We start from the raw sequence: 119,811 nt of genomic DNA, 5'->3' as shown, positions 1-119,811 counted from the left end.
TTACGCATATTGTTAATCTCTCTCTTGAACAAGGTACCTTTCCCAGGGACATGAAACAAGCTAAAGTTATACCTCTGTATAAGAAGGGGATAAAGTCTGACCCTGGTAATTATAGGCCTGTATCTATTCTCTGTGTAACATCAAAGATCCTGGAGAGAGTTGTACATGAGCAAATGTATGAATATGTTAACAAACAGGGTCTAATTTATGATTTTCAGTCGGGTTTTAGAAAAACATACTCCACTGATTCATGTCTACTTTACCTGACTGACTTCATCAGGAAAGAGATTGATGAGGGAAATCTGTGTGGAATGGTACCGCTTGACCTACAGAAGGCCTTTGATACAGTTAACCACTGTCTCCTAATCTCCAAACTCGAGGCACTGGGGTTAAGCAGTATCCCTCTAGGCTGGGTAAAGTCCTATTTATCAGAAAGAGAGCAAGTAGTAGAGGTTAATGGTTCACTGTCTCAAGCAAAACCAATGAGTTGTGGCATTCCGCAGGGGAGCGTGCTTGGGCCTCTGCTGTTTTTATTGTATATTAACGATATGAAAGATGCTTGTTCTTGCCTTCTTTTTCTTTATGCGGATGTCTCTACACTGCTGGTGTCTCACAAAAGTAAAACTATGTTGGAGAGCATACTTAGCACAGAGCTTACTAACATTAGCAAATGGCTTGGAGATAATAAGCCATCTCTGCACTTAGGAAATACTGAAGCAATTATTTTCGGATCCAGACTTAAATTGTGTAGGTTGTCTGAAATCAGAGTGGAGTTAGGGGGTGAGGTGCTGACTACTAAAACCTCTGTTAGCTACTTGGGATGTATCCTTGATGGAAGCTTGGGAGGTGTGAGCATGGCCAATAAGGTGCTAGGGAAGGTTAATGCCAGGACTAAGTTTTTGGCTAGAAAGTCCAAGCTGCTTGATAAGGACTACTGCCCTCATTTAATGCCATTTTGACTATGCTAGTACTTCCTGGATTGGGGGCTTATCTAAATTTATGAAGGGGAAGCTCCAGATAGCCCAGCATAAGCTGATCAGGTTAGTATTGGAGGTGAGTCCACGTACTCACATAGGCAGGAGCTGCTTTCAGGAACAAAACTGGCTGCCTGTTGAGGCTACAGTGTCCCAGATTAGACTAGGTTTGGTGTACAGGAGTATTTATGGTCCTGTGCCCAGATATCTAAGTGATCACTTTCCTCGTGTTAGGGATGCACACAATCACAGCACCAGGTCAGGTGTTGCTGATGTGTGCTTATACAGGTTCAGGAGTAATGCTGGGAAAGGTACTTTCTTGTATACTGGAGCCTCAGAATGGAATGAGTTGCCTCTGCCCATAAAAACAACATCCTCTCTGGGCAGCTTTAAAAATAAAGTAAAATATGTTTGATGTCTTCTGTGCCCATATGAATAACCCCTATGATGTAACTGGAATGATGAGATAGATGTTCTTCTTCTCTGTTTTTGTTTTATTATTTCACTGCCATACTGTGTTCGATCTTGTCTAGCCATCTTGTCTCAAGAGGACCACAATGGAAATAAGTCCCAGACTTTATTGTGTGTTATCTTCGATTGTTTTATTGATGTGCATGTATGGCTTATTCAAGTTTTATGTGTGCTTGTTTTTTTAAATGGTCGAATTAACAAGCTAAACTAAACTAAATCAAACACATCAAATATATGGAAACCACATGTTTGACTCCATTCCATTGATTCCATTCCAGCCATTACAATGAGCCTGTCTTCCTATAGCACCTCCAACCAGCCTCTTCTGCCACACACCCTCATGTTGCCTTGTAGATGGCTGGACTGGATTGGGGGTTGGAGTCAGGGGTGGAAGATATCTCCCATGTAGAGTCCTAATTATGCTTATGAACAATTCTGTAACTAGAAAGTTAAGTCAGAGTTAAGGAACTTGGGAGAGTCTGGAGAAACATAACAGCTGTTAGTTTTCCTTTTCCCCCTTGTTGCATGCCCTCACTTGTCTGTCAGCCTGTGAATGCACTCTGAAATGATTTCAATGTAAAATAAGTCTTTGAAAGGATCCAAGGAGTCTATGGGGCGTTGGTTTTGCCCCGTTGGATCCCTTTTGCCCAGATAAAATGATAGAAATGTGTAGCATATCATGCCTTGGCTTGAATTCACAGGGGGTGAAAGGGTGAGCTGAGGGTAGGGTGTACGTTACAGTCCTACGTGGGCATGAAATATATGATGAGTAGAGGCAGCTCTAATACTGAGGTTAATGAATGAACCTGTATAAAAGGTTTTCCAGCAGAAAATGATTTTATAGCCCAAGCATCATAACACTAAACTGGATTGAAACCTGAGACCGACCACAGGCGTTTGGCAACTCCAACCACATTCCTGTTAACAATAGACAAGGTAATTAAATCTTGTTCTGTTGAATTCAAGAAAAACATAATTCCTCTTTATTCTTAGATGCTATTTGTGTGGGTGAGTGTGTTTATATTGTTCCATAGACAAATGCATACAATATACAGACACAACATACACTATTTGTTTTAAGACTGTTTACATGCAACAATAACTTTTCTAAATTGTTAGGTTCACATAGTAGCTTGGAGAGAATCCTAGGTAGTGGACGGTTGCCAGCACTGCTGCAAAGACCTGTTAACTCATATCTACACATCATCCGACAAACCGCAATAGAGATCCTGGAAGAAGTCCAGGTTTGACCAAAAAAAACACCTAATCGGTGTTGGCATTAAGTTCATGACCCCTTGAACTTACATTACATCTATATTATTGATTTGAAGAGATGGACGTTGCAATGAACTAACTAGAGGGATGTGGCCTTAAGACTATTAACAATATCAATAGGAGGAAAAGGGGTCCTGTAATCAGTAGCAAACATGTTTAAATAAAAATCAAGGACTTCAAACGGGTAATGGAGGTCGGCAATTAATAGAAGGACAGACAAAGAGTGTATTGGGGGTGCCACGATATGGGGGTGTCGTAATGACTTTATAGAACGACTGTCAAAACAATGGATGCTTTTTCATGTAGGGACACGGCACCCCATACAGAGTCAAAGTATTTAAATGTGGATTGTGAACAGCAGAGAACATGTTTACTCTTTTAATAATGGTATTGCATGTGTCTTATTGAATTGTATATTTAGGTTCTGAACAAACAGTGTAAAAACTCACGGACGACTAGAAAAAGCTCAAACCAAGTTTATTCAACCCAATGGGTCATACAGCTGCAAAGACAACATACAAGTCACACAATCACATCTTTATACCTTCCAACTAGGTGGAGTCACCTACTTGCATGTCTAAGATAACCCATCCTTCTTTGGTGTTAGGCAGAAACACAGTAGGTTCCTCTTACTGGTATTGTCATGGCCCTGTCTAACTTTAGGACCCTCATGATCGTGGAAGTGAGTATGTATGTGTGAGATAGGACTGTAATCGGATGTTCTTCAATGTGGGCCCCTGTGGACCCACTTCCAACAGTATCTTCTCTTGTCTCGAGTTGAGTTCTACATCCCTTATGGTCCTGGTTCCGCAGCTACTGGCCTGCCTTATCAAGAGCTGAAACTCGACTGTTGCCCTTTGCCTCCCTCCTTAAGAACATTCATATTCAGCAATAATATATTTGAACAGAATGCAAACTTTCTGCACTTCCTCTTTTCTCACTTACTAACTTTCCATATCACTCAGTAACTTTCCACACACCAAGTTCCTCTTGACCCTTCCTTGACCCCTAACTTCCTTATGCATGTAAAGTAATCAATAAGTTCTAGTATGGTAACATGAATAAGTGTATTTCAAGCTAGAATCCAATGGTATTGACACAGTGAAGCCAATACTGAGCATCCTAAAGCAAACATTTGGATCACTCTTGGAAAATTGGTAAATAATAATATGATTTTCCATTTAAATCTAGATTAGATGCAGTTAATTTAGTTGGAAAGGCACAAACCTATATATATTCTTTACCTACCACCCTAGAGCTGTCACCCTATTACCTGTCACCCTAGACCCACTTCAATTTGCTTACCGCCCCAGTAGGTCCACAGACGTTGCAATCGCCATCACACTGCACACTGCCCTATCCCATTTGGACAAGAGTAATACCTATGTAACAATGCTGTTGTCACGTCCTGACCTTAGAGAGCCGTTTTATTTCTCTATTTTGTTAGGTCAGGGTGTGATGTGGGGTGGGCATTCTATGTTTTGTGTTTCTATGTTTTGGCCGGGTATGGTTCTCAATCAGGGACAGCTGTCTATCGTTGTCTCTGATTGGGAATCATACTTAGGCAGCCTGTTTTGCCACCTTAGTTTTGTGGGATGTTGTTTTTTGTTAGCTCTGTGAAGCCTAAAGACATGACGTTTGTTATTCTTTTGTTGTTTTGATTGGTGTTCTGGGTAAATAAAGAATCATGAACACGTACCACGCTGCACCTTGGTCCGATCATTTCGACGAACGTTACAGCTGTTCATTGACTATAGCTCAGCATTCAACACCATAGTACCTTCCAAGCTCATCATTAAGCTTGAGGCCCTGGGTCTCAACCCCGTTCAATTGGGTCCTGGACTTCCTGACGGGCCGTCCCCAGGTGGTGAAGGTAGGAAAAAACATCTCCACTTCACTGATCCTCAACACTGGGGCCCGACAAGGGTGTGTGCTCAGCCCCCTCCTGTACTCCCTGTTCACCCATGACTGCGTGGCCATGCACGCCTCCAACTCAATCATCAAGTTTGCAGACGACACAACAGTAGTAGGCTTGATTACCAACAACAACGAGACAGCCTACAGGGAGGAGGTGAGGGCTCTCGGAGTGTGGTGTCAGGAAAATAACTTCTCTCTCAACGTCAACAAAACAAAGGAGATGATCGTGGACTTCAGGAAACAGCAGAGGGAGCACCCCCCTATCCACATCGACGGGACAGCAGTGGAGAAGGTGGAAAGTTTTAAGTTCCTCGGCGTACACATCACGGACAAACTGAAATGGTCAACCCACACAGACAGTGTGGTGAAGAAGGCGCAACAGCACCTCTTCAACCTCAGGAGGTTGAAGAAATGTGGCTTGACACCTAAAACTCTCACAAACTTTTACGGATGCACAATTGAGCGCATCCTGTCGGCTGTATCACCACCTGGTACGGCAACTTCACCGCCCACAACTGCAGGGCTCTCCAGAGGGTGGTGCGGTCTGCACAACGCATCACCGGGGGCAAACTACCTGTCCTCCAGGACACCTACAGCACCCGCTGTCACAGGAAGGCCAAAAAGATCATCAAGGACAATAACCACCCGAGCCACTGCCTGTTCACCCCGCTACCATCCAGAAGGCGAGGTCAGTACAGGTGCATCAAAGCTGGGACCGAGAGACTGAAAAACAGTTTCTATCTCAAGGTCATCAGACTGTTAAACAGCCATCACTAGCACAGAGAGTCTGCTGCCTACATACAGACTTGAAATCACTAGTTACTTTAATAATGCCACTTTAATAATGTTTTCATATATTGCATCACTCATCTCATATGTATATATTGTATTCTATACTATATATTGCATTTTGCCTATGCTGCTCTGTCATTGCTCACCCATATATTTATATTTATATATTATTATTCCATTCCTTTACTTAGATTTGTGTGTATTAAGTATTTTTTGTGGAATTGTTAGATATTACTTGTTAGAAATTGCTGCACTGTCGGAACTAGAAGCACAAGCATTTCGCTACACTTGCAATAACATCTGATAACCATGTGTATGTGACCAATAACATTTTATTTGATTTGATTTAAAAGCCCATTAAGGGCTGAAATACAGCAGTCTTCTGTGCTGTGCCTGTGCTGTGCATGGGTTACTGTACCTGGGTTACTCCTGTGGCTGTAAACCTTTACAGAGCTATCTCAGAATAGCCTAAATAAATAAACAGACCAGGCCAGGGACCGGAAGCAGCAGCGTTACACCACATCCCAACACAGATAACTGGACAGAAAAGACCTCACTACCACCCCCACCTGTGTTTCACTATTTATTTATCTCATTTCTTACTCTGGCTCGAGACGTCTAGGCACTTTCTCTGACCTCCAACGGGCAACAGTTTAAGCTGAAGGACAGGAGAACAACAATACATGGATGTTTAAAGAGGAGGCATATCCTGGAGATAGTGGTATAGTGGAGTGGAGATAGTGGTATAGTGGAGTGGAGATAGTGGAGATAGTGGTATAATTAGATTTGAAAATGGTTTTCACTTTCCACTGACCTTTGTAAATACGTGCATTTACACGATGATGTTTTATGCAGACTGGTTTGATGATCAAATACGCCTGAAAGAGCTTCATCCAATTAATTATGGAAAGATGCACTGCCATGCGCCCTTTGTTGCTTTTGCGAATTACTGATATACATTTTTTTATGAAAAATGTCTTTCTTCCTGGTAAAATGAGTATGGATTTACAACGTTAAACAGCGGTTTACGCAAAACCTGTTGCTATAAATATGTTTTCTTAACTTTGCCATCTGAATTACACAGAATTCATGTCTGCCTCTCAGTCCATGGGGTTAAAGATTGAAGGGGCTGGATGTGTGTGTGTTTGTGTGTGCATGTTGCGCGTGTGTACAGCATGTGTGTGTTACTGTATTAGCCCTCCCTCTCTATCTCCCAAGAGCAGAGACACTGATTCAATTAAACATTGACCCCTTGTACCCTCTGGGACCTGTACCCACCCTAGGACACCCACCTCGCCATGACTACAGGATGGCTGATGGCTCTTCACAGGGCATTACACAGGATACAAGTCTAACTTAGATTTTTCTCTCACTCATCTCATCCCTCTCCCATTGAACAGCTATGTTTTATCTGGTAGCATTCGGTCACACGCACATAGATAGCAGTGATCTAAAAGGCAGGATGTCTCATCACTCATCCCTCTTCCTTCTGGCTAAACCATTGAACAGCTAAGTTTCATCAGGATGTCTCATCACTCATCTCATCCCTCTCCCTTCTGGCCCAACCACCGAACAGCTAAGTTTCATCAGGATGTCTCATCACTCATCTCATCCCTCTCCCTTCTGGCCCAACCACCGAACAGCTAAGTTTCATCAGGATGTCTCATCACTCATCTCATCCCTCTCCCTTCTGGCCCAACCACCGAACAGCTAAGTTTCATCAGGATGTCTCATCACTCATCTCATCCCTCTCCCTTCTGGCCCAACCATTGAACAGCTAAGTTTTATCTGGTAGCATCCAGTCACACGCATGTAGATAGCAGTGGTCTAAAAGGCAGGATGTCTCATCCCTTTTACAGTTAACTGAGCTTAATACAAACTTGCGTTCACTGGCAGTGTCATTTGAGTTTCTGTCAAGACTTTGGAGACAGTACATGTGGACAGTACATGTGGAGAACACTTCATAGATGTTTTGCAACTCTCAGGAAGAGGCTTTTCGACGTAACCCATGAACCTTCACTGCCCTCAAGATATGATGGATGGATGTATACAGTCTACTCTCTCTCTCTCATTCACACACCCACACACACACCCAACCTGGGTGTCTCAGTCCTGGCGGTCGGCAATTAGAGAAAATTACAGGAAGTTAATTAGTGTTATCAGTGGACGGCGAGGCTACAGCTGGCAGAGCTGGACCCTGCTCAAGTCACATACGGCCGAGAACCTTGGGTGATATGCCCAAGGAGGAGAGCACACACACACACACACACACACACACACACACACACACACACACACACACACACACACACACACACACACACACACACACACACACACACACACACACACACACACACACACACACACACACACACACACACACACAGGGACATACCCATACCGAGAGAGGAACATTTCAAACAATAATTTGCTATACGATTTATCTTCCCAGAAATACTGTCAAAATGTACAGGTAACTGCCAAAATATAGGAAACAGTTGAGTAAATTAGGGATACAAAGTATATTGAAAGAAGGTGCTTCCTCATAGATGTGGAATGAACATCCCATCAGCTTAGGGTCATGTATAAAAATGCTCAGCAGGCCCAGTTGCCCATGATTTTGGCTCTCATGTCTAGAAGAAGAGGTCTCAGTGACTATGAAAGAGTGGTGATAGTTGGGGTACATTTGGCAGGACCTTCAGCGACAAAGACTGCTCAATTAGCTGATGTTTCACGATATTCACCATGGTCACCAGATCTCAACCCAATTGAACACTTATGGGAGATTCTGCAGCGGCGCCTGAGACAGTGTTGTCAACACCAAATTATGGAATTTATTGTAAAAGAATGGTGTCGCATCCCTCCAACAGAGTTCCAGACACTTGTCAAATCTATGGCTCATGGTGGCCTAACACACTATTACACTTTTTTACAATCACTTTGGCATTTCAGAACCTTGTGGTCATTTTTCAAAACTCTAGTCACAAAACTCCAAACGGTCATCACTTGTAATACAGGCTGTCCAATGGTCAAAACATTGCATTGTGCATTCATATCTTTAAAGAAACCTTGCACTTGCAGAATCATTGGTTCAAATAACTAATTTATCATGAAATACCATAGGAACATTAATTTAGATCACCCACACACAAGATACCGATAGTTTCACTGTGTAGTTGTTTGTTCAATCATTAAATATTGTAGTACAAAATGTGTGATACATGTTTCATTATGGTACTACATGTAAATACATCACTGTAAAAGGACTAGTAAAGAGAATACTACAGACACAGTGGAATCATTGAACAAAATCTGAAATTTATTGATAAAATACAATAAAATCACTCATAGGTTTCTTTGAATCAAAGCAAAAATATTTAGCGACAAAAAAAGAAAAAAAACTACAGTAAAACATCAACTGCAGTGTTCCTCACCTGGCTTACTGTAAAAAGCAAAACAAAGGATTGATTACTGTACTTCTATATTTCCCTAAACCCTGTCTTGTGGAATTGGCCATAGGTTCTCATCCACATCACAATGGATGTTTTCATTAGCCAAACATCTTGGGAAGAATCTTCAGGCATGGCGAATCCAGGCCTGACACAGGTCTGCCGTGATGTCATTGCATGCGTCATCCATGGCCTGGATGGGTGGCTTGTTCGTGAGGGCGCCTATCATATACCTTCCACCTCCATGTGGAGAAAGATTCCTCAATCGAGTTTTAGGAAAGAAGACTATGGGGGTAAGTACAGGGTGGTAAATTGTGGATGGGCCTGAAACCATGCTTGCACCATTTGAGCATGATGGAACCTGACATTATCCCACACAATGACATAGGTCATGCCATCCGCTCTACAGACCTGATTTAGCCCACCAAGGAGGGTTACATTCGAACAGCGAATCATGTGGCTGCCTGCAACTCAATATATAGAGTATATAGAGTAGAGAGCTTTAGTTGTTGTTCGACCTAACATTAGAACAGGCAAGATGCATAATCTAAGCAATTTGACAGTGGAATGATTGTTGATGCAACACATGGTGATTCCAGCATCTCAGAAACAGCTGCCTTCCTGGGATTTTTATGCACTACAGTCTCTAGAGTTTACAGAGAATGGTGCGATAAACAAAACACATTCAGTGAGCGGCAGTTCTGTGGGCAAAAACACCTTGTTAATGAGAGAGGTCAGAGGAGAATTTCCAGACTCATTCAAGCTAACAGAAAGGCCACAAATGCTCAAATAACAGCTGTTTAAAACAGTGCTGTGCAGAAGGGCATCTCTTAACGTACAACACCGTGAATAATTCAGGCTGTTGTGGAGGCAAAAGGGGGTCCTACCCAGTACTAGATACGTGTACCTAATAAAGTGGCCGGTGAGTGTACAGTAATGTCAAATCTGAAAACATGGTCTGAAAAAGTGGTACATGGGACCATAGAAACAGTGTCTGATAAAGAATGATGATGAAATATTACATCCATAGATAATGTAGTCCAATTGGTTCATGTTCCACGATAATTGGTGTCAACGGATCTCATTATCCTGAAACGTTCATGATCTAAACATGGAATATTGTTCGTCAGTTTCCATAAAACTATGCATTAAGAGTAATGCAACAGTTACTTATTATTTTGAGCAGTTAGATCATTGTAATGAAATGAATAGACAGTAATCTCAGATGTAATGTGTGAATTGCATTTTGAAATGGTAATACTTTGATGTTAAGTTGTGTCATTTTGAACAGGTGATTTTAGTTCAATGAACAAATGATCTTAGCTGTATGTGTATTGCGTCCAAGCAATTGGATTAAGTGTTACAATTTTGAAAAATGTGCATTTTGATTATTGGTTGTGAGTTTTGTGTCTAGAGTTTTGAAAAATGACATCAAGGTTCCGAAATTAGTGCCAAAGTGATTGTAAAAAAACTGTAAGACACTTTATGTTGGTGTTTGATTTATTTTAACAGTTACCTATACCTTTGTCATGATATTAATAACATTATATTATCACATCCATAGTCTCACAGTGCAGATGGCATATTCATTTGTAGGCTATTTCTCATGCATTATAAGGCCAAACTTACAATGCTTTTTAAAATTGGTATCCTCATCGGTTATTAATAAAAACATGTGAACTCTCAACATTACGCAAACACTGCAATGTGGTAGTTATGACGCATGCTCCATATAGGAGGGGGGAAAGCACGTAGGCCTATGACCAGGGCACACAAATGCGCTCATCCATTACGTAAGGGATACACACTTCCTGTAGGCACTAACTTGATAGATCTAGCATATAAACTCAGCAAAAAAAGAAACATCCCTTTTTCAGGACCTTGTCTTTCAAAGATAATTAGTAAAAAATCCAAATAACTTCACAGATCTTCATTGTAAAGGGTTTAAACACTGTTTCCCATGCTTGTTCAATGAACCATAAACAATTAATGAACATGCACCTGTGGAAGACAGTAAGACAGTAACAGATTACAGACGGTAGGCAATTAAGGTCACAGTTATGAAAATTAGGACACTAAAGAGGCCTTTCTACTGACTTTGAAAAACACCAAAAGAAAGATGCCCAGGGTCCTTGCTCATCTGCATGAACGTGCCTTAGGCATGCTGCAAGGAGGCATGAGGACTGCAGACGTGGCCAGGGCAATAAATTGCAATGTCCAGCTTGTGAGACGCCTAAGAGAGCGCTACAGGGAGACAGGACGGACAGCTGATCATCCTCGTAGTGGCAGACCACGTGTAACAACACCTGCACAGGATCGGTACATCCGAACATCACACCTGCGGGACAGGTACAGGATGGCAACAACAACTGCCTGAGTTACACCAGGAATGCACAATCCCTCCATCAGTGCTCAGACTGTCCGCAATAGGCAGAGAGAGGCTGGACTGAGGGCTTGTAGGCCTGTTGTAAGGCAGGTCCTCACCAGACATCACCGGCAACAACGTCGCCTATGGGCACAAACACACCGTCGCTGGACCAGACAGGACTGGCAAAAAGTGCTCTTCACTGACGAGTCACGGTTTTGTCTCACCAGGGGTGATGGTTGGATTCGCGTTTATCATCGAAGGAATGAGCGTTACACTGAGACCTGTGCTCTGGAGCGAGATCGATTTGGAGGTGGAGGGTCCGTCATGGTCTGGGGCGGTGTGTCACATTATCATCGGACTGAGCTTGTTGTCATTGCAGGCAATCTCAATGCTGTGCGTTACAGGGAAGACATCCTCCTCCCTCATGTGGTACCCTTCCTGCAGGCTCATTCTGACATGACCCTCCAGCATGACAATGCCACCAGCCATACTGCACGTTCTGTGTGTGATTTCCTGCAAGACAGGAATGTCAGTGTTCTGCCGTGGCCAGCGAATAGCCCGGATCTCAATCCCATTGAGCACGACTAGGACCTGTTGGATCAGAGGGTGAGGACTAGGGTCATTCCCCCCAGAAATGTCCGGGAACTTGCAGGTGCCTTGGTGGAAGAGTGGGGTAACATCTCACAGCAAGAATAGGCAAATCTGGTGCAGTCCATGAGGAGGAGATGCACTGCAGTACTTAATGCAGCTGGTGGCCACACCAGCTACTGACTGTTACTTTTGATTTTGACCCCCCCCCCCCCCCCCCCCTTTGTTCAGGGATACATTATTCCATTTCTGTTAGTCACATGTCTGTGGAACTTGTTCAGTTTATATCTCAGTTGTTGAATCTTGTTATGTTCATACAAATATTTACACATGTTAAGTTTGCTGAAAATAAATGCAGTTGACAGTGAGAGGACGTGTCTTTTTTAGTTTAGATTAAATGGGAAAAAGGAAATGCATGACGTCTGTATGTGGCCCATTTAAACCTAAAATCCACACCACAGAGACAGTATTTTAACATAAAGCATAATCTCACAATAACTCAAGCAGAATTCCTAGCTTCATTCCATCATAGAAACACAGAAACAAAGTGACACAGAAACAATTGGCCATGGAAACCCACCTAAAATCAATCAAGGCTCTGTGTATGGCATCAAGTAGGAACAAAAGAAAAACAAAATAAACACAAGAAATCCCATAACTAACTAAAGCATGTTGAGGTTACCATAAAATAGAAGTCACATATGTATTATCCAGAGGCAAGAGTGCAGTAGAGCATGTACTCAACCAAATGTCATACAAATAAATACAAAACAGTATGGCCATCTATCATACATTTTATTTATGCAATTAGGAGAAAAGATTTTATCCCCGGTTGATAATAAATGTAGCGATGATGGCCTATGTAAGTTGCTGCTGAGACTCAAGGTAAAGTACAAAAAGTATTGTTCAAAAGCAATGGGTCTTTGACACAACCAAATAAATAGGTAAGTTAACTGATAAACATATAATAAGGCCTATTACTTCTTCACCTTTGCCTATTATGTAATCTGTTCAGAAAAGTGAAGTAGTGTATCCCACTGGGTACACACTGGTTGAATCAATGTTGTTTCAATGAAATAACGTTGAACCAACGCGGAATAGATGTTGAATTGACGTCTGTGCCCAGTGGGTACTTGATATAAGAAATGGGAAAAGTATATTTGATAGAAACCTTGCAGAGGTAGCCTACTTAATTATCACTAAAAGTACATAGGATTAACACTGGGCATTACACAATATGTTTCTAAAATGTACAAATGTTTTCATTCATAAAACAGTGTTTTTGTTCCCTATTTCCCCACATAATCTCAGATATTTCATTGAAAATTAAAACTATCACAGACAGGCACCCAGATTAATGATGTGTATAAAATGAGGGAAGTGTTTTGCAGAAACATCCTAAACGGAAAACCAAGAAAATCCAAGGCAGCAACTGGCAGACCACTGCTGGCCGTCTGCAGTGTTTGTGCACCCAGTCATTGAATGAAACTGTGGCATTCTAAATACAATAAAACATTTGAAAACAGTAAAATTGTCTATTCAACTAATTACGGGTAGTGCATTTTCAAAATGTGAAAAAAATATAATTCAACTTTAGACAGCCTCCATACTAAAGTAAATATATTTTTATTTAATGTATTATTTAATTGTCTTTCATTTAATTTATATAGACCCATCTTGATTATTTATACAATACAGTATTATATTTCAAATATTCTTATCTTTTTTTGGCAAATGATTCTGTACTTGTGCATGTGAGATTAAAACTTGAATATTTGCCTTTGACTATCAAAACAGTTTAATTGATTGGAATTAATCATTTATGTATAAATAAATAAATAGCCATGTCATGTGCTAAAATCTATCAGAGAATACTTTTCAAGCTCCCACCCAGTCTCCCGCCAATCAATCAATAACGTTCGTGTTTAGATTTAATTTTGGCAACCGTTCTAATAACAATTCACTGACACTGGCGTTGCCTATCAACTTCGCTGGATGAGGTTGTCATATGGAGTGATTTCAAATGGAGAAAAAAGAAGGTAAAACGGAAACGCATTGTTGAGTCCTAGCCTGTTGAGTGCTTACGGTAATTGTTTGTAAAGTTTTGTGGTTGTTGAAATGAAGGTCCCTTAGGAACAAATGCTGTAGTTTTACTAAGCTAACGTTAGAGCTCAGCTTGTGATGATGCTGTGGTTAGCAACTGGAATTGAGTTTGTAACTAGCTAGCTAACAATTATTTTTAAAAATTCGCCAATTATCAATAAACAAACCTTTCCTCGGGAAGGAAGTACATATCAGACCTCTGCACAAGTTTGGTCCTAACGCAGTTAGCTATATTCCCTATAGATGGCGGTAGAGGAGAACATAGCCAGGCCTAATAATAATAAAATAAGTGAGCTCCACACTTACAACCCTCCTTTCTAATTGGTATGATAGGTAAAGTTACTATTAAGCGCAGCTATAGGATAATCATGCCCCGTATTTCGGATTACAGTATCACTTCAGTAACCTACCCTACCCTACCCTGTTCAAAATGACCCCAAACAGACAATATTTGTCAAATAAATAGAATATTTAAACAGGGCTATGATTATCTTTTTATAATTTTTTTTTTTAACAAATATTGAAAATATGTTGGAGCACCTAAAGAAATTTAGGAGCAAAATAAAACATATTTGAGGTAATAAAACTGGAATCCTTGATTTGTCTAGGCACATTGGTGCTCCTAAATTTCAATTCAAGGTTGCACAGCAAAATATTTAGGCATATATGTGAGTAAAATGGTCACACTGTAGAGCCCTGCTAAATGTTCTAATGATTACTGCAGGTCCCAATTGTCTTCAACATACCTATACATTTCTTATTATTTCAGCCTGCAAATCTGGATATGGAGTGTGTGATAGAGCAGTAATGAGTCAACCCAATACTCCGGCAAAGTGGAACTCAAGGATTCTGGACTGTTGCATTGACAGGAGGGTCTGTAAGTGTAGGCTGTAATAGCAAACATTAACCTTTTTAAAAGCTATGTCTACAATTTCATAATAATTTGTATCTTCCAGGTTTGTGTGGTACCTTCTGTTCAATGTGCCTAGCCTGTCAGATGGCTGAGAGGTATGGTGAATGCTTCTGTCTCCCCCTGCTGCCAACAACTATGATGATGATGCGCACATCAATGAGAGAGAGATACAACATCCCGGTGAGAAAGCTGTCTAGTACAGTGCAACAAACCTGCAAAACATCTGTGTATTAATGAATAACTACTTTAACTATATTGCTGAACAACATCATTGTCAATTTTGATAGCTTGGTTTGACTGTATGATGTATGTGTACTTATACAGTACAGTAGTCACCAATAAGCAAAACATATATATTTTTTAATCCTCCCTCTGTATTTCTAGGGCAGCTTAATTGATGACTGGGCAGTGCACATGTTCTGTGGACCCTGTGCTCTATGTCAGATGGCAAGAGAGATGAAACACCAACTGGGTTGAGATTGAAAGGCAATCAATCCATTTGAGTTTTGGGGGTCTGTGCATACCTAATAAAAGAAGAAGAAAAACACTGATGGCTTTATATTACATACAGTATCTGATGAATTCCAATTGAATAAGTCATGCATGGAATTTACAAAAAGGCCTAATAAACCTGCATGTACGATTATACAACTTTTGTATATTGTGCACAACCATAATTAATGTTTTTGTTTATTTTCTTGCACATGCAGCTGTCAATTTGACTATTGATTATTATTTGTTGCTAAAACAATGACAAAGTAAAGTACAATTAATATATAAGAGGAAATAGTTTTAGAATTTTCAACACATTTTCATAGTATTGGCAATGGATGGAGGGATGATCGTGGCTGTGGAATGCAATTTATGAATTACCGTTGCCTAGTAACATCCTAAACACCAAAGCGTGCCATAAACTAATTTTCTAGCTAGATTAGGCTCGTTTGTTAACCTCTAGGTACGTATTTGATACACAAAAGAAACGTTTACTAAAGAGTAAACATTAAGAATGCAAATGCATTACTTTGCAGATAATTTTATTTTATAATATTTACATTTGCTCAAGTAACTGGCTACTGTTGCTAGGTAGCTAGCTAGCTATTCGTATGATGAGCTAGCTAGCTAGAAGTAAAATCTAGGTCTATATTAATTCTGTATTAATTTATATTCATTGAGCAGGGTAGTTGCAGGAAATATGTGCAACGTATTTCAAGACGCCACTACAAGACAACCAAGGACTTTAGCTGGGGGCCAGTTTGCCGGGATCCAGAAAAAGACATGGAGCTCTGGAGTGATGGATTGCTGTGTTGACAGAGATGTCTGTAAGTAATGGCTAGAATGGTACCTACACATTTTGATTGTTTACATACTATTTGATTAATACAAGCCAAGATGTACACTACATATTTATTTTGACAGTGAAACTAAAACTTTTAATTTGGCTTTATATTACAGCATTTTGGATTTGAGATCAAACATGTTAATTTATGAGGCAACAGTACGCAATGTCACCTTCTATTTGAGTGTATTTTCATACATATCTGTTTTACCATTAGAAATGAAAGCACTTTATGTACCCTATCTAGACCCCCATTTGAAGCTGTCATATGTATTTGAACAAATTCACTTATAGTGTATTACATTTAGTGAAACGTTTCTTATTTGGTCCCATATACCTAGCACACAATGACTACATCATGCTTGTGACTACACACTTGGTGGATGCATTTGCAGTTTGTTTTAGTTGGCCAATATAAATGAATGGTAAATAATTTATTGTGTCATTTTTCAGTCTCTTTTATTGTAACTAAGAATATAATATGTCTTTGAACACTTCTACATTCATCTGGATGTTACCATGATTAGGGATAATCATGAATGAATTGTGAATAATGATGAGTAAGAAAGTTACAGATGCATAACTATCATACCCCCAATAAAATCGTGACTTCCCCTGTTATTGGTAATGGTGAGATGTTAGCATGTTTTGCGGGCATCTGTAACTTTCTCACTCATCCTTATTTGCTTTCATTCATTCATTGGCCTATCCGTAATCATGGTAGCATCCACATTAATGTAGAAATGTTCAGAAACATTATATATTCTTATTTACAATTAAAGTGATTTGAAATGTACTCAATACATTATTCACCATTCTTTTCTATTGGGCACAATATACAGTGCATTCGGAAAGTATTCAAACCCGTTGACTTTTTCCACATTTTCTTTTTTTCTCCACGAGTTAAAACCTTATTCTAAAATGGAATAAATTGTTCCCCCCCCCTCATCAATCTACACACAATACCCATAATGGCAAAGTTTTTGCAAATTTATATATAGTACCAGTCAAAAGTTTGGACACACCTACTGATTCAAGGTATTTTTTTAAATATTTTTTTTACAATTTTCTACATTGTAGAATAATAGTGAAGACATCAAAACTATGAAATAACACATATGGAATGATGTAGTGACCAAAAAGGTGTTAAACAAATCCAAATATATATTATATTTGAGATTCTTCAAAGTAGCGACCCTATGCCTTGATGACAGCTTTGCACACTCTTGGCATTCTCTCAATCAGCTTCACCTGGAATGCTTTTCCAACAGTCTTGAAGGAATTCCCGCATATACTGAGCACTTGTTCAACTCATCCCAAACCATCTCAATTGGGTTGGGGTTGGGTGATTGTGGAGGCCAGGCCATCTGATGCAGCACTCCATCAAGGCAAAGGGTGGCTACTTTGAAGAATCTTAAAATATATTTGGATGTGTTTAACACTTTTTTGGTTACTACATGATTCCATATGTGTTATTTCATAGTTTTGATGTCTTCACTATTATTCTACAATATAGAAAATAGTAAAAGTAGGCGTGTCCCTACTCATTACTCAGTACTTTGTTGAAGCACCTTCGGCAGCGATAACAACCTTGAGTCGTCTTGGGTATGACGCTACAAGCTTTGCACACCTGTATTTGGGAAGTATCTCCCATTCTTCTCTGCAGATCCTCTCAAGCTCTGTCAGGTTGGATGGGGAGCGTCGCTGCACAGCTATTTTCAAGTCTCTCCAGAGATGTTCGATCGGTTTAAAATCCGGGCTCTGGCTGGGCCACTCAAGGACATTCAGAGACTTGTCCCGAAGCCACTCCTGCATTATCTCGGCTGTGTGCTTAGGGTTGTTGTCCTGTTGGAAGATTAACCTTTGCCCCAGTCAGAGGTCTTCAGCGCTCTGGAGCAGGTTTTCACCAAGGATCTCTTAGTACTTTGCTCCGTTCATCTTTCCCTCAATCCTGACTAGTCTCCCAGTCCCTGCCTCTGAAAAACATCCCCACAGCATGATTCTGCCACCACCATGTTTCACCGTAGAGGTGGTGCCAGGTTTCCTCCAGACGTGACGCTTGGCATTCAGGCCAAAGAGTTCAATCTTGGTTTCATCAGACCAGAGAATTTTGTTTTTCATGGTCTGAGAGTCCTTTAGGTGCCTTTTGGCAAACTCCAAGCGGGCTGTCATGTGCCTTTTACTGAGGAGTGGCTTCTGTCTGGCCACTCTACCATAAAGGCCTGATTGGTGGATTGCTGCAGAGATTGTTGTCCTTCTGGAAGGTTCTCGCATCTCCACAGAGGAACTCTGGAGCTCTGTCAGAGTGACCATCAGGTTCTTGGTCACCTTCCTGAGCAAGGCCCTTCTCCCCCCCATTGCTCAGTTTGGCCGGGCGGCCAAAGATTTTTGGTGGTTCCAAACTTCTTCCATTTAAGAATGATGGAGGCCACAGTGTTCTTTGGACCTTCAATGCTGCAGAAATGTTTTGGTACCCTTCCCCAGATCTGTGCCTCGACACAATCCTGTCTCGGAGCTCTACGGGTAAAGTCATTTTCTCTGATGAATCCCCTTTCCAATTGTTTGGGGCATCCGGAAAAAAGCTTGTCCGAAGAAGACAAGGTGAGCGCTACCATCAGTCCTGTGTCATGCCAACAGTAAAGCATCCTGAGACCATTCATGTGTGGGGTTGCTTCTCAGCCAAGGGAGTTGGCTCACTCACAATTTTGCCTAAGAACACAGCCATGAATAAAGAATGGTACCAACACATCCTCCGAGAGCAACTTCTCCCAACCATCCAGGAACAGTTTGGTGACGAACAATGCCTTTTCCAGCATGATGGAGAACCTTGCCATAAGGCAAAAGTGATAACTAAGTGGCTCGGTGAACAAAACATCGATATTTTGGGTCCATGGCCAGGAAACTCCCCAGACCTTAATCCCACTTGTGGTCAATCCTCAAGAGGCGGGTGAACAAACAAAAACCCACAAATTCTGACAAACTCCAAGCATTGATTATGCAAGAATGGGCTGCCATCAGTCAGGATGTGGCACAGAAGTTAATTGACAGCATGCCAGGGCGGATTGCAGAGGTCTTGAAAAAGAAGGGTCAACACTGCAAATATTGACTCTTTGCATCAACTTCATGTAATTGTCAATACAAGCCTTTGACACTTATGGAATGCTTGAAATTATAATTATAACATCTGACAAAAATATCTAAAGACACTGAAGCAGCAAACTTTGTGGAAATTAATATTTGTGTCATTCTCAAAACTTTTGGCCACGACTGTAGATTGTTGAGAAAAAAAAAAGATTTAATCAATTTTAGGGCTGTAACGTCACAAAATGTGGAAAAAGTCAAGGGGTCTGAATACTTTCTGAAGGCAATGTAAATAAGGTCCCGCACTTGACAGTGCATGTCACAGCAAAAACCAAGCCATGAGGTCTAAGGAATTGTCCGTAGACCTCAGACATGGAACAGGTAGGTTCGCTAGACCTTATTCATGGTTCCTTCGCACGTAAAGGTGGTGGAATCATTAGAGAATAAAGTCAAGGTCAGAATATGGCGTATCTGTAGACACACCTCTGCCACACCTTCATATATTCAAGCTCCACCTCAAATGAATAGTGGGTGAATAGCATTTTATTCTCATACTTAAATTCAAGGTCTGAATATGCAGAGAAAAGTGCATAAATATAAAAGTGCATAAAAAGAGAATGACCTTCCATTTATGCTTTCTTATCTTTGGTCAGAATCTGGGCCTGAGTGAATATGCTAAAATACTTGACACTGTCAAATGGGGGGACTAGATACATAAAGTGCATTCATTTCCAAATGGATATGTATGGAAACACCTTAAAATAAAATGTGACATTATGTACTGTCGCCTCATATGAAACATTTGTTGTCTAAGCCAAAATGCTGGAGTATAGAACCAAGTTATACGTTTTAGCTTCACTGTCCACATACGGTACATTTACAGAGGAGTGTAATTGGGTCGGTTTCAGTCATCATTTACTTGCCATTCATACCAACAGGTCTCTGTGGATTTTTCTGTCCATGCATTCAGGCCGTTAAGATGGCAGAGAAATACGGAGAGTGTTTCCTACTCTCTCATGTTCCATGGACACATTTTATGTTGCGAACCAGCATTCGGGAGCGGTATAACATAGAGGTATGCATATGGCATGTTGCTGATTGTACAGCTGTATAGATATGCATCTTCATGTATTGTTAAACATTTCCATTACCTCTTTCTCCATGCACACTATTCAGCATTATCTTTGTACAGCATCAACTCAGTTATATCACAAAGTACTTTGGGACGGTGTCCTGGACTAACGTTAAGCTAAATCCTGGACAAAAAAATGCTATTTCAATGGGAATTCTCCATTGGCAATGCTTTTTAGTCCAGGACTATGTGTAATCTGTGTCCAGTATATCAGCCCTTTGTGTTACCTGTCTCATCCTCACCCTGTCAGGGCCAGCGCTAGTCAGGGCTTAGGGACCCCAGCGCTAGTCAGGGCTTAGGGACTGATCATTATAGACCTACGACATAGGAATGTGAGAAGTTGATATCACCTTAGCCACCCTAATAATATGTTGATTTCTACAGGGAACCATTTGCGATGACTGGTGTATGACTGCTTTCTGCGGACCATGTGTTCAATGCCAAATGGTTCGTGAAGTCAATAAGGAGATTCCTAACTGACACAGCCGGAAAGTGAATGCTGACCCCCAAAGTGTTGTCTCCCGCACCTTGTTATGAAAATGTTAATTAAATTGTTGCAGTGAGAACCCTCAAGTTTTTGTACAACAAACTTCTTATGGTTACATTAGGACTGCGGTCATCTGAAGACTATGCCTGCAAGTCAACAAACGCTTTATGTCCCTCTGACTATACAGCACTATGTGAGCACAACCCTTTATCCAAATCCTCAGCAGTAAGAAAAAACAAGACACAGTACCATGTGACTGTCAGATGTATACAATGTGCAATATAATTTACAGTATTTTACTATTCATGATAAGTCTGTTATTACCAGATTATGGCTCATTTAAATGTATTCAACTACCAGTTGTTTATATGAAAATAAATTTGAAATAAGTACTACACAAGAATAGTTCAGAAATTAAATTATTGTTTTTTTACTTTTTGGATTATGTGTGTATTGTTATTGTATTGCTAGATATTACTGCACTGTTGGAGCTAGAAACAAGCATTTCGCTGCACCTGCGATAACATCTGCAGATATGTATACGCGACCAATAAACTTTGATTTGAAAGCCGGTCTTTGACCTAACCAACAAGCACCGAGTTCAATCAAAATACTAACAAAGTTACAAAATATCCAGTTAACCACAAGTCATTCCTGTGGCAGTAGGACTTTAGGACCATTTCAAATCAAATTTTATTCGTCATGCTTCATAAACAACAGGTGTAGACTAACACTGAAATGCTTACTTATAGTCCCTTCCCAACAATGCAGAAAGTAAAAAATGTATACAAATAATTGAAAAATAATAACGAGGACTAAATACACAATGAGTTTTTTTTTCTCACCTTTATTTAACCAGGTAGGCCAGTTGAGAACAAGTTCTCATTTACAACTGCGACCTGACCAAGATAAAGCAAAGCAGTAAGACAAAAGCAACAGTTACATATGGGATAAACAAATGTACAGTCAAAAACACAATAGAAAAATCTATATACAGTGGGGCAAAAAAGTATTTAGTCAGCCACCAATTGTGCAAGTTCTCCCACTTAAAAAGATGAGAGAGGCCTGTAATTTTCATCATAGGTACACTTCAACTATGACAGACAAAATGAGGGAAAAAAATCCAGAAAATCACATTGTAGGATTTTTTATGAATTTATTTGCAAATTATGGTGGAAAATAAGTATTTGGTCACCTACAAACAAGCAAGATTTCTGGCTCTCACAGACCTGTAACTTCTTCTTTAAGAAGCTCCTCTGCCCTCCACTCATTACCTGTATTAATGGCACCTGTTTGAACTTGTTATCAGTATAAAAGACACCTGTCCACAACCTCAAACAGTCACACTCCAAACTCCACTATGGCCAAGACCAAAGAGCTGTCAAAGGACACCAGAAGCAAAATTGTAGACCTGCACCAGGCTGGGATGACTGAATCTGCAATAGGTAAGCAGCTTGGTTTGAAGAAATCAACTGTGGGAGCAATTATTAGGAAATGGAAGACATACAAGACCACTGATAATCTCCCTCGATCTGGGGCTCCACGCAAGATCTCACCCCGTGGGGTCAAAATGATCACAAGAACGGTGAGCAAAAATCCCAGAACCACACGGGGGGACCTAGTGAATGACCTGTAGAGAGCTGGGACCAAAGTAACAAAGCCTACCATCAGTAACACACTACGCCGCCAGGGACTCAAATCCTGCAGTGCCAGACGTGTCCCCCTGCTTAAGCCAGTACATGTCCAGGCCCGTCTGAAGTTTGCTAGAGAGCATTTGGATGATCCAGAAGAAGATTGGGAGAATGTCATATGGTCAGATGAAACCAAAATATAACTTTTTGGTAAAAACTCAACTCGTCGTGTTTGGAGGACAAAGAATGCTGAGTTGCATCCAAAGAACACCATACCTACTGTGAAGCATGGGGGTGGAAACATCATGCTTTGGGGCTGTTTTTCTGCAAAGGGACCAGGACGACTTATCCGTGTAAAGGAAAGAATGAATGGGGCCATGTATCGTGAGATTTTGAGTGAAAACCTCCTTCCATCAGCAAGGGCATTGAAAATGAAACGTGGCTGGGTCTTTCAGCATGACAATGATCCCAAACACACCGCCCGGGCAACGAAGGAGTGGCTTCGTAAGAAGCATTTCAAGGTCCTGGAGTGGCCTAGCCAGTCTCCAGATCTCAACCCCATAGAAAATCTTTGGAGGGAGTTGAAAGTCCGTGTTGCCCAGCAACAGCCCCAAAACATCACTGCTCTAGAGGAGATCTGCATGGAGGAATGGGCCAAAATACCAGCAACAGTGTGTGAAAACCTTGTGAAAACTTTCAGAAAACGTTTGACCTCTGTCATTGCCAACAAAGGGTATATAACAAAGTATTGAGATAAACTTTTGTTATTGACCAAATACTTATTTTCCACCATAATTTGCAAATAAATTCATTAAAAATCCTACAATGTGATTTTCTGGATTTCTTTCCTCATTTTGTCTGTCATAGTTGAAGTGTACCTATGATGAAAATTACAGGCCTCTCTCATCTTTTTAAGTGTGAGAACTTGCACAATTGGTGGCTGACTAAATACTTTTTTGCCCCACTGTATAGTGTGTGCAAATGTAGTAAGATTAGAGAGTAACGAAGACTTGGCTATATACACAGTGTACCAGTACCCGAGACGATGTACTTGTATTTGGTGGTGACTTTTTAGATCAGCTTGACCTGGGCTGGGTTTTCGGGAATTTAGTTCCAATGGAATTAAGATGATTTTAGTGCTACGATGCTATTGGGAAATCCATCTTAAGTGCTTTTTATTGTATTGTCAGTGTACTGCTGAGGTTTCAGGGCACGGCCAGTGACATTCAAACTTATGCTGTGGATGCACAGATGGGTTTAGAGTCCATTTGTTTTCAATTCTTCACTGTCTAACTGCCTGCAATGTCAAGAAAACGTTGTCCAGCACTCCCCTCAGGTCCTTCAGGAGAGAAACAGACATGTTAGCAGTTTGGCCTGGGGTTAGCCTAGTTCACTATCCGTTAGTCTGGTCACACAGCACTGGGCTGAGGCGGTTTGCATTGATTGGTGTTTTACCTTGACCATTTCTTCATAGGTCATGTATAGGATTCTATCTCCCAGATCTGAATTTCGCCAGCTTTTCACATGGTCTGTCCACTTCCCAAACAACACTGTGTAGATAAACAAATGTTAATTGCAATCAAACCCAGTTACCCTCTTCTTTTAGTAGGGACTTATGGCATCAAAAGGTCCCTCACGTTTATTTATATATCCTAGCCTTTTTCACCTTCCCCAGAGAGAAACTTGTTTAGAAACTCATCAAAAGTCCCAGGGTCATCCAGGAAACTGGCCATCTTGTGGAAGTGAAATGATGACACCATAACATCTTTTGGGTTCCGGGTAACATAGATGACCTAAATGAAAGCCTTAGTCTTAAACATGAGTTCCATAGACAAACTTACAAGAGCTCAGTGTGATAGCTAAATTATAAGATAATTACATTGCATGTAGGCACATTTTTCCAATTGTTTCATTAATTTGCAATGCTGAAGTCAGTCCATTAACTTCTTACGGCTGAGATTGGCTGAGATCCCGTTAACGGGATCGACTTGACAACAGCCAGTGAAAGTGCAGGGCGCCAAATTCAAACAGAAATCTCATAATTAAAATTCCTCAAACATACAAGTATTTTACACCATTTTAAAGATAGACTTGTTGTTAATCCCACCACAGTGTCCGATTTCAAAAAGGCTTTACGACGAAAGCACACCATCTGATTATGTTAGGTCAGTACCTAGTCACAGAAAAACACAGCCATTTTTCCAGCCAAAGAGAGGAGTCACAAAAAGCAGAAATAGAGATAAAATTAATCACTAACCTTTGATGATCTTCATCAGATGACACTCATAGAACTTCATGTTACACAATACATGTATGTTTTGTTCGATAAAGTTCATATACAAAAATCTTAGTTTACATTGGCGCGTTATGTTCAGTAATGTTTTGCCTCCAAAACATCCGGTGATTTTGCAGAGAGCCACATCAATTTACAGAAATATTCATAATAAACATTGATAAAAGATACAAGTGTTTTACATGGAACTTTAGATAAACTTGCAACCGCTGTGTCAGATTTTTTTTTAAACTTTACGGAAAAAGCACAACATGCAATAATCTGAGTACGGCACTCAGACACAAAAACAAGCCATACAGGTACCCGCCATGTTGTGGAGTCAACAGAAGTCAGAAATAGCATTATAAATATTCACATACCTTTGATGATCTTCATCAGAATGCACTCCCAGGAATCCCAGTTCCACAATAAATGTTTGGTTTGTTTGATAAAGTCCATAATTTATGTCCAAATACCTCCTTTTTGTTCGCGCGTTTAGTTCAACAATCCAAATTCATGACGCTCAGGCCAGACGAAAAGTCAAAAAATTCCATTACAGTTCGTAGAAACATGTCAAACGATGTGTCACGATCGTGTGGAGGAGAGACGGACCAAAACGCAGCATGTGGAAAATAAGCCATCTTCTTTTATTTTTACTACGAAGATGAACATGAAACGAAACACTATTACAAACTATACAAAAACAACAAACGACCGTGAAGCTATAAACGTAGTGCACACACACAGGCTACAAACGTTCAACATAGACAATTCCCCACAACCAGCTAAAGCCTATGGTTGCCTTAAATATGGCTCCCAATCAGAGACAACAATAACCAGCTGTCTCTAATTGAGACCCAATTCAGGCAACCATAGACTTTCCTAGATACCTACACTCAACCATAGACACAGCTAGACTACTATACTAAACATAAACCCAACTACTCTAATAAACCCCCTAAACCTTACAACCACCCTAGACACTACAAAAACCACATACATTCCCCATGTCACACCCTGACCTAACCAAAATAATTAAGAAAACAAAGAATACTAAGGCCAGGGCGTGACACGATGTATAGAATCAATCTTTAAGATGTTTTTAACATAAATCTTCAATAATGTTTCAACCGGAGAATTCCTTTGTCTTTAGAAACGAAAAGGAACGCAGCTACCTCTCACCGGGGCGTGCCTGAGTGAGCTCATGGCACTCTGCCAGACACCTGGTTGAAACAGCTCTCATTCCCTCATCCTTCACAGTAGAAGCCTGAAACAAGGTTCTAAAGAATGTTGACATCTAGTGGAAGCCGTAGGAAGTGTAATATGACCCCATAGACACTGTATATTGGATAGGCAAACCTACAAACCTCAGATTTCCCACTTCATGGTTGGATTTTTTCTCTGGTTTTTGCCTGCCATATGAGTTCTGTTATACTCACAGACATCATTCAAACAGTTTTAGAAACTTCAGAGTGTTTTCTATCCAAATATATTAATAATATGCATATCTTATCTTCTGGGCCTGAGTAGCAGGCAGTTTACTCTGGGCACCTTATTCATCCAAGCTACTCAATACTGCCCCCAGCCATAAGAAATTAAACGTGCTGCAAGAGTCTCTTCAGTTGTTACTGTCTAGTAGTAGCTTTTTCTTAGTTACTGGATCAGGTCCCTACCTTGGCTTTGGAGGGGAAGAAGGAGGGGAGCATGAGATGGTAGGGCATATGAGAGACCATTGCCCGTGGTGAGGGCAGACGGTCCAGAACCAGGGGCGAAAATCTGATATCAACCTTGGAGGGGACAATTACATTACATTTTCTCAAGAGCAATTCCTGAGGGGGACACCAAAAGTAGTGCTGTAACACATAGCCTACGTTGTAATATGTTAAATGTATATTGAGGAACCATAATTCCTACAACTGAATAATTGATAGGTACAGTAGTTAACTGAAGGGTTTAACCAACTTGTTCAAATGTTTAAATCATTATAATACTACTACTAATAATAGTTATAGCAGTGCTCCTTACCAGTCCAGTATGTATGCAGGTATTCGTACTTACAACTAGCAATATCAAGAAAGGCCAGTAGGTAGCAATGGTACTGTACACTGTATGGGTGTAGTTTTCATAAATACAATGAACATGGTATGATCTCATCTAAAAGAGTCTCCATTGAGAACCATCACAAAGTTAGTCTCCGTATTGAATTGACCTTTTAATTTGACTTTTTCTGATACATTTATATAGTCATTAAATGTAGCACTGGCCTGAGTCTACTACAATATCTTTACAAGAACAAAAAGCTTAAAATAAGTACAGTTCTAAAAGCAAAATAACTACTTCAATGAAAAACCCAAATAAATCAAACAAAATATCCTTCAGTCAGTGTCTCAACTCTTCAAACAGCAGCTATGGACAAGTATGTCGCACAAAGTATGCAATTTTAAATAAAATAACATGAAATAAATAATTTGTAAGTGTACTGTCATGTACTAAAAACTACTCTCCTCTAGGCTGCTTAGTACCCGCTCATACTGCCCTAGCACAGCTCTAATAGCAGTATTCCGCACAGTCCACCTTGTTGGACATAGGGGTTTCCGGGTGGGCAGATGTGTTTCTTTGGACGTGGCAATTGATTCAAACATGCTCTTAAACTTTCCTGACTGGCCATAGAGGACACCTAACTGATGGACCCAAGAAAGGGAATCCCGGATCAGTGGGGAGGCTGAGCAGCAAGCCTGTGTAATCAGATTTACACAGTGTGCTCCACAATGGACATAGAGGGCTAATGGCTGCTGCTTTCTCACAATTGCCTGTGCACCTGTGTATTTTCCTGCCATGTTTGAGGCACCATCGTAACTCTGCCCACGTAAGCCAGACATGGGCAAATTGAGCCTCAACAACACTTCAGTTGCCACTTTCGCAATGCCCTCGCCTGTTGTCTCCGACACCCTGTATAGCCCAATAAACTCCTCGTGAGGGACAAGGTCATGGTCAACATAATGCAAAAAGACACTCTCCTGTTCAGCACCAGAGACATCTTGAGTACCATCAACAATTAATGAAAATTGTACAATCGGAAGAGACCTAATCTCAGCTGCAATGCCTCGAATGATTGTATTGGCCATGATGTTCAGAATTTCATTCTGTGCTTTGGGGCCTCTTGAAACGTCAACACTCTGTTGGCAAGAGTTTGCGGTTCAAAAATTGTGGGTGTGGCTGATATGGTTTTGTGCCATCACTGAGGTAACTGGACAATGCTGTGCCACTGTCCCCTATACTGGTGCTGCTGGCAACAAGGGTGACACCTGGTCCTGCCGTGGCTGTGACATTGTTCTCTGAAGTCTCTCTCCCTGGCTCTTTCCCTTTCACCACCCTCACTGACTCAGTCTGTCTCCTAGAAAAGAAATAAGGTGTTTGCCGTACTCCTAACTACCGGTACCCAAAACTACACAATTAATCACAACAGCAATATCATTGCCATAAACAAATCTTAGTTTAGTCATCAGTTTAAGTTGAGAGCGGGGGTATCCATGGCATTTTCCAATTATGTCCCTATTTTACAAGTAAAAAAAATTGAGAACCTTTCATAATGTTGCCAAACAAAGACTCAACAAACTTACCTGAGACTCCCTGTCTCTGCCAGTCTGTCCCTGCCTATCTGTCCCCAGCTCTGCTGTCTGTGTGCCATTTGTTGCCTGCTCTGCCTAATGACATCATTGTGAAACATTTCCATTAGCATTTCACTTCTTTCTTATGAACATTTTATCAACTCGTCTTTGAGATATTAGGCTACTAGACTTCTTACTTTGCGTTTTGGTGTACTGAAAAATACTCTGATGTCCGTCTTTTTACTTTTTTTCTGCCATTTTTCTACCTGGCTGGCTGGCCGGTCTAGCTGCACACACACACATTTACACAACATATGCTACAACCTTTTCTAATTTTAATATAGTTTGTTTCATATTGGCTGGCTTCCAACAATAGCTGAATTTGTAAAGCTAGCGAGCACCAATTCCGTTTCTGTGGTGTTTGCTATAATCTTAAAAAAAAAAGGTGAAATAAAATAAATTTAAAAAAGTTCACTAGCGACAACTTAGCTTTTGCAACGAGACCATTAAATATATTTAAGACAATGGTATAAGAGAGTGTAGTTCTGTTCAGTTTGGACTTCAGTTTATCGCTAACCTTATCACAGGGACTTTGAAGCACTACAGCTGCATGCTGATCTTGGAATAAACTGACGATAGCAAAGATTCCATCTTTGACGACGCCACATTAATGGAATAGGTACTAGCTAGCTTGCTAGTTAATGTTTGCTTTAGTTTGCGCGCTAGCTCTGCAAATTCAGCTAGTGTGTGAACCCTGCCAACATAAAAATGTAAACATTGCTATGGCGCGATTTACCTTGCCAGCTAAAGAACTGGCAGTGGATCAGACCATTGTGAGGCAAAGGGCGGGGTGGTCGCAATCTTTTGAAACTTAAAAAGGCGCTATTAAGTGTCTATAATCAGCACAACTGCCTTCATTGCGTATTATTAATATTATTGAAATTACATAGTTATGTTTACAGTGATAGATTGGGCGGGACAAATCATATTTTTCCCAGGATGGGGGGGGTCGTGTCCCCCCCGTCCCCCCTGGGATTTCCGCCTATGTCCAGAACTAGGGCTGCTCTTGTCTCCTCCAGCCAGGGAACCCGGTCCCAGTTGGGAATAGTTTGCACTGGAGTAAGGTCTCCTCCATTTAGGACTAAAGGGACAATCTCTTGCATCCATGTGGTACCTGGGAAACATTACCTTAATCAGTTATCTGTATTTTTTATTTTTTTTAGCTTATGCTATTTTACAAAATAAAATTAGACAATGTCGTCTCATTATTGTGTCATTCAATATTGTGTCAAATTCTCTAGATGTCAGTGATGTCACACAACTGCATGTTTTTCGATTTTTCACTCTTAGGGACTTGCTAGCCATAGTTCAAGATCTGTTTGTGCTCAAGGTCAGCTAATCTGTATAGGTTCTGAAACAAGAAACCATTGTGTTGCGCCATCAGTGCTGCTGACCTAGAAAATCCATGGAAAAGTGGAAAGTCTGCTACTGCTACTAGGTTACACACCACCAAGATCTCGTCTAAAGTAAGGCCTACTATAGTAATAAAAACACACATTACATTTTTTTTTCATTCGACACTGAGCCGCTCACATGTTTTTGAGAAAATTTCCAGCTGCAATGCCTGGGCGACTAAACTGCATTGGTGTAAACTACTTAAGTAAAAGTACTTTATAAAGTAATACTTAAGTCGTTTTTTGGTGTATCTGTCCTTTATTATTTATATTTTTGACAACTTTTACTTCACTACATTCCTAAAGAAAACATTGTACTTTTTACTCCATACATTTTCTCTGACAACCTGAAGTACTTACTACATTTTGAATGCAGCAGGACAGGAAAATTGTGAAATGCATGCACTTCTCAAGAGAACACGTGTCATCTCTACTGCCTCTAGTCTGGCTGACTCACTAAACACAAATGCATATTTTGTAGATAACATCTTGTGTGTTGGAGTGTGCTCCAGGCTATCCGTACATTTTAAAAACATTTTAAAAACAATAAAATGGTGCTTTGCTTCATTTTAATGAATTTGAAATGATTTCTACTTTTACTTTCGATGCTTAAGTATATTTTAGCAATTAGACTTACTTTTGATACTTTAGACTTTTACTCAAGTAGTATTGTACTAGGTGACTTTCACTTTTACTTGAGTAACTTTCTATTAACTATACTTTTACACACGTATGACAATTGGGTACTTTTTCCACCACTACTAAACTGTAAATGACATGAAGCCAAACCAATTCTTAGCCTAAATTATTTAAATACAGTCTATTACTAACGTTATAGTACAGTATGTTCTTACCAGACTTCGGGTAGGTCACTGAAAATATCTTCATCCTCAACTTTCATTTCCTCCGCGTATTTAAAACTTTCAAAAGAGTGAGTTTCTTTCGGACACAAAAGTCCGCGATAAACGCTATAATTTTCATAATTTGCCATACTGAAACACAGTTTACAGAGTTAAAGTATTCTACTTTTCGGCAAAAACGTCTGTGCGTCAGTAAAATGGGAGGGAAGCAGATGCAAAAAAATATAACAGTTCACTCAGCAGATAGCAGCATAATCAAATTACAATAATACACTAATAATAATAATTCATACTAATACTACTACTAATAATACATTTTGAATAGATGGATTTGGACCCATCCAAATATGCAGTTACAACACCAAAATTGGTTAAGTTATGTCATGTTTGAAAATCATGTCAAGCTGTTGATCCCTGAATTTGAAAAAGGTGCCTAAAGGCTTGCAGATCACACTGAGATATGGAAATCTGTTGCATCAATTAACTGATTTGGGGTAAGTTATAGCAAACACATCCCTGTCCTGAACTTTGAAATCATTGGCATATTTCAGACTCCCCTTACGGTGAGCCACAGCTGGTAACAAAAGTCCATGGTGAAGAAAGTACCTGTCTGATGCCATGGCACAACTGGAACACACTCAGGTATAGCCTGCAGTAAGGTTCTGCAAGTTCAGCCCTGACCTAGAGGCATATGTTTAATGCATCAATGCAAATGTCAGAGAGGAAAGTATCCCTCCCTCTCTTGTAGCCCTTTATTGCAATGGGGCCTTTGTCAAGGGCATAATCAAATCAAATTTTATTGGTCACATGCACATGGTTAGCAGATGTTATTGCAAGTGTAGCGAAATGCTTGTGCTTCTAGTTCCGACAGTGCAGCAATATCTAACAAGTAATCTAACAATTCCACAACAACTACCTAATACACACAAACTAAGTAAAGGGATGGAATAAGAATACGTACATATAAATATATGGATGAGCAATGACCAAGCGGCATAGGCAAGATGCAATAGATGGTATAAAATACAGTATATATATATTGGATGAGTAATGCAAGATATGTAAACATCATTATTAAAGTGGCATTAATAAAGTGACTAGTGATCCATTTCTTAGAGTGGCCAATGATTTCAAGTCTGTATGTAGGCAGCAGCCTCTCTGTGTTATTGATGGCTGTTTAACAGTCTGATGGCCTTGAAATATAAGCTATTTTTCAGTCTCTCGGTCCCAGCTATGATGCACCTGTACGGACCTCGCCTTCTGGATGGTAGTGGGGTGAACAGGCAGTGGCTCGGGTGGTTGTTGTCTTTGATGATCTTTTTGGACTTCTTGTGACATCGGGTGCTGTAGGTGTCCTGGAGGGCAGGTAGTTTGCCCCCGGTGATGCGTTGTGCAGACCACACCACCCTCTGGAGAGCCCTGCGGTTGTGGGCGGTGCAGTTGCCGTACCAGGCGGTGATACAGCCCAACAGGATGCTCTCAATTGTGCATGTGTAAATGTTTGTGAGAGTTTTAGGTGACAAGCCAAATATCTTCAGCCTCCTGAGGTCCCCCAGAGGGCTTGAGATGGGATGGATGGCCCCCACAGGAGCAGTAAACCCAATTCAAGAAAGGAAGGAGCATTTGTAAACCTTTTTACTGTCTATCTGTTCCCCACAGCTATAGGGTATGCAACAATGAGACGTCCCACCTAATGTTGCAACCATTACAAATAGGTGTACCTTGCCATTGACAACAGGTTTCTATACAGATTGGTCAATAGGTTTTTACACAGACTAGACTGGTCAACAGGGTTCTACACAGACTAGACTGGTCAAAAGGTTTCTACACAGACTAGACTGGTCATTGTAAGGCTAACTACAAGGGGAACAATCTATTATCTCCGGAGTGAATTAGAAGTGGCATTCCGGTGGTAGATGTGGAGCACCAATTCTTCAGATTGGAAAGGCAATATGTGTGGGAATCTGGACACAACAAGAGTATTCATCATTCAAGGACAAGTCCACTACTATACAGACACCAAGTCACCATGGAAACCAGCAGAATTGGGCCCCACAGTACATAATGGGGTTTGTAGTAACAGTATGGGTGCAAGTCAGGTGTGAAAATGTGATTTTCTTCTCCTTACAACACCACACCATACATAAAGCTCTCATATGAGGAGTCTGAACTACACCTCAAAGTTGAGTACAAATTTGACCTCCATCTCCTCCCTTTTGTAGATAGACAATGTTTTAATTAGATTTTGTATAGTATATCTTGTGTAATAAGCACACTGTGCACAAATCAAAAGTAGCATATGAAGTCATTTATTGGCCATTCACGCACACCTCATTAAGTTTCCATAGAGTAGCATAACCCACTGCTACCATGTCATGTAATCTTACAACATAAATAAGCCATTATGCTGCTTAAGTCATGTGACAAGAAGGGTGCCAACATTTGTATTTCATCATGTCGAATGAGATTAAGTTAATCTCTTTCATACCTACAGCAATGCAGCTGAGCACACACAGAGTAACACCAGTATTGTACCATCTGCTTACATGTCAAAGTAGTTTAGTAACTGTACTACAACGCTTAAGAGGCATCCACTTTCATCCACTTGTTATAAATACTCAATCTACCGTACTAATTCCAGCACAATAATAAATCATACACTTAAAAAAAATAAGTATCATAACAAAAAAAGTCTGAAATCACAAATGCTCATATTCCTGCCATCTTTCTGAGCGATACAAAATTAATCTGTACAGGCGCAGTCTGGTTGAAAGGCCCTGTGTGTGTGTTAAAGACCCTCTTTGTTGGGCTCCCAGCCAGTCTCAGTTGCTGTGCACCAGTGTGACGAAGAGGAAGAGAGAACAGAGGGAGATGGATCCAGTGAGCACCGCCTTCACCAGGAGGGCTGTCCAGCTCCCCAGCAGGAACACGTGGACAAACAACCTGAGAGAAGTTAGAGGACAGAGGAGAAAATGAGTAGATGTCTATGAACAATTATTATGATGGATGTGTAGCTATGTTTTATACCAATATGTCAGTTGTTGGCTACCATGAAACTGATTGTTGCTAACATCATAATTATGATGGATAATGACATGAACTTGGAGGCGTCATTGTTTTCAGTACCATTTCAATAATGTATTGTTTCTTTTGAAAAATAGGAGTTGGTCATCCAGACTAGAGGTCGACCGATTAATCGGAATGGACGATTAATTGGGGCCGATTTCAAGTTTTCATAACAATCGGAAATCGGTATTTTTGGGCGCCGTTTTTTTTTTTTTACAAATTTATTTAACTCGGCAAGTCAGTTAAGAACACATTCTTATTTTCAATGACGGCCTAGGAACGTTCTGCTTCAGGGGCAGAACGACAGATTTTTAACCTTGTCAGCTCGCGGGATCCAATCTTGCAACCTTACAGTTAACTAGTCCAAAGCTCTAACACCTGATTACATTGCACTCCACGAGGAGCCTGCCTGTTACGCGAATGCAGTAAGCTAAGGTAAATTGCTAGCTAGCATTAAACATATCTTATAAAAAAACAATCAATCAATGACTGTCATTGCTCCAATGTGTACTTAACCATAAACATCAATGCCTTTCTTAAAATCAATACACAAGTATATATTTTTAAACCTGCATATTTAGCGAAAATAAATCCAGGTTAGCAGGCAATATTAACCAGGTGAAATTGTGTCATTTCTCTTGCGTTCATTGCACGCAGAGTCAGGGTATATGCAACATATACAACAAAATACCAATGTAAGGAATAACACATAAAAAAACTAAATACTGCATATTTTCCAAGGAACGCGAAGCGAGGCGGCCAACTCGGTCGCCGAGTATTTTGGTTTTTTATGTGTTATTCCTTACATTGGTACCCCAGGTAATCTTAGGTTTCATTACATACAGTCGGGAGGAACTACTGAATATAAGAGCAACGTCAACTCACCATCGTTCCAACCAGGAATATGACTTCCCCGAAACGGATCCAGTGTTTTGCCTTCCACCCAATACAAGGGATCTGATCCCAGCCGGCGACCCTATGCGACGCCGTAAAAGGGGCAAACGTAGCGGTCTCCTGGTCAGGCTTCGGAGACGGGCACATCGCGCTCCACTCCCTAGCATACTACTCGCCAATGTCCAGTCTCTTGACAATAAGGTTGATGAAATCCGAGCAAGGGTAACATTCCAGAGAGACATCAGAGATTGTAATGTTCTCTGCTTCACGGAAACATGGCTAACTCAAGAGACGCTAACGGAGTCGGTGCAGCCAGCTGGTTTCTTCACGCATCGCGCCGACAGAAACATACATCTTTCTGGTAAGAAGAGGGGCGGGGGTGTATGCCTTATGATTAACGAGACGTGGTGTGATCATAACAACATACAGGAACTCAAGTCATTCTGTTCACCTGATCTAGAACTCCTCACAATCAAATGTCGACCACATTATCTACCAAGGGAATTCTCTTCGATTATAATCACAGCCGTATATATTCCCCCCCAAGCAGACACATCGATGGCCCTGAAAGAACTTTATCTGACTCTTTGTAAACTGGAAACCACACACCCTGAGGCTGCATTCATCGTAGCTGGGGATTTTAACAAGGCTAATCTGAAAACAAAACTCCCTAAATTCTATAAGCATATCGATTGTGCTACCAGGGCTGGTAAAACCTTGGATCATTGTTATACTAACTTCCGCGACGCATATAAGGCCCTCCCCCGCCCTCCTTTCGGAAAAGCTGACCACGACTCCATTTTGTTGCTTCCAGCCTACAAACAGAAACTAAAACAACAAGCTCCCTCGCTCAGGTCTGTTCAACGCTGGTCCGACCAATCTGATTCCACGCTTCAAGACTGCTTCGATCACGCGGATTGGAATATGTTCCGCATTGCGTCCAACAACAACATTGACGAATATATTGATTCGGTGAGCGAGTTCATTAGAAAGTGCATTGACGATGTCGTACCCACAGCAACGATTAAAACATTCCCAAACCAGAAACCGTGGATTGACGGCAGCATTCGCGTGAAACTGAAAGCGCGAACCACTGCTTTTAACCAGGGCAAGGTGACCGGAAACATGACCGAATACAAACAGTGTAGCTATTCTCTCCGCAAGGCAATCAAACAAGCTAAGTCCCAGTGCAGAGACAAAATAGAGTCGCAATTCAACAGCTCAGACACAAGAGGTATGTGGCAGGGTTTACAGTCAATCACGGATTACAAAAAGAAAACCAGCCCCGTCGCGGACCAGGATGTCTTGCTCCCAGACAGGCTTTAAAACTTTTTTGCTCGCTTTGAGGACAATACAGTGCCACTGACACGGCCCGCTACCAAAACCTGCGGGCTCTCCTTCACTGCAGCCGAGGTGAGTAAAACATTTAAACGTGTTAACCCTCGCAAGGCTGCAGGCCCAGACGGCATTCCCAGCCACGTCCTCAGAGCATGCGCAGACCAGCTGGCTGAGAGACTAGTCAAGGACCATATCACCTCCACCCTACCGGACACCCTAGACCCACTCCAATTTGCTTACCGACCCAATAGGTCCACAGACGACGCAATCGCAACCACACTGCACACTGCCCTAACCCATCTGGACAAGAGGAATACCTATGTGAGAATGCTGTTCATCGACTACAGCTCAGCATTTAACACCATAGTACCCTCCAAACTCGTCATCAAGCTCGAGACCTTGGGTCTCGACCCCGCCCTGTGCAACTGGGTCCTGGACTTCCTGACGGGCCGCCCCCAGGTGGTGAGGGTAGGTAACAACATCTCCACCCCGCTGATCCTCAACACTGGGGCCCAACAAGGGTGCGTTCTGAGCCCTCTCCTGTACTCCCTGTTCACCCACGACTGCGTGGCCATGCACGCCTCCAACTCAATCATCAAGTTTGCGGACGACACTACAGTGGTAGGCTTGATTACCAACAACGACGAGACGGCCTACAGGGAGGAGGTGAGGGCCCTCGGAGTGTGGTGTCAGGAAAATAACCTCACACTCAACGTCAACAAAACAAAGGAGATGATTGTGGACTTCAGGAAACAGCAGAGGGAGCACCCCCCTATCCACATCGACGGGTCAGTAGTGGAGAAGGTGGAAAGTTTTAAGTTCCTCGGTGTACACATCACGGACAAACTGAATTGGTCCACCCACACAGACAGCGTTGTGAAGAAGGCGCAGCAGCGCCTCTTCAACCTCAGGAGGCTGAAGAAATTCGGCTTGTCACCAAAAGCACTCACAAACTTCTACAGATGCACAATCGAGAGCATTCTGTCGGGCTGTATCACCGCCTGGTACGGCAACTGCTCCGCCCACAACCGTAAGGTTCTCCAGAGGGTAGTGAGGTCTGCACAACGCATCACCGGGGGCAAACTACCTGCCCTCCAGGACACCTACACCACCCGATGTCACAGGAAGGCCATAAAGATCATCAAGGACAACAACCACCCAAGCCACTGCCTGTTCACCCCGCTATCATCCAGAAGGCGAGGTCAGTACAGGTGCATCAAAGCAGGGACCGAGAGACTGAAAAACAGCTTCTATCTCAAGGCCATCAGACTGTTAAACAGCCACCACTAACATTTAGCGGCCGCTGCCAACATACTGACTCAACTCCAGCCACTTTAATAATGGGAATTGATGGAAATTATGTAAAAATGTACCACTAGCCACTTTAAACAATGCCACTTAATATAATGTTTACATACCCTACATTACTCATCTCATATGTATATGTATATACTGTACTCTATATCATCTACTGCATCTTGCCATCTTTATGTAATACATGTATCACTAGCCACTTTAAACTATGCCACTTTATGTTTACATACCCTACATTACTCATCTCATATGTATATACTGTACTCTATACAATCTACTGCATCTTGCCTATGCCGTTCTGTACCATCACTCATTCATATATCTTTATGTACATATTCTTTATCCCTTTACACTTGTGTGTATAAGGTAGTAGTTGTGGAATTGTTAGGTTAGATTACTTGTTGGTTATTACTGCATTGTCGGAACTAGAAGCACAAGCATTTCGCTACACTCGCATTAACATCTGCTAACCATGTGTATGTGACAAATAAAATTTGATTTGATTTAGTTTGGGCCGCCTGGCTCTTTGCGAACTAATTTGCCAGAATTTTACGTAATTATGACATAACATTGAAGGTTGTGCAAGTGTAACGGATGTGAAATGGCTAGCTAGTTAGCGGTGGTGCGCGCTAATAGCCTTTCAATCGGTGACGTCACTTGCTCTGAGACCTTGAAGTAGTGGTTCCCCTTGCTCTGCAAGAGCCGCGGCTTTTGTGGAGCGATGGGTAACGATGCTTCGTGGGTGACTGTTGTCTGTGTGCAGAGGGCCCCTGATTCGCACCCGGGTCGGGGCGAGGGGACAGACTAAAGTTAAACTGTTACACAATGTAACAGGAATATTTAGACTCATGGATGCCACCCGTTAGATAAAATACGGAACGGAATAAACTTTTTGTTTTCGAGGTGATAGTTTCCGGATTAGTCAAAGGTATATGGTTTAGAGAGAAATAGTCGACGCGTTATAATTCCTGTAATAACTTGCGGCTGAACTTGAAAGGGGTTCCTTCGTTATTTTGCCGTTCATGTCTTCCATAGAGAATGTCTTGATCTACTTCAAATAAGGTCTGTGTTTCGTGCAGGCTTAAACCGCCTCGACGTTTTGATACCCGTGTAAATCTCACTAGGATAAGGTAACGTTTGTCAACATATTTTCATAAATCCACTCTACAAAAAAATGATCTTCGCTTATATTTGAACCAATATTGATCAGAGTTACCTTGTCCTATGGATATCTACACAGTTATAAAATTGGCAAGGTGGTGTAAGCCTACACGAAACACAGACCTTATTTTAAGTGAATCTAAAAATATCCTATGGAATAAATGAAGGAACCGCTTTTCAGATTTTGCTAGAAGGTGTCATGGGAATTATGACTCGCACTTTGGTCGTCAATTCTTACCATGCCCATTATTAAAATAGGATTTCCTGCATATAGAAATGACAGTTTTTGTTTTCAACATTCATCACAGGTAACTTAAACTCTATTTTTATTCAAACAGTTGAGTGTATTTGTCTCCTAAGCAGACTCTTCAGTATCATTGTCACTTCAGAGCTGTGTGTGTATTTATGTATTATATTAAGTTAAAATAAAAGTGTTCATTGTTCATTCAGTATTGTTGCAATTGTCATTATTACAAAAATGTGTGTGTGTGTATGACATATATACAGTGGGGAGAACAAGTATTTGATACACTGCCGATTTTGCAGGTTTTCCTACTTACAAAGCATGTAGAGGTCTGTAATTTTTATCATAGGTACACTTCAACTGTGAGAGACGGAATCTAAAACAAAAATCCAGAAAATCACATTGTATGATTTTTAAGTAATTAATTAGCATTTTATCGCATGACATAAGTATTCGATCACCTACCAACCAGTAAGAATTCCAGCTCTCACAGACCTGTTAGTTTTTCTTTAAGAAGCCCTCCTGTTCTCCACTCATTACCTGTAGTAACTGCACCTGTTTGAACTCGTTACCTGTATAAAAGACACCTGTCCACACACTCAATCAAACAGACTCCAACCTCTCCACAATGGCCAAGACCAGAGAGCTGTGTAAGGACATCAGGGATAAAATTGTAGACCTGCAAAAGGCTGGGATGGGCTACAGGACAATAGGCAAGCAGCTTGGTGAGAAGGCAACAACTGTTGGCGCAATTATTAGAAAATGGAAGAAGTTCAAGATAACTGTCAATCACCCTCGGTCTGTGGCTCCATGCAAGATCTCACCTCGTGGGGCATCAATGATCATGAGGAAGGTGAGGGATCAGCCCAGAACTACACGGCAGGACCTGGTCAATGACCTGAAGAGAGCTGGGACCACAGTCTCAAAGAAAACCATTAGTAACACACTACGCCGTCATGGCTTAAAATCCTGCAGCGCACGCAAGGTCCCCCTGCTCAAGCCAGCGCATGTCCAGGCCCGTCTGAAGTTTGCCAATGACCATCTGGATGATCCAGAGGAGGAATGGGAGAAGGTCATGTGGTCTGATGAGACAAAAATAGAGCTTTTTGGTCTAAACTCCACTCGCCGTGTTTGGAGGAAGAAGAAGGATGAGTACAACCCCAAGAACACCATCCCAACCGTGAAGCATGGAGGTGGAAACATCATTCTTTGGGGATGCTTTTCTGCAAAGGGGACAGGACGACTACACCGTATTGAGGGGAGGATGGATGGGGCCATGTATCGCGAGATCTTGGCCAACAACCTCCTTCCCTCAGTAAGAGCATTGAAGATGGGTCGTGGCTGGGCCTTCCAGCATGACAACGACCCGAAACACACAGCCAGGGCAACTAAGGAGTGGCTCCGTAAGAAGCATCTCAAGGTCCTGGAGTGGCCTAGCCAGTCTCCAGACCTGAACCCAATAGAAAATCTTTGGAGGGAGCTGAAAGTCCGTATTGCCCAGCGACAGCCCCGAAACAAGAAGGATCTGGAGAAGGTCTGTATGGAGGAGTGGGCCAAAATCCCTGCTGCAGTGTGTGCAAACCTGGTCAAGAACTACAGGAAACGTATGATCTCTGTAATTGCAAATAAAAGGTTTCTGTACCAAATATTAAGTTCTGCTTTTCTGATGTATCAAATACTTATGTCATGCAATAAAATGCAAATTAATTACTTAAAAATCATACAATGTGATTTTCTGGATTTTTGTTTTAGATTCCGTCTCTCACAGTTGAAGTGTACCTATGATAAAAATTACAGACCTCTACATGCTTTGTAAGTAGGAAAACCTGCAAAATCGGCAGTGTATCAAATACTTGTTCTCCCCACTGTATATATATAAAACATTTTTTTTTTTTTTATAAAATCGGCCGATTAATCGGTATAGGCTTTTTTTGTCCTCCAATAATCGGTATCGGCGTTGAAAAATCATAATCGGTCGACCTCTAATCCAGACCATTACACAACTGTAGCTATCAGTGTTTATAATGACCTGTAGTGGTGTACAGAAAAGCTTCAGTTCCCTCCCCAGAACAGATGAGCACTATGAGCTGAAAACCAGCTCTGTAAGGGTGACCATTTCTACAGTATGGAGTTCCACAGTTCCCTTCCCTGGGTACGTTGAAGTATGTGATACTCACTCCATGAGGAAGGCCTTGTATACACACAGCCCTAACAGTACAGTCACAGGAAGACGGAAGCTCTTCGGGAGGTCGTACCGCGTGAACATCCACACTACTGCTGCCATGGCGATATAGTGCACCTGAAATAGAACACGACATCGAATTTCCTTCGAAACTATACTTCTTCTAAGCCCGCCACAGGAAATGTAATGTTGATGAGTATTCATTATCTAAGTATTTATTGGAAGTCAAAATAAATGTCTATTTGATTCAGCAGTATAAGTGTCAGTGCAAGGGGATTTACCAGGCTGATGTTGGAGTCGAAGCTCATCTGTATGTACTTCCAGTCAAACTCAATGCCTCTGGCACCCACCCATAGAGGTATACACCTGGATGACAGGGCAAGAGGATTAAATACAAGAGACACCATTGCAATTAAACTTACTGACAACTACACTAGTGAGCTTGGGTAGTGAATGACTATAATCTACGCTGAAATTAATGTGAATCTGGAATGCACCCAAAGAGATTTAAAGAGAAACCGTAGGGGGACAGAGAAAGATCGAGAAAGAGAATGTACCTTGACATAACGAGCTCTGCTGTGGCCCATCCCATCGCTGCCACCATGATCTTGTACTCTCCCTTTCCTGCGTTCCTGGACATGACCAGATGCAGGCCCAGAAGGTCAGCTAGGTCCACCGTAGCCTTCATAAACTCACCAACAAAGTCATACACGCCAGCTCCTCCCTCCCATGTAGGGAAAAATGTGGCCAGAAATAGCATCTGGAACAGAGACATTGTTAATGCAATAACATTTTTTTTTAAATTGTCACATATACCAGATAGGTGCAGTGAAACATGTTGTTTTACATGGTCAGCCATAGTTGTACCGCACCCTTGTAGCAAATTAGGGTTAATTGCCTTACTCAAGAGCACATTGACAGATTTTTCACCTTGTTGGCTCGAGTATTCAAACCAGTGACCTTTCGGTTACAAACCGATGGCTACCTGCTGCCCTAGTAGGATACATATTAACTAGTACTAACTAATAACTAGCAGGCTACATTAGTAATCAAGCAGTTTTTAGTCTGCATCCCAATGTGATCATCAGTTCCTTTGACAGAATGATGGTACTTTTATTGCTTTTCAGAAAACAGACAGTTTGGGCAGTCAATGTTCACCTTGCATAGCTGCACAAATAGGTAGGTAGCTCCTGCTTGAACACATCTCCAGAATGCATTGTATTCTGATCTACAATAGGGATCAAGAGAGAGACATTGTTCAAAACATTCTAGTATACAGACACATGGTTGCCTAGAGGTAGGATTAGGATTGGCTGACTTCCTCTCAATCTGATGACATTTCCATGTAGATTACATTTCACCCTCTACAATATTTTTAAATTTAATTAGGCAAGTCAGTTAAGATCAAATTCTTATATACAATGACAACCTACACCGGGCCAAACCCGGACGAAGCTGGGCCAATTGTGTACCGCCCTATGGGACTCCCAATCACGGACGAATGTGATACAGCCTGGATTCGAACCAGGGACTGTAGTGATGCCTCTTGCACTGAGATGCAGTGCCTTAGACCGCTGTGCAATTCAGGAGCCCAGTAAGGGTGACTAGTTAGTGAACAGATCATTCAAAAAGACATGTTCAGTAGCTAAATGTATGGGGTCAACTAACAAATTAATCTAATGCAGTTTATATAGTATGAGAGGTGCTGATACTTACAATCCACTGCATTTGTAGGTTATAAAGTAGGGAAAATAAGCCAAGGCAAAGCAATTCCCGAAATGAAATAGCGTCATATTGCCAGGGAGTCCAACACTGGCGAATCCTCCAACGAGTCTGTGAATGAATGAAGACATGATGGCTATTAGCTAGCAACAATTATCGACACAATATTAGCTAGCTAACGTTAGTTATTCAAGAAGCATTGGAGCAGATAATCTAACAGTAACGTTACTTGCTAGCATCCTCTCTTCCTGCACGCTCAAAATGTTGATTCTGTGCAAGGTCTAACATATTTATTCCACCATTATAAACTTAAATCTGTTAGATAGGTTAAATGCGTATAAATAACACACGTCTAAATGAAGATCGGCACGAATCATTCAGAAATACCTGTATTTACTCAGGTTGACCGAGGGATTATTGAGATGCTAATGCTAGTTTGCTAACTCGTTGGATGAATGACGGAAACTAGTTTTCCAGTAGTTACCACAGCCACAAAGTCCAAATTGGCTATATCGTAGAAAATTAATAGGCGGGGTTTATAACTTTGTGGCTGGGGTAACTAGTAACGACCCGGAAACTACCAAAATCCTACCTTTAAATGATTCCGCTATCCCTTGATTTCCCCGACCTATCGTTCCCCTCGTTTGCTTGTGCATTAGAACAGGAACTCAAATAGGGTCTTCTTGTAAAGCAAATGGACGGAATGACAGAACGGAGTCATGGTTAACCGTAACAATTTCAAGGCAGGACCAGGACTTCGGCAGTTTCTGCAAAGATCGTTTAGTATGAAAAGGTTTACAAACTCGGTGGTTTCTGCTGTTCATGCAACGAGTAAATAGTTCCTGCATTGTCGTTGACATGAAAAATACAACTAATGACAATTTATAGGTTTAAGGATATTTGCAACACTATAGCTAGCCTGGACAGCCGCTAGTAGGCGCTATTGTCCACTGACCAACGACGTTAGGAATAATAGCGCCATCTTGTGGCGGCAGGGCTACACTATATGTAGTCAAACGTCGAGTTAAAGGCCCAGTGCAGTAAAAAACGTGATGTGTTTTAAAAATATTTCCAAACTATGAGCTTGGAATAGTACTCTGAAAACTTTAAAATGATGCCATTTTAGTGTATGAGCTGTTTGAAAAGACAGCCTGAAATTTTAACCTCTTTTGGTGGGATTGAGTTGGTCTGCGCTTGCTAAGAAACTTTGTTTTCAATTAAAATGGTCAAAAAGAAACACAGTAAGGTACTTAATTGTTACCCAGAAATGATTTGATTGATATAAATGGCTACATTGGACTTTTAAAGCGCATTATGGTCATTCAGGCATCTACAATGTGCAGTAGTCTAGGCTACAGTCTAATTAATATAGAAATGTACTACCGCCATGCTATAATGACATTCCAAAATAATGCATGTTGTGGTTTTTCATGTGAACAGTTTTGAATGCAGAAACTATACCACCTGTCATTTGGTTTACCTTATTGTGCTGCAATATTTCCCACTAGATGTCTCCTGCGATTCCGTTAGGGCAGGATTAAATCACTTGCAATAGTGGACTTCCAGATAGCTTTCAGAATGCATTTGCATGTTCTTGGAGAGTTGATACTTGATTGAGAAACTCAGTCCTATGGCCTTACACCTGTTCAATTCTGTCAGAAAACCTGGCTGAGAAGTCATCCAGTGCAATATGCACAACCAGATTGGCAAATTCAATATCAATCATGTTTGACTCCTGGTCCTAGGTACCAACATGGGTATGCAGACTTTTGTTCCAGCATAATATTAAAACTGGCCTGGCTAAAGCAGCAGCTATTAAAACTGTAGTTCAGGGAATAACATTTGTTTCAATATAATGTTCACCAAACTGATCAAATAATGCAAATGTGCATACAAAAGTCTAATCCTGTCATTAATGTAAACAAACACATCATACAATTGTCACTTTATAATGCATCCTGTTGATTATCCTGAATGCAGATGACTTATTTGTCATTGTGTGAGAACATGTTCTTATAACACTGGGCAAACAGGAAACATGAACAACAAGGCAAGAGAGACATTTGTAAAGATTTTCCAGATTTATTACTTTTTTGTAGTTACAGTAGCTTGTCTTTCTCACTTGACTCTTAAACTAGAATTATTTTAACACCAATATTACATGGTAACAGCCAGTATGGAAACATCTACGGGAATGTTCTGGGAAGACACAGAAACACATACTGTCAAGTCAAAACCGTCTCAGTGGGACTTTTCCATAAAGGAAAAAACAAATACTCGTACACACAGCCTACTACAGAGACTAACTTGTCTTGTAGAGAGTGGTGGAGGGCTGGGGGTGCTAGGGTGTGACACTGGAGGGTGTGAGTGCATGTAAAAGGGGGGTGGGTCCCATTCCAGCTTTCTGGAGCCGGAAAGTTACTCCTTAGAATGCATGTACAGCAACAGGTCAGCGACGCGGTGGCTGTAGCCGAACTCGTTGTCATACCTGGGGAAACAGACAGATGGTGTCATAGTTTAGTTGAGGGCTGAGAATAACCAAAAAGGGGTCCAGCGTTAGCAGGGGAGGAACTATAAGAATTAGAATTAAGAATGATTGAATATTTACTCTAATTCTAAGGGAGTTATTTACCAGGAAATGAGTTTGACGAAGTTGTCGTTGAGGGAGATGCCGGCGCCAGCATCAAAGATGGAGGAGTGGGTGTCTCCAATGAAGTCAGAAGACACAACCTGGTGGGACAGGAAATATAAGCAGTGAGAAACCCATCAATAGAACAGCTGCAGTATACAGAGATCTATGTAATCTAGGAGCCCTGCTTTTAAATTACAACTTGCTAATAACACATGATATAATTGCCAGTTAAACTGAGCTCTATTTACACCTCTGCTCATCTTTCATGTTGACATACATATTTTGTAATTAACTTACAGAGTCCTCAGTGTATCCCAGGTATCCCTTCATGGGTCCTTCGGCGGCCTTCTTGACAGCCGCCTTGATCTCAGCGTAGCTGCCGGGCCGGGACAGGCGGCAGGTTAGGTCCACCACTGACACATCAGCCACGGGCACACGGAAGGCCATGCCAGTCAGCTTGCTGACAGAGAGAGAAGACTCACATCAGCACTCTTTTTCCATCAAGTAAACATCTGCATTCAGCATCTTTGATAAGTAGTAGGCACAATCACATAAATGTATGCAAACACACCCACCACAGGAGGCTGCTGAGGGGAGGACAGCTCATAATAATGGCTGGAATGGAGTCAATGGAATCAACCACATGTTTGATGTCATTCCAACCAGCCTCCTGTGACACACACACACCCTCCATCTACTGACCCGTTGAGCTCAGGGATGACTTTGCCCACAGCCTTGGCAGCTCCGGTGGAGGCAGGGATGATGTTCTGGTGGGCACCACGGCCATCGCGCCATGCCTTGGCAGAGGGGCCGTCCACCGTCTTCTGGGTGGCGGTGTAGGCGTGGACTGTGGTCTGAGAGGACAGGAGATAGAGAAAGGAAAAGATGAGCATGGGTTCCATAGCGTCAGCGGATGTGTCAATATGGAGCACAGGACCAAAAGACATTGATGCTCCCTGCATGCTGGTCATGAAGATGCGTGGACAGACAGTCTAATGGAAGAAAAACACTGACCATGAGGGCCTCCTCGATGCCGAAGTTGTCGTGGATGACCTTAGCCAGGGGGGCCAGGCAGTTAGTGGTGCAAGATGCATTGCTGTGGATGACCAGAGAGAATTACAATAGGTCACCAATTCAGATGAATCAATTATGCTAGCGTTATTAAAGGTTGACTATTCTTGTGAAGAGTTCGCCCTTTGATCATGCATGTATTGGTCAGGAATAAAGGGACTCACCTGACGATGGTCATGCTGGAGGGGTCGTACTTGTCCTCGTTGACTCCCATGACGAACATGGGGGCGTCGGGGGAGGGGGCAGACACAACCACCCGCTTGGCACCACCCTGGATGTGGGACTGTGGAAACAGAAAAGCACATCTAATGCATCATATTGAATGTTTGTGTCTGGATCTGACTGGTCCTAATACACTTGAGAATTGTTGATAAAGTCTTTAGAGTTTCATAGGTTTATTTTGGCAAAGTACATTACGGTTACTTATATGGCTGACGCAAGGCCTTGGTGAGCGCTATAGTTATCAGTGCTTGACGGGGACACACGAGTGTCAGTGTCTTCTGTGTCTGGGTACTGCTACTTACAGAGGCCTTGTCAATGCTGAGGAAGACTCCGGTGGACTCAACGACGTAGTCGGCACCGGCGTTGCCCCATGGGATCTCATGGGGCTTCATACTAATGGGGAGAGAGAGAGTAAGGAAAGACTATGTACAGACTCAGTGAGTATAGCCTTGCTATTGAGTGGCCCGCCGTAGGCAGACCTGGATCTCAAGAGAAGACAGACAGTGCACACTGCCCACAAAATAATGAGGTGGAAACTGAGCTGCACTTCCTAACCTCCTGCAAAATGTATGACCATAGAGACACATATTTCCCTCAGATTGCACAGACACCCATAGAATTCGAAAACAAAGCTAATTTTGATAAACTCCCATATCTATTGGATGATACCACAGTACGCCATCCCAGCATTAAGATTTGTGACCTGTTGCCGCAAGAAAAGGGCAACCAGTGAAGAACAAACACCATTGTAAATACAACCCATATTTATTTTCACTTTTCTACTTTAACCATTTGCACATCATTACAACACTGTATATTATATAGACATAATATGACATTTTAAATGTCTATTCCTTTGGAACTTTTGGGATTAACATTCAAAATGGGTGAATATTTCCTTTAAGCCCCAGTGTTATCGCTGTGAGCTGGGCCTTGCAGACAGGTGGCGCCAGCCCTCAAAGGCCGATAGCAACACTGAGGAGATAATGGCCAGAGGTAATACTCTATGAGCCAGGGAGAAAGGGGCACACACACGCTCAATCCCAAATTAACCTAGCCCCATAGAATGGAACTTTACTCAGACGTACAGAAACGCTGCACGCACGAGCACACGTGATGATGTCGTCACTCACCACTGGAATACGGAGATGGAGTGGTCGTCCACAATCAGCTTCCCGTCCTCCATGCTCACCTCACCCTTGTAACGGCCGTGGGTGGAGTCATACTTGAACATGTAAACCTGTGGAGAAAAAGAATGTTGGAGAAAAACCAAAACTGACACTGTCAGAGAACATCAAGTTTATCAGTTCATTACACATGATGGGGTAATTGGTGTGTTATTACAATAAATACTACCACAAGCACACAGGTAGCTTGATCTGGCCTCCTCTGATTAATATGGCAGGGTGCCATGTTATATGAAGGCTGTTGGTTGAGGGACTGAAAGGGACTCAGCTCACCATGTACTGCAGGTCGATGAAGGGATCGTTGATGGCAACGACTTTGATTCCCTTCTGCAGGCAGGCCCTGAGGACCAGGCGGCCAATGCGGCCAAATCTGGACAGCGAGGGAAAGGGTGGATTCAGTACACACACACAGGGTGACATTGGTTTTTGGGATTTCTACCCTAAAAACCAGTCTAAAATTCCCTCGTCCGGCCTCTATTGGGACTGCTGTAAAATTCCAGATGCTAAATGAACATGTTTAAGTTAGGATTTACACATGTGGAAGGGTGAGTGAAGAAATGTGTGTACTTAACCGTGTGACTGTGTTGTATGTGTGTTGGTGTGCTGGTTTACAGTGTAATCCTTATTATCTGTTAACAGTGCTGTCCTCCTCTTCCCATCTAACACTACTGACTCCCCTCAACACCACACCTTCTGGGGCCGGTTGCACCAGTTGGTCGTAACTCTATGTCCAACATAAAATGTGCTCTACGCCGGACCTAAAAATGATACCGGTTACACCACACAGCTATTACTTTAAAAACTAGTGTCACGCCCTGACCTTAGAGACGTTTTATTTCTCTATTTGGTTAGGTCAAGGTGTGATTTGGGGTGGGCATTCTATGTTGTCTATTTCTTTGTTTTTGGCCAAGTGTGGTTCCCAATCAGAGGCAGCTGTCTATCGTTGTCTCTGATTGGGAATCATACTTAGGCAGCCCTTTTCCCCACTTTCTGTTGTGGGATTTTGTGTTGCACTCCTAGCTTTACGTTCGTAGAGTTTTTTTTTTTGTGGAACATTTATTTAATAAAGAAAATGTACGCCTACCACACTGCACCTTGGTTCATTTATGACATGGAGTTTGAGGACAGCGAGCGTAACAATGAGCCTACTTTATTCTAATATATTCGTAATATTCATTCCCACAATAATTATTGATTGACCCATCCAGATGTGGTTTAGAAAACATGCAGTGGTGGGCTTTGCAAAGTGATGAGATGTGCCTTGCAAAGTTCAGAATGGTCACGAGGATGGTAACAGCCTAGTAATGGGCGCTGCCTAGCAACCATCATTATAAAGCATCAAATCTCATGAACGCCCATTGCTTACGCTGGACTTAGCTACAACTAAATTCTTATCCCAAAGTTGGACGGAGCTACGCCCAAACTAAAATTTAAGAACAACTTTCACTCAACTGGTGCAACTGGCCCCTGATGACAACCACAGGCTCTGTGGGGGCTGACAGATACCCATAGGAAGACGACCAATGTCTGTTCAGTGTTCACTGTTTGCTGCTCCCAAATGCGATTTACACCATAGATCCTTCAGTTATCAGTGTGTTCTGCAATTGCATTGCACATTTATATTGCTTCATAGCCTGTTATTATTACATAACTCTTAACTGGGGCTGGATGTCTGTTGGTGCACATGGGCCATTTCCCTTTTTTGAATGGCAGTGTTTAACACTGTTTTTGATAAATATGCAACAATTTGTGTATTAGAGGTGAATGTAATGCTTACCCGTTGATTCCAACACAGAGGTCTGACATAGTTGCTGTTGATTGGGTTGTAGTGGTGAACCTGAAAGACATTAGAAAAGGTATAGCAACAAAAGTATCTCTCTCTGTAGAAACAGCAAAGTCTTGCAAATGTACAGCTTTCACAAAGAGGGTAGGCTTAACTAACACTGAAGTTTCCCAGGCCGTCTATTCTCAGAGCCTAGAATCTACAATCAATCTTTTTTTCTATAACAGCAGAGAAATTAGTACCACAGTTTAATTTGTCCAGTTACATAGCAGCAGTTAGCTAAGTCAAACACTTGTTCTGCTATGTAGTGCAGGACTAGGTGGCCTAGTGATGGGAGGTGTAGGTTAGATGTGTCCCTAACTTGGCTACGTGAAGCTCCATTGTCTCCAGGCCTGTTTAACATGCCAGACAGAAGCAACAGGGCCAGACTTCCTATTCAGAGGAATTCCTTTCTGTATACTCTAGGGGAAACTAGCCCAGTACAGAACAAACACTGGGTTCTGGGCTCCTCCCTTCTAGCCGCTCTGAATCCACAGGGGATATCAATCAGTAGCTCTCCTCTGCAATGTTAGCTCTCACTGTATTACCAGCCTGTAGGTCTGGTGCCAGGCCAGTCTCATTACATTCGAGGCTGCGGTGTGTAAGGAACGATAAAACACAGCCTTCCACTTTAACCTTCTGGTTTAATAGGAGACTAGGCTATTTGTCTACTATGACTTCCCCAATGGTTCCATAATCAGAGGATTGGACACACATGCTTTTCTGTTCTCAGCTCAACTTGCATGGAAACGTATAAATGAGCCTTGGGATAGGCACATTACTTTATGGGCAAGCTGCTGCATGTGTGGTATTTCTGACAGAGTGGCTGGCTGTTCTGTAAATTTCAAGCTCCAGACTAGTACTTTTAATTCCCCACTGATGCAGTGAATGGAGTTGAGGCACAGATGGCATTTGTTTTGTAGTCGGTGTGACTGCAGTAGGTGAGGAGGATTCACTGTGAGCTTGGCCCAGTCGGTTCATTATAGGCCAGTCAATCCAGGCAGCATACGCAGTGCATTCTATGGCTCTTTAAAAAGACCACGGGCTGGAGGAACAGGAAGATTAGGATAAGCCAGCTGGGTTAGTTGCCGACACTTCCTGTAACTAGAAAGCAAGTTACAGCTGAGACTAAAAATAAGGCTTTATGTTCAACTCTGTCTTTACATACTGTTTGAGCAAGTCAAAGAAATGTTCAACCAAATTATATAGCCTAGCAAAAAAAGTGTTGGTTAGCAATGCTGAAGGTAATTTGAGGTCGGGAGAGGTTTGAACACATTTGAGGCAATACTTGCAAAATACAGTTGACCAATAACAATGTCAGGTACGTGTTGGAGGATGGACCACATAACTAAGTTACTACCGTTGGTGATGCAACAATCAGGAAATTCCTGCTTCTTCATTTTGCATCGATGGAAACATTTGTTGGAAATTGATGTGGGCAAACTCTTATCAATGTTGAAACATTGCTGTTATAAACAAGTCCTAGTGCTGGGCTATCGATCTATCAATGCATCATTTAGCATAATCTGTATTGCTCTATACAGAGGCAATAAAGAGTATGTGAACCCTTTGGAATTACCTGTATAAATTGGTTGGATTTTCATCTAAGTCACAACAATAGACAAACTAATAACAAATTCTTTTATTTTTGTCTATATTGAATACATAATTTAAACATTCAGTGTAGGTTGGGAAAAGTATGTGAACTCCTAGGCTAATGACTTCTCCAAAAGCTAAGTGGAGTCAGCTAACCTGGAGTCCAATCAATGAGACGAGATTGGAGATGTTGGTTAGCGCTGCCCTGTAAAAAAAGAAAAAAAAGAAAATTGAGTTTGCTATTCACAAGAAGCATTGCCTGATGTGAACCATGCCTCGAACAAAAGAGATCTCAGAAGACCTAAGATTATTGTAGACTTGTATAAAGCTGTAAAGTGTTACAAAGGTATCTCTAAAAGCCTTGATGTTCATCAGTCCACAGTAAGAAAAATTGTCTATATGGAGAAAGTTCAGCACTGTTGCTACTCTCCCTAGGAGTGGCCGTCCTGAAAAGATGACTGCAAGAGCACAGTGCAGAAGGCTCAATGAGCTTAAGTAGAATCCTGGAGTGTCAGCTAAAGACTTACAGAAATCTCTGGAACATGCTAACATCTCTGTTGAGTCTATGATACGTAAAACAAGGATGGTGTTCATGGGAGGACATCACGGAAGAAGCCACTGGTGTCCAAAAAAAAGACATTGCTGCACGTCTGAAGTTCACAAAAGAGCACCCGGATGTTCCACAGTGCTACTGGTAAAATATTCTGTGGACAGATTAAATTAAAGTGGAGTTGCTCAGAAGGAAGGAACACACAACACTATGTGAGGAGAAAAAAAAAAAGGCACTGCACACCAACATCAAAACCCCATCCCAACTGTAAAGTATGATGTAGGAAGCATCATGGATTGGGGCTGCTTTGCTGCCTCAGGGCCTGGACAGCTTAGTATCAGCGACAGAAAAATGCATTCCGAAAGTTCCTCAAGACATTTTGCAGGAGAATGTCTGCCAATTGAAGCGCGACAGAAGTTGGGTGATGCAACAGGACAACAACCCAAAACAGAAGTAAACCACCAGAATGGCTTCAGAAGTAAATACGCCTTCTGGAGTGGCCCAGTCAGAGTCCTCTCCAATTGAGATGCTGTGGCACGACCACAAGAGAGCGGTTCACACCAGACATCCCAAAAATATTGCTGAACTAAAACAGTTTTGTAAAGAGGATTGGTCCAAAATTCCTCCTGACCGTTGAGGTTATTGCTGCCAACGGAGGGTCAACCAGTTATTAAAGCCAAGGGTTCACATACTTTTTCCAACCTGCACTGTGAATGTTTACACGTGTTCAATAAAGACATGAAAATGTATAATTGTTCGCATTTTATTAGTTTAAGCACATTGTCTATTGTAGTGATTTAGATGAAGATCAGATAATGACAAATTTATGCAGAAATCCAGGTAATTCCAAAGGGTTCATACTTTCTTGCCACTAAGTGACATTTAAACCAATAAAGCAAATGACAGACCCAGATCCTTTTCAACAAAGGAGACTATTGATTTGTCCTAGTCTGCCATGATGACAGATAGTGACTTTGGCTGCACATGGAGGTCCAAGATAACAGGACTAAAATAACATTTAGGTCTATAAAAAAAAAAGAAATCCATGACCATGTCCAGTTGAAAGGAAAGGTAAATGTGTTTTGTTTCTTCTCTCAAGTTAGGATAAATCATTAGGCCATAACCTAGCCTTGCTGTAACCTTACCTAATTAAAAACGCAGAAATTCTACGGTTATTAACACATCAGCAACTGTCTGTACGAGCGGATGTTACGCCTAAAATGAGACCTTGAAAAAGCCTGAGTGCCTCTTTGTAAACTTATCAACAAGTGAAGGGGTCACCATAACCTCAAAACCAGACACTGATATAGAAACCCTGGACAGATAGGCTATATTAGAGTCACGGCTAGAAGGTATCCAGCTTTTATCAAATTAACATCAAAAGAAGATTTTTTTTACATTTTAGCCAACCCTAATCCTTTTCCTAACCTTAACTTGGGCAGCAGGTTAGGGTAATTAGGTTATCCTAATCAGCTACCAAATGTCAAATCTGATGTTCATTTGACAAAAGCTGAATCCCTATATGAAGGGAGTCCCAGTTATCCTCCATTAGCTTTTCCCCTCTGAGCGGAGGGTCACTGAAATGGGTGCACAGAAACAATCCATACACGGAACAGAACTAGTACTGAACTCTGGGCATTAGGCTAGACTAGTGGGAACAAAGCCCTTGGGGCTAAAACACCTCAGACCAATCGAAGCAACACTTTGGTCAATCAACTCAAAATAGGCCTAGGTTCTTCCAACGGATTGTCTGGTTTTCTAATGTCTAGCACCCGGTTCAAACTGTCTGGGTGTAGGCTATAACGTTAGGGCTATGCAAAACTACATATTTAATTGGACTAGTATCATAAGGGAGAGTCAAGTACCTTACTGAATGTGCTTAGGATCTGTAGTATCCGCCAATGAGCAATAAATCATAGATGTCCTCACAACTCCCCTCTCCACAGCTTGCAGGCGTCTATGTAAAACTGCTGTGCTGCAGCAAGGTAGGACTTAGCGCCGTCTTTGAAAGGACACAGGATTGCCCTTGCAGCTGGTTGGTGTAACGTTAGACAACTTGATAATCTGTGCCTGTATTCCTGTGTGTGGCTCCCACCGCAACTAACCCAGCTGGCTTATCCTAATCTGCCTGTTCCTCCTGCCAGTGGTCCTTTTAAAGAGCCCCAGAATGCACTGCGTATGCTGCCTGGATTGACTGGCCTATAATGAACCGACTGGGCCAAGCTCACAGTGAATCCTTCTCACCTACCGCCGTCACACCGACTACAAAACAAATGCCATCTGTGCCTCAACGCCATTCACTGCACCAGTGGGGAATTAAAAGTACTAGTCTGGAGCTTGAAATGTTGATATATTCAGTAACATTGAACATTTGGATAAGGGCATTAAAAAGATGTCATCATGTTAGACTGTCTGGCCATCTTCAATTCTCCTTGCCACACAGGCATCACAAGGTGACCCAGCCATTAGTGATACAGGCAAGCAGGCTGGGAGGCAGTCAGAAGGCTCCATGTTAGTTATGTGCTCACATTCCTCCCTCCTTTATATTCTGTTCACACCTTCCCTTTCTCCCATTCAGCTGCTGTCTGGTTCAATCCACATATCAACTCCACTGCACTAGTTCTATCACCTTCATGTTATTTCTTCAGAAAAACAGTAGACAAGCCTCACGTCCGTCTCTTCAAAAGAAAATGTCAGTGGGTTCTGTTATTGTGTCTGTGTGTATTATTGTCTGAAGTACTACCACCCCTCTTTTGGTCTCAAGAGTACGCAAGTGGGCTGACAAATAGAATCCTTTGTCGAGGGGACCAATCAATACTGGACTTGTGTTCTGGATGCCTCAAGATGTCAAATGGCTCTCAAGAGCTGAAATGTGGAGGAATTCAACAGGCACAGGCTGCTGACAACACGGTGGTGACTCTTATTAAAGCCCGCACAGAAAAACAGCCACTGTTTGTACAGGCCTATAGGATCCACCTCTGCTTCTGACTCAACCGCAATCATTTACCTGCCTGTCCTACTGAAAACTGACACATCAGATTTAAATGAACCACATATCTGCATACCAACACCCCATGATCAGGTTCCAAACACTGAAAAGAGTAGTTTTTGTGATTGTGTCATTCAAGCAAAAGCCTCAGCCATGGTATATTTAGGGCTGGCACAATTACTGTATAACATTGTAACAGTTGGTTATGGATGAAGACGGTCATGAAAATAACCTTCATAACACACATATACAGTACCAGTCAAAAGTCTGGACACACCTACTCATACAAGGGTTTCTTTATTTTTACTATTTTCTAGTGTGCAAAGCTGTCAAGGCAACGGGTGGCTACTTTGAAGAATCTAAAATATATATATATATTTTGATTTGTTTAACACTTTTGGTTACTACATGAAGTCCATATGCTTTACTGCATAGTTGGCGTCTTCACCATTATTCTACAATGTAGAAAATAGTAAAAATAAAGAAAAACCCTTGAATGAGTAGGTGTCCAAAATTTTGACTGGTACTTAGGGTTGAAAACTTTCCGGTAAATTTCCGGAATTCTTCCGGAAATTTCTCATGGGAAGTTATTCCTAGGAATTTTGCTTAAATTCATCCAAAAAGTTAGCTTATAACAGTGAACCTTTGTGGGATACACAAGGCAATTCTAGGTCTTGTGGCATATTTGGGTCAAACTATTCCCAATTCAATGGAATTGCAACCCTCTGCATGCACAGTGCATTCTTCCATCACATGTACAGCTGATTCTCAAGATCTTGCACACTGATGAGATGCTATTGAGCCCACACTGTCTGAGCCAAGGACTACATGCTTTCTGGTAAGTTTTGATTACAATACTGGGTGGGGTGAATATATTTTATATGACATACATGATTTTTTGTTAACTAGTAAATAGTAGCCTACAGCAGTGTTTAAATCATTTCTAACAATTTCTGCTAGTTAGCTTTTGCTACCATGTGGGTTTTAGCTTGCTTGAGCCTGCTAACTGAGGAGTGTTAATTCACCTGTTTCCATACATGTTTCATTTTAAAACACTTATCTTACAAAGGAGTTCTTTAGTTTAACTATTTATCTGTACATGGAATTATATGTTTTTTACTATTTTTTTCCCCTAATCTTTACAGGAAAATGCCACAGGCACTATGAGACATTTCACTGCAACTAATGTTGAAGGAAAAGCTGTGTACATTTGAAAATACTGTGCCAAATCATATGTGAAGAATACAACAAAGATGCAGAATCTGGCCAAGTGCATAAAGTTCCCTCAGCGCTCACAACAAGCAACCTCTGACAAAAGTCCCTCAATTTTCACCTCAAATAGAAGTAATCAGACACCTTATCGATAGCAACAGCTTATGGTCCTCCTGGAATCAGAAGTTTGACTCAATGGAGGAACGTTGTCAGAGAAATGCTGTTGAAGGTCTTGCTTGAGCTATGTATGCAACTGGTTCACTTCTGATGCTCACAGGCCATGTGTATTGGAAGAGAATTCTGAATTTGTCACCCAGCATACACCCCTCCAACCAGACATGTTTTATCTACTCATTTGCTGGATGCAGATTTCAAGTGAAGGTCAAGGAAATTATAGAGAAAGCAGACTGTATTGCAATCATCTCTGATGGGTGGTCGAATGTTTGTGTGCAAGGAATAATAATCTCCACCCCTCAACCAGTATTCTACAAGAGCACAGGCACAAGGGACAGACACAGTCTCCATTGCAGATGAGCTGAAGGCAGTTAAGAACCTTGAACCACAGAAGGTATTTGCACTGGTGACAGACAATGCTGCAAAAATAAAGGCTGCTTGGTCTAAAGTGGAGGAGTCCTAACCTCACATCACACCCATTGGCTGTGCTGCTCATGCATTGAATCTGCTCCTCAAGGACATCATGGCACTGAAAACAATGGATACACTCTTCAAAAGAGCCAAGGAAATGGTTAGGCATGTGAAGGGTCATCAAGTTATAGCAGCAATCTACCTCACCAAGCAATCTACCTCACCAAGCAGAGTGAGAAGAATAAGAGCACCACATTGAAGCTGCCCAGCAACACCCATTGGGATGGTTTTGTAATCATGTTTGAAAGTCTCCTGGAGGGGAAGGAGTCTCCAAGAAATAGCCATATCACAGTCTGCCGATATGGACAGCCCCATCAAGAGGATCCTCCTGGATTATGTATTTTTGGAGAGTGGTAAGCAGCCTGAATCTCCTGAAACCTATAGCAGCAGCCATTGCACCGATTGAGGGAGAAAATGCCATCCTGTCTGATGTTCAGACTCTGCTTGCATATGTAAGAGAAGAAATCCGTACTGCCCTGCCCACGTCACTTGCGCCAAGCAGCAGAAACTGCAGTTTTGAAATACATCAAAAAGCATGAAGACTTCTGCCTGAAGCCCATACACGCCGCAGCATACATGTTGGACCCCAAGGATGCAGTCTGGTGCAAAGATCAACAAGGCCTATGGTGTCATCACTACCGTGTCTCGCCACCTTGGCCTGGATGAGGGCAAGGTTCTTGGCAGTCTGGCAAAGTACACTTCCAAGCAAGGGCTTTGGGATGGAGATGCAATATGGCAGTCGTGCCAACATATCTCATCAGCCACCTGGTGGAAGGGACTTTGTGGATCTGAGGCGCGTTCCCCTGTTACCAATCATCCTCCAAATCCCACCAACAGCAGCCTCAGAGCACAACTGGTCCTTGTTTGGGAATGCAGGCATCAAAGCACGCAACAGGCTGACCAATACAAGGGTTGACAAATTGGTGGCCATCCAGGCAGATTTTAGGCTTTTAGAGCCTGACAACGAGCCATACTCAACAAGGTTGGAAAGTGACCGAAGATGATGTCTCAGAGTCTGATGTTCAAGAGGTGGACATTGAGGTCCAGGTAGAAGACATAGAAGCCTGAGAGGAAGACAACCAAAGCGTTAAGTTTAGACTGTCATTTTACAGATGTTGAAAACATTTTTGGGAGATGCGATGGATCTTTGGGGATCATTCGGTATTCTGTTGTACAATGAAATCATCCCACGTGAAGAGTCAACTCATTTAAAGTTCAATTCGTAACATTTTTATTACTATTGGGAGGATTTAATCATTTGCAATTATGTCTATTTATGATAAGGTAAAAGGTTTGTTTGTCTCCATATGATAAATATATCCAATGCAAAAACATAAAATAAAAAATAAACTCTACATTTAAATGGTATTAATATGCATATATTCCCACCTCTGAATATTTCCCAAATTGTGCAACCCTACTGGTACTGTATATATATATATATTTACATTATTTGGTGTGTGGAAAGAACAGCTGACTGAAAACAGGAGAGCCGGGCACTCATGCGGTTGACGCCGTTTCTGCTGTAAGACTCTACAACTTGATTAACTTAGTTGCTCCTTTCTGAAACAAGCAAGATGCTGTAGAAAACTAATATTTGGTTGTCTAGGTGATTCCCCCCTCCCATCAGCAGAACATACCAGTCAGGAGTGGAGGAGAAAATGTGTGTCTTACATCTATTCCGGTGACAGTGGTCATTTGGCTGACCAATAACCTCCATCCAAAATTCCATGACCTGACCGTCACATCCCTAGGTATATTGACCATCATACCAATAATATTTCATAGCAAGGTATTAAAAATGCCTGGGGCAATAAAGCTCAATAATGAGTACTTTGTTTTAAACATCCACCATGGTAGTTGTCTGGCTAGACAGACTTGGAACAATCAGTCAAGTGCTATGGGGCTACTCTGTTGGGGTGCAGCCGTCCACTCACCCAGACAGGCACTGGTCCACAGCACCAACCCATTACTGGGGAGAAACAGGGTGCCTGCAGTAAGTGGGTCATTCACCCCAGGGGCATACAGATACCCACTCAGGCAGAAAATGTCCCAGACAATGGCACAAAAATAAAGTGGGTGAGTCTCAATATGGAAGCGTTTATGAACGAGTTGGCCTTTTACTACGATATTCATTAAAATGCTGACAATCAAGAAACAAAGCAAAAACCAGCGTGTGGCTGTTGAGGGATGAGGCAGATGGAAACCATTCCTGTTAGCAGAGGTGAGCCTGGGAGCCATTTTGAGGAAGTGCGGTGTCATACCACCACATCCATTTACTGTGCGGCACACAGGAAGAATGACACAACCAGGCAAATATGATGCAAGAGGTTGGCTAATTGTAGGTAATATAGATATTTACAATGTAATAACAATAAATATACTATAATTTCCATGACCAGCGGTGTCATTTGCATAGAGAGCACACACATTAACCTCTCCAATCTGTCTTAACCTCAGCAGAGAGAGAGAATGAAAATGTGCTGCCTCACACCCACCCTCACTGGCATTTTCTACATTCCCAGGCATGTCTTGTATTGATTTTAGCTCAGTAGTTTTCCACTGTTGAGACCTGAGCCATGAGGGGCAGGCCCTGATACTGGAGACTCAAGACACAGCTGGGTACTCACCATTCAACCTGCTCACTGACTGCCACGCCCCTTTGGAAAATAAACTGCATTAAACTCACGCAGCCCTACATCTAGAATATTATTTTCAGTAAATCAATATATCAAACATATTCTGTATTTATGAAACAAACGTGATTACATAATAAATATAAAAAAAACACTTGTTCAAAAGCATGTTTTCAAGATCATTCTGATTCAATAGCCTGCAGCTAAACTATTATATGTGGGCTAATCTCATATACATCAAATGAACCTCTGTATAGCCTACTGGTTCTCAGTCTGAGAATGTTATCAGTCTAATATGGTTGGGCAGCTGTCAGAGAGCGGCATGCTGTCCAGTCCTCCTCTACAAGCCTCAGGACCAGCCAGCCTCAGCACCTTGCCTATTTACTGTCACATGACAGCGCTCACTGCAGACAGCCAGTCAACTCATGCAACTAAATATCACACCATCAAGGCCTAGTAATAGACTAATGTAGTCAGCTTTGTCTGGACAAAACCAGACACTGGCTAAATGCATAATAAGCCAGTCCCCTGTCCTGTGGTGATAAAAGAACATCAAGTTGTAACCCTGTTGTGCCATGTCAGACTAAATCTTCAAGGTGGCAATATGTTGAAGTCCATTTGTTTTCTGTTAGAGCTGTGAAACCTAATAGGTCAGCAGGAGATGCCGACCAACCAGAACACAACAGGAAGGCACACAGATGGGAAAGGCATGACGGTGGCCGCTGCAGAACAGAACAGCCATGAATAAATGAACTGTTGTAGCAAACTGCAGTGGATCGATTAAGGATGGGTTACCTCCTGCCAGCATGTGACCTCCCTGACTGCCTGAAATGTGCAGCTGAGTCAGGGGGGATTGGGAGACGATATCCATGTGATAATTTACTAATGTCATCTTTGGGGAAGTGATAGCTATCTCTAACCCCAGCATCAAGAGAGGACTCAGTCAGCACGAATGATGTTGACCATAAATAACTATTTCATTTTATTTGTAGATCAGTCAGTCTCAATTTTCCCAGGATACATCACGGTTTCGATGATCTCGAACACGGCCTTTGAGTCAGAGTCTCAGCTGCAGGCATGTTCAGGCCTAAAACAGGAAAATAGGACTAGGCCCTATCTATAATCACACGACCAAAACAGTACATCTTGTTTACATTAGGCCTTTGCATGTGCAATCAATGCCCTTAGCAGTCTTCCAGAAGGATACTTGACACAGTGCACATGCATATAAGCAGGCCAAACTAGATAAATTGAGCAGTTTTCTAATGAGGATGATGATATGCATTACATATTGGTCATTGAATACATTTTGAAATATATAATCATTTCAACTATTCTAACAAGCCATTTTCTGTTCTTTTGAATGAGGAATCATTTTATATCCAGAACATAAAAAGTGGTTTATGCAGGGCGCAATTAATTCAGCAGGGAATCAGTCACTTTATTCTTTATGGCATCGCTTGGAAAATAGGCCGGGTCTGTAAAATGACCTTACAGTATGATACGACCTTCACCATCGCAGTGATGAAAAAGGCCCATCGACTGGAGATGGCTGCCTCTCCATCCTCCATAGTGACCCGAGTCGAAAGTTGTTGTTCCTGTCTTTGCAAACGGTTGACATCTTGATTAAAGTTTAAAAACATGTATATTTTAGCAACGAATACAATTTGCTACAATTCCGACAAAGTAACCTAATCGGTAGGCACATTGATGCGACACCGCACACCATAGCTTCCCCCTTCAGAGAGCATCATTGGAATCATGCAATTCATCTTCAATCATTATTAATCTCATACCCAAAATTAAAACTGTCAACGTGAATGTATCAATTACAATTCAACATCCACTTCATAAAAAAAAGTGGTCTCGGCTTAATTTGGCTACATTTTTTGGTTTAGATTTTTCATCATTGCGACCGTAACATTCTATAATGCTATGACGCAATCAAAAGAAATCATCATGAGTATGTGGTGAGGCACGTAGCCAGTTAGCCAGAGTAACATTTCTGGGATTTCCTGTACAGTCATCCACACCGACCATTTGATACAACTATTTAGGTTCAGATGTGGGGAAACAGATTAACTGGTTATTTATTGAAGACAATCTAAATGTTGTATGAATCCACAATATTCGTTCTCAACAGTCTTCCGAAAAACGCAACATCGTTCGAGCTACAGTGTCACGTAACCTCTGTACATTTTGCCTTCTAATTAATGAATAATGCATTATCTTGTTGGTCTCAATAAACGCTCAACTGGTGTCTTAATAAATAAGATTAGTATGTGCTTTGCATTAATTAGCAAACTACACGTCATATTTTCAGAAATTAAGTTGTACAGAAACGTGAATTATTACACAAGGCCATGGGCGCATCCTTTCCCCGCCTCCATCATTTCCTGGCTTTGTAATGTTAAAGCGAAAGGAGAGGCTCAGAAGTAGCTACTGCTACACTATTACAACCGTATTCAAAATAATAAAAAGCCACATATTAAGCAATAAGTTTTACAATGATTGTTGTATAATAAATCCTTTTGTCGATCATACATACCTTGAGAGGAGATGCTGCAGTGACTGTGCAGGCAAAGAGAACAGCCTTCCAAATTTATAGCAGACACGTGACACGTGTATTGGTCTAATTGCCCTAGAAACATGACGTCACCTGATCTTCTGCTGGGTCACGGCTGCTATGGAAACCACAGAGAACTTGGGGGAGGTTGCCAAATTATGGGCGGTACGGGAGGATGGTGCAAACTGATTTTTTAAAATCATATTTAATTTAGCTAGGCATGTCAGTTAAGAACAAAGTCTTATTAACAATGACGGCCTACACCGGACAAACGCGGACGACGCTGGGCCAACTGTGGGCCAACTGCCCTATGGGACTCCCAATCACGGCCGGTTGTGATACAGCCTGGAATCGAAATTAGTCGAAATTAGTATTTTATATTATTTTCACACACTGAACCATAACCATACTAACGGATCATTAATGACAAAGTCGTTAATTTGCATAATTTGATGGAAAAATCTGAGAGTACCGCTCTAAAATTCCACATGCTGCAGCACGTGACTATCTGTGCAAGTGTTCTGCAGAGCATCCGGCTGCTGGGCTACGTGAGATATGGTGCGTGCTTTGTGGAATGGATGAAAACCGTGTGAGACCACATTGTGGTGAATCATCATCCATCGATTGTAGTTACACACGATCGCAATGTAATAACGTATTTCACTAACCTAATTTCTGAGTGTAAAATAATATCTCTGAGGAAAAACATTTAAAAGATACAATTATTTTATGGAAAGGGGATTCCTAGTCAGTTAACTGAATGCATTCAACTGAAATGTATCTTCCGCATTAAACCCAACCCCTCTGAATCAGAGAGGCGTGAGTTCTGCCTTAATCGTCATTCACGTCATCGGCGCTCGGGGAACAGATATTGTTGGGTGTTAACTGCCTTGCTCAAGAGCAGAACGGCAGATTTGCCCACCTTGCCGGCTTGGGGATTCGAACCTTTGACGTTTTGGTTACTGGCCCAAAGCTCTTAACCGCTATGGTGGTATGCTACCTAAACGTTGAGTTTTGAAGTCGACTACATATATATTAAATGTTACATCGCATATGGTGAGTTGCGTAAAAATATCTAAATGTATAGGAATAATAATATGTGAAGCCAATTAGCTGTCAAACCATACAGTCATTATGTCAAACCATGAACACATTGTAGCCCACTTTCCTCAATGGCGCCATCGTGTGGTAGTGCGTTGAAATGATCCAAAAGAAAAGGAAGTACATCAATGACTTCATATCCCTCAGATCCTCCTTTTCTTTCAGTAATATCTTTCCCCTAAGGAGAGCAGCACCATCAAGAGAGTCAGGAAGTGAATTCTGTAAAGTCATCCAGGTGAGTAGCCTACCCACAACCCAGCTCAGCCAATGGCAGTCCAGCTCAGCTACCCACAGCCAAGCAGACGGTCTGATGCTATGTGGACAGATGTAGGACAGGATAAGATTGGATCAACCAGAGGTAGACTGAGCTACACAATGTACAAACCCCTAAGTGTCTCTGGCTTTTAATAAAAAGGATTCATTAATTTGAATTTAAGTTATAATGGTGGTGAAACATTTCAGGTATCTCTCTAGAATATGAAGACATACAATACATTATATTTGACACACTTTATTCATACAAATACATAAATATAATGCATATAGGCTACTGTACCTCCAACATTATCACCAAGAAAGAACCCTTGACGGCAAATGTGTGATGTTATACATAAAAAGGCAATGGAATTCAGAAACAAAAGGCAATCACCCACAGACATCCACATACTACATTTACAAAAGGAAATGATTCCAAATTATAATTGATATTACAAACTCACATCAAGCATTCTATTTTTTTTGTATTAGAACATGGAGGTGTGTCTTTACAAACATATCACAAAATAATTCATGGTTATTGTTTCAATGTATAAGATTTGGTTCCGTATCAGAAATGGTTTAGGATATTCAGAGCTATACTTGTACAGAGTTTGGCAAACCTTGTTTGATATTTAAATTGTATTGTATTGTTTTGGAATGTTTGGGACCAAGATGGACGACAGTTTGCTAGCCCGACTTCTCTGTATAGCAGGTTGACGTTTATTGGCATGAGTCTTGTCCTAGAGGCAGAACTGAGAAATGTCCTCTTAGGCCAGCTGCAAAGTCAAATTGGGTATATTGTAAAAATTCATGAAAACAAACATTTGTTTTTCGGTCTTAATTTAAGTTTAGGGTTAGCCATTTGCTAGTGTGGTTAAGGTTAGGGTTAGAATTAAAATCAGATTTTATGACTTTGTGGCTGTGCCAGCTAGTGACCACTGCAGAGCAGAGCTACCTCCAGAACAAGATTCATGACGGAAAATGCTAACCTGCATCTTTATACCTATGTCTCTGGTCTAGATATATGCCCTCTTCTCTCAATAATACAGCTCCTGGTCCCACCAACCTGTGATAGTGGAATGGAAATAATCTGAATTAGGTCTGACTACTGCAAGGAATGGATGGATGATAAATAGATGGAGGGATGGGTGGGTGAATGGATGGATAGATGCATGGAGGATGAATGGATGGACAAGACAGAGGCAAGAAAGGCTACTTACTTCCTGGATGTCTTCTGACCCCCAGCTTCCTGATCTCGTCATAGACAAAGATTAGAATTCCGTACGGGATTGGAACGAACCACCATTGGCCCCTGTAAGGGGGAGTTACACGCATGAACAAACCAACATGAAATCCATCAAAACAATGACAGAGAAGATGAATCGACAACCATTCAAGTCAAGCAGAGTGTAACAGTACCTAATGGGCATGAAGTTGAAAATGTTGGGCATCCCTGGGCAGTAGCACAGCAGGTTACCCAGCAACAGCTGGAAGACGATGGCACTCACCAGCACCTTGTTCCTGCACACAAAGGGAAAACATGGAGGATGGTCAAACAATGTTTTATTAGTCCCATCAAGATTGATACTTCCCAAGTTATTTTGTTGGAAGCCTTCTCTGCCACCATCCTTTCATAAACAATACATTTCATAGAGTATATGATTGTATGTAGGGAGTAAGAGACATTTGTTCCATGCAGTTAACATCCACTGACCTAAAGAAGCCTTGCTGGAAGATGGACAGACGGCGGGTTTTCCTGATCAACACATCAGCAATCTGGCAGATCTCAATACTGATGAAGAAGACAGTGTAGCAGGTGTACTGCTGATACAGACGCTGGGCGTATGTCTGCAGAACAGAGAAGACAGGATATTTCCAACAGGCATTTCCAGGAGTTACAGGTAAGTGAGGGCACTGTAAAGCCACACGCACTTGTCCATTCCTGGCCACAAGACACACACACACACACATGCTTATCCTACAGTAAGCCACACACACTCAGCCATTCCTGGCCATATCTATCCTAGAGTAAGCAACACACACTCTCCCACTCCTGGCCATATCTATCCTACAGTAAGCCACACACACTCACCCACTCCTGGCCATAGCTGTCCTGCAGGTCCTGCAGATGGACATCCTCCCAGTGGGACCTGAGCCCCACACACAGCAGGGGATACCAGCCCTCCTGGGCCATCGCTGTAAAGTAGTCTGTGAAGCCAGCGAAAGACTGGATTGCTCCTGGAGAAGGGGATAGGGGGAGAGATAAACCAAAAGAGAGGGAGGGAGGAGAACATTGAACATGAAATATGTACTAATAGACTATTTGTAGGTTATCACCTTGAATATTGGTCAATAAATCATTCAGCTTCAAGGATCAATCGGTCTCAAAGGACCTAGTGAAAAAACAAGGCCTTTTTCATACATTTACATACTACAGGAACAGACATGAACCCTCACCAATCTGGAAGTAGGAGTAGGCAGCCAGAGATTCGTTCACCAACCTATCCTTACGCGGGTTCCTGGGTTTCAGATGCATAATATCACTCTCTGCCTTCTCATAGGCCAGAGACACAGAGGGAAACTGTAGGATAGAAGAAGGATAATCGGCATCATTCTAGAATGGTCTTATAGTGCAGGGAGATGAGGGGTGAGGAAGAGGAGAAGACTCACAATGTCAGTGGCCAGCTCGATCATGAGGATGGTGATGCAGCCCAATGGCAGAGGAACACTGACAGTGATGTAGATGAGGTAGGGTGTGAGCTCCGGAATGTTCTTGGTCAGTGTGTACGCAATGGACTTCTTCAGGTTGTCAAAGATCAGACGGCCTGGGTGTCAGATATGGTCGAAATCAGTATTACTTAGTATCATGAAGGCTTAACTTTGTGAAACCAAATATTGGTTCACAGGATACATTTCAAATGTAATAAGCCTGTTAAAATGGCTGTTGTTGTGTTTTGTGATTTGCTAAGACACTCTCACTCACCCTGCTCCACCCCTGTGACGATGGAGGCAAAGTTGTCATCCAGCAGAATCATGTCAGCTGCATTCTTAGCTGCATCGGAGCCAGCTATGCCCATGGCAATACCAATGTCTGCCTTTTTCAATGCAGGGGAGTCGTTCACCCCATCGCCTGTCACAGCCACAATGGAGCCCTTAGTGAGAGAGAAAGTGAGAGAGTGAGAGAGAAAGAGAGGGGAGGAGAGAGATAACATGACAAAAAAGAAGGGTAAGCCAAACCAAAAACATCTCTGGAATGCAGTGTGACTAACGACTTGGTATGTATGTGTATGTGTGTGTGTGTGTGTGTGTGTGGTGGTGGTGGTGGGGGGGGGGGAAGCTCACCAGGCGCTGACAGCTCTCCACGATGATGAGTTTCTGCTGGGGGGAGGTGCGGGCGAACACCATTTCAGGGTGACTCCTCAACGCTTCGTCCAGCTCTTCACTGCTCATGTCCTTCAGCTGACCACCACTTATCACACAGGCACGGGCATCCCTGAAGACCACATAGAATAGATTAGAATATGATAGAATAGAATAGACTGGTCAAATCCACTGACAGGGCGTTATTATCTCCAGGAAGTATTAGGAGTTCTCACTCCTTCTTACTTGATATACACACTCTATAAATAGTCAAATCTGTCACAGGAGATTGATCAACCACAGTGAGAGTCAGAGTCCTAACCCTGCCAGACCGTGTTGGTGTTGGGGAACAAGACCCACCTCCTGTTGACCTGCTCCACTGGGATGTGTTTCCTGGTAGCGATGTCCTCTACTGTCTCACTGCCCTCTGTGATGATGCCAACGTTGGCAGCGATGGCTCTGGCCGTGATCGGGTGGTCGCCTGTCACCATGACTACCTGAGGGAGGTCACAGTGGAAGGAGTTGATGTTGATTGACGTGACACAATGAGGGAGACTGTGATGGCCTGTTACATTGTATGTTACATCTATGTTCTAACTCTCTCCTTTTTTCTCTTTCTGTCTTTCTCCTTTGCCCCATCTCTCCCCCATTTTACCCTCGTACCCTTATTCCAGCCGTGCGGCACTTCATGACAGCGTCAGGCACAGTGGCGCGTGGCGGGTCGATCATGGAGATGAGTCCAGCGAAACACAAACCAGACGTGGTGAAGTTCATCTCATCAGAGTCAAACTTGTAACCACGAGGAAACTCATTCTCATTCAGATAGATGTGACAAAAACCTGGAGACAAATGTTTGGACAGATTGGAGGGGTTAGTGGGTATTTATGGGCCTAAAGAAGAGATACCATTAATTGTTGGGGAAGCTACTCTGAAAATATTGGTTACCAAGCTACAAATTAATTCACACTGGAGTTAGTTAAGTTAAGCTACACAAAAGCCACCATTAAGAAAAACTTAGTTTACTTAACTAAAGTTACTTAGAAAAGTAATTCACATCGTGATAAACTACTTTGTGATAAATTATCATATCTAAATCTGAAATGTCATAGACTACAAATTGCAAGAACAGATCACTCTGCAGTCAGATGTTAACAGAATGTGTCATTTAACCTATTAAACACAAAATATTTGGCAGGTCTGATGCCGAAAAAGAACACTGTCCCTTACCCAGCACTCTCTCCCCCAGGCTCCCCAAGTCCATGTATGCGGTCTGGAAGGCCTCTCTCCACTGTTCATCCAGGGGCATCTCCTGGCCCTTTATCAGGATGGTGGAACAGCGCTCCAAGATCCTCTCTGGCGCCCCCTTCATCACCAGCAGGTAGCGCAGGTCCATGGGGTCTTCCAACTCATGCACTGACAGCTACTCGCCACCGGGGGGAGACAGAGTACGATTCAAACACAAATAATTCATTCTGGTAATGCCATTAAAGTATGTCTAATAGTCACATGATACACCTAGACAACATACTGTAGATTATATAACACACTTTCAACAGACTGACTTGAAATCAGATCAGAAAATCAGGCCTCTTACCTGGAACTTGTTGGTGGAGTTGAATGGTACTTCAACAACCTTTTTGAAGCGTTCCCTGTATTCCATCATGTTCCCTATGGCCAGCTCAGTGAACTTCAGCAGAGCCGTCTCTGAGGCGTCGCCCACCACTATTCTCTGTTGCACAATAGGTGCATTGGGAAAAAAGGTAACTCATAAATCATATAGTTTTCATTGATGCTGTGTCTGTGAATTAATGTGTCTGTTGAGGCTAGTGTCTATCAGCTCACCCTAGGAATAGGCAGAGACTCCTGGTTGGGTTTGAAGATGGCCCGGTTACAGAGTCCTGCCACTCTTGCCAACGATCGCCATGTCTCGGATGATTGGTCAAAGCTCTGACCTGATTGGTCCTCTGTGGTGTCTGCGGCATGGATCACATTGTCGAACCACAGGTGGGCCACGGTCATCCTGTTCTGGGTCAGAGTGCCCGTCTTGTCAGAGCAGATGACCGAGGTGGAGCCCAGGGTCTCCACAGCCTCCAGGTTCTTCACCACACAGTTCTTCCTGGCCAGACGCTTGGCCGTCAGCGACAGACACACCTGAAGGGAGAGAGAGGGAGATGGTTGATGAAAACTGTTAATAACCAACTTGATATAGGCCTAGACAGACCAGAGCCTCAGTGTTGACTCACAGTGACAGTAGCCAGCAGCCCCTCAGGTACATAGGCCACCACGATGGCCATGAAGAAGATCATAGCCTCCAGGAAGGCATAGCCGATAAACATGGCCACCACGAAGAAGGTGAAGCCAAAGAAGATGGCCAGCCCAGCAATGATGTCAACAAAGTGCTCAATCTCTATGGCAATTGGCGTCTTCTCATTGCCTACGCCTGACGCCAAGCTGGCAATGCGGCCAATGATGGTGCGGTCACCCGTGTTGATGACCGTTCCTGTGGCCACTCCTGGTAGGGGCCAAGCAGAGGAAAGGGGATTTTAGATTACATTATGAGTGTAATGTTGATGTTTTTGCAAATTTTTACTGTTGTAAGTGTTTCTGTGTGAATCTTTTCTGTGTGTGATTTAATAAGGGTTGTGTGTCTGTCAAAGGAGGCTGGTGGTGGAATCAATGGAATGGTACCAATACTACCAAACACATCAAACACATGGGAGCAACATGCTTGACTCCGTTCCATTTACTCCATTTCAGCCATTAAAATGAGCCCATCTTCCTATAGCTCCTCCCACCAACCTCCTCTGGTGTCTCTGTAGTACCTTTCAGGCAGTGGTGGCAGTGTGTGTGTGTGTGTGTGTGTGTGTGTGTGTGTGTGTGTGTGTGTGTGTGTGTGTGTGTGTGTGTGTGTGTGTGTGTGTGTGTGTGTGTGTGTGTGTGTGTGTGTGTGTGTGTGTGTGTGTGTGTGTGTGTGTGTGTGTGTGTGTGTGTGTGTGTGTGTGGCATAGATTGGTGGCACCTTAATTGGGGAGGACGGGCTCATCGTCCGGAATAAATGGAATAACTCAAACACATTGTTTCCATGTGTTTGATGCCATTCCATTTACTCTACTCCAGACATTATTATGAGCCGTCCTCCCCTCAGCAGCCTCCTGTGATGTGTCTACCTTCCAGGCAGGTGGTGGAGAAGAAGGCGATGTTCTTGGTCTCTAGGGGGTTCTCGTGGGTACACTCCGGGGTTTTGCTCTGGGGCTCTGACTCTCCTGTCAGGGATGAGTTATCCACCTGGAGAGGATGATGAGATCAAGGAACTGACAGGGTTATAACATATGAAACCAACCAGGGTTCAAACCCGGGTCTTCTGCATAACCTAACCCTAACCCTGGCTTCATGTCCACACCCCAGGTCAACCTTAAACATAGCCCTAACCCTGGCTTCATGTCCACACCCCGGGTCAACCTTAAACCTAGCCCTAACCCTAGCTTCATGCCAACACCCCGGGTCAACCTTAAACCTAGCCCTAACCCTAGCTTCATACCAACACCCCGGGTCAACCTTAAACCTAACCCTAGCTTCATGCCAACACTCCGGGTCAACCTTAAACCTAGCCCTAGCTTCATGCCAACACCCCGGGTCAACCTTAAACCTAACCCTAGCTTCATGCCAACACCCCGGGTCAACCTTAAACCTAACCCTAACCCTAGCTTCATGTCCACACCCCGAGTCAACCCTAACCCTAACCCTGGCTTCATGTCCACATCCCGGATCAACCATAATCCTAGCTTCAAACCTAACTCTAACTATAACCCTAACACTAATCCTAACCTGAATCCTAGCTCTATGTTCACATTCCTGCTCAACCTGCATCAACACCCTTAGCCATTACTTCTGGGTTGAAAGTGTGTTAGTGGTCTATAATGGGAACTGGTGGCCTAGTGTACCTACCTTACAGCCCTGGGCAAAGATGATGCGGATGTCAGCAGGCACGCGGTCACCACCCTTAATCTCCACCAGGTCTCCCACCACCAGGTCCATGGCATTGATCTGGTTCTTCTGCCCGTCACGGATCACCAGGGCTTGCTAGAAAGAGATAGATGGTTATACCAAATCCCTGTATTTCAATGATTGATTGATGGACTGACTGCCTTGGATCAGTGCTGTAGTGAGTGGATTATGATCTGTGTTGATGAAAGGAATAGTTTTGTCATGAAAGTAAACAGTTTCTTACAATAACAAAGTAACTGTTGTATGGGTATTTAGGGCCAGGAGTGTTTCCTGGTCTGGTAACATCTTCAGGAAACACTCATGGCTCTAGTTATAATGTATTTCCTTAGTTATAATGTATTTCCTTAGTTATAATGTATTCTCTTAGTTATAATGTATTTCCTTAGTTATAATGTATTTCCTTAGTTATAATGTATTCTCTAGTTATAATGTATTTCCTTAGTTGTAATGTATTCTCTAGTTATAATGTATTTCCTTAGTTATAATGTATTCTCTTAGTTATAATGTATTCTCTTAGTTATAATGTATTCTCTTAGTTATAATGTATTCTCTTAGTTATAATGTATTTCTCTAGTTATAATGTATTCTCTAGTTATAATGTATTTCTCCAGTTATAATGTATTTCTCTAGTTATAATGTATTTCTCTAGTTATAATGTATTTCTCCAGTTATAATGTATTTCTCTAGTTATAATGTATTTCTCTAGTTATAATGTATTTCTCCAGTTATAATGTATTTCTCCAGTTATAATGTATTTCTCTAGTTATAATGTATTTCTCTAGTTATAATGTATTTCTCCAGTTATAATGTATTTCTCCAGTTATAATGTATTTCTCCAGTTATAATGTATTTCTCTAGTTATAATGTATTTCTCCAGTTATAATGTATTTCTCCAGTTATAATGTATTTCTCCAGTTATAATGTATTTCTCCAGTTATAATGTATTTCTCTAGTTATGTATTTCTCTAGTTATGTATTTCCTTAGTTATAATGTATTTCTCTAGTTATAATGTATTTACTTAGTTATAATGTATTTCTCTAGTTATAATGTATTTCCTTAGTTATAATGTATTTACTTAGTTATAATGTATTTACTTAGTTATAATGTATTTCTCTAGTTATAATGTATTTCTCTAGTTATAATGTATTTACTTAGTTATAATGTATTTCCTTAGTTATAATGTATTTCCTTAGTTATAATGTATTTCCTTAGTTATAATGTATTTCCATATCTTTACCTGTGGAACTAGATTTTTGAAGCTGGCGATGATGTTGGTGCTCTTAAACTCTTGGTAGTAACCGAAGCAGCCAGTCACCACAACAACAGTAATCAGAGTGATGGCGAGGTACAGCTGTAGACATGTGTGGTCACAGAGAAATAGTGATGAAACAAACACAATATGTTGACGCTGTAATACATGTTATTATCGTATGTATTCCCCTTTCTTCACATACAGTATTTTCTCCTTCAGCCTCCTAGTGCAACTTTAGCCTTTCCTTCACCCTCCCAGTGTAACTTTAGCCTTTCCTTCACCCTCCCAGTGTAACTTTAGCCTTTCCTTCACCCTCCCAGTGTAACTTTAGCCTTTCCTTCACCCTCCCAGTGTAACTTTAGCCTTTCCTTCACCCTCCCAGTGCAACTTTAGCCTTTCCTTCACCCTCCCAGTGCAACTTTAGCCTTTCCTTCACCCTCCCAGTGCAACTTTAGCCTTTCCTTCACCCTCCCAGTGCAACTTTAGCCTTTCCTTCACCCTCCCAGTGCAACTTTAGCCTTTCCTTCACCCTCCCAGTGCAACTTTAGCCTTTCCTTCACCCTCCCAGTGCAACTTTAGCCTTTCCTTCACCCTCCCAGTGCAACTTTAGCCTTTCCTTCACCCTCCCAGTGCAACTTTAGCCTTTCCTTCACCCTCCCAGTGCAACTTTAGCCTCTCCTTCACCCTCCCAGTGCAACTTTAGTCTCTCCTTCACCCTCCTAGTGTAACTTTAGCCTCTCCTTCAGCCTCCCAGTGTATCTTTAGCCTTTCCTTCACCCTCCCAGTGTATTTTTAGCCTCCCAGTGTAACTTTTTCAAACGCTTCAACTCTCTCCTTATCCATCTGTCAACAATCCCTTCCTCACTATTCTAATATTGTTCAACATTCCTGCACTACAGTCTCGTACTCCACCTCTTCCTCCACCTCTCTCCTCCCCCTCCTCCTACCCTTCCTCTCTCCTCCCCCTTTTTCTCTCCCCGCCCCATCCTCCTCACATCGTCAAAGCAGCCGAGGGTTCCCCTGGAGAACTCGATGCCGAAAGCAATGAAGCAGATGACGGCTGCCACCCACATCAGACACTGCAGCCCTCCGGCCAGCTGACGGGCAAATTTGACGTACTCTGGGGTCCCTTTGGGGGGCAGCAGTTCGTTGGGGCCGTCCCGCTCCAGAACCTCCGCTGCTTTGCTGGACGTCAGGCCCTGAGGGGATTTAAGGGGGAGGAGGGGGGAGAGAGTGAGAGAGAGGGAAAGAGGGAGAGATTTACTCTATATTAGCAGCAGTCTGTTTCATCACACAGACAGACGGACAGAAACCCCATGGTAGCATGGTTACCTTGGTAACACTGGTGGTATACCTCATCTCTAGCTCTTCTATTGTGATCTCGTGGTCGTCCTGTAAAGATTGACAGACTGTTAAAGCTACAATGTATTTATGATGCAATTCTGTCCCATTTAATTTAATTTGGCATATTCTCTCCAGCGCTCTCTCCTTCTGGTCTTGTGAATCACACTCACAATGTCCATCTCCTTCTTCATGCCCTCTAGCCTATCCTTTTTCTTTATCTTCTTCTTTTTCTTCATCTTGACATCCACTTCTCCATTCATCTCAAACATGTCGTAAGAGTCCTGGAGACAAAGAGGTGACATGCTGTATCATCTTGCTAGGGGTGAATATACAATATCCTTGATCATTGAATGAAAATCAAATTTAATTCATGACAATTTGATTAGAGCTTTGATTAATCACATAAATGGGTCACCTACCCCTTTACTCATGGTGGAGGGCCTGCCCAAATCAATTGAAGTCCAACGCTCAGTCCTCTTTCCCCCCGAAATCTTAGAAGCGTCTTTATATCCTCACTAGGGATGTTCCTCAGAGTAAAATCACCAACCTCCAGAGCAGGACCAGACTGTTGGCTCAGCTTTATATACTACCGCACCACCTTCACCTTCTCTACCCGCCCCAAAATGGCAGTGCCATTTTAAGTGTAGCCAATGTCACCCCTATTAAGGTGAATGGCAAAGCGGCCCCTACCCACATTGGTGGCTCTTTCATATCAGTGCCATTGGCCTTGTGTGTAGGGCTTGTACCTGTCTTATCAGAATACACAAGTTTTTACGTTCCCTGATTAACTGTAAAGCTATCAAGAAGGTCAATGCCGTTCCAAAGTCACAACTACTTCTTTAACTTGTGATAGGACAAATCTGTATTACATCAAGGGTGATTTTCTTCTCTACTCAGATGCACATTAATTGACTGATACATTGACACTGAGACAATGACTGGTTCATCCCATTCAATGACTGGTACAGATATAGAAGACATGAATTGGATGAAACACATCTAGTGAGAAGTAGATTCAAATGCCCTCAGGAGGGCCTAACTTACAGTGTATATCAGTGTAAAAAACTGTAGTGGTCAATTCAAATAAAATACAGCGATATGGTCATGCCAGGCCAGTAAGCGTTTAGAAAATGGAGACTTTTTTTCTACATTTCCTGTTTAGGGGCCAATGTGAGAACACCTTATCAGTGGGAGAGTGTGTAAATACTTACAGTATTTGTGCCTCAGACCGCTAAAAGGTGTGATGGTGACACACTCCACATTGGCATCACTGCTGTGTCATCTGCCCTTATAAGGAAAGGACAATTGAACATTAAAAACGAATTGACACTCACAACCTCTTATGTACTGCTCCGTGTTCCCATCACAAAGACACCAGTGGGCGGGAGATGAACTGGCGTAATACTTTTATTACTGTTATTGAACTACCACAATGCCTATTATAACTCTTATTGAATTAAGTGAAATAATGTTTCTTCACCGGGCAACATCCATCCAACAGTGAATTCTATCATCTGCCAATTTATCAATAATTTTCCATCATGTTTGTAAGGCATGTATTGTAAGCACCCTGAACAGGTGATTTTTATAACTAACCCAAGTCTAACCCATGACTTGCCTAGTTAAATAAAGGTTACATTTAAAATATATATATTTTAAAAGCGATAGACCAGATTAGAAAAAAATGTGCCAACCAGCATTGAGCTAAACTGAGCGAGCTCAACTGTGAATGGAAGCCAGTTTGGATTTTGGCGTCACTCCTATCAAATCCCATTGAGAGCATACGTCATTGACAGAAAAACTTGAATTGTTGCATCTGGTTGTGTTGTTGTCCTCCGGAGGCTAGCTAGCTAGCTAAAATGGGCCCTTTCCTAAATTAGCCATTGATTGAGATAGGGATGTGGACTTGTGGTTTAACTTAATTCTCCATGCTGGCCAATGATTATAACAGCAACTCTGATCCAACCATTAGTTCATACATTGTTGTGCCCCTGGCCTGAGAGGATGGAAGTTCAATATGTAGCTAGATGTAGAAGGCTAATGTTAACTAGCTAACGTTGCCCATGAATGGAAATTACGCCAGCAAGCAAGCATTTTAGCCAGGTAGCCTAGGACAACAAAAAATGAAAGTGTGTACTGTATGACAGAGTGATAGATTGTTTCGTCAACATGAGAGGAGGATGGCATTGGCGTTTTTCTACAAGTAGGGTGAGTCAACATGCTTGCACGAACGCGCACACAGAAATCAGAACCATAGACAGCCACATCATATTTAGCTTCCCTTGATTGATCTAAATTGTTTTTGGTATCTTTTAGTTGTCACTGTATTAGACTAAGCAGAGGTGATTTGATGATGTTGAAATGGTGCTGGAATAGTGGAGGCAGCTACTGTTTTTTTTGCGACTTATGGTAACTCTGTGGTTCTAAATCAATAGTTGTTTAGTGGTTCGAAAATGTCAGACACATTAACTTGCTTGACCATGCTCTAGGTCATGTAACTGTCTGTCACATGCAATATTCTTTTTGGACTTCACTGGACAGAGGTTGCTATGATAAAACAAAGGTGTGGTTGAATTTATTCTGCCACTGTGCTTCTTATTGTCTCGCCCTTTAGGCCTTTATATCACAGTCGCACGGCATATGAATTAACAGGTTATAGAGCAAACAATGCAATTATCACAACACATAGGTTGTAATATGTTTGTTTTTCTGGTGGGGGGGGCTTCCCCAGTGATGTAATCCACACGCCGCTGCTGTTCATCGACAAGATTATGTGCAAAATGTAAGCAAAAATCCGTCTCGCTCCATCTGATCCCACTGCTGGCCACTGGGCTTCCTCTCTGTTATGGTAATTTTATGAATAATGACTAAATAATGCATACATTTAATGCAGAATTGTTACATTTAATGCAGAATTGTAACTAACAGAATTCTACCCTGTCTGATAAATGCATGTTTCTACATCGGCAAAGAGGAAGTGTTAAAAGACACATTGTGACAAACAAGTGGTGGCCACTGAAACTAATAACAGGAAGTAAGTCTCCCCACCCAGGGAGGGGAGAAACCGTTAGGCTTGCAGCAGTGTGCAACATGTGGTAGCATACGATAAGCCATATGTATGTGTTGGAATGGAATTTAACAGCAGCTTTGTCTTTGTCAGAGGGAAGGAGGAACATTTAGGACGCTATGACGCTGTGTTATTTGATCTATAAACCAATGTATGTTGTATTTGGGGAGAGCTCTCAGAATAAACGTCACTGACTATTTTTAAACTGGTCTCCGTCTGTTTCACTTACATTTACATTTACATTTAAGTCATTTAGCAGACGCTCTTATCCAGAGCGACTTACAAATTGGTGCATTCACCTTATGATATCCAGTGGAACAACCACTTTACAATAGTGCATCTAACTCTTTTAAGGGGGGGGGGGGTTAGAAGGATTACTTTATCCTATCCTAGGTATTCCTTAAAGAGGTGGGGTTTCAGGTGTCTCCGGAAGGTGGTGATTGACTCCGCTGACCTGGCGTCGTGAGGGAGTTTGTTCCACCATTGGGGTGCCAGAGCAGCGAACAGTTTTGAGTGGGCTGAGCGGGAACTGTACTTCCTCAGAGGTAGGGAGGCGAGCAGGCCAGAGGTGGATGAACGCAGTGCCCTTGTTTGGGTGTAGGGCCTGATCAGAGCCTGAAGGTACGGAGGTGCCGTTCCCCTCACAGCTCCGTAGGCAAGCACCATGGTCTTGTAGCGGATGCGAGCTTCAACTGGAAGCCAGTGGAGAGAGCGGAGGAGCGGGGTGACGTGAGAGAACTTGGGAAAGTTGAACACCAGACGGGCTGCGGCGTTCTGGATGAGTTGTAGGGGTTTAATGGCACAGGCAGGGAGCCCAGCCAACAGCGAGTTGCAGTAATCCAGACGGGAGATGACAAGTGCCTGGATTAGGACCTGCGCCGCTTCCTGCGTGAGGCAGGGTCGTACTCTGCGAATGTTGTAGAGCATGAACCTACAGGAACGGGTCACCGCCTTGATGTTAGTTGAGAACGACAGGGTGTTGTCCAGGATCACGCCAAGGTTCTTAGCACTCTGGGAGGAGGACACAATGGAGTTGTCAACCGTGATGGCGAGATCATGGAACGGGCAGTCCTTCCCCGGGAGGAAGAGCAGCTCCGTCTTGCCGAGGTTCAGCTTGAGGTGGTGATCCGTCATCCACACTGATATGTCTGCCAGACATGCAGAGATGCGATTCACCACCTGGTTATCAGAGGGGGGAAAGGAGAAGATTAATTGTGTGTCGTCTGCATAGCAATGATAGGAGAGACCATGTGAGGATATGACAGAGCCAAGTGACTTGGTGTATAGCGAGAATAGGAGAGGGCCTAGAACAGAGCCCTGGGGGACACCAGTGGTGAGAGCACGTGGTGCGGAGACAGATTCTCGCCACGCCACCTGGTAGGAGCGACCTGTCAGGTAGGACGCAATCCAAGCGTGGGCCGCGCCGGAGATGCCCAGCTCGGAGAGGGTGGAGAGGAGGATCTGATGGTTCACAGTATCAAAGGCAGCCGATAGGTCTAGAAGGATGAGAGCAGAGGAGAGAGAGTTAGCTTTAGCAGTGCGGAGCGCCTCCGTGACACAGAGAAGAGCAGTCTCAGTTGAATGACTAGTCTTGAAACCTGACTGATTTGGATCAAGAAGGTCATTCTGAGAGAGATAGCAGGAGAGCTGGCCAAGGACGGCACGTTCAAGAGTTTTGGAGAGAAAAGAAAGAAGGGATACTGGTCTGTAGTTGTTGACATCGGAGGGATCGAGTGTAGGTTTTTTCAGAAGGGGTGCAACTCTCGCTCTCTTGAAGACGGAAGGGACGTAGCCAGCGGTCAAGGATGAGTTGATGAGCGAGGTGAGGTAAGGGAGAAGGTCTCCGGAAATGGTCTGGAGAAGAGAGGAGGGGATAGGGTCAAGCGGGCAGGTTGTTGGGCGGCCGGCCGTCACAAGACGCGAGATTTCATCTGGAGAGAGAGGGGAGAAAGAGGTCAAAGCACAGGGTAGGGCAGTGTGAGCAGAACCAGCGGTGTCGTTTGACTTAGCAAACGAGGATCGGATGTCGTCGACCTTCTTTTCAAAATGGTTGACGAAGTCATCAGCAGAGAGGGAGGAGGGGGGAGGAGGGGGAGGAGGATTCAGGAGGGAGGAGAAGGTGGCAAAGAGCTTCCTAGGGTTAGAGGCAGATGCTTGGAATTTAGAGTGGTAGAAATTGGCTTTAGCAGCAGAGACAGAAGAGGAGAATGTAGAGAGGAGGGAGTGAAAGGATGCCAGGTCCGCAGGGAGGCGAGTTTTCCTCCATTTCCGCTCGGCTGCCCGGAGCCCTGTTCTGTGAGCTCGCAATGAGTCGTCGAGCCACGGAGCAGGAGGGGAGGACCGAGCCGGCCTGGAGGATAGGGGACATAGAGAGTCAAAGGATGCAGAAAGGGAGGAGAGGAGGGTTGAGGAGGCAGAATCAGGAGATAGGTTGGAGAAGGTTTGAGCAGAGGGAAGAGATGATAGGATGGAAGAGGAGAGAGTAGCGGGGGAGAGAGAGCGAAGGTTGGGACGGCGCGATACCATCCGAGTAGGGGCAGTGTGGGAAGTGTTGGATGAGAGCGAGAGGGAAAAGGATACAAGGTAGTGGTCGGAGACTTGGAGGGGAGTTGCAATGAGATTAGTGGAAGAACAGCATCTATTATATTATATTATATTATAGCATCTATCTATTATATACTTCCCCAGAACCATACACATTCTGGGTGCAGACTGAATGTTTTAATTGAATTGGTTAATGAATACATAGGAATTAAAATTCCTCTAACACTCTCGTTATCATATTTGGTAGTGTGTGGAAATGCCAAGCAGATGCTTCACATTTATACATCCGGTTACATTTCTGGCTCATTGTTCTAATTGTGGTGGAACGATTAGAACAACATGGAGATGCTTTTCAAACAGGACACTAGTGTCCTAATCTCAGTAGGGTAGAGTGGGCTGGAGCTGGAATGTGTTCCACTTTATAAATCAGAGAGGTAGTGGAGTGCCCACCGCTTGGAAAACACTTACACCAATCACTTAACAGCTGCATGGCTTGGATAAAAACTACAATGGTCCTGTGACAATACAGAATTGAAGGTCGAGTTTAATGTCGAAATACCATGCAAACACATAAAAAAAAACAAGTTCTGTGAAATGTAGGCTTTTCACTAATAGGTGAGCAGTTGTCCAAACCCAAAGTGAAGTGGTCAGAATATCCTGGCTAAGGTGGTGGTGACACCTCCCATGCAGGCCTACAGGGGTTCCTTTAGCCTACTGTGGGTAAACAGACTTACAGTAGGACCTGGGCCTGAGTTCGTTAGTCCAACAGGCACTTTGTCCTGCTATCTGATCACAGAGGTTGTGTTATCACTAACAGAGAGAGAGAGACTATATGCACATTGTTACAACACTGTACATAAAACATTTGAAATTTCTCTATTATTTTTAAGCTTTTGTGAGTGTAATGTTAACTGGTCATTTCTGATTGTTTATTTCACTTTTGTTTATCCGTTCCACTTGCTTTGACATTGTAAAGATGTTTTCCATGCCAATAAAGCCCTTTGAATTGAGAGAGACAGAGCGAGACAGAGATGGAAAGAGGGAGAGAGAGAGAGAGAAAGAGAGAAGGGGGGGGGGAATCTTCGTTACTCCCAAATACTATTTTCCTCCCTGTTACTGTAGTTAGTATTGTTGTAGTGAGTATTGTTTCTAGCCATATGTCTTCTACATGAGCCTGGCAAGCTAAGCTATACAGTTGTCTACACAAACCAAAAGATGGCAGCAAGGCAACACTGAGAAACCAGGACACACCCCCATCCAAAGCAAGCCAATGGACTCTCATGTGGGTGCATTGCACCCCCTGAGCAAGACTTACTGGCGTTGACACTGTGTGGCTTTGTGTGTAAATAGGCTACATGTGGGTGAGCAGACTTACTGGCATTGACGCTGTGTTTGTTTTCTAGCGTTAAGTTTTAGTTCTCTTTTTTGGTTCAGTTCGTAGAGCACAGATTTCTCAAGCAGTACGTTATTTTCAAGAGATAATCCATATATCTGTAAAATAACTTCTAATTTTAGATATGAATTTCCTTCTGTATTTTCCAGGCATACTCCATAGGCGGACCAGAACGGGGTCAATACGGACCGTGGGTCCTGAAAAAAATTGAATCATAATAATTAAGGAACTCAGTTGGGCTTTCAACTTAGTCTTGATTTTGTTGTAACGTTTGAGTCACTGATAAATAACAATATCCATCCGGACCTTTGTCACCTATCAAATCTGTGTACCAGGACTTTCACAAATAGTATTTGAGAACCCCTAACCTGGGTTAACAAGTTGAGGGATTTTCAGTAGGCCTAAAATATAAAATGTAATTTCTGGTAAGTTAAATCTATGCTAGTCAAACAAACATCCTAAACTACTTGTTTTACAAGTATTGCTTTTAATTGTCATTCTCTGTGAAAGTGGGGTGTCTACTTACAGTAACTGGTTGATTACATTATACTGTGTTGAAGTAGTCAAATACTGCATTTCCTGCTAGCCACTCAGAGGAAACATTTAGAGGACCATTAACGAGATTGCAAAACCTGCATGCTGTCACACTGCTTCAAGTACAATAAGCAGCCATGTATAACCTGTCTGTGCAATAAACATGTCGGTGTTATAACACAGATGGTTCATCTTAAATGAAGAGAAAGGACCAGTGTTACTTATCGTAAACTTTTCATAAATTCTCTGGACATCCTTATTCAAACTGCTGATAATCACTTATGTTTCTCGCCCATTGATTCCTCAAAAAGCTCATCGATAGGGAAATATAAACAGGGTAAACTCTGTTCAATCGTAATAAAACAAACGTTATCAGCCTACATGGAAGGATTATAACATAAAAACAGGATATTACTATTTGGGTTTCATGAGGTTCAAGCGTTGCAGAGGTAGCGTTTGTAGGGGAGAGTGGGGTAAGCCATTTTTTTACATTCAGCATCACTCCATCAAGTGAAATATAGTATTCTTTGTAACAAAGATATCTACATATACTTCAGGATGTTGTGTATCCCTGGAAATGATCAGAATTCATGTAAATATAGCTTGTCCCCAAAAAAGTAGTCTCTTGGCACAAGTTAGCCCAGGTATGGGGTAAGTTGAGCCGTGGGACAGGGTATGTTAAGCAATCTACACATTTATGTATTGAATTAAATATTACCACTACCTTTTTAAACCATGTCTATCTATATTTCTCAAACACAATTCAACACAATCACAATCACTTTTTGTTTCTTAATCAATATTAAGCATCTTTTAACACAGGCATAACACAAAACAAACACGTTGTCACGTTCCTGACCTGATTTCCCTTATTTTGTATGTATTTAGTATGGTCAGGGCGTGAGTTGGGGTGGGTTGTCTATGTGTGTTTTCTATGTTGGGTTTTTTGTGTTCGGCCTGGTATGATTCTCAATCAGAGGCAGCTGTCAATCGTTGTCCCTGATTGAGAATCATACTTAGGCAGCCGGGGTTTCATGTGTGGTTTGTGGGTGTTTGTTCCTGTGTTAATGTTTGGCCACACGGGACTGTTACGGTATGTTCGTTTATTGTTTTGTATCGTGTATTGTTTTCGTGTTCATTAAATTACCATGGAAACTTACCACTCTGCAAATTGGTCCTCCGATCCTTCTCGCCTCTCCTCGTCCGATGAGGAGGACGACTTAGACTGCCGTTACACACGTTGTACTTTTGTTTAACACTTGTAACATAGGCTAGGCCCTGTTGTTACCTTGCATCCCAGCGATAATGCCTTGCATTACGCCTGGGGGGAAAAACACTAATTTGCTCAATTGCCATTGGCTCAACCAAGGCACACAGCTACAAGGAAACTTATAGAGACACCAACTGATGTATGTAATAATCGTACAATTATTTGCTTTGGTTTAGATACAAGCAACATGAAACCTCACACAATATATTAATTTGACTTGGTGAAAATCCGTTAAATGTTTTAACCTAAATTGCTTACAACTTTTTCCATGTGGTTTTCTTCCTTCATAGACTCTATGAAATGATGGCCTCATCCTAAATATTTAGTCAAATGATTCATTTTGTGTGTGGTATCTGAGAAAAAGGGTGGCTCAAATGATCCCTTTTGCTCAACTTACCCCACTCCCCCCTACTTTGTATCCACTTCAGTATGGTAATGAGACTTCTTTATGCATAATGAGGTGTGGCGCCAGCAGGAAACCTGTGGCGACTGAATCTCAAAAGTGACTCGCTCTCAGATATGTTTACATTCTAATGAGATTAACTGTTCAATACCAATACCGCACCATACTAACATATAGGAAAGAAAATAGTGGCCATACATTGAGCTGTGGGGAGGAAGAGGAATCAAGCATGTGGAGAATGTTGTTAATTAATTCACAAAGGAACCATACGTGCATGCTCATTACTCAAATACGTGCAATCTCACCTTCCTTTACTGATTTATGAGAGGACAAGTTCATTGTTTTAGTTGTTCTAACCACACCGCTCTCAGAATATCCTGTGTGCAAACAGAAGATGTAGGTCACAATGCTCCCACAATGCCAACTGTCAAATGTGTTGTGGATTTCCCATCACATTTGTTTGCACAGGTGCATCTGAAATAACAGACAGGCAGAGGATGTAAAGACTTTGATCATGCAAACCGCAATGGAACATAAAACCAAATACTAAGAGTTAAATGTCAAGCCACTCTAAAAACCTGGTCCACTCTAAAATGTAATCGGTAAAAGATGGTTAAGAGAATACACTGGCAGGTACCTGCAAAGAAATAACATGAGTATGTTGGTTCTAATAGATGAGTCAAACGGCTAATGTGTTATTATATCAGCCATATTTTCAGTCTCTCATGTTACACTGCTTTGCTTTACCTTGGCCAGGTCGCAGTTGTAAATGAGAACTTGTTCAACTGGCCTACCTGATTAAATTTGCAAATAAATTAATTAAAAATCCTACAATGTGATTTTCTGGATTTTCTTTCTCATTTTGTCTGTCATAGTTGAAGTGTACCTATGATGAAAATTACAGGCCTCTCATCTTTTTAATTGGGAGAACTTGCACAATTGGTGGCTGACTAAATACATTTTTGCCCCACTATGTAGGGATTTATACATCGCAGATAAAGGCATAAAGAAAAAATTATACTGTATTCCTACATTTCCAAACATCATGGCAAAGACCTGTGGTAAAGATGGTGGGGTTTAGTGGCTTCTTAATAATGTCATGGAAGTACTACCCTATGCGCAATCAATAACTTTCATAATCTAAATCATTTGAAGAGTCAAATTAATGACACAGATTGGCCATAGAATTATCATCCAATAAATGCAAGATTCATTGTAAATTGAAATGACAGTAGCTGTTACGTTGTATACTGATTCACAAAAATAGCGTACATCATGTCATTGACGGGGACGAAGCCCAAAACAGTCGGAAGTTTACATACACCTTAGCCAAATACATTTAAACTCAGTTTCACAATTCCTGACATTTAAGTAAAAATGAGTAGTAAAAATTCCCTGTCTTAGGTCAGTTAGGATCACCACTATTTTAAGATTGTGAAATGTCAGAATATTAGTAGAGAGAATGATTTATTTCAGCTTTTATTTCTTTCATCACATTTTCAGTGGGTCAGAAGTTTACATACACTCAATTAGTATTTGGTAGCATTGCATTTAAATGATTTAACTTGGGTCAAACGTTTTTGGGTAGCCTTCCACAAGCTTCCCACAGTAAGTTGGGTGACTTTTGGTCCATTCCTCCTGACAGAGTTGGTGTAACTAAGTCAGGTTTGTAGGCCTCCTTGCTCGCACACGCTTTATCAGTTCTGCCCACAAATTTTCTATAGGATTGAGGTCAGGGCTTTGTGATTTCCACTCCAATACCTTGACTTTGTTGTCCTTAAGCCATTTTTGCCACAACTTTGGAAGTATGCTTGATTTGGAAGACCCATTTGCGACCAAGCTTTACCTTCCTGACTGATGTCTTGAGATGTTGCTTCAACATATCCACAGAATTTTCCTTCCTCGTGATGCCATCTATTTTGTGAAGCACCCCCACAACATGATGCTGCCACCCCTGTGCATCACGGATGGGGTGGTGTTCTTCGGCTTGCAAGCCTCCCCCTGTTTCCTCCAAACATAACGATGGTCATTATGGCCAAACAGTTCTATTTTCCTTTCATCAGACCAGAGGACATTTCTCCAAAAAGTACAATCCTTGTACCCATGTGCAGTTGCAAACCGTAGTCTGGCTTTTTTATGGCGGTTTTGGAGCAGTGGCTTCTTCCTTGCTGAGCGGCCTTTCAGGTTATGTCGATATAGGACTCGTTTTACTGTGGATATAGATACTTTTGTACCTGTGTCCTCAAAAAAGATTTGAACTTTTCGCATCACAGTACGTTCATCTCTAGGAGACCGTCTCCTGAGCGGTATGACGGCTGCGTGGTCCCATGGTGTTTATACTTGTGTACTATTGTTTGTACAGATGAACATGGTACCTTCAGGCGTTTGGAAATTGCTCCCAAGGATGAACCAGACTTGTGGAGGTCTACAAAAAAATTTCTGAAGTCTTGGCTGATTTCTTTTGATTTTCCCATGATGTCAAGCAGAGAAGCACTGAGTTTGAAGGTAGGCCTTGAAATACAACCACAGGTACACCTCCAATTGACTCAAATTATGTCAATTAGCCTATCAGAAGCTTCTAAAGACATGACAATTTTCTGGAATTTTCCAAGCTGTTTAAAGGCACAGTCAACTTAAAGTATGTAAACTTTCTGACCCACTGGAATTGTGATACAATGAATTATAAGTGAAATAATCTGTCTGTAAACAATTGTTGGAAATATTACTTGTGTCAAGCACAAAATAGATTTCCCAACCGACTTGCCAAAACTGTAGTTTGTTAACAAGAAATTTGTGGAGTGGTTGAAAAACGATTTTTAATGACTCCAAACTAAGTGCATGTAAACTTCCGATTTCAACTGTATGTATATATATATACAGTGGGGAGAACAAGTATTTGATACACTGCCGATTTTGCAGGTTTTCCTACTTACAAAGCATGTAGAGGTCTGTAATTTTTATCATAGGTACACTTCAACTATGAGAGACGGAATCTAAAACAAAAATCCAGAAAATCACATTGTATGATTTTTAAGTAATTAATTTGCATTTTATTGCATGACATAAGTATTTGATACATCAGAAAAGCAGAACTTAATATTTGGTACAGAAACCTTTGTTTGCAATTACAGAGATCATACGTTTCCTGTAGTTCTTGACTAGGTTTGCACACACTGCAGCAGGGATTTTGGCCCACTCCTCCCTACAGATCTTCTCCAGATCCTTCAGGTTTCGGGGCTGTCGCTGGGCAATACGGACTTTCAGCTCCCTCCAAAGATTTTCTATTGGGTTCAGGTCTGGAGACTGGCTAGGCCACTCCAGGACCTTGAGATGCTTCTTACGGAGCCACTCCTTGGTTGCCATGGCTGTGTGCTTCGTGTCGTTGTCATGCTGGAAGACCCAGCCACGACCCATCTTCAATGCTCTTACTGAGGGAAGGAGGTTGTTGGCCAAGATCTCGCGATACATGGCCCCATCCATCCTCCCCTCAATACGGTGCAGTCGTCCTGTCCCCTTTGCAGAAAAGCATCCCCAAAGAATGATGTTTCCACCTCCATGCTTCACGGTTGGGATGGTGTTCTTGGGGTTGTACTCATCCTTCTTCTTCTTCCAAACACGGCGAGTGGAGTTTAGACCAAAAAGCTCTATTTTTGTCTCATCAGACCACATGACCTTCTCCCATTCCTCCTCTGGATCATCCAGACGGTCATTGGCAAACTTCAGACGGGCCTGGACATGCGCTGGCTTGAGCAGGGGGACCTTGTGTACACTGCAGGATTTTAATCCATGACGGCGTAGTGTGTTACTAATGGTTTTCTTTGAGACTGTGGTCCCAGCTCTCTTCAGGTCATTGACCAGGTCCTGCCGGGTAGTTCTGGGCTGATCCCTCACCTTCCTCATGATCATTGATGCCCCACGAGGTGAGATCTTGCATGGAGCCCCAGACCGAGGGTGATTGACCGTCATCTTCAACTTCTTCCATTTTCTAATAATTGCGCCAACAGTTGTTGCCTTCTCCCCAAGCTGCTTGCCTATTGTCCTGTAGCCCATCCCAGCCTTGTGCAGGTCTACAATTTTATCCCTGATGTCCTTACACAGCTCTCTGGTCTTGGCCATTGTGGAGAGGTTGGAGTCTGTTTGATTGAGTGTGTGGACAGGTGTCTTTTATACAGGTAACGAGTTCAAACAGGTGCAGTTAATACAGGTAATGAGTGGAGAACAGGAGGGCTTCTTAAAGAAAAACTAACAGGTCTGTGAGAGCCGGAATTCTTACTGGTTGGTAGGTGATCAAATACTTATGTCATGCAATAAAATGCAAATTAATTATTTAAAAATCATACAATGTGATTTTCTGGATTTTTGTTTTAGATTCCGTCTCTCACAGTTGAAGTGTACCTATGATAAAAATTACAGACCTCTACATGCTTTGTAAGTAGGAAAACCTGCAAAATCGGCAGTGTATCAAATACTTGTTCTCCCCACTGTATATCACACAGGGCTGTAACTCAAACCAAAGAGCGTAGAGTAAACCTCTAATAAATACACGGGACGAGACCTGTAATAACAATACATGGGACTAGACCCGTAACAACAAGTGCACCATATGTAAACCGTAATACAATGTACAGTAAACGTAGCATGAAAGCCAATATCACAGAACACAGCTACTCACAAGACCAACGGACATGGAGCAATAATCGACAAGGACAATGGGGAACAGAGGGCACAGTTATAAACAGGCTAATCAGGGGGAATAGGAACCAGGTGTGCGTAATGAGACAAGACAGTCCGGGGTTGAAGAGTCAAAATGTCAAGAATAACTTTCAGCCAACAACCATGAAAAATATTTTATATTTTTACATATTTTAAGAACTTACTTCACCCTCTGCCACAGTCCCATTCTTGCCTAGGTTTGGCAAGGCTTTCACATACACAGCAGAAAATGATTAGTGGGAGGAATGTAAAAAAAACATAGATGTACCTCAGAGGAGGCTGGTGGGAGGAGCTACAGGAGGACAGGCTCGTTGTAATGGCTGGAATGGAATCAATGGAATGGTACCAAACACATTGAAACGACATGTTTGACTCCAAATCCCTGCTGCAGTGTGTGCAAACCTGGTCAAGAACTACAGGAAACGTATGATCTCTGTAATTGCAAACAAAGGTTTCCGTACCAAATATTAAGTTCTGCTTTTCTGATTTATCAAATACTTATGTCATGCAATAAAATGCAAATTAATTACTTAAAAATCATACAATGTGATTTTCTGGATTTTTGTTTTAGATTCCGTCTCTCACAGTTGAAGTGTACCTATGATAAAAATTACAGACCTTTACATGCTTTGTAAGTAGGAAAACCTGCAAAATCGGCAGTGTATCAAATACTTGTTCTCCCCACTGTATATCCCAGGCCCCCGTCCCCGCAGGAGGCGTTTGCCTTTTGGTAGATTGTCATTGTAAATAAGCATTTGTTCTTAACTTCCTTGATATAGGGGGCAGCATTTTCACTTCGGATGAATTGCGTGCCCATAGTGAACTGCCTCCTACTCTGTCCCATATGCTAATATATGCATATTATTATTACTATTGGATAGGAAACACTCTGAAGTTTCTAAAACTGTTTGAATGATGTCTGTGAGTATAACAGAACTCATATGGCAGGCAGAAACCTGAGAAAAAAGCCAAACAGGAAGTGAGAATTCTGAGAGTGGTCGATGTTAAAGTCATCACCTATTCAATTCCCTGTAATATATGGATCTGTTTGCACTTCCTACGCCTTCCACTAGATGTCAACAGTCAGTAGAACGTGGAATTAAGCTTATTCTGTGTTGTGGGACCGGATGGGAGGTGTTTGAGTCAGTGGTCTGGCAGAGTGCCAGTTCTTGGTCACGCACTTTCCTCATGATGTCGTCATGCATTCCATTACTTATAGAGACTGAAAAGAATGCTCCGGTTGGAATGTTATTGGATGTATATGATAACAACATCCTGAAGATTGATTCTCTACTAAGTTTGACCAGTTTATTCGACTTGTAATATAACTTTTCGAAGTTTTCGTCCGACGTTTGCCTGCATCTGCGCGAGCATTTGGACATGTGTACTACACATGCTAGCAAAATTAGCTAATTGGACATAAGTAATGGACATTATCGAAAAAAACAACGATTTATTGTGGAACTAGGATTCCTGGCACTGCATTCTGCTGAAGATAATCAAAGGTAAGGGAATATTTATGATGCAATTTCGTATTTCTGTTTACTCCAACATGGCGGAGAAATGTTGTTAAATCTGAGCGCCGTCTCAGATTATTGCATGGTGTGCTTTTTACGTAAAGTTTTTTTTAAATCTGACACAGCGGTTGCATTAAGAACAAGTGTATCTTTAATTATATGTAAAACATGTGGACCGTCACAGGAAAGGAAGACCCAGAGTTACCTCTGCTGCAGAAGATAAATTCATCAGAGTTAACTGCACCTCAGACTGCAGCCTAAATAAATGCTTCACAGAATTCAAGTAACAGACACATCTCAACATCTGTTCAGAGGAGACTGCGTGAATCAGACCTTCAAGACTTGCTTGGGCCAATAAACATGAGCAATGGACATTAGACCGGTCAAAATCTGTCCTTTGGTCTGATGAGTCCAAATTTGAGATTTTGGGTTCCGCCGTGTCTTTGTGAGATATCGAGTAGGTGAACGGATGATTTCCGCATGTGTGGTTCCCACCGTGAAGCATGGAGGAGGAGGTGTGATGGTGTGGGGCTGCTTTGGTGGTGCCACTGTCTGCGATTTATTTAGAATTCAAGGCAAACTTAGCCAGCATGGCTACCACAGCATTCTGCAGCGATACACCATTCTATCTGGTTTGCGCTTAGAGGGACTATTATTTGTTTTTTGACAGAACAATGACCCAAAACACACCTCCAGGCTGTGTAAGGGCTATTTGACCAAGAAGGAGAATGATGGAGTGCTGCTTCAGATCACCTGGCCTCCACAATCACACAACCTCAACCTAATTGAGATGGTTTGGGATGAGTTGGACCGCAGTGAAGGAAAAGCAGCCAACAAGTGACCAGCATATGTTAACTCCTTTAAGACTGTTGGAAAAGCATTCCAGGTGACTGCCTCATGAAGCTGGTTGAGAGAATGCCAAGAGTGTACAAAGCTGTCATCAAGGCAAAGGATGGCTACTTTGAAGAATCTCAAAAATATATTTTGATTTATTTAACACTTTTTTGTTTGTTAAATGATTCCATATGTTTTATTTCATAGTTGTGATGTATTCACTGTTTTTCAACAATGTAGAAAGTAGCAAAAATAAAGAAAAACCCTTGAATGAGCAGGTGTGTCCAAACTTTTGACTGGTACTGTATATTTAATACAATTGCTAATATACTGAAATCAGAGGGTAAAGAGAGAAATGTTCCGTTTTAAGATTAATCATGCTTTTTTAGTTGATCAGTTGGACTTGGAGGTGGATTATTAATTGTACCCTGCCACCAGTAAAAAGGCTTTTGATCTAAATGTGTCTGAAATTAGAGTGTGTGATATATTTACCCTTTAACTTTATTTAAAAACAAATTTGCTTTACATATCTGTATTCTTAAAATGTATCAGGCCTCAGGCCTCAAAACCCAGATGCAGACAGTTCGAAGTAACAAAAGTTTATTACAAAAACATTGGGCAGGCAAACGACATGTCAAGGGCAGGTCAGTAATCCAGAGCAGAGTCCGAAAGGTACAGAATGGCAGGCAGGCTCATGGTCAGGGCAGGCAGAATGGTCAAAACTGGGAAAACTAGAAAACAGGGACTAGAGAGAAAACAGGAGTATGGGGAAAACCGCTGGTAGGCTTGACGAGACAAGACGAACTGGCAACAGACAAACAGAGAACACAGGTATAAATACACAGGGGATAATGGGTTAGATGGGTGACACCTGGAGGAGGGTGGAGACAAGCACAAAGACAGGTGAAACAGATCAGGGTGTGACATAATGGCCTCTTCTTTTTGTGTTTTCACAAACAAACATACATGATACAAGGCAAAACTTTTTTCCAACAACTATGCACTTTAGAGAAACATAAAGTACATCTCCTTGATAAATAGAAGAGGTAAGCAACACTGAATACATAGTAAAATAAAATAGATATCTATCATATACAGTGTTATACATAATCTGGCAATATGTGACTATAAATTACATTGATAATGTGGCCATTTTTACACTATGAATCAATTTAAGAACAAACTGGAACAGTGCTGCAATTGCTTTTTACTTCAAGAGCTAGATTCAATCTGTATCAAAAGGAAAAAAGAAATGTTCCTTTTGCATATGGAGACTGCATTTGCGGTAAATGTTTCATATGTCGATTCAATCAGAAATGACCTTTAAATTTAAATCGTGCTATACAATGGATCTTCCATGCTACAGATTGAATGTAGGCCTTAGTCTCCACGGTTGGCCAAAATAAGTTGAATTGAGTATTGCTTGTGCCATTGCTGACAGCACAGAACACTGAATTGAGGATATTGAGACATTTGTGTAACAAAAAGTAAATATTTGACATTGAGTTGTAAATTGTTTACTCTTGTGAGTGGTAGCCTTACTGGCTCTCTGTGTATTGGCATCCAGGAATACATGTCTTCTAAGACTTTAAGAATAGTCTATTTCGCCTGCATTCTCATAACATTGTCAAATCTGTCTCCAGTGGTGTAAAGTAATTAAGAAAAATACTTTAAAGTACTACTTAAGTAGTTTTTGGGGGTATTGTACAACTTTAACTTTTAATCCTCCACATTCCTAAAAAAAATTATGAACATTTTACTCCATACATTTTCCCTGACACTCAAAAGTGCTTGTTACATTTTGAATGCTTAGCAGGAACATGGTCCAATTCACGCACGTATCAAGATAACATCCCTGGTCATCCTTACTGGGCCTGATCTGGTGGACTCACTAAACGCAAATGTTTCGTTTGGAAATGATTTCTCTGTGTTGGAGTGTGGCCCTGGCTATCCGTAATTGAAAAAACAAGAAAATGGTGAAGTCTGGTTTGCTCAATATAAGGAATTTGAAATGATTTATACATTTACTTTTGATACTGAAGTATATTTAAAAGCAAATACTTCCAGACTTTTACTCAAGTAGAATTTTACTGGGTGACTTTCACTTTTACTTGAGTCATTTTCTATTAAGGTATCTTTACTTTTACTCAAGTATGACAATTGGGTACCTTTCCCAACACTGTCTGTCTCTAAACTCTGATATGACTTATCCACACACACTGAATACACATACACTATCCTTATTAAGACAATTATTATAAATATTCCAAAATACAATTAGTGTCCATAATTTGGTGTTTATTTATTTCTATTAAATGTACAATTAAACGGGTAAGAGAATCAATGGCTTAAACCAGCCGGTCTGCAGGTATTAAAAAATGTAAGTCTTTATTACTCTCAAATACTCTTTCACTCCTTGTTAATGTAGTTAGTATTATTGCACTAAGTATTGCTTCTAGCCATATGTCTTCTACATACTGTAAGCCTGGCAAACTAAGCTATTCAGTTGCCTACACTAACCAACAGAAGGCAACACTGATAAACCAGGACACACCCCCATCCAAAGCAGGCCAATGGACTTTCATGTGAGCAGACTTACTGGCATTGACGCTGTGTATCATAAATTGTGTTGTGGATAATTATGAAAGTCTGGAAATCCTGGAGGGAGTCAAGTTAATAAATCAAGTGTTGGTTCTCCTTTTTGGTTCAAATCAAATGTTATTGGTCACATACACATGGTTATCAGATGTTATTGTGAGTGTAGCGAAATGCTTATGCTTCTAGATCTGACAGTGCAGCAGTATCTAACAGGAAATATCTAACTATTCCACAACAAAACCTAATATCTAACAAATTCCACAACAACACCTAATACACACACTCTTGTAAAAGGAATGGGATAAGAATATATACACTACCGTTCAAACGTTTGGGGTCACTTAGAAATGTCCTTGTTTTTGAAAGAAAAGCACATTTTTTGTCCATTCAAATAACATACTGACTCCGACAATATATCCCAATAGAGCCATGTTTCCGTGAAACAGAGTATATTACAATCCCTGATGTCTCTCTGGAAAGCAACCCTTGCCCTAATCTCGTAAACTTTTTTATCTAGGGACTGGACATTAGCAAGTAATATACTCGGAAGCGGTGGGTGGTGTGCGCACATCTGAAGCCTCACTTGACGACCACTCGGGCATCCTCTCCTCCGGCGGCGTTGTTTTGGGTCGGCCTTTGGAATCAGTTCAAGTGCCCTGGGAGGTGCAGACAAAGGATCCGCTTTGGGAAAGTCGTATTCCTGGTCGTAGTGCTGGTAAGTTGACGTCTCTCTGATATCCAATAGTTATTCCCGGTTGTTTTCTGGGCTAACAATGTAAGAAATAATACATAAAAAACTAAATACTGCACAGTTTCCTAAGGACTAGAAGCGAAGCTGCCATCTCTATTGACGCCATTTTGCAGGTCATGTGGCGCTGTCTCAAAACAGTGGTTCATATAGTACTGATTTCTCAGGCAGTATGTTATTTTCAAGAGATAATACAAATGTCTGTAACATAACTCATTTAGATATTTAGATTTTGACCTAGGCCAGCCATACTCAATAGCCGGACTGTGATCCAGAATGGTGTCAATACGGACTGCAGGTACAATTTTTTTAAATAATAATAAACTCAACTTACTTTTGATTTTGTTGTAATGTTTGAGTCACTCCGATAAATAACAATATCCATCTGGATCATTGCCACCTTTAAATTTGTGTGACCGAACCTTCACCAATAGCATTTGTGTACCCCTGACCTTTCATTTGTTTTATTTATTTTATTTAACCTTTATTTAACTTGGCAAGTCAGTTAAGAACAAATTCTTATTTACAATGACGGCCTACCCCGGCCAAACCCGGACGACGCTGGGCCAATTGTGCGGGACTCCCAATCACGGCCGAATGTAATATAGCCTGGAATCAAACCAGGGACTGTAGTGTCGCCTCTTGCACTGAGATGCAGTGCCTTAGACCGCTGCGTCACTCGGGAGACCTAGTATACTAAGTTGAGGGATTTTCAGTAGGCCTAAAATATAAACAAGTCATTTCTGGTAAGCAAAATCTATGCTAGTCAATAAACTAGGTAAATCAGTAGCCAAGGATAGATACTGCAGCACTTACTGTGTACTGTTATTGTTTTACAATTATTGCCTTTAACGGTCATTCTCAGTGAAAGCCGGGAAGTCTGCTCACAGTAACAAGTGAAATAGTCAAATACTGCATTTCCTGCTAGCCACTCAGAGGAAACATTTAGAGGACCATTAACGAGATTGCGAAACCTGCATGCTGTCACACTGCTTCAAGTACAATAATCAGCCATTTATAACCTGTCTGTGCAATAAACATGTCAGTGTTATAACGCAGATGGTTCATATTAAAAGAAGAGTGAGGGCCAGTGTTACTTATCGTAGGCTTTTCAAAAATTCATCCTTATTCAAACTGCTGATAAACACTGATGTTTTTTGGACATTGATTCTCAAAAAGCTCATCGATAGGGAAATATAAACAGGGTAGTTACATTGCATCAACTTTTTCACTCTGATCAATCGTTATGTATATATAAAAAAACGTTATCAGCCTATATGTAAGGATTCAAATATAAAAACAGGGTATTGCACTTTGGGTTTCATGAGGTTCAAAGGTTGCAGAGGTTGGGTTTGTAGGGGAGAGTGGGGTAAGTTGAGAAATGTTTTACATTCAGCATCACTCCATCAAGGAAAATATAGTATTCTTTCTAACAGATATTTAAATATATTTTAGGATGTTGTGTATCCCTGGAAATAATCAGAATTCATGTAAACATTACAGTTTAGAAAATATAGCTTGTCCAACAAAGTGGTCTCTTGCACAATTTACCCCGGGTATGGGGTAAATTGAGCCGTGGAACAGGGTACGTTAATTAAGCACTTACACATTTCTGTACTCAGTGAAATATTACCAATACCTTTTTAAAACCATAGCTTTAAAACACAATTCAACACAATCACAATCACTTTTTTTGTCTTTTAATCATTCGAATTAAGCATATTTTAACATAGTCTTAACACCAAAAGAACACTTTTTTGTATTACTTTTAACATAGGCCAGGCACTGTTGTTACGTCATACCTCAACGATAATGCCTTACGCCTGGGAAGAAAACACTTACATTTGCCATTGGCTCAAACATTGGCTCAACTTACCACTTGGCCATTGGCTAAGAGAGGAAGAGGAATCATGCATGTGGCAATGTTGTTAATTATTCACAAAGGAACCACAGACAAACGCTCATTTCCTCATTCCATCAAATAAGTGCAATCTTACCTTTATTGGTGTAGAGGACAAGTTCCACTTTTTGGTCGTTCTTACCACACCACTCTCAGAGTAAACTGCATGTAAGGCAGAGGTTGTAAATCAAAATGCTCCCATATTGTCAACTGGCAACCCACTGTGTTACTTATCGTAGGCTTTTCAAAAATTCATCCTTATTCAAACTGCTGATAAACACTGATGTTTTTTGGACATTGATTCTCAAAAAGCTCATCGATAGGGAAATATAAACAGGGTAGTTACATTGCATCAACTTTTTCACTCTGATCAATCGTTATGTATATATAAAAAAACGTTATCAGCCTATATGTAAGGATTCAAATATAAAAACAGGGTATTGCACTTTGGGTTTCATGAGGTTCAAAGGTTGCAGAGGTTGGGTTTGTAGGGGAGAGTGGGGTAAGTTGAGAAATGTTTTACATTCAGCATCACTCCATCAAGGAAAATATAGTATTCTTTCTAACAGATATTTAAATATATTTTAGGATGTTGTGTATCCCTGGAAATAATCAGAATTCATGTAAACATTACAGTTTAGAAAATATAGCTTGTCCAACAAAGTGGTCTCTTGCACAATTTACCCCGGGTATGGGGTAAATTGAGCCGTGGAACAGGGTACGTTAATTAAGCACTTACACATTTCTGTACTCAGTGAAATATTACCAATACCTTTTTAAAACCATAGCTTTAAAACACAATTCAACACAATCACAATCACTTTTTTTGTCTTTTAATCATTCGAATTAAGCATATTTTAACATAGTCTTAACACCAAAAGAACACTTTTTTGTATTACTTTTAACATAGGCCAGGCACTGTTGTTACGTCATACCTCAACGATAATGCCTTACGCCTGGGAAGAAAACACTTACATTTGCCATTGGCTCAAACATTGGCTCAACTTACCACTTGGCCATTGGCTAAGAGAGGAAGAGGAATCATGCATGTGGCAATGTTGTTAATTATTCACAAAGGAACCACAGACAAACGCTCATTTCCTCATTCCATCAAATAAGTGCAATCTTACCTTTATTGGTGTAGAGGACAAGTTCCACTTTTTGGTCGTTCTTACCACACCACTCTCAGAGTAAACTGCATGTAAGGCAGAGGTTGTAAATCAAAATGCTCCCATATTGTCAACTGGCAACCCACTGGGCAAAAACTGGTTGAATCAACGTTGTTTCCACGTCACTTCACTAAGATGCAATAACAGACTACTAAGAGCTAAATGTCAAGCCACTATCAAAATCTGGTCCACTCTAAAACGTTTGGGAAAAAGATGATTAAGAGAATACACCGGCAGGTACCTACAAAGAAATAACATGATTATATAGGTTGTAATAGATGAGTCAACAGCTGATGTGTGCTTATGTCAGCCTTACTTTCAGAGATTTGTGGATATAAATATGCACATTATCAAACAAAACATAAATGTATTGTGTAACATGATGTCATATGAGTGTCATCTGATGAAGATGTTCAAAGGTTAGTGATAAATTTGATCTCTTTCTGCTTTTTGTTAATACTATATTTTGCTGGGAAAATGGCTGTGTTTTTCTGTGGCTATGTACTGAGCTAACATAATTGTTTGGTGTGCTTTCCCCGTAAATCCTTTTTGAAATCAGACATGTTGGCTGGATTCACAACATGTGTAGCTTTAATTTGGTGTCTTTCATGTGTGATTTCATGAAAGATGGATTTTTATAGTAATATATTTGAATTTGGCGCTATATTTTTTCTGGATTTTGGCCAAGTGGAACGTTAGCGTCCCACATATCCTAGAGAAGTTAACTGACTTACCTAGTTAAATAAAGGTTAAATAAAATAAAATAAATATATACACAGTACCAGTCAAAAGTATGGCCACACCTACTCATTCAAGGGTTTTCCTTTTATTTTTGTACTATTTTCTACATTGTAGAATAATACTGAAGACATCAAAACTATGAAAAAACACACATGGAATCATGTAGTAACCAAAAAAGTGTTAAACAAATTAAAATCTATGTTATATTTTAGATTATTCAAAGTAGCCACCCTTTGCCTTAAGGACAGCGTTGCACACTCTAGACATTCTCTAAACGAACTTCATGAGGAATGCTTTTCCATAGTTTTGATGTCTTCTAAATTATTCTACAATGTAGAAAATAGTACAAGAAAAACCCTGGAATGAGTAAACTACCGGTCAAAAGTTTTAGAACACCTACTCATTCCAGGGTTTTTCTTTTATTTGGACTATTTTCTCCATTGTAGAATAATATTGAAGAAGTCAGAACTATGAAATAACACATACGAATTCATGTAGTAACCAAAAAAGTGTTCAACAAATCTAAATATATTTTATTGGCATTCTCTCAACCAGCATCATGAGGTAGTCACCTGGAATGCATTTCAATTAACAGGTGTGCCTTGTTCAAAGTTAATTTGTGGAATTTCTTTCCTTCTTAATGCGTTTGAGCCAGTCAGTTGTGTTGTGACAAGGTAGGGGTGGTATACAGAAGATAGCCCTATTTGGTAAAATACCAAGTCAATATTATGGCAAGAACGGCTCAAATAAGCAAAGAGAAATGACAGTCCATCGTTACTTTAAGACCTGAAGGTCAGTCAATGCGGAGCATTTCAAGAACTTTGAAAGTTCATTCAAGTGCAGTCACAAAAACCATTAAGCGCTATGATGAAACTGGCTGTCATGAGGACCGCCACAGGAAAGGAAGTTACCTCTGCTGCAGAGGATAAGTTCATAAGAGTTACCAGCCTCTAAAATTGCAGCCCAAATAAAGCTTCACCGAGTTCAAGTAACAGACACATCTCAACATCAACTGTTTAGAGGAGACTGCGTGAATCAGGCCTTCATGGTCGAATTGATGAAAAGAAACCACTACTAAAGGACACCAATAATAAGAAGAAACTTGCTTGGGCCAAGAAACACGAGCAATGGACATTAGACCGGTGGAAATCTGTCCTTTGGTCTGATGAGTGTAGAGGTTAATTTCTGTATTATCAAATGAGGAGAGACAAACAAGTCAGAGTTATACTTAATCTAAATATTTATTCACTTATTAATAAGGAAAGCATGTCACACCCCACACTCAAGTGAATGATGTGAGTACTCTGCAATAACGATGGCTGGTCGACGAACCACTCTTAGATACTTTGTTGAGATCCCTGAGACAAAGAATACAAACACCTTTTATAGCAAAGATACACCCCTTTAGTCTACATGACAAACAACGGATGTGTGGAATGGGTCACAAGGTGAGACTTGATAAATGAGGAGTATCACCCAGCCAGATAGTATTTGCTATGAAGACTGTTCTTGTTGTACAGAGTTTGGCCCCTAAGACAAGGCTCTGATCTCGTCCCTGGTACTTCATAATATAGAAACATCAATTAATTCTATGGAATGCGACCTCCGAGAGAGGACAAGACCATCATTAATCAGTTGCTAGAGTTACATCTCAGAAGCTCCCCTCAGTTCACATCGACACAATAGTTCCAACCCTATTCTGATGCATACAACAACCATTCGATGCAATAACAGTATTATAACAATCTTGTAATTTCTCCACGATATGAGTCCAAATTTGAGATTTTTGGTTCCAACCGCAGTGTCTTTGTGAGATGATATCTGCATGTGTAGTTCCCACCTGAAGCATGGAAGAGGAGGTGTGATGATGTGTTTTTTTTAAACCAGCATAATACCACCGCATTCTGCAGCGATACGCCATCCCATCTGGTTTGCCCTTAGTGGGACAATCATATGTTTTTCAACTGGACAGTGACCCAACACACCTCCAGGCTGTGTAAGGGCTATTTGACTAAGAAGGAGAGTGATTGAGTGCTCAACCCAATTGAGATGGTTTGGGATGAGTTGGACCGCAGAGTGAAGGAAAATAAACCAACAAGTGCTCAGCATATGTGGGAACTCCTTCAAGACTGTTGGAAAATTATTCCAGGTGAAGCTGGTTGAGAGAATGCCAAGAGTGTGCAAAGCTGTCATCAAGGCAAAGGGTGGCTACTTTGAAGAATCTAAACTCTAAAATATATTTTGATTTGTTTAACACCTTTTTGGTTACTAGATGGTTTTATGTGTTATTTCATAGTTTTTGTGTCTTCACTATTATTCTACAATGTAGAAAATAGTAAAAATAAAGAAACTCTTGACTGGTACTGTATATAATACAAATGTTAATATACATAAATCAGAGGGTAAAGAGAGAAATGTTCAGTGTTAAGATTAATCATGCTTTTTTGTTGTTGATCAATTGGACTTGGAAGTGGATTATTAGCTGTAGCCTGCCGCCAGTCAAAAGGCTTTTGATCTAAATGTGTCTGAAATCAGTGTGTGATTTATTCACCCTTTTAACTTTATTTTAAAACAAATTTGGTTTACATATCTGCATTCTTATAATGGTCTCTCCTTTTGTGTTTTCACAAACAAAAATACACGATACAAGGTAAACACTTTTCCCAACAACTACACACGTAAGAGAAGGATAAAGTTGAACCCCTTGGTAAATAGAAGAGGTGAGCGTCACTGAATATATATATATATATATATATATATATACTAAAATAAAATATATATCTAACATATAGAGTGTTATACATAATCTGGCAATATGTGACTATAAATTACATGGAGTAGTGTGTACATTTCACCAAATGAATCAACTGTAAGGCCAAACTGGAACAGCGCTGCAATTTCTTTTGACTTCCAGGGTTAGATTAAATCCGTAGAGTGGAAGGCCATGTTCCTGCGTTTGCGGAGACTGCATTCACGGTAAACGCTGCATATGTTGACTAAATCGTAAATGACCTTTAAATTTAAATTGTGCTATACAGCGGATCTTCTGCGCTACAGTTTGAATCTAGGTCTTAGTCTCCACGGTTGTCCAAAATAAGTTGAGTTGAGTATTGCTTGTGCCATTGCTGACAGCACAGAACACTGAATTGAGCAAATTGATACATTTGTACAACAAGAGGTAAATATTTGACATTGAGTTGTAAAATGTTTATTCTTGTGAGTGGTAACCTTACTGGCACTCTGTGTATTGACATCAAGTAATACATGTCCTCTCAGACTTTAAGAATAGTCTCTTTCTGCTGCATTCTCATAACATTGTCAAATCTGTCTCTAAACTCTGATATGACTTATCCATACACAGTGAATACACATACACTATCCTTTAGACATTTATTAGAAATATTCCAAAAAACTATCAGTATCCATAATTTGTTGTTTGTTTATGTATATTAAACTTAAAATTAAACAGGCAAATGAATTAACAATTTAAACTATCCTGTCTGCAGGTATTTAAAAAAGTAAGTCATTAGATATATAGTTTTAAAAAAGCATGTCATAAATGTTGATGAATAAACAGCATTATGTATCTCTTTGGAAAGTGCCTGTAACTGGCACCCACTGTATGTGGTCAAAATCAGGATGATTTTGGGGGCTGGGGTTGAGAGAAGCGGTGGCTGTGGTGCTAACCGGTGTTTAGGTGTCAGATCAGTGGATATTTTTGGCCAGGATGACGACGTAGACGATGTACAGGATGATGACGGTGATGCCGATACCCAGGGCGGAGTGGTTCAGTATCCGTGCTAGACGAGAACTCCTCTCAGCAACCTGCTGGTGACCCTGGTTGTTGGCGTCTCGAGTCTGAGAGCAGAGGGAGGAAGGAAGGAAGGAAGAAAGAAAGAAAGGAAAGGAGGGAGAGCTGTAATTGTTGTAATCATCATTCAGGAAAGAGAGAGTGAGAGAGAGACTTCAACGGAGAGAGTTCAACGATGATTTAGTGCAATGCTCTTATTTGAGTTATTTCAGGAGAAGCAGTATTCATTCACAAACACAATGCTTAGCCAACATGCCAACTAAGTCAGAAAATAAAAACCAGAGGGACATTTTTCTATCTCACTGTAGAGCATCTATAATAGAGCATATTAACACCATACTAGTGATGATATAACAACTTGAACGCTAAGTTCCTGTGGCCACACCCCAAGCAGCACTAAGTTGAAACAGCTGTGGATGAAGAACCAACTGTACCTGTGTGCCAGATTCACTCTTGTAGCTCTCTCCCCTAGCTACAGTCTTAGGAATGGTGCTATTTTGTGAGACACTTTTTGACACCTGTTATGTTTTCTCTTGAGGGAAGAACAAGGTTTGACAGGCAATGCTAAACTTTCAGTCAACTAACTGAAGTCTCAGTGTCTTTGACTCATCACTCCTTGCCATGGACTTTACACTATAGACATCTCGGAGTAGCTGACTACCAGTCAGTATGAGTCACACACTAAGCAACAGTAAAGCTCTCAGCAAATTTTGAACAGTATGTGTGTGTCACATGTGGTCTTGGATTACTTTCTGGCTCCAAATCAGGAAGAGTCTTGTGACAAACAGGAAGTGCATGTAAAACACAAACAACAGGCACCAAAATACCCACTCTTTAGTCCATGTTTAAAAAATAACAACATGCCCTCACACCCCCCTATAAGATCGCTCCCACTTAACAGTGACTTACTCAAGTCTGAATTGAATCAACCTCCCCCTAGTCACATGACGTTGTTAACATAGCCTCCATCTGTTTCCGTCCTCTGGTGAAATATGTGAGTTGGCTTCCACAGCAGGGCGAGGGTTGACTTAAGGTTTAAGCAGAGAGGGTCTGTGTTGATTTAGGGTAGTGTGGCGTGAGAAGGCCTGCCTGCTATTGTAAACCCTCCTCCTGATTACTGACAGCTGGTTCATAATTGTTTCTACACGGCTAGCTAGAGGAGAAGGGCTCCTTGGATCTCTTAACAGTGGACAGTTGTTGTGTTTCTGAGGGTCTGTGTACTTGCGTGTCTTGAATAATTATCTGGGCACTCCACCAAATGGTTTTCTTCCATTTCCTTGAGGTTCACAATATTTCCTCCATCCCATCTGTCTGTCTGTATGCTCTGCTTGCCGTGATATTGCAAAACTTGAAATACATATAGCCTATCCATTTACTAAGCTACTACGTCCAATTACATGAGAGATGTGCTGAGAGATGTGCGTGGTCATTTGTTGTATGGAATATGAACCCATCACAGCCAGAAAAGGTGAGGAATACTGTATATTCTGGAATACTGTATATTCTGGAATACTATACTGTATATTCTGTAACACTGTGTATATTCTGTAACACTGTATATTCTGTAACACTGTATTCTGGAATACTGTATATTCTGGAACACTGTATATTCTGCAATGGTTATGAAAATAAAATAAATAGGAAACATATTCCTATTATAAGATTCTGTTGTCTAATTAATTATTTTAGATTCTAAAAATAAAACATATGTTTTCGCTCTCCTCACTGAATGCAAATAGTTGCATTCTTGTTAATAATAAGTTTTCCTGTTGATTTTTATATATTTTTATATACCCCATTCACACAAAATACTCACTTGCAAGCTTGCAATACAGTATTTCAACCACCAGCAGATGTAAGTATGCATGGGATAAAGTTTGCAGGGAGGTGAGTACATTCTCAAGTTAAGTAAAAAAAATATATAAAACTGGCACACGCACATTTTGGGATATATTTTGAATGTATGCACGGTTTATAAATGATGCCCCAGAAACCTACTGGAAGCTTGATTCCATTCACTTACCCACGTAATACTCCATTCCTGATTTCCCCATGGGCCTCTATCAGCACTGCAGCATATTGTTCATATGACTCATCATAATATAATCTGTTGGGCCAGGCTCCTTGAAAACCACATTACATTCAATACCAACTCAATTCCAAATAAGATATTCTGAACAATTAACTGAGGAGTGGTTATTCCACTCTTTTATGAAATACTGTATCTGCAATCTGGGATTTGTTCTAAGCAATGTGGGGAGTGCAATGGGATGACAAAGTTAACATTTTATGAATTGTTTATGTGGAGGATGTACAACTGAACACATTGTATTGGGGTTTCTGTGTGACCTCATGGAGAGGGAGGGGCAGGATGTGAGATGCTTGATATGTGAGAAAATCCCAAGATCGAACAGAATCAGATCATTAACGGAGTCTGTCTTTCTAATCTCTGTGACATGAAGGGCCTTCTCAGTGACAGTACAGAAATGCTGGTGAATGGGCCATTCATTGAGCGACCCAGTGAGCATTTATATTTTTTGGGGTCGTTTAGCAGACAATCTAGAGCGACTTCGTACTGGTTCCCCATGGTAATCAAACCCAGAACCCTGGAATTGCAAGTGCCATGCTCTACCAACTTAGCCACACGGGACCACTATTGATTTACACGGTCAACAGATTTCTGCTCTTCTCTGTGACTGAAGAGAAGGTTGTCAAATTGTAGTCAACTTTGTTCTAAAGGCAGAAAGAATCTGATTGGTTTAGGGAAGAACAAATCCGATTGGTTTCTAAAAGTCAATGGGCGGAGTTTAACAGATGCACATCTTGAAAACATGGAGGAGGTTTGAACTGAGCATCTTGTAAATAAAAGTTTGAGTTAAAGGTTCTAACGTTTTTAAATATTTATTGTGATACAGTAGTCAGACAAATGTGACAACATCTCTTAGATACAACTAGTCTCCTGACTTGAAGCAAAGAGTAAAATGTAGCAAACTAGCAGCAACATGCTAAGATAATCAGAGCAAGCTAGCTAGATAGGCATTTAGCAACCTCTTAGCTACTTATGTTGAATTAATAGACATACAAGTAAGTCAGCTAACATTTGTTTTGTTGAAATGTTAAGTTGAAATGCAATTTTTTTTGACAGTTATGGACAGTTAAAATGCTAAGCTAAACAGAGCTAGTTGAATAGAGCTAATCTGGTTTCCTGGATGGTACTGTTGACTAACCCCATTCCGTGCAAATTTGCGCAACAGCGGCATTCAAACGAGGCTGCAATGAAAACTAATGGGACTGTAGTGACTGTGTTGGCATCAAAATCTGGGGTGTGAACTATGTTTCTATTAAAGCGTTGATTGACCTGGTACTGGCCCGATAGTATTGGAGTAAAGTTGAAAAAAACTGACCTATCCGACGCTGTACGTTAAATTGTGACGTGTCATGACATAACATACAGCATGCATAAAGCAACTCATTCTGTGTCTTACAGCTTCTCTCCACCAGGTGTAGCGCTTCTCTCGCAGTTTAAAAATAATAAAGGGACAGGGACAGGGTAAGGTCAATTGTACGGAATGCATACATCTTTTGCGTCATCACCGCAAGCCATCATGCCTCTTAAAAGCCGCGACAGTTCTGAAGAGAACTTTAGCGCCGCCCTTAAAAACAGATTCAAATTCGACACAAACCTTCAAATAGGTAGAGTTTTAAGTCAGAAGTTTACATACACCTTAGCCAAATACATTTAAACTCAGTTTTCACAATTCCTGACATTTAATCCCAGTAAAAATTCCCTGTCTTAGGTCAGTTAGGATCACCACTTTATTTTAAGAATGTGAAATGTCAGAATAATAGTAGAGAGAATGATTTCAGCTTTTATTTCTTTCATCACATTCCCAGTGGGTCAGACGTTTACATACACTTAATTAGTATTAGGTAGCATTGCCTTTAAATTGTTTAACTTGGGTCAAACGTTTCGGGTAGCCTTCCACAAGCTTCCCACAATAAGTTGGGTGAATTTTGGCCCATTCCTCCTGACAGAGCGGGTGTAACTGAGTCAGGTTTGTAGGCCTCCTTGCTCACACACACTTTTTCAGTTCTGCCCACAATATTTCTATAGGATTGAGGTCAGGGCATGGACACTTCAATACCTAGACCTTGTTGTCCTTAAGCCATGTAGCCACAACTTTGAAAGTATGCTTGAGGTCATTGTCCATTTGGAAGATCCATTTGCGACCAAGCTTTACCTTCCTGACTGATGTCTTGAGATGGTGCTTCAATATATAAATACATTTATGTACTCTGCGCCATTGTCTTGGAACACCTTACAAAATAATTTTAAACTGGAAGAACTTGTCCCGATTGGTGTTTTTAAATCACTGATGAAGGATTTTGAGGCTGATTCCCTGACCTGTCAATGTTTTTAATTTGCTGTTTTTGATATTGTTATACTCTTGTGAATTCAATGGTTTTTTACTAGATTACTTGTAGTTTTTCATGTTGTCTGTCTGTAATTTTTTGTAATGACTTGGTGCTGCCTATCTTGGCCAGGACGCTCTTGAAAAAGAGATTTTAAATCTCAATGAGCCCTTCCTGGTTAAATAAAGGTTAAATAAATAAAAATAAAAATTTGATTTGATATATCCACAGAATTTTACTTCCTCGTGATGCCATCTATTTTGTGAAGTGCACCAGTCTCTCCTGCAGCAAAGCACCCTCACAACATGATGCTGCCACCCCCGTGCTTCACGGTTGGGATGATGTTCTTCGGCTTGCAAGCCTACCCCTTTTTCCTCCAAACATAACGATGGTCATTATGGCCAAACAGTTCTATTTTTGTTTCATCAGACCGGAGGACATTTCTCCAAAAAGTACGATCTTTGTCTCCATGCGCAGTTGCAAACCATAGTCTGGCTTTTTTTGGCGGTTTTGGAGCAGTGACTTCTTCCTTGCTGAGCGGCCTTTCAGGTTGTGTCGATATAAGACTTGTTTTACTGTGGATATAGATACTTTTGTACCTGTTTCCTCCAGCATCTTCACAAGGTCCTTTGCAGTTGTTCTGGGATTGATTTGCACTTTTCGCACCAAACTACGTTCATCTCTAGGAGACAGAACGCGTCTCCTTCCTGAGCGGTATGACGGCTGCGTGGTCCAATGGTGTTTATACTTGCGTACTATTGTTTGTACAGATGAACGTGCTACCTTCAGGCGTTTGGATATTGCTCCCAATCATGAACCAGACTTGTGGAGGTCTACAATTTTTTTCTGAGGTCTTGGCTGATTTCTTTTTATTTTCCCATGATGTCGTGCAAAGAGGCACTGAGTTTGAAGGTAGGCCTTGAAATACATCCACAGGTACACCTCCAATTGACTCAAATAATGTCAATTAGCCAATCAGAAGCTTCTAAAGCCATGACATCATTTTCTGGAATTTTCCAAGCTGTTTAAAGGCACAGTCAACTTAGTGTATGTAAACTTCTGACCCACTGGAATTGTGATACAGTGAATTATAAGTTAAATAATCTGTCTGTAAACAATTGTTGGAAAAATTACTTGTTTCATGCACAAAGTAGATGTCCTAACCGACTTGCCAAAACTATAGTTTGTTAACAAGAAATTTGTGGAGTGGTTGAAAAACGAGTTTTAATGACTCCAACGTAAGTGTATGTAAACTTCCGACTTCAACTGTACTGTATGTAATGACACATTATATAAATTCTTTATAGTGTTTCATTTACATTTTAGAGGTGATAAGATTGACAGATCGGGTGAAGAAATCTGTTTCCGCACACAGCTTATCTCCCCCTTTCCCTATCTCGCAGTACGTTTTGCTTCCCCACCCGTCATTTTTAAAAAGACCCGACGGAGCTCATTGCCTTCTTCAATCATGCAGAGACGGGCAGCATGAAGGCCTCGTCATTGATTTTGCTGAAAACGGGAGAAATTGTGCTTAGAATGGTATTCATATTACAGTTGACCTGGAAGTATTATGTTTTTGGGGTGCTAAAATAAGGTAAATTGTACATTACAGCGCGATGTACAGAAGTGCATTAGATTAGTAACTACATCCTTTCTTATTCCACTAAGATATAATCAATGAAGCAATATTTACAAGAGTAGACCAAAAACAAACTCTACCATATTCTACCTAATATACAGTACATACGTGAGGGTAGAGTAAGGTACTGTCAGTAATGGGGATAAGAGGATGAGTGTGTATAAGCAATATGTGGATAGATAAAGGGGCTATCAAAGGGTTAACTGAAACAATGCTGTTGCTATTTTCATTGACAATTATATCTCTACACTTCACCTAAAATATGACTGAAACATTTGGAGTGTGGACTGTATTAATTGTGTAATTACTGGGAGTGGAACACAGAAGTTGTGGTGTTTGGTGCACCTGGGCTCTCCATTAAATGATTATCCCTTAAATTACCAAATTTTCAGCCACTTTCCCTTTTCACTGCATGTTGCTTATAGGTTCAGCTTAACACATGCCGGATTCATGCCACTAACGGTCCTGCTTACAAAGGAGCTGTGTTCGACAATGTTTCAAATTCATAGATTTGTTAGTTGTTGGGGCCATGATTGTTTATGTTTTTCTAGTCTAAGGCATGGCCACTATAACTTATTTTCCGCATCTCTGTTTCCTCAAAGTGCACTCTGTGACGTTAAACACAAAAAAACAGAGCCTAAAAGATAATAGATAAGAAATAATATGTCATAAATGAATCTCTGAGATAAAAAAAACAGCTTTATCTCAGACATTGCCAAATATTGAAGTACTATTCTCACCATATCGTGACAGTCACAATAAAGATAACATTCACAATGAAGTTCAGGGTTTAGAGCCAATACCAACAGTGTAAGCAACGTCCTATTTGAACCTGTGGTAATGACCCTATTCATTCCCAACAACCCATGGGGCCCAGACAGGGGCTGCTTCATAAAAGAGGCTGGGGTATCCTAGCAACTAGTGTTAATAAAGTTAGTGTGTGTAATCATTTTCTGATATTGCCAGAGTACAGTATAAATAATTTTCAAATAATAACTGTGTAAGCACCGTTTTCTTAACCTGTTATGGCTGCAAGGGAAATTATTGAGTAGCCAGAAAAAAGGTGCCCATTTCAAACGGCCTCGTACTCAATTCTTGCTCGTACAATATGCATATTATTTATTACCTTTGGATATAAAACACCTTCTAGTTTCTAAAACAGGTTTAATTATTTCTCTAAGTGAAACATAACTCTTTTTACAGCCCATTTTCTGGAAAAAGAGAAATTTCCAAGAAGCTATGTCTCTCTTCAAGATACTCTCTATAAAAGGCCTTGGCACTTGGGACTGTACAAACACGTCACACATCTTCCCCTGGTTGTCATGCGGAAGTGAGAGAAAAAAGGACTTGATTATCTCTGTCAGGGACTGAAAGGAACCTCTTTGAGTGATAAGTGCGCACTTTATAATTTTTTCTGGGCGCGAAGTAGGAACTGGACTGCGCTCCTGGAAAACACTCGTTATAGGTGAATATGACCTCCAGCTTCGATTTTCTTTGATACATGTCACAAAATCATCCTAAAGTATGTTTTTTCAATATACTTTAATTATATTATTGAAATTTATTCTGGACTTTAGACGTGATGCGACGCAAGAATTTTGTCAAGACGGAGAGGTTAGCACGGCATGGCCAGTGTGTCATGCTAATTCAACAGGGACATCGTTCGTTCTAGGTCCAAATGAACACGGTTCTGAACAAAGGACCCTTTGGAGAACATTCTGATGGAAAATCAACAAAGATAAGGACCCAATTTGGGATGCTTTTTCATATATCTGTCGAACTGTGCTATCGCTAGCGTTTGACTAGAATCAATGCTGCTGTGTGTTAGCTATTGTAGTAAGCTAATATAACGATATATTGTGTTTTCGCTGTAAAACACTTCAGAAATCGGAAATATTGTCTGTATTCACAAGATCTTTCTCTTTCATTAGCTATCCACCATATATTTTTCTGAAATCTTTTCTGATGTGAAATTAGAAGTTGACGTTGGTGTCTGTTTTCTCTGGCTACTGCCGTGCGATATCTGACTGTAGCTATGATGGTGGCTAAGATGGTAGCAGTAATGTAAAACTGATTTATAGCTAAAATATTCAACTTTTTCGAACAAAACATAGATTTATTGTGTAACATGTTATAGGACTGTCATCTGAGGGAGTTTTTTCTAGGTTATTTAGGTTAGTTCTAGGTTAGTTAGGTTGGCTTTGCATGCTAGCTGCATGCTAGCTGCATGCTACCGGTGCTGTGAAAAATATCTGTCTCTCTTTTTGTATTTGGTGGTGAGCTAACATGAATATATGTGGTGTTTTCGCTGTAAAACATTTAAAGAATCTGAAATATTGTCTGTATTCACAAGATCTTTGTCTTTCATTAGCTATCCACCATATATTTCTCTGAAATGTTTTCTGATGTGTAATAAGGTAGTTGAAGTTGGTGTCTGTATTTTCTCTGGCTACTCCCGTGCGATTTCTTACTGTAGCTATGATGGTAGCAGTAATGTAAAACTGATTTATAGCTAAAATATGCATTTTTTTTGAACAAAACATAGATTTATTGTGTAACATGTTATAGGACTGTCATCTGAGGTAGTTTTTTCTAGGTTATTTAGGTTGGTTTTAGGTTAGTTAGGTTGGCTTGTGCATGCTACTTCATCCTACTTGTGCTGTGAAAAATGTCTGTCTTTTTTATTTGGTGGTGAGCTAACATAAATATATGTGGTGTTTTCTCTGTAAAACATTAAAAAAATCGGACATGTTGGCTGGATTGACAAGATGTTTATCTTTCAAATGCTGTATTGGACTTGTTAATGTGTGAAAGTTAAATATTTTACAAAAATAGATTTTGAATTTCGCGCCCTGCACTTGCAGTGGCTGTTGTCATATTGATCCCGATGTCGGGCTTGCAGCCTGAAGAAGTTTTTAAGAAGACAGGAAAATAGGTGTAATGGATTACTAAATGAACTTGAAACTTGACAAGGGAAACAATAGACAAGCAACTCCTTTTGAAGACAATTGCCAGGAAATTGTGTGCAGTCTCCAACAAGGATATGTTCATCGTCCTGTCCGTATTTCATGGCAAATCACTCTAAAACATTTCAAAACATACTGACTGGAAAACACACAGCCTGCGACACACAGACACAAATCTAAAACACTTCCGGCCACAGATGCACGAGCACACAAGCACGAGCACACACGCACGAGCACACACACGAGCACACACGCACGAGCACACACACACGAGCACACACACACGAGCACACACACACACACGCACACACGCACACACACACACACGCACACACACACACACACACACACACACACACACACACACACACACACACACACACACACACACACACACACACACACACACACAAGCACACACAACAATAGCTTCTTTCTGCTCTCTGATTATGCCCTCTTGTCCGCCATGTTAGAAAGGCCCCACTGTGTGAATGTTGAATTGCCAAGAGGCAGAATCCTGTTGCCCTCCCCTCCCCCGGCCTGTACCCCTATTGACCCTCCCACAGGCCTTTCCCTTCCTCCTACTCCTCCCAGACAACCTGGCGCAAATCCCAAACACAACAGATTCCAAACACAATGCGACTCCCCCTCTCGTGTGTCAGGCCAGGAAAAACATGCTGAAATGTGGAAAGTCCTATAAATCACGACATAACAATATCCTGTATAGATCTCGAACTAACCTAAAACAATCCAAACTCAATAAAATAGGGAATGCAACTAACCTACAGTGCATTCGGCAAATATTCAGACCCCTTCACTTTTTCCACATTTAGTTACATTACAGCCTTATTCTAAAATGGATTAAATAAGGAGATGACTGTGGACTACAGGAAAAGGAGGTCCGAGCACACCCCCATTCTCATCGACGGGCTGTAGTGGAGCAGGTTGAGAGCTTAAGTGCCTTGGTGTCCACATCACCAACAAACTAACATGGTCCAAGCACACCAAGACGTGAAGAGGGCACAACAAAACCTATTCCCCCTCAGGAGACTGCGGCCTCTGACGGCCTCTGACCGCAGAGGGTAGTGCATATGGCCCAGTACATCACTGGGGCTAAGCTTCCTGCCATCCAGGACCTCTATACCAGGCGGTGTCAGAGGAAGGCCCTAAAACGTGTCAAAGACTCCAGCCACACCAGTCATAGACTGTTCTCTCTGCTACCACATGGCAAGCGGTACCGGAACGCCAAGTCTAGGTCCAAGAGGCATCTAAACAGTTTCTACCCCCAAGCCATAAGACTCCGAACATCTAATCAAATGGCTATCCAGACTATTTGCACTGCCCCGCCTTTACACCACTGCTAATCTCTGTTATTATCTATGCATAGTCACTTCCCACAGTTGACAGTGCATGTCAGAGCAAAAACCAAGCCACGAGGTCAAAGGAATTGTATGTAGAGTTCCAAGACAAGATTGTGTCGAGGCACAGATCTGGGGAAGGGTACCAAAACATTTCTGCAGCAATGAGGGCCCTGAGAACACAGTGGCCTCCATCATTCTCAAATGGAAGAAGTTTGGAACCACCTAGACTCTTCCTAGAACTGGCTGCCCGGCCAAACTGAACAATCGGGGGAGAAGGGCCTAGGTCAGTGAGGTGACCAAGAACCCGATGTTCACTCTGACAGAGATGGGAGAATCTTCCAGAAGGACAACCATCTCTGCAGCACTCCCCCAATCAGGCCTTTATGGTAGAGTGGCCAGTTAAAGGCACATGACAGCCTGCTTGGAGTTTGCCAAAAGGCACCTAAAGGACTTTCAGACCATAAGAAACAAGATACTCTGGTCTGATGAAACCAAGATTGAACTCTTTGGCCTGAATGCCAAGCGTCACATCTTGAGGAAAGCTATCACAATCCCTACGCTGAAGCACGGTGTCGGTAGCATCATGCTGTGGGGGTGTTTTATCAGTGGCAGGGACTGGGAGACTAGTCAGGATCGAGGGAAAGATGAATGGAGCAAAGTACAGCGAGATCCTTGATGAAAACCTGCTCCAGAGGGCTCAAGACCTCAGACTGGGGCGAAGGTTCACCTTCCAACAGGACAACGACCATGAGCACACAGCCAAGACAATGCAGGAGTAGCTTTGGAACAAGTCCCTGAATGTCCTTGAGTGGCCCAGCCAGAGCCCGGACTTGAACCTGATCGAACATCTCTGCAGAGACCTGAAAATAGCTGTGCAGCAACGCTCCCCATCCAACCTGACAGAGCTTGAGAGGATCTGCAGAGAAGAATGGGAGAAACTCCCCAAATGCGGTTGTGCCAAGCTTGTAGCATCATACCCAAGAAGACTCGAGGCTGTAAGCGCTGCCAACAGTGCTTCAACAAAGGACTGAGTAAAGGGTCTGAATACTTATGTAAATGTGATTTTTTTCAGTTTTTTATTTGTAATAAATTTGCAAAAAAATCCGTTTTTCCTTTGTCATTATGGGTTATTGTGTGTAGATTGATGGGGATTTTTTTTAAATCCATTTTAGAATGACGCTATAATGTAACAAATTGTGGAAAAAGTTAAGGGGTCTGATTTACTTTCCAAATGCACTGTATGTAATCCAAGGGAATCATTTCCACAACAGTAGCCGGCATGAAATAGGAAGTCATAATTTCACCAGCTTTCCCATACAGGACATAACTCCATTTCTTTTTGAGGAAGAAACAATGTACCGTAACACATTTTTTTTTAGAACATACATTTTCCTAGATACATAACGTATCTCTCCCTGTCTGGGAATAGTTTTAAGATTTTATTTTAACCTTTATTTAACTAGGCAAGTCAGTTAAGAACAAATTCTTATTTTCAATGACAGCCTAGGAACAGTGGGTTAACTGCCTTGTTCAGGGGCAGAACAATAGATTTTTACTTTGTCAGCTCAGGGAATCGATCTAGCAACCTTTCGGTTACTAGTCCAATGCTCTAACCACTAGGCAACCTGCCACCCCAGGATTGGCTGGTGCTGTACTCTATGTGAGTGGGCATTAAGTCTATGTGCCAGTCAGACAGTGCTGCTGACTGGGAGACACAGAAAAGAAAACTGTGTTTGCAGTCTGGCTTGTCACCTCTGTACGCAGTGCCACGCCAAACACTGCCAAGTAGCAGCTTGCCGCAACTGAGGCAAGGTGGGAAGGGCTCGGTGTGGGATAGTCATGCCCAAGCTTCCTCGCAGAGCGTCAAGTAGCCTCTTAGCGAGATAATACACCACTTACCCATTACCGTATGTCTCCTCCAGGCCTGAACTGGGTGTGGTCATGCCTACTCCCGGTCTCCCGCTCCCATTGTCAAGCACACCTGGACTTCATCAGCACCTTGATTACTTCCCCTTTATTTAGGCCTCTGTCATCAGGCAGTATTGGTTTGTTTTCATTCACGGTCTGTACGCTTCTCATGTTTTGTCGATCTGCATTCTTCATTATTAAACTCACCTTCTGCACCTGGTTCCTGACTCCCGCCGCATACATGACTAGTGGTCAACTGTTGCACGATTTCTATTCTAGTTAGTTTAACACAGGTTTCCTTCAGTGTTGTGTTGATAAAAGATGCCCAAATGCCTTGAGAGTCAACTATTTGGATGAGATGGGTTCCCATTATCTCTGGCGAAAACCAAACAATGCATTCCACAGTAAGAACCTCATACCAACGGTCAAGCATGGTGGTGGTAGTGTGACGGTTTGGGGATGCTTTGCTGCTTCAGGACCTGGACAACTTGCCTTAATAGAAAGAACCATGAATTCTGCTCTGTATCAGAGAATTCTACAGGAGAATGTCAGGCCATCCGTCTGTGAGCTGAAGCTGAAGTGCAGCTGGGTCATGCAGCAAGGCAATGATCCAAAACACACAATCAAGTCTACATGAAAATGGTTAAAAAGCTGCAAAATGTACGTTTTGGCATGGCCTAGTCAAAGTCCAAACCTAATCCCAATTGAGATGTTGTGGCAGAACTTGAAACGAGCAGTTCATGCTTGAAAACCCACAAATATCACTGAGTTAAAGTAGTTCTGCGCGCAAGAAAAATTCCTCCACAGCGATGTGAGGGACTGATCAACAACTACAAGAAGCATCTGGTTGCAGTCATTACAGCTAAAGGTGGCACAACCAGTTATTGAGTGTAAGGGAGATTACATTTTCACACAGGGAAATTTGGTCATGCGTAACTTTGTTAATTAAATAAATAAAATAAGAATACATTTTTCTTATTCGTAAACTCAGGTTCCCTTTATCTAATATTAGGTTAGGATTGAAGATCTGATAACATTCAGTATTAAAAATATGCAAAAATATAGAACATCTGAAAAGGGGAAAACACTTTTTCACGGCACTATAGAATTTTCAGTATGGAAAAGGAAAGCTGGTAAAATAAAAGTGAAAAACTCTCCAGAAAAGTACAAACGACCATAACAGATTACCGAATAGCATGTCCAGGTAAACTGCTCCTATTTGTAAGGAATGAGGGATTCCATAACGGATTAAAGACCCACTTGAAATATTTGTTTGTTCCCTACATGTAACCACAAGGAAATTAACCAGATACATTTCAGGTCGTTTGCGCATGATTATGCTGCATGGGACAAAATAAATAAATAAATAAATAAATAAAAATGAAAGTGTTTACTAGCTAAGTGAACATGTCATACAACCTGCATTGTGTCTGTCTCCCTAACTCTACTCAACTCTGTTTATGTTAGCCCGGGGTTACCTCATCAAAAAGAGGGATAGTGTTACTGTAAAGTGTGAAGAAGTTGCAAAATGATGGCCTTAATGTCCTCGTGGCAAGCTAACATTCTCACAGGTGATGTCAAGTTCTGTTTTAGGGCATGCTCACCACTTACTCCATTCCAGCCATTATTGTGAGCCATCCTCACTTCAGCAGCCTCCGGTGAATTTCCCACTAGGTAATGGATAGTCTGTATGATCAGTCATTTCAATGTAAGCTCTCTGGGTTAAAGACCTGAAAACAGCACACCTCCAATAAATCTGTATCTATGCTGTAAAAAGCAGAAACAGGACACCTGCAGTGGTGTTTATGCTTGGAGAACACTCCATCTCCGTGTCTGATTCAGTCTACTATATTAGTACGGGATGGTTGAGCTAATGTAGGCTAATGTGGGTGGCAGGTAGCCTAGTGGTTAGAGCATTGGACTAGTAACCGAATGGTTGCAAGATCGAATCGCTGTCCTGACAAGGTAAAAATCTGCCCCTGAACAAGGCAGTTAACTCACTGTTCCTAGGCTGTCATTGAAAATAAGAATTTGTTCTTAACTGACTTGCCTAGTTGAAAAAAGACTGTGATTAGCATGAGGTTGTAAGTAACAAGAACATTTCCCAGGACATAGACATATCTGATATGGGCAGAAAGCTTAAATTCTGTTAGTCTAACTGCACTGTCCAACTTACAGTAGCTATTACAGTGAAATTATACCATGCTATTGTTTGAGGCGAGTGCACAGTTATGAACTTGAAAATGTATTAATAAACCAATTAGGCACAGTTGGGCAGTCTTGATACAACATTTTGAACAGAAATGCAATGGTTCATTGAATCAGTCTAAAACTTTCCACATACACTGCTGTCATCTAGTGGCCAAAATCTAAATTGTGTCTAACCTGGAATAGTACATTATGGCCATTCTCTTGCATTTCAAAGATGACAAAAAAACATTTTTTTTTAAATGCATGTTTTTTTCTTTGTATTATCTTTTACCAGATCTAATGTGTTATAATCTCCTACATTAATTTCACATTTCAACAAACTTCAAAGTGTTTCCTTTCAAATGGTACCAAGAATATACATAACCTTGCTTCAGGTCCTGAGCTACAGGCGGTTAGATTTGGGTTTGTCATTTTAGGTGAAAATAGAAAAAAAGGAACCAATCCTTAAGAGGTTTAAAGCATCAGATCAAACCTTTGTCTGACAGATTGATTCCAGAGTATCTTCTGGATGCTTTCATGCTATCTGTCCCCAGATAGCCTTTTCAGTTGTGTAAACCTGGAAAGAAATTGTGGAAATAATAGTCTGTTGTTTGTGTTGATACCCAAAAGATAAGGAGGCATGAATTTGTTTTTACAATGACTTTAGGGTATTACGAATCCGCTCTGGTGGCTTCAGTTTAGGAGAAAATGAAACATAACTTTATGGCAGTGAGTCATGGATATGAGATTATAAGAGCATACCAAAATGATTCAGTCTGTGATGTGGGTCGTTCCACCAAAAATGCTTTAAACCTAATTTTAACGTTCTGTCATAATGAGCACATGTTCAACTTAATAAAAAACATGTTTTCTCACCTCTAGGTAATAAAAAAAAAAAAATGCTATTGTACGTGCTGTAATAATATTTTAAGATAAATACACAACACAGAGGACTAAAGGTCAAGAGGGAATTAACGATCAATGGAAATAGTTGTTTTTCTGTAATAGGGAATCATTGATTAATGGGCCAGAGACCTGGGAGGAATGTCAGCCCGGGACTCATAGCTACATGTGGCAAGTTATAATTGGTCCGAATTGTCTATACATTGAGCCTGAAACGAGATACTTGTTATTTGGCCATTGATCCAATTTTACTGCAAGGAATTCTAATTGGTCAACCACAGGCTAGGGTTGGGTTATAGATTACATCCTGTCTCTTTGTTCTGTGGAGAATCACTGAGGACAGTGAAGAAGGAACATCTGTCATCTACTTTCCAGCATAACAACTATGATGTGTTCTCTTTGAATAAATATATATTTTCTCCCCCTGATTTGCTTTGGGGTCAGTGTTATTGAAGAATAACATCAACTGCTATCAGTTCCTATTAATATACTTTAAGTGCCAACAGGTAGGATCGCAACACTGTTGATCCGCCATAAATTCCCTTGTTACAGGGGAGATGGAAGTTTGCTGTGTTCAACGGGGGGGCAATTGAATGTAAGCTTCACAATGTTTATTATTATTGTGAAAACATGTCTAGCCTGTCTATCTATGTGTAACAGGTTTGACCTGTTATTCTCAACCCACTCAGTTTTCTACCACAAAACACCAGAAAATTTACAAAAAGAGTAGAACCAGCTCACCTGCTTTTACACTATGATTTGACTATTAGATGTTCAATGTTTCTTTTGAAAATAATATTTAAAAAGGAATATTTTCACCATATTTAAACAAGAGTTCAGTTGACGTAGCATGGTTGACCTTTAAATGAGGGACAGGTTGTTATTTTCTCCCCTTAAAATGACCCACTAATCACTAAATAAATAATAATATACAGAAATGACATTGTGAAAGTAACAAAATAATTAATGGTGATAAGGGTGGAAAGTTGGCGTTAAGTGGGTTAAAATGCATAGAGGGGCGTCTCAAAATGTGTCAAAATGCAGAATATTTGCACTTTAGCAAGTCTTTATTTATATATAAAATCAGATTTATTGAAAATTCCATGTGGCCTTTATTAAAACCAGTTAAATGTAATCGAAAATGTAATCTACATCATCCCCAAAAGTAATTATTTATCATGAGAGGGCCATAAACAATAACTAGTAATCCTACATACTCAAAGAAATGTTAACATCTCACCTTTCTGGTAAAAATAGTTGCTGATATGAAGTACAAATATGAAATATCTTACAGTATATAATAGCCCTTGACTTGCCCAGGAGAGGAGGAACTTTACTGAGCGATTATGTCTATGATGGATGTGGATGAAGTCAATTCACCAGCACATTGTTCAACCTCAGTTGATGTTGTTATTACATTAGAAGTCATCCACTGGGTTTTGATACTTGATAAAAAGCCACTGTCTCATTGTGAAATAAAGATGCCCATAATAACATCTTCAACCTCCTTTCTCTCTTTACCAGGCTTTGACCCGGATGTTTCCACCATTACCCACATTGATCTATATGAGTCATACCCGGTCAACAATTAGCTGTCTATCCTGATATGCGTTTGTAATCCCAGTAAGTAAGTAAAGAGACTTGCAATGTGCACACTGCCTACAAAATGAGGTGGAAACTGAGCTGCACATCCTAACCTCCTGCCAAATGTATGACCATATTAGAGACACATATTTCCCTCAGATTACACAGACCCACAAAGAATTCGAAAACAAATACCACATTGTGCAATCACAGAGGCCAAAAGAAAAGGGCAACCAGTGAAAAACAATATATTTACGTTTTATTTATTTTCCCTTTTGTACTTCAACTATTTGCACATCATTACAACACTGTATATAGACATAATGACATTTGAAACGTCTTTATTCTTTTGGAACTTTTGTAAGTGTAATGTCCACTGTACATTTTTTGTTTATTTAAATGTGGTTTATTATCTATTTAACTTGCTTTGGCAATGTAAACATATGTTTCCCATGCCAATAAAGCCCCTTAAATTGAAATTGACTTGGGGCTTGTAGGGATAGCTCAGGGTTTCCAGCCCTTTCCTACCCCTCTTCTCAGTGTGGCTGTCCATTCGAGGGTGAGGTTTGGCAAAGGACAAGGGAGAGGGTTGTTGGAGTTCTCCTTTTGTCTTTTGCGATTTGATAATCCCAGAATACCTTTTACATTTTGAATATCACCTCCTCTTACGTCACTCACACAGTCAAGTCACCCGCATGTTTAACCACCCATATTTAACCACCCATTTTTAACCACCCATATTCCGGGAAGGGTCCCTCCCTTTCTTACACACACTCTCCCCAATTCCCACTTCGTACCCCATCTCCCCTCCCCCGATCCCCTCAAACCACCATATCCTGAGGACCTTATTCAAAACAGAACTCAAGACTGTGAGACACCGAGTGTTAGGCCAAAACTATCACAAACATGTCCCTCTCTCCAGCTATGCAGCCCTCCACCAAGTAGAGAGAGAGAGAGACTGTTATTTAAACAAAACCGGTAACTGTGTTTCTTGGATAACGCAAAAAAAAAGACTACAGTGAGAAATACACTACTGACTACTCTACAAAATGAAAAAAGTTATGTTCCGTGAATTATTTGGGATACATATCTACTGGAAACACATTAGTCTACATTACATTTGAATGTTCTTAAAACAGCAATAAAAGTCCCACTCACCGAGATGGAGTAGATAAGTGCAGCGATGCCAAGTGGCAGGCAGCAGCACAGCATGGTGAAAATGGAGTAGCCCAGGTAGTCTGGCAGAGGGTAAGGCAGAGCTCCATGGGTCACAAACACCGTAGGCTGGACTGTGACGGTGGACTGGTGGTACTCTCCCTGGGGGTACTGTCCCTGGGGGTACTGTCCCTGGGGGTACTGTCCCTGGGGGTATGGCTGGCCGTAAGGGGCCCCAGGTGCTCCTCCATACTGGGGCGGTGGTGCGTAGCCCTGGGGATTGGCGGGGTAGCCTGCTGGTACAGGGTATCCTGTGTTGGGGTACTGGGGGTGGTCCTGGTAGGGTGGAGGAGCTGGTTGTCCCATCCCAGACTTCTCATCTGGGTTCCAGCCTGGTGGTGGGGCGTTTGGCATCTTGTTGGGATCCATTTTTTTGTGCTGTTGGTGATTTGTTTCCCTTTTATCTTACTTCTCTCTTTCTTTATTTTGTGCCTCCTCTCAATCTCTCCAAGTGTTCTTCTGTGTCTTCTTCTGTGTGTCTCTGCCTAAATGGTCTGCCTGCCTACAAGCTGTGTAAAGCAAGCAATTACGTTCTCTCTCCCCCTCCCCTGTCCGTCCCTGGCAGCTCATTATGTTTAGAGGAGGCCTGTGTGGGTGAGCTGACAGGGAAGGGTTAGGGGTGGGGAAAGACTGAGTAGCTGACTGGAGTCAAATAACAAGTCCAGCAGTCAGGCAGAAATGCTGTCCATCTAATGCAGAGGTACCATAGCCTGGATAGGAGTTGTGCGCAACCCCATGGTGATATTTTGAACTACACCAGTAACAGTCACATTGAATTATTGTACTTATTGATAACTCTTCAGTGCAAGATATTCAAATACTTATTTTTCTTTGTTATGATGTAAAACTGTATATTTGATACTGTAATAAGGTAAAACTATAACAAAAGTGATGCTTAAAGTATTTGTTTATGGTAAGTGAACACAGGAAAAAAACAGCAAAGACTGTTGATTGAAGAATAAGAAGAAAAAGTAACAAAGATAATGCAACAAATGACAAGGCAATAATATAATGTAACATATATGATAATGTAACAAGATTATGTATCATAATGATAATATAACAAGATAACGCAACAAACAATAATACAACAAGATAATGTAGCATCGATAATGTAACAAGATAATGTAATATAATGTTGAAATAGCAAGACAATGTAACAAATTATAATGTAACAATATAATGTAACATAAATGACAATGCAACAAGACAATGTGTCATGCCCTGACCATAGTTTGCTTTGTATGTTTCTATGTTTTGTTTGGTCAGGGTATGATGTTGTATGTCTAGTTTGTCTGTTTCTATG

General features: G+C 41.3%; 5 protein-coding genes, 2 long non-coding RNA genes and 1 pseudogene across 13 annotated transcripts; 3 read left to right on the top strand and 5 right to left on the bottom strand.

Annotated features, from left to right (window-relative positions):
• The first annotated feature begins 13,716 nt into the window (after positions 1 to 13,716).
• On the top strand, positions 13,717 to 15,535 carry LOC139572476 (cornifelin homolog A-like). The gene is made up of 4 exons (XM_071395218.1): positions 13,717 to 13,876; positions 14,710 to 14,817; positions 14,897 to 15,033; positions 15,238 to 15,535. Exons 1-4 carry the CDS (start codon positions 13,861 to 13,863, stop codon positions 15,328 to 15,330), a joined length of 354 nt encoding a protein of 117 aa, XP_071251319.1. The 5' UTR covers positions 13,717 to 13,860; the 3' UTR covers positions 15,331 to 15,535.
• A 168-nt stretch (positions 15,536 to 15,703) lies between these two features.
• LOC139572477 (uncharacterized) lies at positions 15,704 to 21,301 on the top strand. Its single transcript, XR_011674423.1, has 4 exons — positions 15,704 to 15,808; positions 16,030 to 16,172; positions 20,209 to 20,345; positions 20,787 to 21,301. It is a non-coding gene; the product is annotated as an uncharacterized lncRNA (long non-coding RNA).
• Positions 21,302 to 23,447: 2,146 nt separating this feature from the next.
• On the bottom strand, positions 23,448 to 31,195 carry LOC139573458 (sulfotransferase 2B1-like; annotated as a pseudogene).
• Positions 31,196 to 33,007: 1,812 nt separating this feature from the next.
• Positions 33,008 to 43,162, bottom strand: LOC139573457 (BOS complex subunit TMEM147). Of its 2 annotated transcripts, none has more exons than XM_071396922.1 (7): positions 43,023 to 43,162; positions 42,630 to 42,746; positions 42,072 to 42,141; positions 41,471 to 41,673; positions 41,195 to 41,279; positions 40,909 to 41,030; positions 33,008 to 33,657 (listed from the first exon to the last, which is right to left on the bottom strand). In XM_071396922.1, the coding sequence occupies exons 2-7, from the start codon at positions 42,704 to 42,706 to the stop codon at positions 33,537 to 33,539; spliced, it is 678 nt and encodes a 225-aa protein (XP_071253023.1). In that variant the 5' UTR covers positions 42,707 to 42,746; positions 43,023 to 43,162; the 3' UTR covers positions 33,008 to 33,536. The 2 variants fall into 2 exon arrangements, with proteins under 2 accessions (XP_071253023.1, XP_071253024.1); XM_071396923.1 differs by lacking the exon at positions 43,023 to 43,162 and adding an exon at positions 42,986 to 43,013.
• Positions 43,163 to 44,693: 1,531 nt separating this feature from the next.
• On the bottom strand, positions 44,694 to 61,857 carry LOC139573456 (glyceraldehyde-3-phosphate dehydrogenase). 3 transcript variants are annotated; one of them, XM_071396921.1, is made up of 13 exons: positions 61,746 to 61,835; positions 51,322 to 51,370; positions 50,433 to 50,614; positions 49,525 to 49,584; positions 48,021 to 48,117; positions 47,694 to 47,800; positions 46,863 to 46,953; positions 46,503 to 46,621; positions 46,282 to 46,363; positions 45,970 to 46,121; positions 45,565 to 45,727; positions 45,268 to 45,365; positions 44,694 to 45,123 (listed from the first exon to the last, which is right to left on the bottom strand). In XM_071396921.1, exons 4-13 carry the CDS (start codon positions 49,551 to 49,553, stop codon positions 45,054 to 45,056), a joined length of 1,008 nt encoding a protein of 335 aa, XP_071253022.1. In that variant the 5' UTR covers positions 49,554 to 49,584; positions 50,433 to 50,614; positions 51,322 to 51,370; positions 61,746 to 61,835; the 3' UTR covers positions 44,694 to 45,053. The 3 variants fall into 3 exon arrangements, with proteins under 3 accessions (XP_071253022.1, XP_071253021.1, XP_071253020.1); XM_071396920.1 differs by lacking the exon at positions 50,433 to 50,614 and having other exon boundaries at positions 61,746 to 61,849; XM_071396919.1 differs by lacking the exons at positions 50,433 to 50,614; positions 51,322 to 51,370 and having other exon boundaries at positions 61,746 to 61,857.
• Positions 61,858 to 63,359: 1,502 nt separating this feature from the next.
• On the bottom strand, positions 63,360 to 73,653 carry LOC139573455 (potassium-transporting ATPase alpha chain 1-like). 3 transcript variants are annotated; one of them, XM_071396918.1, is made up of 23 exons: positions 73,504 to 73,653; positions 73,255 to 73,365; positions 73,073 to 73,132; positions 72,736 to 72,939; positions 71,726 to 71,839; positions 70,428 to 70,562; positions 69,650 to 69,767; positions 68,726 to 68,994; positions 68,325 to 68,633; positions 68,077 to 68,211; positions 67,710 to 67,902; positions 67,146 to 67,321; positions 66,843 to 66,979; positions 66,465 to 66,615; positions 66,106 to 66,274; positions 65,793 to 65,947; positions 65,580 to 65,703; positions 65,215 to 65,360; positions 64,837 to 64,970; positions 64,542 to 64,643; positions 64,343 to 64,434; positions 64,112 to 64,188; positions 63,360 to 63,898 (listed from the first exon to the last, which is right to left on the bottom strand). In XM_071396918.1, exons 1-22 carry the CDS (start codon positions 73,513 to 73,515, stop codon positions 64,160 to 64,162), a joined length of 3,075 nt encoding a protein of 1,024 aa, XP_071253019.1. In that variant the 5' UTR covers positions 73,516 to 73,653; the 3' UTR covers positions 63,360 to 63,898; positions 64,112 to 64,159. The 3 variants fall into 3 exon arrangements, with proteins under 3 accessions (XP_071253019.1, XP_071253017.1, XP_071253016.1); XM_071396916.1 differs by having other exon boundaries at positions 63,360 to 64,188; XM_071396915.1 differs by lacking the exon at positions 64,112 to 64,188.
• Positions 73,654 to 99,707: 26,054 nt separating this feature from the next.
• LOC139573451 (protein lifeguard 1-like) lies at positions 99,708 to 119,168 on the bottom strand. 2 transcript variants are annotated; one of them, XM_071396906.1, is made up of 3 exons: positions 118,449 to 119,032; positions 115,297 to 115,380; positions 99,708 to 100,373 (listed from the first exon to the last, which is right to left on the bottom strand). In XM_071396906.1, the coding sequence occupies exons 1-2, from the start codon at positions 118,872 to 118,874 to the stop codon at positions 115,339 to 115,341; spliced, it is 468 nt and encodes a 155-aa protein (XP_071253007.1). In that variant the 5' UTR covers positions 118,875 to 119,032; the 3' UTR covers positions 99,708 to 100,373; positions 115,297 to 115,338. The 2 variants fall into 2 exon arrangements, with proteins under 2 accessions (XP_071253007.1, XP_071253006.1); XM_071396905.1 differs by lacking the exon at positions 115,297 to 115,380 and having other exon boundaries at positions 118,449 to 119,168.
• LOC139573454 (uncharacterized) lies at positions 107,795 to 108,107 on the top strand. Its single transcript, XR_011674603.1, has 2 exons — positions 107,795 to 107,843; positions 107,956 to 108,107. It is a non-coding gene; the product is annotated as an uncharacterized lncRNA (long non-coding RNA).
• Positions 119,169 to 119,811: the final 643 nt, after the last annotated feature.

The sequence above is a fragment of the Salvelinus alpinus genome, chromosome 4 (assembly GCF_045679555.1).
Source record: "Salvelinus alpinus chromosome 4, SLU_Salpinus.1, whole genome shotgun sequence".
In the NCBI taxonomy this organism is placed as follows: Eukaryota; Metazoa; Chordata; class Actinopteri; order Salmoniformes; family Salmonidae; genus Salvelinus; species Salvelinus alpinus.
Note: the sequence above shows the minus strand (reverse complement) of the source record. Positions and strands in the feature narration are given on the sequence as shown.

What these genes read in the sequence shown, in the direction of transcription:
- LOC139573457 (XM_071396922.1), bottom strand. Translation starts at nt 42,706, where the DNA reads ATGACGCTATTTCATTTCGGGAATTGCTTTGCCTTGGCTTATTTTCCC. An exon ending in ACCTACAAATGCAGTGGATT is followed by an intron (nt 42,142 to 42,629) that starts GTAAGTATCAGC and finishes TCCCTATTGTAG; the next exon opens with ATCAGAATACAATGCATTCT. An exon ending in TACAAGGCCTTCCTCATGGA is followed by an intron (nt 33,658 to 40,908) that starts GTGAGTATCACA and finishes AACTTCTCTCAG; the next exon opens with GTTGTTTGTCCACGTGTTCC.
- LOC139572476 (XM_071395218.1), top strand. An exon ending in TTGCATTGACAGGAGGGTCT is followed by an intron (nt 14,818 to 14,896) that starts GTAAGTGTAGGC and finishes TGTATCTTCCAG; the next exon opens with GTTTGTGTGGTACCTTCTGT. An exon ending in GAGAGAGATACAACATCCCG is followed by an intron (nt 15,034 to 15,237) that starts GTGAGAAAGCTG and finishes CTGTATTTCTAG; the next exon opens with GGCAGCTTAATTGATGACTG.
- LOC139573451 (XM_071396905.1), bottom strand. Translation starts at nt 118,874, where the DNA reads ATGGATCCCAACAAGATGCCAAACGCCCCACCACCAGGCTGGAACCCA. An exon ending in CACTTATCTACTCCATCTCG is followed by an intron (nt 100,374 to 118,448) that starts GTGAGTGGGACT and finishes CTCTGCTCTCAG; the next exon opens with ACTCGAGACGCCAACAACCA.
- LOC139573455 (XM_071396915.1), bottom strand. An exon ending in ATACCACCAGTGTTACCAAG is followed by an intron (nt 72,940 to 73,072) that starts GTAACCATGCTA and finishes AAATCCCCTCAG; the next exon opens with GGCCTGACGTCCAGCAAAGC. An exon ending in CTCCACCACCTGCCTGGAAG is followed by an intron (nt 68,995 to 69,649) that starts GTAGACACATCA and finishes GGCCCCTACCAG; the next exon opens with GAGTGGCCACAGGAACGGTC.
- LOC139573456 (XM_071396919.1), bottom strand. Translation starts at nt 49,553, where the DNA reads ATGTCAGACCTCTGTGTTGGAATCAACGG. An exon ending in CTCTGTGTTGGAATCAACGG is followed by an intron (nt 48,118 to 49,524) that starts GTAAGCATTACA and finishes CTCGCTGTCCAG; the next exon opens with ATTTGGCCGCATTGGCCGCC. An exon ending in TCATCGACCTGCAGTACATG is followed by an intron (nt 47,801 to 48,020) that starts GTGAGCTGAGTC and finishes TTTTCTCCACAG; the next exon opens with GTTTACATGTTCAAGTATGA.